This window comes from Odocoileus virginianus, chromosome 9, assembly GCF_023699985.2.
Source record: "Odocoileus virginianus isolate 20LAN1187 ecotype Illinois chromosome 9, Ovbor_1.2, whole genome shotgun sequence".
Classification (NCBI taxonomy): domain Eukaryota; kingdom Metazoa; phylum Chordata; class Mammalia; order Artiodactyla; family Cervidae; genus Odocoileus; species Odocoileus virginianus.
Genome location: NC_069682.1, coordinates 72577175 through 72721353, shown reverse-complemented (window position 1 = coordinate 72721353; position 144179 = coordinate 72577175). Strand labels below are relative to the sequence as shown.

Sequence of the window (144179 nt, the reverse complement as noted above, 5' to 3'; positions counted from 1 at the left end):
GTCTCTGCTTTCTTGATCCACCAGACATGATCCAGCTCCCTCCAGAAAGAGACACCTCACATCAGCATGGGGGCCCCAACCAACACTGAAACAAAGACAGGTCCCAACCAAGCACCTGCTTCTAAGGGGTTTCCCTGTCCCTTTGATTCTTATTCAAGACAAATCTATGGGACAGTTAATCTAGTCACATTAAATAGCAGTTTGAAGAGACCATGGGGCAAAGAATATAGGAGACATCTGGCTGCAGAGAGAATACCCTCCACAACCAATAAGCAAGGAAATTAGGACCTCATTCCTACAACCCCAAGGAACTGAATTCTGCCAATAACCTAAATGAGCCCAGATGTGGAGTCTTCCCAGAGCCTCCAGATATGGACACAGACAGGCTGCTGTCTAGACTTCACTCTTGGGACCCTGAGCATGGAACACAGCAGAACCCACATGGATTTAGGACCTAAGAACTCTGAGCTGGATGTAATTTAAAACAAAAACAGAAAATTCACTTTGCTGCCTGTGGTTCCTCCCTAAATGTAGGCTTGCTTTGAGGATCCCAGGGCTGGTTGGCTCATTTGGGCTTGTGGGTAGACCCAGAGGCTATTTAGAATAGGAGTTGAGAAACTAGATGCTGGAGCCGAATTTCCAGTGTCCAGACCCCAGCAGTGCCACTTGTTACTTCTAACATCTCAGGCAAGTTACCTGTGCCTCAGTTTCCCTCAGTATACTGTATTATACTGGAAATTTTTAGACTAGAGTATTATTTTTTGATTAAATGAACTGATATTCATGAAGTCTTAGGACCATGCCAAGAACATGTTTCTTAAATAAATATACACACACACACACACACACACACACACACACACCCCAGATAATATATGTGTACCTAATGGGGCAACTAGCTGCAAGTGATGCTGCTCTGCTCTTCATTGGTTCCCCTGGGTTGGAAATACTGGTTGTGGTGACATCTAACCACAAGGTTTTTTGGTTTTGTTTTTAACCTCATTTAAAGACCAAAAGGGAAATTCATCTCTGTTTCCCAGTAGGAGAAAGGTAGAAACATCCCAGTTATCCATTAATAGAAGAGTAAATGCAGACCCTCTAAATGATGACTTGCAGCTATGGATATTAAGCTAGGAAAGGCCTGTGCTCCGCCCTGGTTAAGGTCATGGGCCTTGAAGCTAGACTATCAGTGTCTGAATCCCAGCTTGACCACCTATGGCTGTGACGTTGGCTAACCCGCTCAATCTCTCTAGGTCTCAGTTTCCCCATTTGTAAGGCTGTTGCTGTTCAGTCGCTAAGTCGTGTCCAAGTCTTTGTAACCCCAAGGACGGAAGCCCGCCAGGCCTGCCTGTCCCTCAGCAGCTCCCAGAGTTAGTGCTTATGTGTTTGTCATCATAATAGTCCTTATTGCACAGAACCATTGTGAGGGTAAAATGAAGTCATACACGAGCCCTGTCAGTACTCAAAACGCCTTGGCTACTACTGCTTAATAAAAAATTAAAATAGCGCAAGTGAACTTTAGGGTTCAAACATTTCTATGCACTGAAAAAGAATCTAGGAGATAGTTTATAAACGGCTCTAAAATTGTAACTGTTTCCCACACCCTTCTTCATGCTTTCCTGTATTGACCGAAAACAAAAAAATTAATATTAATAAGCCAATGCTACTTTTGTAACCAGAAAAAAATTTTTTCAAGTTAATTCCATTTGGGGGTGTGGGCCTTAATAAACAACTCCACCCTGCATGGCAGAGGCCATCAATGCGTTATTTGCCTGTCCTCGCCTTTTGTGTTTGAAGACTGTTATTGCCTGGGAAATTTTTGCGAGAACATGAAGTTAACCTTATTTACTCAGCTTCTCTCCCAGTGAATCAGCCTCTTAAAAGCTGGGCAGGTTCTCCTTCCCCCTGCCTGATTCTGTTGCAGGGGAGGAAGTACTGACTCACGCATCCTCTGGTTCATCTGGCCATTTATTTCACTTACAGTCATTCAACAGGGTTGGGAAACAAACATGGCCCACCCAATCAACAGAATTTCATGGGTTCATCTCAAAGACCAAGACTGATTCATATCTATTACCCTGGAGAGATGCTTGCGCTCAGTAAAAACAAACCAACTACAGAATGGTATTTATTCAACAAGTATCAAATATTTCACCCCTCTGTTCAAAGCACTAGGAACACAGCAGAGAAAAATCCCTGCGCTTGCAGAGCAGAAACTCTGGAAGCAGAGAAAGAGTTCACAGGAAAAAAAATAATAAGTTCGTCTAGGAAATGAAAATTACTATGATGCAGGAGGCTGAGAAGGAGGCAGGACTCCTTAGGTGGCATGGTCATGGGAGGCCTCTCTAAGGAAGTGGTGTTTGAATTGAAACTGTACAGTGATTCCATTTGTGCAAAAAGTACTCCTCTGTGTGTGAGAATATGTCTGTTTACTATAAGCATAGAATAGTTCTCGGGACACTAAGATGATTCAGGCAGGTATGGTCCTGACCTCAGAGGACTGTCTCCTTTTCTCATTGCCCGCGTCAGCTGGACTGGGTTGGACTCCACACTGGTTACTGCAAGTAACGGAACCTCAAACTAGTTTAAAAGAGGGTTTTTTGGTTTACATAAGTAAAAGTCCAGGGATATCATGGGTTCAGACAGAGCTGTATTCAGGAGCTCGATGATGTCAACATGTCTCTGCCTCCCTTCATCTCCCATCTCTGCTTTCCCTTCCATTGGCTTCACTCTGAGGCAGGCTCTTCCCTGAGGTGACCAAGATGTCTTCAGCTTCTGTCCTCCCAGCTCGTGATCCCAGGGAGAGGAGAGCACCCTTCTCCCTGACAACACCGGCAAAGTTCTCAAGCTGCCTGTCATTGGTTCACTTTGGATCACATGCCTTCCCTGAGCCAATCACATTGGCTTGAGGGATGCAAAACTCCAGGTGAGGACAATGCATCCACTCTTGGAGTCGAAATGGAGAGTCTCCCTCACCTGGACCACATCTACTGAGGAGGGGGAAAAGACCACCCCAAAAGCATTGTCAGCACAGATTGAGCGTTATCTTTTTGCCACGCAGTAATGACATAGGATGGGGCTTCCCAGCAGGCCATCAAGAATCCACCTGCCAGTGCAAGAGACACAGGAGATGCGGGTTCAATACCTGGGTCAGGAAGATCCCCTGGAGGAGGGAAATGGCAACCCGCTCCAGTATTCTTGCCTGGGAAATCCCATGGACAGAGCAGCTATAGTCCATGAGGTTGCAAGAGTCGGATGCAACTTAGCTATTAAATCACCATTACCACCCTGTGACCTAAGTCTGGCCGAGGGAAGACATTTGCCAGAGGCATCTTAAGAAGTTTGTCCCCACTCTTTCAGGAGAGGGTCTGGAAATGACCCTACTTTCCTACTGGACATGAAAGAGAATGCCAGTAGCTCTGTAAGCTCTTGGCAGTCATTCTGTGATGATAAGGAGAGCCAACATTGTGGATGGCAGAGTAGTGAGACCTAAAGAACGTGCGTCCTTGGTGATATCATTAGGTCACTAGAACTATCTCTGTCCTACAGCTGATCTGAGCTGAGTGCCCCATGAGGGGAGGCAGGATAGCCTGTTCTGGTTAAGCCAGTTTGAGTTTTATTGACTCCTTCTTTCTAGCTAAAGGCGTTCTAATGGACTTACTGTGGATTTTTAAATCTTTATTTCACAGATGGGGAGACTGAAACTCAGAGACATTGAGGGGGTTGTTTAAGGTCACACAGCATGCCAGGCTTTAATCCAGAGTTTGTCTGATTCCAAACTCATCTCACAGTGTGATTTCTACACAGTAGTAGCCTTCCTTCTGCTACACAGTAGTAGCCTCCCTTCCTTCCTTCTGCTAGCCTTCCTTCTGCTATACTTTTTTAAGCACCAAGACGCTGAATCCTCACAACTATTCTGTGCAGTAAGTGCTTTTATTATCCCCAGTTTGCAGATCAGAAGCATCCACAAGGGAGGGAGGTTGTTTAGCAGATGGACTTTTGGATCCCAGGCTTTCCTTTCAGGTTTATGATTCAGAGCCGAGGGCAGATAATAGTCAAGTGGAAAGGGAGGGGAGTAGGGTTGGGGAAAAAGGAAATCCTGGAGGCTGTAAAATGCAAGGATCTTATTTCAACCCTGCTGAAGTATGGAGCCAGGAGGATTGGGAAATAGAGCCCCAGAAACTCTCTTGAAATTGGCTCTTAATTCATTTTAAATTTGGTTTAAAAAAATTCATGTAGTGAATACATTACCATTTTAGAAAAAAAATTGGAAATAAAGGCACATAGCAAGATAATATGATTTTAGAATCGTATCAATATTCCAGCTGTGTAATTGTTGACAATTATGCTTAATCCCTTTGTGCTTCTGTTTCCTCTGCACAAGGAGTCAGGAAAGCCTTTCTTAGGAGGCAGCATCTGAGCCAAGCCTAGAAGGATGATGGAACCACCACTGGGAGAGGATTCTAGGCAGCAGGAATAGCATGTGCAAAGGCCCTGAGGTGGGAGTGAAGTTGGCTGATAGGAAGGTTAGGACGACGGCATGTGGGGTTCGTGAGAGACGAGGGAAAGGGGAGTTGAAGGAGATGAAAGTCAGGGAGGGAGAGTCGGATCACAGAGGGGGAATTGGCTTTGGGGACAGGGAGCTGCCCAAAACACAGGTGAGCAGCCAGTAATCCAAGCAGAAGGTTTACTAATTAGCATCAAGCTTCTGGGAGGAAGGGCAGGTGAGAGACCTTGCCAGCTAGTCGGTACATTTTTACCAAGTGTCTGCTCTTTGCCAGGCCCTGCCTGGGGTTCTAGTTTCCAGGAGCATTTGCTTTGAAGATCAGATTTCAGGGGCAGCCAAGTCTATAAAGGGGCATTTTTCCCAAGAGGACACCTAATTAACCAGCAAATGGATGGCAACATCCTCAAGAGCCCTCCAAAGCAGGCAGCACAGGTGAAACACCAGACATTTCCCAGCTGTGGACTGGCAACAGTTTGAAAATCAAAAGACACCAAGTTGTAGATGAGTGGTTAACAGCTCAGGCTCTGAAACCAGCTCATCTGGGTTTATACCATGCTCTGCTATTTCTAGCTGGGTGCTTTGGGGCCAGTTACGTCCCCTCTCTGTGTCTCCATTTCTCTGTCAAATGGGGATGATAACTATCTTTAACTTAAAGTTTCTTAGTAAGGTTACATGAATCACTAAAGGTTAACTGTTGAGAAAGGTGCTTGGCACACACTTACCGCCATATGTGATGGTGGTATTATTATTGGTGAGGAAGTGGGAAACAGAACTTTTGTATACTGCTGTTTGGCCTTTGAAAGGCATGCAACCTGTGGCCAGCAGTCCCCCTTCCAGATACCTACCCTAGAGCAGCTCTTACGCAGGTAAGAGTAGGTATGGCAGCCTCACCCATAGTAGGACAAAAATGGAATTGACAGAATAGGAGTCAGTGGGTGAGTGAGTATAATAAACTGTGACATATCCCCATAAAGGAACACCAGTGAGCAATAAAAATGAATAAACTAGATCTAAAGAGGTCTTAGGGCTTCCCTGGTGGCTTAGATGGTAAAGAGTCAGCTTGCAATGCAGGAAACCCAGGTTCAATCCCTGGGTCAGTGACAATCCCTTGGAGAAGAGAATGGCTACCCGCTCCAGTATTCTTGCCTGGAGAATTCCATGAACAGAGGAGCCTTGCAGGCTATACAGACCATGAGGTCACAAAGAGTTGGACATGACTGAGCAGCTAACAGTCTCACTTTTCAAAGAGGTCTTAAAAATATAATGTTGAATGAGAAAAGAAACTCTCAGGGACTTCCCTAATGGTCCAGTGGCTAAGACTCCCTTCTTCCCATGCAGGGGGCTCAGGTTCGATCCCTGATCAGAGAAATAGATCACACATGCTGCAGCTAAGACCCAGCAGAGTCAAAAAAATATTTTAAGAAAAGAAAATATACTTCCAGAAGTAAACTCTTGGTATGATACCATTTATGTAAATATTAAGGCCACAAAACAACTTTATACAGATAGGAGTAGCAGGGTGATATTAAGCATTTAATAACTGGCATGACCCAAGCAGAGCAGAGACTGACCACGTGGGCCCCGACAGGTTGTCCAAAAGTGGCTTCTTCATGTTCATAAGCCCCTCCCAGCCTCCTCGCTCCTCTCCTGTCCGTTCTATGGCTTATTAGCTATGCAATGTCGGGCAAGTTGAGGAATCTCTCTGGGCATCAGCTTTTCCATCTGTAACCCAGGAATAATAGTGACAAAAGTGAACAACGCATAGTTCCCATGTGCCAAAGCCTTATTATCATCGTCATAGTAACCACCTGTGTTAAATTCTATTATTACTCCAGTAGGTATATGTGGAAACTGAGGCATAGATGGGTGGGGCTGAGAAATTTGCTCATGGTCTGTAGAACTTAACCTATAGGATTATTGCAAACATATAGTCGATGATATATGGCAAGAGCTTAGGGAAAGGTCTAGAACTGCATAAGTGCTCAATGGATGTCCATAGTGATTATTATGTCACTGCCCTGCTCGTAGTCTTCACTGAATCCACCACGGGCTACAAGGTCATGGTCTTTCCCCTTCCCACCCCTCTGTCTTATTCACCTATTTTCCCTTGTTCTCTGTCCTCCAGTCAACTGGCCTTCTCTCAATTCCTCCTACACCCCTCACCTTCCCTGCCACTGGGCCTTTGCCCATCTTTCCCCTCACCTGAAATGCTGTTTCTGCCTGCTCTTGTTTTATCTGCTTAGCTTCTAAACATCTTCACAGCCACATGCAAGGACACCTCTTTCAGGAGGCCCTGTTGAAGTAGGAGGGCTTCTCCTGGTCTATATTCTCATAACTGCGTTTTAAGTTTTTTTTTCTTTTGATGTGGACCATTTTTGTAAAGACTTTATTGAATTTGTTACAATATTGCTCCCGTTTTATGGTGGTGATTGTTGTTGTTGTTGTTTTGCCCCAAGGCATGTGGAATCTTAGCTCCCCGACCAGGGATCAAACCCATATCCTCTGCAAAGTCTTAGCCATTGGACCACCAGGGAAGTCCCTATGTTCTCATAACTTTAAACAAATGTCCCTTAAGTAATACTTTTCCCTCCTGGAATTACTTCTTCAGTGTTGGTCTACCCCACTCAACAGTAGCTCTTGGAAAACAGGGAAGTTTTCTGACTTTATTGTTGTTGTTGGCCTGTGGCGGGCAGTACGGATTGGCTAGCTCAACACTTGTCCCAATCCCCCTGTAATGTGGCTTCTTGTGCTGTAACAGCTAGAAGTGAAAAACTAGATTCCTCAGACTTCGGTGAAGCAGGTGTAATGCATGTGGCCCTGGTTCCCCTGGTAAGCCTTAGAGGCAGAAACAAGCTGCGGGGGTGCCAAGTGGTGGAATCTTCTGACGAGCACCGTGGTGATGTCGGGTCCTTCCAGGGAGTCATAGTGGAGTTCTAGCTCCAGCCCCGGCTCCCTACATCCTGAAAAGCAGGGGCAGAGATGTTTCTCTTGGAACAGTTCAGCTGTGACGTTGTTTATTTCTCCTGGCTTTGATGCTCCTGGCTACCCTGGGGTTATTTAGCATCTGTAGCACTGCTTAATACCTTTAATAAGTCCCCCATCGCCTAAGCTGGCTGTCGTTGGTCCTGTTGTTCGCAACTTAGAATGCCTTGCTCAAGAAATATTGGTTGAACGAATGAGTGAGTGAGCGAATGAATGATGACCTCTTGGCTACTTCCCTGTTCCCATTGATTTTATCCTCAAGTACTAACATCAAAAGCCCTAGATGGTTACTGTTCTTTCAAAGGTCAGGGACAGGAAGATGACGTGAAATGTCTTATCACTGGCAGGCCGTGTAGATGAAAGAAATTCCTAGGAAGGAACTGCGGCTGTCCCTGGGGGCTGGCAGGGGAGCTGGCTGGAGCCTGAGAATGATCGGACTCTGGGGAAGGACGGTGTGTGAGGAAGAGGGAAGAGGCAGGGTGGATCGCCGAGCTGTCCCAGGTCCATTGGGGTGAGGGTTCTCTTATTGGGGATCACCATAGGTCAGTGCATGTACTGCGTTTCAGCTGAAAAGCATGTTAGAAAAATATAGTCAGGAGCCAAATATTTTCTAAGAAAGCTTAAACTACATGTCAGCCAGAGTACTTTTGGCTGTGAGTGACAGAAAACCAATCTCAGGAAAGGCTTAGGTTGGGTTCCAGCAGAAGCAGATCTGAGACAAGGATTTGTGTGCCAGCAGTTCATTTGGGAGATGATTCTGGGATGAGCTGGCGGTGGAAGAGTGGCAAGTGAGACGAAGGAGGGAAAGAAGCCAATAGAAGGTGAGTTACTGAGCAGGGATTCGTGTTGCGTGGCTGAGGCTAGACTCCACCGCGGGACCCTGGGACGCAGAGTGGAACACACTTCAGAACTGTCCACTCAGGGGGCGAGTGAGTCCGGGTATTTGTCCACCAACTCCTGTCGATCCTTGGGGAAGGTGAACCCCCCAACAGTCTCAGTCTGTTTGTACTAAACACTCATGGGGGACGAAGCTCTTAGCACGGGGGCTGGGAACTGGAAGCCACGAGGTCACAGAGCATTGAGACAGTGATTGCCAAGGGCGTATGGACAGAGGAGCAACATCATCTGCCACAGTGTCCTAAGCCAAAAAATAAAATAGAATAAAATAAAAAACCTTTGGCTCATGGAGAATAACATGTCCCAGGATATGCTGGCTTCATGGGCAGCTACATTCAGAGGGCTCATTAGTTATCGGGACTAAGTCTCTCTCTTCCTCTCCCAGCTGTGGTCACCACTGAGCTGTAGGCTCTCTTCATACTGGCCTAGCACAGCAGAAAGAAAACAATGCTCTCCACTGATTCCAGCAAAAACCGGCGTTGATCCATGTGGGCCACACGCCCGCCCCTGAACCAGTCCCTGTGGGCAGAGGGGGCGGTGTTGACCGGCTGCATTAGCGCCTCCAGTGGAGTCAAGGATGGGATTAGCCCCATGTATCTCATATGGGCAGGGAGCAAAGAAGGGGCCTCCCGGGAAAATCAGGGTGCTGTTAGCAGAGGACAGGGCACCGGATACTGAGAAGGTAAACCAAGAGGACAGGTGTCGTCCAAACTCCCCAAGTATAGATGAGGACCAGCCGCCAGATAGCGAAAGGGACTGGCCCAGGCCCATTCAGTCAGGCAGTGGCAACCTAGTTTCCTGTCTTAACCCCCATCATTCACCACAAGCCGGCGGCCTCTCAATAAATAGGATTGGTTTATCCAGTACTAACCCTTTAACATCCTCCCATCCTAGCTGCGTCTCTCAATCCACGAGAGCCCCGTGTGACTCTGACACATTTCTTCCTGCTTTTGTTAAATAAATATGTAATCCCCCATTTTCCAGGCAGAGAAACTGAGAAGTCTTTTTTTAAAAATGGTATTAATTCAGAGGTTAGCAAAGTTTTTCTGCAAAAGATCAGATAGTAGATATTTTATACTCGAAGGCCACTGAAGTTCTCTTTGGCATAGTCCTCTTCTCCACCTCCTCCTCCTCATTTCTTCAGCCCTTTAAAAGGTTAAAACCATCTTCAGCTGCAAGGGTCCACAGGTTTGCCCATCCCTGGTATAATGGAAGAGCAGCAATCCCCGGTGTCCCAGAAGGTGGGCTCTGCTGCTGTTCTAGAGAAAACCCCTGCGTCTCTGAGTCTCAGGCCCTCAGCCATGAAAGGCAGGCCATGCTCCTTCTCTCCAAGGCATAAACTCTGAGAAATAAAGATTGTGAATATATATATCATATAATTATAATATAATACATTATATAATATATAATATGTACTATATAATGAGTAAAACCTGGGAACACAAAATAACCATGACTTACCCAGGGCAAAATTGTTTTTGCAATTGAGATAAAATACACACAGTGCAGCATTCACCATTTTAGCCACTTAAAAATGTATACTGCAGTCAAGACAGCAGTTTTTTTCTTTCTTTTTTCAGTCTGTCTTGGGTCTGCCTGGGTATGAGTGCTCCAGGGCCAGGATGCTGTGGCCCCATGGAGTGGGGGCCCAGCTCCTTCTCCCTGGCTGCTCCTCCATCCCTAGAGAGACATCCTTGGTCACAAGGTCCCAGATGACTCCCCAGCACCTGGTCTGCCACTTCAGCCCAGCTGGAAGGGAGCAGTGAAGGGCAGCACATTGCCCTTTCCTTGTGAAGGACAGGACCCGGAAGTAGATCCAGGGGCTTTGTAAGGGAGGAGCTTTCCATTAGCTGTATCTTAGTGCCAGGACTCCACCTCCCTACCCAGAAGCCTGGGATCTGTGGGAAGCTGTGTGTCCAGCTAAGAACCAGGCGAGCTCTTATTAGGACAGAGTGGGCCAGAACTGATATTGAGGGGATCATCCATAATCTTTGCCCAAAGCATCTGGCTCAAAGAAGCTGTACAAAAGATAACTGCTATTGTTGTCTCTTCTTTGAAAAACTCAGAGGGTGAATTTGAAAGGTGCACATAAATACTGGATACCAATACTGTCCCAAATTAGACTTTGGAATCAACACAGGAGGGTTTAAGCCTCTATTTTCATGCCTTCCTAGGCTGTGTGACCTCTCTGAATCCTGCTTTCATCATTTGTCAAGCAGGGCAAAAGTTATACGGTTCACAGAAAAAATCAATGACTCAAGTGCAATGTCCAGCCCAAAGCAGGTGCTGGAAAAGTGGTCATTATATTGATAAGAAATGTGTATGATATTTGTGGTGAGCTCAGAGATCAGACAGGCCTGGGTTCAAATGTGGACTCTTGTACTTCCTAGCTGGGCAGAGTCGGTAAACTTTCTGTGCCTCAGTCTCCTCCCTGTGAAATGGAGCAGTAACAGCACCAGCCCACTAGCTGGGTTTCAGGCCCCAAGGAATCACTAACACATTGAAACCAGCGCAAAGAGAGGTATTATCCTACTGTCCCCTTTCCCATTTTGAGCTTGCAGAGCAAGAGGCAGGCTGTCAAAAGACTGTTGCTGGTCTTCCCTGGCAGTGCAGTGGTAAAGAATCTACCAGCCAATGCAGGAGACATGGGTTCGATCCCTGGTCTGGGAAGATCCCGTGTGCCACAGGGTAACTAAGCCCGTGGGCCACAACTACTGAGCCTGTGCTCTAGAGTTCGGGAGCTGCGACTGCTGAGCACATGTGCACAACCAGAGCAAAGCCCACACAACAACCAAGATCCACCATAGTCAAAAGTAAATAAATATATTTTTTTAAAGGCTGCTGCTGCAAACATAATTTTGTGCAAAGAAGTCATACATGAATTAATGCTGTGTTATGCCAATTCATAACGTCCACACATGGGTGCTCAGTTGCTCCAGCCACGTCGCCTTTCTCTGTGACACCGTGGATCGCAGCCAGGTTCTCCGGTCCATGGGGTTCTCTAGGCAAGAATATTGGAGTGGGCTGTCGCGTCCTTCTCCAGGGGATTTTCCTGACCCAGGAATCAAACCTGCATCTCCTGCACTGCAGACAGATTCTTTATCGACTGAGCCACCAGGGAAACAGGTAGTTTGGTTACCATTCAGGGTGGCAGTGGAGACTGGCAGAGGGCTTCGCGGGGACTGGGAAAGCTCTGAGCCTTGGTCAGGGGCTTGTTACCCTGCTGTGTTGCCTTGGTGAGAATTTATTGAGCTGTCACTGGTGTGAGCACTTTTCTATCCGTAGGTTACCCTTCAATTTTAATTTCCTCCAGAGCATAGCTGTGGTCTATTAGAAGCCAGCCATGGCTGAGGGGCACAGACAGGGACATCCTTCCTTGCCAGCCACCACAGTTTCTGTTTCGTCTTGAGGTACAGGCGTCAGCTTCCACCTCAACCTAGACTCTACCCCTGGAGCCTCGGGCCGCAAAGTGCCCTTTCCCCTGTGATGTGGCCTGATAACCACATCTGGGGCCAGTCTGGAGCCAGCCAGCATGACCGCCCAGGTTATCAGCTCCTGGACTGTGGGACAGACTTGCTGAGATCAGGGAACTCCAATAAGTCACCTGGAACAGCAGCCTCATTTCATTGATCTTACAGAAGGGACTCGTGTTCAGCCTTCATTTCATTAATCCGGACATTATGTATGTAGCTCTCCACAAGGCTGTGGTTGGTTTTTGTTGTTCAGTTGCTAAGTTGTGTCTGACTCTTTGTGACTGCATGGACTGCAGCATGCCAGGCTTCCCTGTCCTTCACCATCTCTTGGAGCTTGCTCAAACTCATGTCCACTGAGTCGGTTGTGGTTGGTACAAAGACATTTCATTCAATCATGCCATAAACATTAATTGAGCACCCACCAGGCACTGTGCTAGATACTGGGGTTGCCTCTGTAGAGAACACAGACATGGTCCCTGCTTTCCTGGGACATTCTATGCAATTAACTGACCTGCTTTTTTCAGAAGTGTTAATGTCATAAAAGATAAAGGAAAGCTAAGGAATCAATCCAAATTAAAGAAAACTAAAGAGACATAATAACTAAAGGCATAACATGGTCTTGAACTGGATCCTGTACTTGAGGGGGAAAAAATGCTGTAAAGGTTATTGTAACAATTGACAAAATTGGAATATGGATGGTATTAAAGTATTATATTGAGGCAAATTTCCTGAATATGGTAACCATGCTTGGTTACTTAAAGTAATGTCCTATTCTTAGGAAAGATATGCTGAGATAGTAAAGGGTAAATGGGGCATGATGTATGTAATCCATTCTTAAATGGTTTCCAAAAAATGAATGCTAGTAATGAATAAATATTCACATGAAGAAAGATAAGATGATAAAGCAAATGCTGCAAAATATGAAAAACTGGTGAATCTGGGTAAAGGGCATCCTGAAATACTCTGAATTACTCTTGCAACATTTCTATTTTGTAACCTGTAATTGTGGTTGCATCTGGGGTGAGGAAAGGAACAGGGAGGAAGGAAGATTCACTTTTCTATCCTTTTGTACTTTTTAGAACATTACCTAGTCAAATAAATAAAGTGTAAAAAAAATGAAGTTTATTTATTAGATACATGTTTTAGACACTGTGCTATTTCTTACGTACTCCAGATAATTCTCATTTCTTCCTCTCTACTATGACCATGCATAGAGGAGAAAACTTAGTCTCAAGAGAGAGGTGATTCACCCAAGGCAGAACCCGGAATAAAGAACTCAGCCAGGTCAGTCTCATCTCAAAGGCCTCAAAGTCGGTTGAGCAGGATCTTTGCCTGTCAAGAGAGGTTTCTCAAAACCTTCTTCATTGTTTAAAGGAAGAGAAAAGTGCATCTGGCTCTTACTCTGTGGGTGTGGTGTGTCCATTGTGAAGATTAATCAGGGGTGTGGCTATTTGACCAATTAGTTACTCAACAAACATTTATTGAAAAGCTTTATTGGGCTCAAAGGCAGAATGAGCATGATTTACAAGTACAGGGAGGTATTAGGAGTTCTAGAGTGTTCCGAGGTAAGCAAGGGGACGATCGGGAGACATTTCTGTATAAACTGCCCGACGAGATTTCAGAAGCTGACTCTCCAAACGTCCAATAATTTGAGCTGAGTTTTTTTTTTCCTTTGTCAATAAATACTTTCTTACCTGTTTCATATGAATAGCTTGTTTTCCTAAAATTGCATGAACTTCAAAACCCAAACCACTGTGAGTCAAAGAGGGAGCTGTCGGCCTGGGGTGCTAAGCAGCTGTAGCAGTGATGGGTGCTCTGCTAGGGGAAGCGGAGGCGCTGTCGGGGGCCCTGATCTGCTCACTCAGAGGTCCCCAGGCTGTCTTCCCATTTCCTCACAAACTCCTGTTTGACCAGCAAATGATATTTTTATTAATTGCGTGGCATGGGTTAACTGGTGATAGCTCCATAGCTCTGCAGAGTGACAGTATTACGTAACATAATGAAGACTTGTTGTGTGCTAGCATCCCAAGTGTGAATTTACTGAATTTATCTCATTTAAGGCCTTCCCTGGTGGCTCAGCTGGTAAAGAATCCACCTGCAATGCAGGAGACCTGGGCTCGATCCCTGGGTTGGGAAGATCCCCTGGAGGAGGGCATGGCAACCCACTCCAGTATTCTTGCCTGGAGAATCCCCTGGACAGAGGGGGCCTCTTTATAGGCCTGTAAGGGACATACTACTTTATCACCATTTTGCAGATGAAGAGATTGAGGAATGGAAAGGTTAAGTACTTTGCCAAGGACACGGAACTGGCACACGGAGGAAGCAAAAATCAAACTTGGCAGCCAACATGGTCCCCCAATACTGTGGGCGTCTGTGGCTCACACCTACCCGGAATCCCAGTTTTCCTTTGGAGGTTCACCCACTCTCACTTTGGACCACGTGGTTTGAACGAGGCTGACCATGCTCCTTGGCTCTGGGGTAGATCATGTCACCAGTCCTGGCCCATCAGAGCTAGGCCACAGTGATTAATTCAAAGGTGACCCCATGGAGAAGGAAATGGCAACCCACTCCAGTATTCTTGCTGGGAAATCCCATGGACAGAGGAGCCTGGAGGGCTACAGTCCATGGGGTTGGAAAGCATCAGACATGACTTAGCAACTAAACAAGACAACAAGGGCTAGGAATGATGGCGGCAAACTGGAGAGTGATGGTTACAGGGTATGTGGTTTCTTTTAGGGATTATGGAAACGTCTCACGTTGGTTGTGGTGATGGCTGCATGATTATGTGAATATAATAAAAACCATTGCACTGTAAGGATGGAAAAAATAAAAAACCCACAAAGGTGACCCCAGCAGGGTCAATGAGAACCATCCCTCAAACCTTTATTAGAACTGTGTGGATGGGGGACTTCCCTGGCAGTTCAGCAGTTAAAGACTTTGCCTTCTAATGCAGGGGCCCCAGGTTTCATCCTTGGTCCAGGAACTAAGATCCCACATCCTGCTAATAACAAAAAAAAAACCTATGTGGAAAAAGTACTCTTCAGGGTGGTTGGGATGGTAAGAGGGAAGCAGACTAGACTACTGAGACCATCTTTCTTACCTGCTTGAGAAGGAACGCAACAGAGGCCAACCTGAGCATGACAGAGTGCCCACTGACATGTCCTAGATCCAGCCACACCTGAAATGTCCATGAGCTTCTCCATTACATAAAGTAATACATTCTGTTTTCCTCCCCTGTTTTGTTGGCTCAGGCTAGTTAATCACATAGTAGGAGTAGATGTTCAAACAGCAGTGGTGGTTTTGCTTATAGTCACAGGCCCATCCCCTTACTTTTTTAAAAAATATTTTTTTCTTTAATAGCTTTGGTGGTGTGTCATGTGGAAGTCACTCTGTCGTGTCCAATTCTTTGCAACCCCATGGACTGTAGCTCACCAGGCTCCTCTGTCCATGACATTCCCCAGGCAAAAATACTGGAGTGGGTTGCCATGCCCTTCTCCAGGGTATCTTCCCTACCCTGGGATTAAACCCGGGTCTCCTGCAATCCAAGCAGATTCTTTACTATCTGAGCCACCAGGGAAGCCTATTGAAATATAATTCACATACCATATAATTCACCCATGTATAATTTACCCTTTTAAGGTGTACGTCATAGGGGACTGGAATGCAAATGTAGGAAGTCAAGAGATACCTGGAGTAGCAGGCAAGTTTGGCCTTGGAGTATAAAATGAAGCAGGGCAAAGGCTAACAGAGTTTTGCCAAGAGAACGCACTGGTCATAGCAAACACCCTCTTCCAACAACACAAGAGATGACTCTACAACTGGACATCACCAGATAGTCAATGCTGAAATCAGATTGATTATATTCTTTACAGTCGAAGATGGAGAGGCTCTATACACTCAGCAAAAATAAGACCAGGAGCTAACTGTGGCTCAGATCATGAACTCCTTATTGCCAAATTCAGACTTAAATTGAAGAAAGTAGGGAAAACCACTAGGCCATTAAGGTATGACCTAAATTAAATCCCTTACGATTACACTGGAAGTGCGAAATAGATTCAAGGGACTAGATTTGATAGAGTGCCTGAAGAACTATGGACAGAGATTCATGACATTGTACAGGAAGCGGTGATCAAAACCATCCCCAAGAAAAAGAAACGCAAAAAGGCAAAATGGCTGTCTGAGGAGGTCTTACAAATAGCTGAGAAAAGAAGAGAAGCGAAAGGCAAAGGGGAAAAGGAAAGATACACCCATCTGAACGCAGAGTACCAAAGAATAGCAAGGAGAGATAAGAAAACCTTCCTAAGTGAAAAATACAAAGAAATAAAGCAAAACAATAGAATGGGAAAGACTAGAGATCTCTTAAAAAAAAAATTAGAGATACCAAGGGGACATTTCATGCAAAGATGGGCACAATTGAGGACAGAAAGGGTATGCACCTAACAGAAGCAGAAGATATGAAGAAGAGGTGGCAAGAATACACAGAAAAACTATACAAAAAAGATCTTCATGACCCAGATAATCACGATGCTGTGATCACTTACCTAGAGCCAGACATCTCGGAGTGTGAAGTCAAGTGGGCCTCAGGAAGCATCACTACAAACAAAGCTAAAGGATGTGATGGAATTCCAGCTGAGCGATTTCAAATCCTAAAAGATGATGCTGTGAAAGTTCTGCACTCAATATGCCAGCAAATTTGGAAAGCTCAGCGGTGGCCACAGGCCTGGAAAAGGTCAGCTTTCGTTCCAATCCTAAAGAAGGGAAATGCCAAAGAATGTCCAAACTACCACACAATTGTTTTCATTTCACATACTAGCAAAGTAGTGCTCAAAATTCTCCAAGTCAGGCTTAATCAGTACATGAGCCGGGAACTTCCAGATGTTCAAGCTGGATTTAGAAAAGGCAGAGGAACCAGAGATCAAATTGCCAACATCCGTTGGATCATAGAAAAAGCAAGGGAATTCCAGAAAAACATCTTCTGCTTCACTGACGATGCTAAAGTGTTTAACTATGTGGGTCACTCCAAACTGTGGGACATTCTTAGAGATAGGGATAACAGACTGCCTTAACTGCCTCCTAAAAAAACTTGTATGCAGGTCAAGAAGCAACAGTTAGAACTGGACAGGGAACAGAGGACTGGTTCCAAATTGGGAAAGGAGTATATCATGGCTGTATATTGTCACCCTGCTTTATTTAACTTCTATGCAGAGTACATCATGTGAAATGCTGGGCTGGAGGAAGCACAAGCTGGAATCAAGATTGCCTGGGGAAATATCAATAATCTCAGATGTGCAGATGACTTCTGTCTCTACAACACTTATGTATACTGGACATCTTATATAAATGACCTCATGTACTATGCACTCTTCTGTAACTTTCACTTAGGGAATTTTCAGGGCTCATCTGTGTTGTAGTATTCACCACTACTTCACTCCTTCTTGGGCTTCCCTTCTGGCCCAGCTGGTAAAGAATCTGCCTGAAAAGTGGGAGACCTGGATTCAATCCCTGGCTTGGGACGATCCCCTGGAGAAGGAAAAGGCTAACCACTTCAGTATTCTGGCGTGGAGAATTCCATGGACTGTATAGTCCCTGGGGTCGCAGAGTCGGACAAAACTGAGCGACTTTCACTCACTCACTCGCTCATTCTTTCTTATTGCTTGATAAGATGCCCTTGTAAGGGTGTATCACATTTTATGTATACATTCACCAGTTGTTGAGCATTTGGGTTGTTTCTGCTCTTGTCTATAATAAAGAATACTGCTATGAACCTACATGCGTATGTTTTTATGTAGACATATGTTTTCCATTCTTGGGTATGTATCTGGCAGTGGAATGGCTGGGTGATATGGCAGTTCTATGTTTAACCTCTTGAGGAACTGTCATCCCGTCTTCCAAATGACTGTACTATTTAACATCTCCACCAGCAGTGTGTGAGCGTCCTGCGTCCCCAGCTTACTTCTGCTGTGTGACTCCAGCAAGTTGTTTCAATTCTCTGTGCCTCAGTTTTCCACATTTGAAATGAAGATATCCATGGCTGGGTGATATGGCAATTAAAAAGAGATCATGCCTGTGAGATTTAGGGCAAATCTCTTAAGTTCTGGACTTCTTCTTCTTTTTTTTTTTAATAGTAAATTTTATGTTTATTTTACCACAGAAATGGGGATAGCAAAAGCATTTCCTTCATCAAGTTCATCTGGGGAGGAAAGGGGACTCAGTTGCAAGACTCAGGACACACTCAGTAAAAGATGAGGTGGCGTTAGTGGTAAAGAACCCCCCTGCCAATGCAGGAAATGTAAAAGACGCGGGTTCGATCCCTGGGATGGGAAGATCCCCTGGAGGAGGGCATGGCAACTCACTCCAGTATTCTTGTCTGGAGAATCCCCATGCACAGAGGAGCCTGGCGGGCTACATAGAGTGCAAGGAGCCAGACACAGCTGAAGCGACTTAGTATGCACACACAGACCTACTTAGAGTGTGATTCCCTCTTTCCAGCTGAGCAAAACTCGCCTGCACATCTGTGTACAATGCACCAAACTGTATATTAATGCTCCTGTGATTTTCGAGTTGGAATTCTTTTGCCTTGCGAAACCCTGGAAGACTTTCAACCTAATCTCTGGCGATCAGCTGACCTTAAGAACACACAGTGTTTCAGTGGGGTGACGTGACCTGCTGATGAATGACACACTCCTTCGGATATGGAAGCTGTGCTTGAAGCAGGAGAGTGTGAAAACCTCATGACTGGTGAGCGGGATGGGGGTGGGGGCGTGGGGGAAGGGGTAGGGAAGGGCTGCATACAATCGCTGTCCTCTGAAGGCATCCCGCCTTTCTCTCTGATCTCACCTCTCCCTCTCCTTCCTTACAGTGCCCATCAGTCAGAGTAAACCATTCGCATTTTTCTGGAAGAAGCAACACTCTCCAGACCTTCCTGCATGCTGTTCCCTCAGCCAGAAATGCCCTTTCTGCTCCTTTCTCCCTGCTACCTAGCACAGTCCGGTTCATCCTTGAGTTTGCAAATTAGAGATGAACTTCTCCAGGAAGCTTTCTGAAGTGGGGATTTTTTTTTTTAATAGCAAATTTTATGTTTACATATATTTTACCCTCCCAAATTTTTAAATAGGAGTATGATTGCTTTACAGTATTGTTAGTTTCTGCAGTATAATGAAGCTGTATAATATAGCCATATGTATACATTTATCCCCTCTCTCTTGGACCTCCCGTCCCCCCTTACCATCCCACCTACCCCTCTAGGTCATCACAGAGCACCCTGTGCCAGACAGCAACTTCCCACTAGCTATTTCACACGTGGTAGTGGATATATGTCCGTCCTCATTTTCCATTTCATCCCACCCTCCTCTTCCCTTCCTGGGTCCACAGTCCGTTCTCTATGTCTGCGTCTCTATTTCTGCTCTAGAGTCTAGATAGGCTAGAGTCGATCATACACAGTGAAGTAAGTCAGAGAAAAGCAAACATCTTATATTAACACATATATGTGGAATCTAAAAAAATGGTATGAATGAACCTTTTTGCAGTGGGAACCTTTCATCTTGCCTATGCAACACTTGTTTCCTCTGGGTCAGAAAACAGCATCTCAATTTCTCTTTGGGGAGCCGTTGCCACCCCGTCTCTTATGCCTGGGGTTCAGACATAAGACCCTGGCTCCATAGGTGAGCCTGGCCAATGAGCATATCCGATTCCCCTGGCCACAGTGATGGGCTCCTGTGGGAGACAATAGGGTGGGTGTATCATTCCAGTGAGGCCAATGAGACTCCTTCCCAGGAGTCTTGTTGGAATTGTTGGGAAACACAACTGTTGGGGTTGCCGGTTACAAGAATTTAGCGAGCTTGGAATTGCTGCTGGCTATCTTTGCCACTAATAGAAAGCCTCTCTGAAAGTCAATCCGAAACAGAGGAAAGCGGAGCTGAAAAGAGGAGACAGAGATGAAAGGAGAGACAGAGGTATATGTTTTTTGAAATCGTTTGAGTCCCTGGAGTCATGCCTCCAGGCAGTTTTGCAGCTTGATTTCTTATAAACTCCTCTCCCACTTTTATTTCACTGGTTTGGCGGGTATTCTTTCACTTACAACATAAGTGTGTGCATGCGTGCTCAGTCACTTCCATCATGTCTGACTCTTTGTGACCCCGTGGACTGTAGCCCACCAGGCTCCTCCGTCCATGAGTTTCTCCAGGAAAGGATATTGGAGTCAGTTGTCATGCCCTCCTCCAGGGATCTTTCCGACCCAGGGATTGAACTCGTGTCCCCTGAGTCTCCTGCATTACAGGCAGATTCTTTGCCCACTGAGCCACCTGGGAAGGCCTACAACGTAGACACACCTGAATAATTCTCCCCGATTCCATACACACCCTTCAGCTGGGACACCCTTTCTGGGCTCTGACACAGCTCCATTTCCTCCATTTTCATTGCATTTATTAGATCACATACTAAGATCTCTTTGTTCGGCTGTATCCCCCAGGAGACTCAAGGAGCTGCTCTGCCTGGTTTGCTGCTGTATCTGGAGCACCTAGCCAGGCCCAGCACATGATGGCACCTCAGTACATTCAAAGTTCATTGCTTCTTTAAAAAAAAAATCACAGACTGGGGATTTCACACAGCCACTTTGCGCTAGAAGATGCTGGGTCCGAGGCCTCTGCATGCCGTACCCCATGAGCCAGTGAAACTAGACTAAAAACAAAACGAAAAAAAAGTGGCCTGTAACTGCACCCTCCATATCTTCTAAGTCTGCCTGTGTACCATTTGATGAGTCTGCGGCCTGGAGAATTCAGAGTCAGACACGACTGAGCGACTTTCACTATCACTTTCATATGCAAACACTCATGAAACCATCATCATGATCAAGGTACTGCTGCAATCACAGCCTGGGATAAAAAGGTAACACTCTAATGCTGAAGATGAGAGAAAGGGAAACAGTCTTGAGAGCTTCCATCCAGATGATTGGATCCTGCCCTCATCATTTCATGGAGGAGAAACCACGCCTCAGAGAAGGCTCCACAGATTACTGAGCAGAGTCAGACAGCAAGCCACGCTAATGTCTTGGCTGAAGATCCCATGCCTGTTCCAGAGCCATTTCAGGAAGTCCTTCCCACCTGCCCACTTTTTCCTACCTCTGGTACGTCTGGAAGGGTTCAGGACACAGGTGACAAGAAGTCTACGGAAGTTCTGTTCCTGGTCTGGGGATGCGGACCCCAACGGGAGTCATCTCTACCCCCAGAAAGAAGGTTTACCGGACGAGTAAACATGATGAAATGGACAGCCTGCCGAGGGCCTGGCTGAGAATTTGACTTTCTGCTCCCTAGAAATAGATTTCTACTAAGCCAAGACACCGGTCATCAGATGGGAATGGCATTTCATCATCCTGGCCTTTGTTGTTGTTGTTCAGTCACTCAGTTCTGTCCAACTCTTTGTGACCCCATGGACTGCAGCACACCAGGCCTCCCTGTCCTTCACTATCTCCCGGAGTTTGCTCAAACTCATGTCCATTGAGTCGGTGATGCCATCCAACCATCTCATCCTCTGTCGCCCCCTTCTCTTCCTACCCTCAGTCTTCCCCAGCATCAGGGTCTTTTCCAATGAGTCTGCTCTTCGCATCAGGTGGCCAAAGTATTGGAGCTTCAGCTTCAACATCAGTCCTTCCAATGAATATTCAGGGTTGATTGCTTTTAGAATTGACTGGTTTGATTTCCTTGCTGTTCAAGGGACTCTCAAGAGTCTTCTTCAAACCACATTTTGAAAGGTCACCAGAAACCCAGAGGTTAAAGTCTTTGGGATATAGTTCCCAGACTAGACCATCCTTCTGACATGACAGTGTGGGAGAGGAATGTGTTACAGGGACCCAGTGAACCAATATTTGGAGAGCATGACGTTGTACGTGAGAATGTGCAGCCATGACCTCTGAGAACACTGCAGTCGATAAAGATGTTGGGTGAAGGGCCTCCCAAACGCCATCCACGTGACACAGAGGGGACAGTCTGGAGAAGCTGCAAGGGGCTGCATTGTTCGTAAACAGGAAGTGGGAACCCGTTTGTGTCTCTATTGCTGAGGACAGAATGAAAACGAGTGGGCTTGGGTTTCCCTGGTGGCTCACAAGTGGAGAAGTTGCCTGCAGATGTAGGAGATATGGGTTAGATCCCTGATCTGAGAGGATCTCACATGCTGCGGAGCAACTGAGCCCGAGTGCCTCAACTACTGAGCCTGTGCTCTGAGCCCAGGAGCCACAACTACTGAACCCACGTGCTGCAAACGCTGAAGCCCGCATGCCCTAGAGCCTGTGCTCCTCAACAAGAGAAGCCACTGCAGTGAGAAGTCCATGGACCACAACTAGAGAAAAGCTCTTGCAGCAATGAGGACCCAACACAGCCAGGAATAAATAAATAAATACATACATTCAGTTCAGTTCAGTCACTCAGTCATGTCTGACTCTTTGCCAGCCCATGAATCGCAGCACGCCAGGCCTCCCTGTCCATCACCAGCTCCCGGAGTTACCCAAACCCATGTCCATCAAGTCTGTGATGCCATCCAACCATCTCACCCTCTGTCGTCCCCTTCTCCTCCTGCCCCCAATCCCTCCCAGCATCAGGGTCTTTTCCAATGAGTCAACTCTTCGCATGAGGTGGCCAAAGTATTGGAGTTTCAGCTTCAGCATCAGTCCTTCCAATGAACACCCAGGACTGATCTCCTTTGTGATGGACTGGTTGGATCTCCTTGCAGTCCAAGGGACCCTCAAGAGTCTTCTCCAACACCACAGCTCAAAGGCATCAATTCTTCGGTGCTCAGCTTTCTTTGTAGTCCAACTCTCACATCCATACATGACCACTGGAAAAACCACAGCCTTGACTAGATGGACCTTTGTTCACAAAGTAATGTCTCTGTTTTTTAATATGTTGTCTAGGTTGGTCATAAATTTCCTTCCAAGGAGTAAGTGTCTTTTAATTTCATGGCTGCAATCACCATCTGCAGTGATTTTCGAGCCCAGAAAAGTAAAGTCAGCCACTGTTTCCACTGTTTCCCCATCTATTTGCCATGAAGTGATGGGACCAGATGCCATGATCTTAGTTTTCTGAACGTTGAGCTTTAAGCCAACTTTTTCACTCTCCTCTTTCACTCTCTTCAAGAGGCTCTGTAGTTCTTCACTTTCTGCCATTAGGGTGGTGTCATCTGCATATCTGAGGTTACTGATATTTCTCCCAGCAATAAACACATAATAAATAAAAAAAAAATACCCCCAAGAAACAAATGGGCTTGAGAAAATCAGAAGGAAACACCAACTGAGGGAGATTGTAGAATCTCTGTCTCTCATTGTAGATTTTAAAAACATGAGTTGTTTTTTTTTTTTTTACCATTTTAGGAACTATTTGATTATGGTCATTTTTGAAAGCAGAAGCCCAGTTCCCAGTTGGAGGATCAGGACCACTATGGTGACATCACTTAATATGATGCAGTCAAGAAGGGATAAAGCCAGGAAGTTCATATTTATTGATTGTAATATGCTACTCAAAAAAAAAAATCACAGACTAATTCATAGTAACATATGCACAGATACACACAAAATGAATCTATAATTTTCTATAGGTCTGTATGGAAATGCACAGGTATCTTTGGAAAGATCCCACCTGTGCATTATGGTATAAGTTACCTCGCTCCATGACGGTCACAAGGAGAATGTACTTGTGTATCACTTATTATCAAAAATGAAAAACGAAGCTTAACAAACAGAAGCAGCGTACGTTCTTTGTAGTAACGAGCGCAAACAATTCAAAAGTGTGTAGGTAAAAATGTGAATACCTTGCCCCTCCCAATGAATATTTGTTGAATGAAGGAATAAATGTCAGAACCCAAAATAGTTGATGAACGAGTGATTAAATAAGAGAACAGTTAGGCCCAGAGAGATCTCCATTCAAGGTGACCTCCCCTCCCTGATCAGCCCCCAGGAGGCCAGCTGGCTTCCCTGAAAGTCTGGGCCTCTGGCCAAGGTTTTATTTCTTTCTAGACCAGAGCCCTTTCTGGGAGTCCTTTCCCCCTGAGCCTTGTAGAATGACTCATGGGGATTTTTGTGGACAGAGTCCCCTGGTGACCAGAGCGTCACCTCCTGTTCTTCAAGCGGGTGGGTTCTGAGTAGACGTCTCAGAACGGGCTGGTGAAGGACGGGGCTTCCTGAGTGCCTGTGCGACCCGCGGCTGAATGCTGTCCCCTGGCAATCAGCCTCCAGGGGACCGTCAATCCCTGGTTGTAACAGTCGGCGAGGAGACACTGCCGTCCCAGACAGTGAACCTAAGGTCCAGTCCTGCTGATTAACTGGCTGTGGGGTCTTTCCCATCCGTAGAATGAGGGGTGTGTGTGGCAGCCACTGGTGGTTGCCTGTCTAGTAACTCCTGTCCCTTTCTCCTTGCTTCCTAAACCTCAGTGGTGGGGGCTGGGGGGCGGGGGGGACTGGATCGTCATGTGTTTAAGGGGACGGTTGGACCTCTCCGCATTCCCACTGTTTCCGTGTCCTAGTGAGTGTGCACACACACGTGTGCATCTTTGTGTACACACATGAATCTATGTAGTTCAAGCGACTCATTTTATGTACTAACTGCAGTATAGTTGCTTTATAATGCTGTTAGTCTCTGCTGTGCAGAGGAGTGAATCAGTCATACACGTGCTTACATCCCCTCCTCCTGAACCTCGCTCCCTTCCCACACCCCTGTATCACCCGGCTAGGCCATCACGAAGCGGGAGCTGAGCTTCCTGTGCTTTACAGAAGGTTCCTACTAGCTATCGGACACATGGTAGTATATACGTGTCAATCCTGATCTCCCAGTTTGTCCCACCCTCCCCTTCTCCCACTGGGTCCACCCGTCTCTTCTTTACTTCTGCAGCTGTATTCTTGCCCTGGAAATAAGTTCATCTGTATCATTTCCCTAGATTCCACGTATGCGCGTTAATATATGATATTTGTTTTTCTCTATCTGACTTACTTTACTCTGTATGACAGACTCTAGGTGCATCCACATCTCTACACTTGACCCCACGTCTCTACATCTCCTTTTCATGGCCGAGTAATATTCCATTGTATATATGTACCACATTTTCTTTATCCATTCATCTGTTGATGGACATTTAGGTTGTTTTAGCAATCCCACTACTGGGCATGTACCCTGAGAAAACCATAATTCAAGAAGACACATGTACCCCAAGGTTTATTGCAGCACCAAGGGAATCATTTTAACACCATAACATCCCCTTGGGAGTCATGTGGCTAGGGTGTAATAACTCTCTCTCTTCTGTGTGGTTTTGGACAAGTCACTTAATCTCTTGGTGCCTCAGTCTCTTCTTTAAATTGGGAAGAGTCCTTCCATTCTTATGTTTGTTGTGGGCCTTAAAAGTAAACCAGCTCAAGGGCCCAACATCCAGCAGGAGTTAGAGTAACAGTTCTTAGACAAACCCTGTTGACTTAATCCCCTGTTTGATGGCTTCTTTTTTTTTTTTTCACAGGAAACAATAAGTGACAGTGAGTTTATTCACTCCATTTGCTAGTCCCACTTGGGATATGTGTAAGTTATCATGTTGTATATACATTTTGTTCAACAAGCAAGCTCATCTCAAAACATTAGGGGTAGGTAGGAGGCAAAATATCTCTCTCTGATAGACAGAGAGCCTGATGAACTATGGACAGAGGTTCGTGACATTGTACAGGAGATAGGGATCAAGACCATTCCCATGGAAAAGAAATGCAAAAAGGCAAAATGGTTGTCTGAGGAGGCCTTACAAATAGCTGTGAAATTAAGAGAAGTGAAAAGCAAAGGAGAAAAGGAAAGATATTCCCATTTGAATGCAGAGCTCCAAAGAATAGCCAGGAGAGACAAGAAAGCCTTCCTCAGTGATCAATGCAAAGAAATAGAGGAAAACAACAGAATGGGAAAGACTAGAGATCTCTTCAAGAAAATTAGAGATACCAAGGGAACATTTCATGCAAAACTGGGCTCAATAAAGGACAGAAATGGTATGGACCTAAAAGAAGCAGAAGATATTAAGAAGAGGTGGCAAGAATACACAGAAGAACTGTACAAAAAAGATCTTCACGACCCAGATAATCATGATGGTGTGATCACTCACGTAGAGCCAGACATCCTGGAATGTGAAGTCAAATGGGCCTTAGAAAGCATCACTATGAACAAAGCTAGTGGATGTGATGGAATTCCAGTTGAGCTATTTCAAATCCTGAAAGATGATGCTGTGAAAGTGCTGCATTCAATATGCCAGCAAATTTGGAAAACTCAGCAGTGGCCATAGGACTGGAAAAGGTCAGTTTTCATTCCAATCCCAAAGAAAGGCAATCCCAAAGAATGCTCAAACTACCGCACAATTGCACTCATTTATTTATTTATTTATTTTTAGTGTATTTTTATTTATTTGTTTTTTGGCCATGTCCCACAGCGTGTGGGATCTTAGTTCCCTACCAGGGATCGAACCCAGAACCCTTGCGTTGGAATGCGAGTCTTAACCACTGGACCGCCAGGGGAGTTCTCCCAAGGAGACTTTTTAATTGCCTTAGAATAAAGCATCAACCCTGGTGGCTCAGAAGGTAAAGAAGCCACTTGGGTTCAATCCCTGGGTGGGGAAGATCCCCTGGAGAAGGGAATGGCAATCCACTCCAATATTCTTGCCTGCAGAATCCGTGGACAGAGGAGCCTGGTGGGCTACAGTCCATGGGGTCACAAAGAGTTGGATGTGACGGAACGACTCATACACATCAGCAAAGCTGCCCACAACATAAAGGCCATCCCCAGTTCAGTGAAAAGTGAAAGTGAAAGTCGCTCAGTTGTGTCCGACTCTTTGCATCCCCATGGACTATATAGTCCATGGAATTCTCCAGGCCAGAATACTGGAGTGGGTAACCTTTCCCTCCTCCAGGGGATCTTCCCAACCCAGGGATTGAACCCAGATCTCCCGTATTGCAGGTGGACTCTTTATCAGCTGAGTTATCAGGGAAGCCCTTCCCTGGTTTAACAAAACAGAGCTAAGAGTGGGGCATGAGGAAGGTCGGAGAGCCAGAGAGAGCTCTGTTATTCTGTGTGAAGGCTGATGGGGAGGTGGCAGCGGTGCCGGCATCTCTGTGTGTGACCCACTGGGAGGAGCCCGCTGCCTGCCGGGGGCTGCCAGGGCCTCTACTCCTGGCTGTGTTGTGTGGCAAGCTTGAGCTAATACATAGATGGCATCTGCAGCGCAATGAAAGTGACTCTGTTTTCTGAAGTTGCTGGTTTACCACTCAGTCATCATTCACCTAGACAGCATATTAAAAAGAGACATCACTTTGCCAACAAAGGTCCGTATAGCCAAAGCCATGGTTATCCTGGTAGTCATGTACGGATGTGAGAGCTGGACCATAAAGAAGGCTGAGCACCAAAGAATTGATGCTTTCGAACTGTGGTGCTGGAGAAGACTGTTGAGAACCCCTTGGACTGCAAGGAGATCAAACCAGTCAATCCTAAAGGATTTTAAACCTGAATATTCACTGGAAGGACTGATGCTGAAGCTGAAACTCCAATACTTTGGCCACCTGATGTGAAGAGCTGACTCACTGGAAAAGACCCTGATGCTGAGAAAGATTGAAGGCAGGAGGAGAAGGGGACAACAGAGGATGAGATGGTTGGATGGCATCACCGACTCAGTGGACATGCATTTGAACAAACTCTGGGAGATGGTAAGAACAGGGAAGCTTGGCATGCTGCAGTCCATGGGGTTGCAAAAAGTTGGACATGACTTAGCAACTGAACAACAAGGTCATTCACAATGTGAAGGATTCACCTCGTGGCCCAAAATGTCTGCCTTAGTTCCAGCCATCATGTTTCCATTCTTGATAGCAGTTGAAAAAAAAAAAAAGCTCACCACCATCTATGAGGACATATTTTGAAAGTTACACACACTATCCTTACTTTCATCTCATTGACCAGATCATAGGCACATAGTCACAGCTAGTTACTAAGGGAAACTGGGAAATGTAGTCTGTATTCCAGTGTTCATGTGCACAACTAAACCTGGGGTTTCTATTATTCACGAAGAAGAAATAACATGAGTAATCAACTGCTTTTCATTTCCCCAACTCTAGGTTCATTGGGAAAGAATGAAAAGTATTTCCTCGACTCTTGACCCAGAAGTTAGCCAGGATTTTGTGATTGAAAGGTCTGGATATTTTTTAGCCCCTGGATGGAATTAACAGGCCATTCTTTCCCCAGGTCAGAGTCTCAAATTGTGGTGGGCAAGACTGGCTACACTGAGGGACCTGGAGGAGCTGGTTCCAAAGAGGAGTCTCAGGCCCCCGTCCAGGTGACATAGTCACAGTTTTGGGGAATTGGAATTTGCCTTTTGAACAAGTGTCTCCAAAGGTTGAGAAAGTTAGGATTCTTTTATTTGTAAATGACAGAATGCCATCTGAAATTGGCTTATGGAAAAATGCAACTTATTGACTTAAGTAACCAGAAAAGGACTGGCTTAAGTAATGGAAGAGTTCTGGCTTCAGGCCTGGTTGGATCATGAGCCCAAGTGAAGTTGCCAGATGCAGCCTCTTGCCATCTCTTGGCTTTGCTCTTTGGTACATTGGCTCCCTTCTCAGTCACCACTTGACAAGATGGTAACCAGTAGCCTCATCTTGCCAGGTTAAAGTCTGGTGGGAAAGAGGATCATTTCCTGGAAACTCTACTGAAGTTCCAGTATTCACTCTGATTGCACTGCTGTAGGTCATGGCCCATCTCAGAACTAATCCCTGTCACTCAAGTATGGCAGCGCTTTGATTGTCCAGGTCTGGTCATACGTCTGTTGGGATAGGGTCAGCCTCACCTGAACTGCCGGGGCTAGACATGGGGGAGGGGAAGTGAACCAAAGAAATGCTGGATGCTGTGAGCAAACAAGAGTTGAATGCTAAACAGGCAGGGCAATTGTTTTCTGTGTAGAATCACTGTCCTAGGCCCTATATGTCCCCAACCTGCCCAGGGACTCTAGACTTCTTGGCACCCTCGTGGCTGGGTACAAGCTGCCCTTTGGTCCAGATCACGAAAGGAGAACTAAGGCACCCAGTCAGGAGACTATCGAAGCACGAAGCAGACTTTATGGATTCCTTTATTCCCCTTCTTCCTTGCCAACAGAACCTAATTTTTTTTTTTTAGAACATAATTTTTGATGGGTGGGTCCAAGCCAGCCATGACTATCCTGTCCCCCTTTGTCTTAGTCTTGGGGTAAGCTTAGGACACAGTCCTGGCTAGTGAGGCAGGAGGGGAAGTCTGCTGAGGGCTTCTGGGAAGGATTTTCCTCCCTGTTGAAAGAAAGAGAAGCCCTGTCAATGCAGGAGACACGGGTTCAACCCCTGGTCTGGGAAGAACCACTAAGCCCGTGTGCCGTAACTGCTGAACCTGAGCTCTGGAGCCCAGGAGCTGCAACTACTGAGCCCACATGGCCTAGAGCCCATGCTCTGCAAGAAGGGAAGCCACCGCAATGCGAAGCCTGCGCACGGCAACCAGAGAGTAGCCCCTGCTCGCCAAAACCAAAGAAAAGCCTGAGCAGCAACGAAGACCCAGCATGGTCAAAAATAAATAAATAAAATTATTTTTAAAAAAAGAAAGAGAAGCTTTCTCCCCCAATCTCTTTTCTTTACAGATGTCTTCTTATAACTTTTGGATGTTGTTGTGACATTTGGAGCTGCAGCATTCATTTTGAGATCATGAGGGAAAGATCAAGGGACTCCTCCAAAAGGTGACTCATTGTCCTAACACTGAGATGCTGAATTATCTAACCCTGAAACATCCTACTTGTTACCTTATTGTTACCCAAGATAAAAAATATCTTCATAATTTAAGGCCCTCTTAACAGAGTATAGAGTATCTGTAGCCCAAAGCACCCCAATAGATCTACCTATGTGCTAAGTCGCTTCAGTCATGTTCACCTCTTTGCAACCCTATGGGTTGTAGCCCACCAGGCTCCTCTGTCCATGGGATTCTCCAGGCAAGAATACTGGAGTGGGTTGTCATGCCTTCCTCCAGGGGATCTTCCCAGCCCAGGGATATAGAACCTGGCCATATTATCCTAAGCAAGTTATACTCCTCTTTGAGCCTCAGTTTCCTTATATGTAACAAAAGAGGGTTGATTAGAACTCCCTCCTGGGATTCTACTATCATATTTCATATGACACCAACCTTGTCAATTCTTTGCTTCTTTTCTTCTAACAGGAAAAAAAATGAATAAAAAGAATTAATAATAGAAGTAAGTAGCCACTGGCAATTTTGGAATCATTCATTCAATAAATATTTACTGTTCACCCATGTTTACCAGGACTCTCTCAGCTGGAAGGAACTTTATCCATACTAGTCTGAACCACCAACAGAAAAAGTCCAGAGGTAGGCTTAGCTTCAGGTAAAGTTGGGTGAAGATCCTCAAGGGATAACACGTGGAATCTATGCCTCTCCCTTTCTTCATCCTGCTTTTCTTTCTGTCGGCTTCATTTTCTGGCAGGTCCTCTCCACATTGTGGGGAGATGGTTGCAGCAGCTCCCAATTTGCAAACAACCAGCTCAGTAACAGGAAAGGAACGATGGCTTCTACCTTCCAGTTCTAGCACAAGTCCTGGTGTGGGCCCTCATTGGCCAGGATTGGGTCGTGAGCTCATACCTGAACCAGTCACTGTGGACAGGAAAGTGAATTGCCTGGGTGGGGGCCTGGATCATGACCCCACCCAAAAGCCAGAAGGTAGTGCCTGTCCCGGACTGTGTATCAGTCAGGGGATCAGAGTCACTGTGAGCGACCCTCCCATAGGATAAGAGATTTAGTGTAGGAAGTAAACCTACACGTGCGAGAGGAGTAGGGGGTTGGAGGCTTGGAAGAGGACTCAGAGGTTCAAATAGGAGTCACCAGTCAAACTGAGAGATCAGGAGAGTTCATTGAGGGATCTATGGGAAACGGTTGTCTCTGTAAGTCTGTAGCCAAGAGTCTGGCCATGGGCCCAAGCCTTTTGGTCAGCAGGGCCAGCAGTCAGGAAAAAGAGCTGGAAGTGCCAGAGTGGAGAGCAAGGACAAGTCCACCAGTCATAAAAACTGACAGTTACAATCTAGTTTGAAAAGTGCTTTAACAGAGGAAAGCATAAGGTGCAATGGAGTCATGAGGGCTTGCTGAATCCTCTCTAGAAATCAAGGAGGTCTTCCTGGAGGAGACAAAAAGGAATCTGCTCTGGGAAGCCAGGAGGCAGTGAGACAGGAAAGGGGTAGGGCACAACCTCTAAAAGAATGGCATAAGCTTTTCCACAACAAATATAAATAGTATGTATAATATACACATATTTTAGAAAACTTATGGATTTTTGCCTAACTAAAAAACTCATCACATTTTGATTCCACTTGTTTGACTTAGTATGGATAGAATGCTATATTTCTAATTAAAAAAAACAGATATGCAATAAGCAACACAGATTTACTGTACAGCACAGGGAACTATAGTCAACATCTTGTTATAACCTATAATGGAAAATAATCTGAAAAATAATATATGTTATGTATGTATAACTGAATCACCCTTCTATGCACCAGAAACATTGTAAGTCAACCATACTTCAATAAAATATATAAAAAAATTTTTTTAAATAGGAGTAAGAAGGCAAGAGGTTTATAGTAAGTGGGAGGAATGTTGTACTTATGAAAGATAGAATATGGGAGACAGCAGAGTTGATCAAGGCAGCTTCGGACTCCAATGCAGATGTGACCAAGTCTTTGTCAACACGTTGGGGAGCTCCAGAGCAAAGACTGTTGATTAGAGAAGCCCCAGGCAGGACAGAAATGGCCAGCCCGGGGACTTCCCTGGTGGTCCAGTGGTTGAGAATCCACTTTGCAATGCAAAGGATGCAGGTTTGATCCCTGGTGGGCGAACTAAGATCCCACATGTCACTGGGCAGCTACACCCACACACCACCACAACTATGGAGCCGCATGTCACAGCGGGACAGCCCGCGTGATGCAGCTGAGACCTGAGGCCGCCAAATAGATAAACAAATAAATATTAAAAGAGAGAGAGAGAAAGGGCTAGCCCAAGTCCCCCACGATACTCAGTCATTGCCTTGGGCCACTCAGGAAGGGACTGGCCTTGGCTACACCAAAGACACTGCAGCTGGAGGCTGTCTGCTCACCGCAGTCTTCACAGGGGAGCAGCGTCTTCTTCCTTGCAGCTGTGTCCCTCCAGGGCTGCTCCAGGGCACCCGGGACCTGGTCTGGTTGTATCATAAGAAAGTCAACTTTGAGGTGAGAAATCTGTTTTTGCCCAGATCAGCATCAACCTTGGCAGACAGAATCAGAGATTAAGGTCAAACTCAGAAATTGAGATTTTTAGGAAAATATTTTTTTCCCCACCCATAGACTATTTTTATTATGGTAAAACCAGAAATTACACGCATGCACAAAAAAAAGATTTTTAAAAAATCAGTCATAATTCTTACACCATTGATGAGGATGAGATTAGTAAGACAGCATCAGGTGACATTTATCGGGTGGTGATTATGTGTCAGGCAGTGTGATAAACAATTCATATTCCTTACCTCGTGTAATCCCAGCTCTGCCGCTTGAGTGTGTTACCTAGGGCCCCTATGCTTCGGTGCTAACATCTGCCGAGTGGGTAGGTATGACAGTATCAACCACAGGGGGTTGTTCTGTGGATTCAGTGATGTTAATCCATGTGAAGTGCTTGGAATACGACCTGGCTCAGTAAATGCTCAATAAATATTACCTGTTCTTTTCACCACAAGTCCTCATTCTTTTAGCCACAATCCTGAAATTCTTTTAAAACACGATGAAAACCAACAGCTTCCCAAAGTCCAACTGGTGCCAAAGCTCATCTGAGAACAAACCCTCACATGATCTGAGGTTATATACAGGCTTGTTGAACCCACTTGGTGTGAATATTCAGGAGTTTCCTATCAGTGGGTTCGACTACTTTTCTAAAATGTAAAAATTTCCAAATTTTGAAATGCTGATTTCTGATAATGGTTTGTAGACTCCTGCTCTCAATCCCCATGACAACTCTGTGAGGATCAATAGCCTCATTTTATAGACGAGGAACCTGAGGGTCAGAACCGCTATGTGAGTTGCCCCACCCACCTGCCTAGGAAGTGAAAGAGTGAGGATTTGAACCCAGGCCAACTGACTCCAGAGCTCCTGTTTGGGGAAATTTTTTTAAAAAATAAAGAGTTGTTTTCTTTACTGCAGGACTTTCCAGAGACTTTAACCTGCTAATATGCTCTGTGAGTCTCCAGGTGGGGCTTCTAGAAGATGGCATTCCCCAAACTCATAGAATGTGGATGTCAAGGTCATTTTTGCATAGGGGATCTCTAGGGTGCTAACACTGCTAACCAGGGAGTCCCCTCCGAAGAGATAAGAAGCCTGTGCTGGCCAGGATCATGGAGGGGCCAAACCACATGCATTTGGGCCAGCAGGGGAACCCTTGGCAACTCCCACCCTGTCACCAACTGACTATGTTTGACCTTGAAAAAAAAATTCCACGTCCTACTTGTATGACAGACGACGAAACCATCTTGAGATTCCTCAGCCCACCAGAAGCATTTTGGTGGGGTCGGGGAGTGGGGGGCTGGGCTGTTCAGCACGTGGGGTCTTAGTTCCCGGATTGGGGATCAAACCCGCGTCCCCTGCAACCTGTGTCGGAAGCACGCAGTCTTAGCCACTGGACAGCCAGAGAGCCCTTTTTTTCTTTTTCCACCAGCAGCATTTTGTACAGTTTTGAAGAAGAGAAGGCAGGCTAACGCACTTGAAGTAGATATTCAAAAAGAACTTCAAGGGGGTGCAACTGGTGCCCAGTTCCTGGAAACCCTCTGAAACGTGGGGTGGGGCTGGCGGCACTGCTCGCTGGCGGGAAGGCAGTCAGGAGGCGTTCTGAATGTCCCTCAGGCTCCGCCCTGTGAAGTCCCAGATCACCTTCCAGGCCTTCAGTAGCTTTTTTGGCTGTCCTACCGGACCGGGCTGGCCAGATTCAGTTTATTTATTTCACGCCTTTAAAAGAAATGTAAAACTCAATTTTTACCCTAGCTTTTGAAGTTTTATTTTCCAGTTTTTGAAATGCTAAAAGCTGACCCTGGAGAAACAAAATTCAAGCAGAATGAAAATATCCAGAAAAAGCAAGTCTTCCTTTCATCTTCTTCCCCCTGCCTGCCTCCTGGTCCCTTCCCCACAGTCATTCATGGTTACACTTACAGATCTCCTTCCAGGTAAACTTGAGATATATGTAAGCGTTTATTACTGTATCTATTGAGATGCTTTGGGCTGCAAAACATGCAGCCTACAAGCATACAATTTACTTGGAAGATGCGTGGAGGTAGAACAGTATTTAAGCTGGTTCTTTTAAGGCTAGGATCCCCAACCTCCGGGTCCAGACCAGTACCTCCTTTCAGATCAGGTATTAGATTAGAAATAAAGTGCACAATAGATATAATGCTCTTGAATCCATCTCCCTCCTTCCCTGATCTGTGGAAAAATTATCTTCCATGAAACTGGTCCTTGGTGCCAAAAATGTTGGGGACCACTGATTCAGGTTCTTTCCCTCTTTCTGCTCTGGCCTTGGCAGTGTGACCTCTGGCCCTGCACTTTTGAGTCTCGATAGCGGATGAATCAGGAGTGTGGGCAATCGGAATATTCTGGAAGCCACTCCTATGCCAGGACAGCCGGCAGTACTTTGGCTCTGCAAGGAAGAGCTTTTGAACTCTGGGGTCACATCCACTGGACCCAGACTGAATGCATCCCCAGTCCAGCATCTCTTTAGCTGACCCCATGCCCGAATGCCCATGCTTCCCCAGTGCCACCTGGTGCCAAGGCAGGGAGCATGGAGGAGGTGGAGAGACCGCCGTCTTGATGACTACAGTTAAAAGTCCTCACCTTGGGCTTCCTGGTGGCTCCATGGTAAAGAACCCTCCTGCCACTGAAGCAGCAGATGTGAATTGCTCGTTTCGCTGCCTATTTGAATCACGGGCATCACTCCTGCCTCACCCACTCCCTCCCCCTGCAGGGCCTTAGCACATGCTGTTCCCTCTGCCCAGAATGCTTTTCCCTTTCCTCCTTACCTGATTAATGGCTATCTGTCCTTCAGATCCTCCAACGTTTGACCGTAACTTTCACGAGGGCAGGATCATTTTCGCCCTCCACTGTGATCCCGACAACCAGCACACAGAAATTTGATATAAATATGTGTTCAGAGAGTGAGTGAGTGACTCAGTGAAGAAGTGAAGTAAGTGGGCAGTTAACGCTAAATCATTCAACAAATGCTCTGTGAGGGAAATAATTACCTAAGTCGCTGTATCACTGTGGGAGTTAACTATGTTGTACATGTAAAGTACCCGGAGTGATGCCTGGCTGTGGTGCTGAGTAAGGATTCCTCTTAGCACTATTTTGTGTCGTTGCCATGCTTATTTCCTGTAGATGTTCTTGCTGCTTCCTGGTGGGATCAGGCCTCCTTGGTCCTGCTGTGATTGGATGCTTCTCTGGGGACCCTGCCGAGCTCCACCCTGACAACTGGGTCCACTCGTCCATCCAAGCACTTTCATCCATTCCCCAGAGGCAAGGATCGGTTCCATCCGGAGGGAACACGTTCTTGGTGTCCCGCACTTCTGGGTCTTGGCTTCAGAATACCTCATCTGGATACAGAGTGTCATGAAGACATTAAGTGGCACCTAACCGTCCATGGCGACTTTTCTCTCTGAAACAGGGGAGGGCACCCCAGGAAGCCACGCTTCAGTTCAGTTCAATTCAGCCGCTCAGTCGTGTCCGCCTCTTTGCAACCCCATGAATCGCAGCACACCAGGCCTCCCTGTCCGTCACCAACTCCTGGAGTTCACTCAAACTCATGCCCATCGAGTCGGTGACTCTTCAAGCCAGAATTGATTGGATAAAGGTGGGTACCTGATTAGAGGAGCCAATCAGATCCTCTCTCCTGTGAATTTGGGATTATGACCTAATGATTTTGTGGGTGGTTGCTTAAAGAAAGGGGTCATGCACTAAGGTGCTGTGAGGCAGCCATATTTGGCCACGGGCTTAGAGAAGAAGGTAGTGGGGAAGAGAAACAGAAGTGATGGAATCTGTGGGCAGGGTGACAGAGGAACACAAAATACGCTGCCACAATTCCTGGTGGTTTTTCAGATGCTAGTTCGAGAAATGTCTGAAGCCACTGCCCTTCCTACTCTGTTGTTTGATATGACACTGGTTCTCACATAAAGATAGCTGGGTGATAGAGTGGACACCTATTGTCTTAGCTTTTGAGATCTTGATTCTCCCCTCTTTCAAAAACAGGACTTTGATTTTCCCAGGGGAACTACCTCCGCTTTACTTTCTGTCCATGGTCTTCAGCAAAGCTGATTCTATATTCATGTGGCTCTAAGCTGGCCCAATCACAACATTTTTTTTTTCAATCACAACATTTTATCCCCTGAAGATGATAAGTAACTCATCTCAGAAATGAACACACGATGCAGCTAGATCCAGTGAGACTCCATTTTGGAAGGTTAGGAGAAGACAGAGTCTCTTGAGCCTGCAGTTGCTGAGAGGGCTGCGGTCACTGGTGCCATGTTGTTCCCAGGAGGAGAGGCTCGCCTCTGAGATGGAGGGAACTGACCTGCAGCATCATTTTAGCCTTAGATCCAGCTGTGCCTGAAGCCGGTCTTTTCAATTAAGTGAAACAAATGACTTCTCTTTTTGCTTAACCCAATTTTTTGTTGGTTTCTTCTGTCACAAATGAAATGCTCCTCCTTTTCACTTGAGCTAGTGATGATTTTGAAGGACTGATGCTGAAGCTGAAGCTCCAATACTTTGGCCACCTGATGCGAAGAACTGACTCATTTGAAAAACCCCTGATGCTGGGAAAGATTGAAGGTGGGAGGAGAAGGGGATGACAGAGGATGAGATGGTTGGATGGCATCACGGACTCAATGGACATGAGTTTGAGCAAACTCCAGGAGTTGGTGATGGACAGGGAGGCCCAGTGCGCTGCAGTCCATGGGATCGCAAAGAGTTGGACACGACTGAACGACTGAACTGAACTGAACAGTGATGAGTTAAAGATGTTGGATTAGGATTAGAGTTGAGTTTCTGTTCTGATGACCATGCTTCCACTCCTTCCCCAATGACTCTCCTTCTGCTCACTTTCTATTTTGAGAAACTGTCTGGGAACAAGAGAACTTGGAACTCCCCTTCATCAAATGATGACAATTTTAATTGTATCTCTGAGGAGGGGATTATAATTAGCCAGAAGTGAGGAGAGGATCAATGAAGGCAGTGTTGTACAGATGGGGAAACTGAGGCTCAAACAGGTGAAGCGACTTGCCCCAAATTAGCCACAGAGTGGATAGCCGATCCGGGATTTGAACCCTGATCTACATGACTCCGAAGCCTGGCCTTTAACCACCAGCTGTCCTACTCAGCAATAAGAACACGCCCATGCTCCACCACCTGCTAACATATACATGGAAAGGCTCCCAACTGATGCTCTTTGACCTGCAAATCCCGGGTCAAAGGTTTATTTTAAGAACTGAAGATGTGCTTCACAACACGGAAAGTTAAACCTGGAGATGCCGTGAATGTCTCTGAAAGGAGATTCGGTCAATTATGATATCACAAATTGTGCTAGGAAAAGCTATATTTATATATATTACATGGTTGTAGTTAACATCATAGACTCTGGAATCAGACTTTCTTGAGTTCAAGTCCTGACTCTACTGTGTACTAACCATAAACATCACATGTGCGTGCTCAATCGTGTCCGACTCTTTGCAACCCCGTGGGCTGTAGCCTGCCAAGTTCCTCTGTCCGTGGGATTCCCCAGCCAAGAACACTGGAGTGGGTTGCTCTTTCCTTCTGCAGGGGATCTTCCAGATCCAGGGATTGAACCCGTGTCCCCTGTGTCTTCTGCATTGGTAGGTGGATTCTTTTACCACTGAACCACCTGGGAGTCCCCTTTCTAATCATATACTCTTAAGTTAATTTATTTGACTGCTATGAGCTTCACTGTCCTCTTCTGTAAAGTGGTTATAACAATGGTCCCCACCCCAGAGCAGAGGGTGCCTCGAAACCTCACTGGGTGTAAGCAAATGTGGGCTCTGGAATTAGATTCTATGGGTGAAGCTTCTAGCCCTGCTGTTTAATTTCTTTTCTTTCCCCATCTGTAAAATGGGCCTAAGAATAGGATTATAGTGATCAGCGAATGCATACATATAAGTCCAGTGCTTTGGACAAGGCTTGGCATAGAACAAGAACTTAATAAATGTTAGCTATGGATGGGGCAGGGTGCTTGCTCCTCCTCAAGGACAGACTCACATGACAATCTGATACGCATCTCTGAGTTCTTCTACAGGAACTAAAGCCCCCATCAAGACGGGGGATGATAACTTCAGGCTGAGCACAAGCCCTGGACTCCAGACTGGTTGAAACCAGACAGCTGATGATTGAGATTCTTGGAACACCATCCTGTTACCTCATCGCCAACCAATCAAAGGTAGATCATACATTCTGCAGACCTCCTCTCAAATTTTCTTACAAACATTCTTCCCCCCAAACCACGGGGGAGTCCGGCCTTTGGGCGCCTGTACTCTTTGCATGGTTCTTGCAACAAACCTTTCTCAGCTCAAAAAAAAAAAAAAATTTCTTTTTAAATACTATTATTATTATACCTGCTAAAGTCTTATAGGGGTATCCCGGGTGTCACCAGTGGTGAAGAACATGCTCACTAATGTAGGAGGCATAAGAGACAAGAGTTCAACTGCTGGGTCAGAATCCCAAGGACAGAGAGCCTGGCAGGCTGCAGCCCACAGGCTTTCAGAGAGTCAGACAGACTGAAACAACTCAGCACGCACGCACGCACACACACTCTTACAGGGTCACCTGGGTCTACTTTTTACATATTCTAAGTGTTCCCCTCAATGTGATAACTGTTAATGTTACAGAGCACTTACATGTGCCAGACACTGTGTTTAACTCTGTATTGAGCCTGCTGCCTATTTGTTTGTTTACCTAGATGGGAGATTTATAGTTTACTTCTCCAGTGATATATTTATGGTTGAATATAAATTAAAAGCCTGCTTGCACACCAAAGCTGGGTCCTTTGGGTGGATATCGCCTATTTTTTGTACACCTCTTGAGCTAAGATTTCCTTTTTTTTTTTGAGCTAAGATTTCTTTTTACATTTTTAATAGTTTACAGAACTCGAAAGCTGAAAGTTTCCTGGTGGCCTAGTGGTTAGGATTCCAGGCTTTCACTGCTGTGACCCGGGGTTCATTCCCTGGTCAGGAAACAGATCCAACAAGCTGATCAGCATGGTCAAAAAAAGTCAAAAGCCATATGAAAATGCTATGAAATTCAAATTTCAGTATACAAAAATGAAGCTTTATCAGCACACAGCTGTATCTATTTGTTTTCTTGCTGCCTATGGTTGCCTTAGCCTCTGATGGCAGAGTTCAGCAGTTGTGGCAGAGAATTTGTGGCCCTCAGATGTTTACTAAGTGACTTTTATCTAAAACGTTTGTGGACCTCAATCTTATTTGGGTCTTATAACATTTTTATCCCCTTTGTACCAATCCCGTTTGAATCTGCTCTCCTGTTTTTATTTTCTTTCCATTAAGAAGAGGAATCAGTGGTTATGCCTGGCCCGGGGTCATTCCCCAGTTCATCCTGATGCTCAGGTATCCCGGCTTCTGAGTTCAGGGCCTGCCCAACCAGCTAGAGTAGACCCTGATGCTGGGAAAGATTGAAGGCGGAAGGAGAAGGGGACCACAGAGGACGAGGTGGTTGGATGGCATCACCGATTGAATGGTGCTTTTGAGCAAGTTCCAGGAGATGGTGAAGGACAGGGAAGCCTGGCATGCTTCAGGCCGTGGGGTCACAGACAGTCGGACCCGACTCAGCGACTGCACGACCACACTAGGCAGAACTTTGCTCCTTAGCCGTGCCTGAGACTCGCCCTGGGAATCCCCCAGCCGCTGGCCCGCCAGCTGGGTTTCAGCAGAGGCAGGACCAGCAGCGTCTCCTGGTCTAGAGACTGCAGCGTCTCCTCAGATGGCCCCGCGGGGCGCCTCGCCAGACCCTTTTTTCCTCTGGAGCCCGGCCTGGCTCACACAGGCTGCTCTGTGAGGCTGTGGGCAGGCGGCCTCTGTCTCCAGCAGTGTTCAGTTACCCCAGTGACATTCAATTGTTCCTGGGAGAGGAGGCCCGCGTTTGGCAGCTCCTAGACCTGGATTCCAGGAAACCTCTCCCTGACTCCTATTCCATTTGTTTCCAGTCAGCAAGTCGGCCTGTATCGCTTTCCGCTGGGTTGCCTTAAGTCTGCCTGCCACTCTTGCTGTGTCTCTTGCTATCATCTTTACGTCATCGAGCTCACTGCTGGTCGGGGAGAAAGACCTGGGAGGGACCTCAGGGGAGGGGACAAGATGCGGGCGTGTCACCCGGAGTTCACTGCTGGTGAACAGATAACAGATAACAGATCCCAAGGCCGCCTGGCCGAGCCCTGAAGTCTCCAGGGCTGCGTGTCTCACTCAGGCTCTCTGCTCTGAAAAGAGACCCCCGAGGTGGCACTTCAGGCCTGCAGGTGATGGGCCCACTCCACATGGTGGTTTAGCAGGAGCTTGGAAAACTGAAGGTGAACACACAACTTGCCCAGGTTCAAATTCTGGCTGTTGCCACTTCCTGACTGTGTGACTCTGGGCAAATTACTGAGCTTCTCTGTGCCTCAGTTTCTGTATCTGTACTATGGAGACAATAATAAAACCTCCCTTTATAGACTGGAATAAGAATTGAATCACTTAATAATACATGTACAAGGCTTAGCACAACGCCTTGTACATACTAAAGGCTCAATAAATGCAAGTGATTTTACTATAATTACAGTAACAACTACTATTATTTTTAAATTTTTTATTGGCATATAGTTGCTTTACAATGTTGTATTAGTTTCTAGTATACAACAAAGTGAATCAGCCCCATGGAAACATTTATCCTCTCTTCTTTGGATTTCCTTCCCATTTAGGTCACCTGTGAGCGCTGAGTTTCCTATGCTATACAGAAGGTCCTCAATTAGTTACCTATTTTAAATAGCTATCATTATTGATATTCACCAGAGAGCAAAGGTCACATTTGTGCCCAAGGAGATAGGAATGATAACATTTATTGAAGCATTATTTTTAATAATGGCAAATGGAAAGCCGTCTAAATATCTCCCAGTAGGGAATGGCTAAACAAGTTATGGTAGACCCACACTGTGGGTTTCTGAGCAGCAGTTCAAAAGAAAGGGGCAGATTTACAGAGCCTAATGTGAAAAGATTTCCAAAATATAATGTTCAGTGACAAAAGGCAAGAAGCTGAAGGATACACAAACAGGAACACAGGTGTAAAACACAAATATGCAAAACAGTCTGTGAGTAACATTCATATGTAAATATACAGGGAAAACTTCTGAGACTGTGCTGTCTGAGATGGTTGTCAGTAGCCACACATAGCTATTTACATTTAAATGTAAGTTCATTTTAAAAGTTTAATTAAAATTAAGTAAACAATTCAGTGTCTCATGGCATCAGCCACACCCCAAGTGCTTAGTAAGTCACCTGTAGCCAGTGGCTAATATATTGGACTTTGTAGATACAGACTAGCTCATCTATTGGATGGTGCTAGTCTAGATGGGTGAAAAAGCCAAACTAATAGCGGTTGCCTTGTGAGGAGGAGGTAAGGGTCTCATTTATTCTTCTATTTATTTATTTCATTTTTTGGCAGCGACACACCACCTGTGGGACCTCAGTTCCCTGACCAGGCGTTGAACCTGCATCCACTGTACTGGAAGCGGGGAGTCTTAACTACTGGACCTCCAGGGAACAGTGTTCATTGAGTGCTGACTCTGGACCCACACTACACCAGGACCACAGCTAGCAGTAAAACAGATCAAACCATTTGCCCTCTTGGAGTTTGCCAGTGGGTGATGTGTCAAGTGGAAACTGAGGCTTTGGTGAAAAGTAGAGCAGGCGCCTGGATAAAGAATGTTGGCAGACGGCACGGGGTGATTGTTAAAAGACGCTTTTTACATTTACCCGAATTTTTAAAAAATGAGGAGACTGCCTTACTTGTGTAATTAAAAATTTATAAAAGGAAACCAAAGTACCTCGGCCCTGGAGAGAAGAAACCTGGGTATCTGCCCCAGTCTGCCCCTAACCTTGGCACGCTGTGCCTAGTGGCTTAAGCTTTCTGGCCTCCATCTATCTGTCTTGATGCGCCTTAGATAAGAGCTCTGAGGCCCCACTTTCAGCCTCTTTATCCTATAGTTGATGTTTCTGCCAGTCTCTTCATCTGGCCAGGAAACCCATGGATCACTGGAGTCCTTTGGAGGTGTTAACACGTAAAGACTCTGCAGGAAGCTGTTGCAAGAATCACAACAACCCAAGAAGGAGAAGGAGGAGGATAGGAAGGAGGCAGCTGAGGGGGAGGACTGGGGAAGTGGGGAGACCACTCGCAGTCAGCAGAGGCTTGGATCTCCAGCAAACTTAGCCTGAGAGCTGCTTCAGCACACCCAGGTTAAATCCACACAGAGTTCTTGTTATAGTCGTGCAGACAGACACTTCATAATCGAAGCTAATATCTGCTGAGATTGATCATACTGCAGGCACGCTTTCTGTGGATTAGCTCATTTCATCCTCACGATAGTTTTATTGAGGTCAGTGTAATTTTTCAACCCCACTTTACAGATGGAAAAAACTGAGGTTCCAGCAAACTAAATAACACCCAATTGTTAGGTGGAGAGGCTGGACTTTTCAACCCAGATGTGTTAACCACCATGCTTCAGCACCTGTGACTTATAAGTCAACTAGAACACAAAACAGAAGAAGTCAAGGTTTTTGCTTGCTGAAAGCAGTCCCTGCATGTATTCTGGGGGCATAGATAAAGCGGAGGTTAATTCTGATTGAGTGTGTTGTGTCTTCTTGCTTCTGCCCTTGCCGGCCACTCCCCAGCAGCCAAAGGAATCCTCAGTAAGATGGTGACCCTCCACGCAAAGACTGCCCTGGCTCCCAGCTCACTCAGAGTAAAATGCTTGCCATGATCAGCAGCGCCTTCTGCCATGGCCCCCAGCCCACATCGCTTCTGGTATCGGCCTCCCCCTCACTCCCCTCCGGCCACATCGGCTGCCTCCTTGCTGTTCCCACTGGCAGCTGGGTCCCTTCCCTGGGCTCCCGTGGGAGCTGTAACCTCCCAGGACTTCCTGGAGGAGGTGAGCTCTGAGCTGAGCCTGGCAGGGTGTGTGGGTGTATTTAGCTTCAGAGAGTGGGAGAAGAGGGGAGGTTTTCAGAGAAACGGGGGTGTGGGGGGGTGGGGCTGGAGAGAGAAAGACAGGGAGAGAGAGGCTCACGCAAGGGACACAGAGAAAACCGGTGAGGTCCATGTCCCTGAGAAAAGAAACAGTGGGAAACGGTGAGGAGGACTGAGAGGCAGGGCCCAGGCCACGTGGGTCTTGGCCAAGAGTATTCGGATTCTCTCTTGAGGCTCCCTGGGAGTTATGGGAGCGTTGGAGCAGTGGAAAGACGCATTCGAATTGTCTGCTTTTCCGATGCTGGCTCAGTCCTTCCTGGGGGCGCTTTGCAGTTCATGACTTGCCATCTGGTTGGATTCCAGGTGACTCTCTGTTCCACCTCTGTCAGTAACTCTGACTACATATATAGTTTAAAATTATGTCTTTTTCTCCCCTGAGGAATGTGTTTGGGTGCGTGTTAACTTTTGTTTTGTTTTTAAATGCAGTTTTAAGTTAACAACAAAATTGAAAGGGAGGTACGAGATTTACAGAAACTCTCACCCTACCCCCTGCCATGAGTAGGCTTGCCCATTGTCAACATCACTGGCCAGAAGGGTACATTTGTTTTCTTTTTAATCAACGATGAACCTACATGGCCACTTCATAATCACCCGAAGGCTACAGTTCACCATAGGCTTATAGGTTTGCTCTTATTGCAGATCCTATGGGTTTGGAGAAATGCACAATGACGTATGCACGTGTGCTAAGTCACTTCAGTAGTGACAGACTCTGTGCGACCCCATGGACTGTAGCCCACCAGGCTCCTCTGTATGGACTGTAGCCCACCAGGCTCCTCTGTCCCTGGGGATTCTCCAGGCAGGAATCCTGGAGTGGGTTGCCATGTCCTCCTCCAGGGGATCTTCCTGACCCAGGGATGGAATCCGCATCTCTTGCGTCTCCTGCCTTGCAGGCAGATTCATTCCTACTGAGTCATGGGGGAAGCCCTCTTGTCTCCATAGCTTTGCCTTTTCCATAATGTCATATAGATGACATCATACAGTACGCTGCCTTTTGAAATTCGCTCCTTTCACTGAGTAATATGCATTTAAGGTTTCCACTCTCTGGCTCTTATGACCATTTATGTACAGGTTTTTGTGTGGACACATAGTTTCACATATGTTTTGAGCATACCTCAGAGTGAAACTTCTGGGTTGTGTGGTAACTATGTTTAACCGATTGAGGAACTACCAGATTATTTTCCAATGTGGCTGGCCATTTGCATTCCTACCAGGCTGTGTATGAGGGCTCTAACTGATAGCTGTTTATACTTTTTTTTCCAGTCACACAACTATATGATCATATATAGGGAAAGAGCTGAAGAAAGGTGAGGATAGGGTGACCAGCGGGGATCAGAGGGGAAGGCTGGTTGGTCCCTGATCCTGCAGGGTCTATAGGCCTCAGGGAGGTGTTGGATTTTCTTGTGACTTCAAGGAGCGGCTATTGGAGGTTTTTAAGCGGGGAAAGAGCATGAACTGATTTATATGTGTGTGTGTTATGTGTGTGTTTTCATTATTTCGACATTTAATCCATTTTACCCATTTAATTTATTAAATGGCTAATGAATGATTTACATGGTTCCCTCCCCCTGCAACAAGCTTTACTGTTTATTTTCATGCAAATACAAACATATAGTCTTGCTTTCCTACTGTTTTTATATACGGTAGATATCATCACACTTATTTTTTCACATGACAACATATTTTAGAGATTTTTCCATATCAGTATATAGAGAGCTTCATCTTTTTTTTTTTTTTTTTTTTAACTCCTGCATCATATTCTGTTACTGGATGGATCACAGTTTATTTTAGGGCTTACCAGGTGATGCTAGTGGTAAAGAACCTGCCTGCCAATGCAGGAGACATAAGAACCATGGGTTCGATCCCTGGGTTGGAAAGATCCCCTGGAGAAGGCATGGCAACCCACTCCAGTATTCTTGCCTGGAGAATCCCATGGACAGAGGAACCTGGCGGCTATAGTTCATAGGGTCGTAAAGAGTCAGACACGACTGAAGTGACTTAGCAAGCATGCACGCTCCTCTTAATGGGTAATATTTTTTGTTTTTATTTTGCTTTTGTGATGCATGTTTTTTTTTAAATAAATAATTCCATGCAAATGTTCTCTCACACATATGTAGAGTTATTTGTAGGACGAATTAGCAGAAATGAACTTGCTGGATCAAAATGAATATGCATTTACCGTTTTGATAGATTTTTCCAAATTGCCCTTCAGAGAGGTTGAGCCAATTGATACCCCACCAGGAATGACGAAGTTTCCTGCGGCCTCAAACCCTATGACTCAGTGTGTTATCAAGGTTCTGGAACTCTGCCAGTGTGATAGATGGAGCATGGTGGTTCCTGTAGTTCCAGTCTGCATTACTTAGAAGGAGACGGGCTAAACAGCTTTCCATGTGTTTAACAGCCATTCGAATTTCCTTTTTATGAACTGTTTACGTCGTTTGTTCATTTTTCTGTTGGGTTTTGTCCATTTTTCTTATCTGTCTCTACGAGCTCTTCTTACATGAAGGAGAGTAGTTCTTTGTGGGATGAGTGGCAAGAATTTTTTTCTGGCTTGTCATTTGTGTTTTGACTGCATCTGGTGGGTCTTTTCCTCTCTCTTTCTCTCTCTCCTTGCCATAAGTTTTTTTTTGTGTTTTTTTAACATAGTCAAATTTATCAATCTTTAAAAAGAAAATTTTTTTTTAGCTACACCGCACAGCATGCGGGACCTTAGTTTCCCAAACCAGGAATTGAAACTGCCCCCGCTGCAGTGGAACCCAGAGTCTCACCACTGGACGGCCAAGGAAGCCCTCAATTAATCTTTTCTTTTATGGCTTCTGGATGTTGAATCATAGTTAGAAAGCCCTTTTTCATATTTTTTTTTTTAGTATTTATAGTTCCATTGTTTATATGTTTTCAGTTCAGTTCAGTTCAATTGCTCAGTCGTGTCCGACTCTTTGCGACCCCATGAATCGCAGCACGCCAGGCCTCCCTGTCCATCACAAACTCCCAGAGTTTACTCAAACTCATGCCCATCGAGTCGGTGATGCCATCCAGCCGTCTCATCCTCTGTCGTCCCCTTCTCCTCCTGCCCTCAATCTTTCCCAGCATTAGGGTCTTTTCCAATGAGTCAACTCTTCGAATGAGGTGGCCAAAGTATTGGAGTTTCAGCTTCAGCATCAGTCCTTCCAATGAACACCTAGGACTTATCTTCTTCAGGATGGACTGGTTGGATCTCCTTGCAATCCAAGGGACTCTCAAGAGTCTTCTCCAACACCATAGATCAAAAACATCAATTTTTCGGCGCTCAGCTTTCTTCACAGTCCAGCTCTCACATCCATACATGATACTGGAAAAACCATAGCCTTGACCAGACAGACCTTTGTTGGCAAAGTAATGTCTCTGCTTTTTAATATGCTATCTAGGTTGGTCATAACTTTCCTTCCAAGAGTAAGTGTCTTTTAATTTCATGGCTGCTGTCACCATCTGCAGTGATTTTGGAGCCCAAAAAAATAGTCTGACACTGTTTCCACTGTCTCCCCATCTATTTCCCATGAGGTGGTGGGACCAGATGTCATGATCTTGGTTTTCTGAATGTTAAGCTTTAAGCCAACTTTTTCACTCTCCTCTTTCACTTTCATCAAGAGGCTTTTTAATTCCTCTTCACTCTCTGTCATAAGGGTGGTGTCATCTGCATACCTGAGGTTATTGATATTTCTCCCAGCAATCTTGATTCCAGCTTGTGCTTCTTCCAGCCCAGTGTTTCTCATTATGTACTCTGCATATAAATAAGTTATATGGTTTAAATTCCTCCAAATCTTCTTCTGTCTGTCTCATTTGCTGTTCTCTCTAGCAAAGCTTCAGTTCATTCATTTTAACTGTTGCATAGTATGTCATTATATGACCAATAAAACCACTTTTCCAAAAAAAAAAACACTTTTCCCCCCAACCCCCCTAATAGTGAATTTAGGTTGCCTGTAATTTTTCATTATTACACTCTGTGCTACAATGAACACCTTTGTATGTATGTCCTTATGCTCACTTGCCAGAATTTCTTTGGAGTGTGTATCTAGAAGTAGAATTCCTGTCAGTCTCTGGATGTAAAACAGTATCTGATTCTGGCTTTAGCTTGTATTTCATTGTCCTGTTGCTACACTGGGCATCTTTTCATGTTTACGGTCCCCTCGGATTACCTCTGCTCGCAGAAATGCTTTCCAAACCGTTTAGTCCTTTTTCATTGGGGCGATGGTCTTTTATTTTTACTTATTGATCCGTAAGAATTCTTTATACATTCTGGATATAATTTCTTTGTTAGATTGATTGTGAGTATCTTCTCTGGCTTGTCACTCGTCTCTTCCCTTTGTGGGGTCTTTTGTCATAGAAGGATACTCAATTTTGATGTATTAACAGTACAACAGGCTGATCTTTTCCTTTGTGTCTTTCATGCTTGGTTTAGGAAAGCGCTTGCTCGCCAAGATCATAAAGATATTCCTTCATGTGTTCTTTTAATCATTTTAGAGTTTGAGGGGAAAAAAATTCTTTTGAAATCTAAATGATGCCCAAGGAGATGGAGGTCTTTTATGTTCACCGAAACTGGGTGTGGGCTCAGAAAATGGAGGAACAGCTCTAAGCTCTGACCATCCTGCGGCCTCTCACTCAGGGCAATATCACATCTGCTGTCATATGGGCTGATTGATTATGGCCAGGCTCTGGGATGTTTAGATCCCAGACTCAAATGATCACTCACTGCCTTTGATCAAGGCTCCTCATCCCTGCCTGTGACCCTGGGGCGTAGCTGCGGCTGCAGCGTCTCCCTCTGGCTCCCATCACGCTGCTCAGAGCACCGCTGCGGGCTCAGAGGATGCGAGGGGGGAGAGGCAAACACAGCTGTTTTTCCTTTCCGAGACTGTGACAACATCTGATTGCTCCAGACACCTGCCACAACATAATGCCCTTGGCTAACTGGCTTTCCCTGTTGCGGACACGGGTGGCCTTTCCTCCACCCGGGGGGTGGTATTTGGAGCTGTGTCCGTCTCCTGGGAGTTGGGGTATTTTTCTCATTCCAGCAGGGAATGAACTGAGCCCAGCTTTGGAATGTCAGTGCTCTGTTCAGAGGCTGGGCTGGCAGCGGGCAGCAAGCGGGTTGGACGTGAGAGTCCTCTGACCTTCCCACGGGAACTTTCCAGTGACTTTCCCATCTAGGGTCAGGTCATTTTAGGATTTTCCTGGTCCGCTGGCACTGTTACTTTGTAAGGCCCCATTCACACCCTGTTAAGCAGAAAAAAATGCCTCCCCGTGGCTCAGTAGATATAATCAGAGGCAACCATGTGAGTTCAGAGGCAGATGACTAGTGGACCTAACATTATATGTGTTGTTTTTTATGGTTATATATTTCTGGCTGTGCTGGGCATTTGTTGCTGCGCTCAGGTTGGTTCCTCTGGCTTGGTTCCTCTAGCTGTGGCTCCTTTTTGCTGCGGTATGTGGACTTCTCACTGCGGTGGTTTCCCTTGTGGAGCACAGGCTTCAGTAGTTGGGGCACACAGGCTGAGTTGCCCCAGGGAGTGTGGAATCTTCCCGAACCAGGGATTGAACCTGTGTCCCTTGCATTGCCAGGCGCATTCCTGTCCACTGTACCACCAGGGAAGTCCCTAATATTATATTTTTTAGGTATTTTCACTAAATGTTAATTTCATTTTCTGCTGTTTTCTTTATATATTTTGGCGTCGGTGTTGGCCTCAAACATCTTTATGCGCCCTTGAAATGTTTAGGGACCCTGGGCTCTGGCTTGCTCTGACTTTTGGTGTTCCTTGGTAAAACTGCCCATCCCCCAGCTTTCCTTCCTAAGATGAGATTTGCCAAGCGCACTACAGCCCACAGAATCCCCAGACACTCCCCAAGCACTTGCCTGTGTATTAAATAACAAACTGCTTCCAGACCCTCCTGTGTGTATAACATCAACGGATATTTGTAGAGATTCTTGTCTTCTCAGATTCAAGGAGCATTTGCTGGACTCCCTTCATCTGTGCAAAATCTTGGAATGTGTTCTGAATCCTCTCCTACATATAAAATCAAGAGCTATTTACAGGCTGCTCCCTTCTCTGTGTGAAATCAAGGAATATTTACAGAACACCCTCCTATCTGTAGCATCATTAACTGCACACAGTTTCCTGTGTTTGGTGCCATGCAATCTTTACAGAGCATCCCTGTTCTAGGTAGAATCCAGGGAATGAACACCTTTCTCCAAGTAGAATCATTAATTGCTTGCAGATCCCTCTCTGGGATGACCAACGGTTTGCAAAACACCTTGGAAAATCAAGGGAGAGTCACACAGCTCTTTTCTATTTATAGAATTATGTAATATTTGTAAGTGTCTCTTCCCAGGTATGAAATTATAAAATGTTTACAGAGCTCTTGCTGTGTATAGAATTTTAGGGTGTTTGATCAACTTTTCCTTCCTATATATAGAATTATGGGCTGTTTTTGAGGAACATTCTTATACATACAGAATCATGGAATGTTTGCAGAGCCCCTTTTTGTGGTTTGAATCTTGTACTGTTTGCAGAACACCTGCTTCTATAAAGTCATTGGATGTTTGCCGAGCCTCTTTGCTTATCATTATGGAATGTCTATAGACCTTCCTCATCCATTTAAACTCAAGGAATGTTAGCTGAACCCCCATCTCCTGTGTAGAGTCATGGAATGTTACCTAAGCACACTCCTTGGTATAGAACTTGACATATTTACTCTTCATCCCCACTTCCACCTTGGAGGGAGGGAAGAGATACATAGCCAGGTCATGGGGGGTGGGGTCTCGAAGGTCAAATGAAGGTTATGCTTTCTTCTATAAGCTAGAGAGAGCCATTGAAGTTTTTTGATAAGAAGAATGGCGTGATAAAAATTATATTCCAGAGGTTTAATATACTGAAGGAAATTAATGGGATAAACTGAAAGGTGATAGCTTAAAAAACATTTTTCAAAACAAAGTAAAAATTAAGGTATTGATGCATTTTTACTAAGTGTGATAATCTATAGTAAACACTTTGATACATTAAAAACTCATTCTCTGTTGCAGGGGTTAGCAAACTACAACTCATGGGCCAAATCTGGCCCACTTCCTATCTTTGAAAATAAAGTTTTATTGGAACACAGTCGCATATGTGTGGCTACATTTGTGCTACAACAGCAGAATTAGGTGGCTGTGACAGAGACTGCCCTGCGAAACTAAAAATATCCGTTATCTGGCTCTTTACAAAAGAAGTTTGCTTACCCATGCTTTAGAGGGGAAAGAAATACCTTGAAACATTTTTAAAATGATTAAATGAAAGGGGTAATTTTTTGTTTTCTTACAGCAGAGTCAGTTGAGTTCATAAACAGTTTTATTCACTTAACCAATAGTTGCTAAAAATCTACCATGTGGAAGGCCCAGATTTAGGCACAAAGAGTGCGAAGATAAAACAGAGACATTTTCTTGTCCTCAAGGAAATGTATAATCTAGGCATAACAGTCACAGCACTCACACAAAACCAGCTGTGTGACCTTGGGCAAGCTCCTTAATCCTAGACTTAAGTTTCTTCTCCTGTGAATGAGGGTGATAATATCTACCTCGAGATGTTGTTGTAAGGATTAAGTAAGTTCCTATTTTACACAGTGCTTAGAATAGCACCTGATACAGAGTAAGTGCTATTTAAGTACTTGTTTTATTATGTACACACACGTGCATATACACCCACATGCTCGTATGTGCCTATAAAACAGTGTGATTGGTGCTCTCATACAAGTGTCTATGATTATTCTACATAGGAGAATTTTATGTCAGGAGGTAGTTCAGGAAATAGAAACCACTCCAGGTATTATAGTAAAAAAACAGATTTTAAAAAAATAGATATTTATTTATCTGGGTCTTCCTTGCAGTATGTGGAATCTAGTTCCATGACCAAGGGTTGAGCCTGAGGCCCCTGCACTGGGAGTCTTAGCCACTCGACGACCAGGGAAGTCCCCCAAAAGGATCTGATACAGGATTATTGGTGCTTGCAAAAATGCCAGAAGGGCGGGAAGAGTAGTCAGGGTGACTTAAATTTAAGGTTCCTCCACCACGCCATGCTTCAGAAGTCACCAAACTGCTGCTGTTCCTGCCATCACCACTCACCTCCTACTCCTCGCACCCTCCGAACTGGGGACTAGATGGTGGACTTCACTGCCCATACTCCTCCCATCTTCTAGGACTGGCTGGTCAGCCACAGGGAGAGGACCAATGCCTCCCTTTCACCCTTCAGATTTTACACAAATGCATCTAGTTGACAGAGCTTAATTTACCATTGACTTCCGTGCTGCAGGAGAGTCTGGTAAATGTCATTTTAAGCTTTTGAGCCTCTTGCAATAGAAGGAGAGGGAAATGGAGGTCAAGAGCACCCATCTGAGTATCCAGACCCATAATTCTGGGAGATTTCATGATAGGGAAACAAATTTGAGCTGGGTCTCAAAGGATGAAGAGAGATGAGAACCCAAGGTTTCCAGGAAGCAGAAACAAAGTATGTAGGGTCATGAAGGCATAAGAAAGCTCAGTATAGTCCGCAGATATCTGTTGTTGTCACTACTCAGCATCTATTCCACTAGAGCAACTGCACAGTCGGTCTGCCTTTGGGGAGTCACCCTTTCCCACTATCAGCCACATGGTTCATATGAAGCTCCTCTTGCTCCTCGGCTCTTAAATGTGACCAGGTCCAGACAATCAGCACACTCCATCCCCTTAGTCACGGGGACAGGTTCAGGGATGATCATGTGACTGAAAGCAGACCAGTTAGACTTGATCACAAATACTCTTTTTTGGGTGCAGATTCCTTAGCTATGGGGACCACCTTTTCAGGGGCTGGTCAACAGAGGAATCTGATAAAGCCAAGCCAAAGGAAAGCAGAGCTAAGATATGGAGAGAAATTGTGTGCTGATGATATTACACTGAGCCCTTGGATTCAGCTATGCCTGAAGCCATGTAAACTTGCCTCAGGCCATTATAGTCATGTAAGGCAATAAATTCCTTTTTCCTTTAAGCCAGTTTGAGTTGAAAGTCCCGACTTATACATTATGTCAAGAGAGTAGTTTACTAGTATCAGAGCCACTACACTAAAGATTTTATAGCAGCATTATTTATAGCAGCCTCCAACTCAAAACTACCCAAATTCCTGATAACAGCTGATTGGATAAGAAACTGGAATACTATTCAGCAGTTAAAATGAATGACTTGCAACCTCACTCCTCAATATGATTGAATCTCAAATATAATGCTGAACAAAAGAAGTCAGACATAAAAGAATGTGCTCTATGATTCTACTTATACAAGTGAGAACCAGTGATGTTCTTTTTCTTAAGTGCTTTTTTAATGGGTATATTCAGTTTTAAAAATTCAGTGAGCTATACATTTGTGATATGTGTATGTTTCTGTGTGTGTGTTATACTTCGATTGAAAACAAAACAGAAAAACCTTAGCAGATAGAAAACTGAGGGGACAGGGTTGGGGGAGTGAATGGCAGGCCAGGACTAGGTGGATTCACGACTGAAATTGTGTCATCAGGACTCAATTTCTCTTTGTTACTTGCATCAGTTTCTCTCCACATGCTGTCTTGATCCCCAGGCGCCACATGTTGATAAAAGGGCTGCCATTGCTCCAGCATCACAAATTTTCATATTTACGTCTAGCATGAAGGGGAGAGTTGGCTCTCCAAAAGCACAAATTTAAATGTCTAGGAACTGGTCTCATTGGCTCTGATGGGTCTACCCAACCCTGAACCAATTATTACTACCAGAGGAATACAATATTCTGACTAACCAGGCTGGCTCACCTAACAAGTCAGAAATGGAGTTCAGAGTTCAGAGAACCCCACAGACTGAAAGCAAGAGGAGGAGGAAATTGGAGCTGTTGCAGAAGTGAATGGATGTTAAGTAGCTAAAAAAACAAGTTCAGTAAATACTGGTACCTACACTTCTCCTCCTCCTCCTCCCCTTTCTTCTCATAGCATTTAGAAGAATGCCTGGCACCTAGATAGATATAAATCACTTCTATCACTGGACACTCGGAAGCGACCCAGGCATGCCCTAGGCCAGGCTGTTCAGGGTAGAAAAAATAGCGTCAGAATGTAGAAAGGGGGTATGAATCAGTCTTTTGATGGCAAAGCCATAGTGCTCTATAGAATTAATGCTACTAGAGGACTTCCGCTAACTTTTTATGCCAGTTCCTCCTATCTTACTCTCTTTCTTCAGAGGAATTTCATGGCAGAGGGACAGAACCCTGGAACAATCTCATCATAGAACTGTGGGTGAGGCAGGAAGTCATGAAATCCTTGCTCACTGCTGCAGAGTGTAAATTGGCACACCCGTTTCAGAGAACAATTTGGAAACAGTTCATCAGAAGAGGTGCATTCCTACTGCTCAGCAAACTGCACTCACATGAATGTGCTCTGAAGAAAGTCTTGCCCTCGTGCGCAGGGCACAGGCGGAACGGCACTGTTAAAGATCCTATTGCTATGCAGCAAACCACCCCAGACTTCATGGTGTAAACGAGGAAGACTTGACAGCTGGGGGCTAGACTGTTGAAGGTTTGCTTTCTCCAGGATCTGGTGATTGATGCTGCCTGGCAGCAGGGACCTCTGCCACGGCCTTGACCCGGGTACCCGGACATGGCCTCTTCACGTGGCCTGGACTTCCTCACAGTGTGGTAGCTGAAGGCTCCAAAGGTGGGTGTTTCAACCAACACATCAGAAGCTGCATTTTCTCAGAAGTTATGTGCACTCTCATTTCCACTTCTTTTTCTTGGCTACAAGTGATTCGCAATCCCAGCCAGATTCAAAGGGAGGCGAATTAAAGAAAGTTCCAGAAGAACACGGGAATGGGAAATATTGTTGAGGCCACCTTTGTGAGTGACATCCTGCCAGAGATGCTCATTGCAGCTATGTTTGCACTGGGCCACCATTCCTTATCCAACCCCCTTGGGGTCTGATGTGGTTTGCAATTTTGTAAGAATCTCAGAATTTTGAAAGGTAATATGGTATATACACTGAACATCTTGAGTGGTATGGTATATACACTGAACATTTGAAGTCCTTTGAGAGGACTGGGTCAACCTCTAAGTAAAAATCTAAATATTTGCTCATGTAGGAACACAGGAATATTCATATTAAGTGCGATAAAGACTACAAATAGCTTTCTGTCTATTAAGGTAAGTTTTATCACTAGTTCAAGTCAGGTTGAGTTTTACTGCCAAAATAAATTATGAAAGAACACTTAGGTTTTAGATTTTTTAGGTTTTGAATTGTAGCTAAGGATCTATGGACCGATACTGGCAAAAAAAGAAGCAACAAAATAAACATCATTAAGAAATGAATAAACTCCTGCTACGTTTCATTGCAGCTGTATCTTATAAAAACATGTCGAGAGAAAGCAAATTGCACAAGAGTTTATTTGTGATCAGCTAGGATAAGCCAGGTTGCATGTATGCATGCATAGTCACTCAGTTGTGTCCAACTCTCTGCGATCCTATGGACTGTAGCCCACCAGGCTCCTCTGTTCATAGGATTTTCCAGGCAAGGATACTGGAGAGGGTTGCCATTTCCTCCTCTAGGGGATCTTCCTGACCCAGGGATTGAACCCGTGGCTCCTGCGTTGGCCCGCAGATTCTTTTTCTTTTTTTTTTTTTTCCATTTATTTTTATTAGTTGGAGGCTAATCACTTTACATCATTACAGTAGTTTTTGTCATACATTGAAACGAATCAGCCATGGACTTACATGTATTCCCCATCCCAGTCCCCCCTCCCACCTCCCTCTCCTCCCCATCCGTCTGGGTCTTCCCAGTCCACCAGGCCCGAGCACTTGTCTCATGCACCCAACCTGGGCTGGTGATCTGTTTCACCCTAGATAATATACATGTTTCAGTGCTGTTCTCCTGAAACATCCCACCCTCGCCTTCTCCCAGAGTCCACAAGTCTGTTCTATACATCTGAGTCTCTTTTTCTGTTTTGCATATAGGGTTCTCGTTACCATCTTTCTAAAGTCCATATATATGTGTTAGTATACTGTAATGGTCTTTATCTTTCTGGCTTACTTCGCTCTGTATAATGGGCTCCAGTTTCGTCCATCTCATTAGAACTGATTCAAATGAATTCTTTTTAATGGCTGAGTAATATTCCATGGTGTATATGTACCACAGCTTCCTCATCCATTCGTCTGCTGATGGGCATCTGGGTTGCTTCCATGTCCTGGCTATTATAAACAGTGCTGCGATGAACATTGGGGTGCACGTGTCTCTTTCAGATCTGGTTTCCTTGGTGTGTATGCCCAGAAGTGGTATTGCTGGGTCATATGGCAGTTCTATCTCCAGCTTTTTAAGAAATCTCCACACTGTTTTCCATAGTGGCTGTACTAATTTGCATTCCCACCAACAGTGTAAGAGGGTTCCCTTTTCTCCACACCCTCTCCAGCATTTATTGCTTGTAGACTTTTGGATAGCAGCCATCCTGACTGGCGTATAATGGTACCTCATTGTGGTTTTGATTTGCATTTCTCTGATAATGAGTGATGTTGAGCATCTTTTCATGTGTTTGTTAGCCATCTGTATGTCTTCCTTGGAGAAATGTCTGTTGAGTTCTTTAGCCCATTTTTTGATTGGGTCATTTATTTTTCTGGAGTTGAGCTGGAGGAGTTGCTTGTATATTTTTGAGATTAATCCTTTGTCTGTTGCTTCGTTTGCTATTATTTTCTCCCAATCTGAGGGCTGTCTTTTCACCTTCCTTATAGTTTCCTTTGTTGTGCAAAAGCTTTTAAGTTTCATTAGGTCCCATTTGTTTATTTTTGCTTTTATTTCTAAAATTCTGGGATGTGGGTCATAGAGGATCCTGCTGTGATTTATGTCAGAGAGTGTTTTGCCTATGTTCTCCTCTAGGAGTTTTATAGTTTCTGGTCTTACATTTAGATCTTTAGGCCCGCAGATTCTTTACCACTGAGTCATAAGCCTGGTTATATTGACGTAAAACAAACTGCCCCTGGGACTTCCCTAGTGGTCCGGTGGCTAAGACTCTGTGCTCCCAATGCAGGGGACCTGGGTTCAATCACTAGTCAGGGAACTAGCTCCCACGTGCCGCAGCTAAGAGTTCTGCATGCTGCAAGAAAGATCCACGGTCCTGTGTGCCATAACCAAGACCCAGCGCAGCCAAATGAGTAAATAAATAGATATTAGATAAACAAAACCAAAACAGGCCCAAACAGCCCCTGTATCTCAGAGGCTTAAAACAAAGTCTTATTTCTTGCTCAGGGTGTATGTTCATCCCTGCCCAGGGGGCTTGGGGGAGTTTTCTCCTCTCTTTGGGACTCAGCCGGTGGGGCAGCTGGTCTGCGGGGCACCAATGAGGACCGCTGTGGAGCACTGTGGCGGAGGGGCAGGAGGACCCACTGGCTCTTGAAGCTGCTGGCAGGAAACGATGTCTGTTTCTTCTGCACTGTGCCTCAGTTTCTTCTGGAAGGGCTGATGGGCTCCCCAGCTAGAGCTTACCACGGGGAGCCTCCCAGTCAGGGTTTCCTCGGCCGGGGTTTCTGGCACCAGAAGTAATCGATGCCAAGACTCCTGGGGCCTGGAAAGCAGTTAGGACATGTCAGCGATCTTTATCTACACACTGCCCCTGGGAGGGTGAACTCAGCTGTCCCACTGTGCAATGTTATCACACCATTGGTGATTAGCATTTATGGATTAGGCAACGGTTTCCTCAGGGCAGGTGCCTGAAACAGGAGAGTTTGAGGGGTTGGGGAGGGCATGGTGCTATTTCTGACTTACTTTAGGCTCTAGATCCTTTGATGCGTTTTGCTCCAGCAAGTCTGTAAGTGAGGGTTGACTAGCACATGAGGCCCAACTCATGCTCTCCTGGAATTTCTCCAGGGACCTCCCAGCCCCCACCGCCCTCCACCTTTCTTTAGGTCACTCCTCTCCTCCAAAACCTTCAAGGGCTCCCTGTGGCCCACAGAAGAAAAAGTGTAAGAACAGGACAGTTCCCCTTGACTGAGAGCCTGTTACATGCCAGACTCTTCACAGACACTCCTCAAATCCTCACAGCAACCCCAGGAAGAAGGAGCTATGATCCCCATTTTACAGATGTGGACATGGAGGCTCTGAGAGGCGCAGTGACTTGTCAAGGTCGTGCAGTCAGGGTCAAAAAGAGGCAGAACTGGTTGGTCACAAGATCTTTCTGACCCCGAGGCCTCTACTGAGCTACAGGGTCAGGGCCCCTTTTCCTTGGAGGAACCAGCTGCTCCAGGCAGGCTGGCCTCCCCTCCCTGCCCCTGGAGCAAGTATGTCTCAACTCCCTTTCAAAGGCCACCCAGAATCTCACAGGCCACCTCCCCAGACTGCTGGTAGTATGAGTCCCGCATCGTGCGCAGTTACTCACTTTCCTGTCCACCCTGCCGCTGGGCTGCAAGCACCTCCTCTTGGTCACCTCTGCATCTGTCATGCCCAGATGTGCTCAGGGCACATCTGCTATTCGTTCAGCACTCCTTCAACAACTATTGCGCACCTACCCCACTGGCTCAGCGGGTAAATCTGCCTGTAGGAGGCAGAGGACACGAAGGGTCCAATCCCTGGGTCGGGAAGATCCCCTGGAAGAAATGGAAACCCACTCCAATACTCTTGCCTGGGAAATCCCATGGACAGAGGAGCCTGGTGGGCTATATGGTCCATGGGGTCACAAAGAGTCGGATGTGACTACATGCTCACGCACGCTGTGTGCTAGGCACTGTGCTGGGTGCAAAGATTCAGCAGAGAATGAAACAAAATCTCTGACCTCATGGAGCTTATGTTCCAAGGTGGGAGACAGAAAAGCAGCAAATAAAGACATACATGTGATGTCAAGGATGAAAAGTAACATGAAGAAAAAGAAAGTGGGTAAGGAGATAAAGAGTTCTGGGTAGGAGAAGGAAAATATTTTAGAGAAAAATCTCTTGGAGGAGATAACATGTGAGCAGAGACCAGAAAGCAGTGAGCTTGTTTGACAGAGAGTGGATAGTGAATGAATGAATGAATGAATGCTTGAGTGAGTTGGAAACCTGACTTGGAGATGAAAGGAGGTGTGGAGGAAAGACTTTACCATTTCCCCCCCCTTCCATTTGAATAAAAAAATCAATCAATGCCTTGTTATTTTAGATGAATCTGAGTGGAGATTGGTCATCAGTATATAGTCCAGATATGGGAGGGTCTCCCCTTCACCGTGAACAGGGGAATTCCTTGCCCACCTAGGCTAGGGTAGAGATGGATGGTGAGGGAATCCAACTGTGGAGGACATTTGCTCTGAGTCAGCTGGATCCGTGCACCCACTTCCTAGCTGGAGCCCATTTTGGATCCAACTCTTTGCAGCCCCATGGACTGTAGACCGCCAGGCTCCTCTGTCCATGGGATTCTCCAAGCAAGAATACTGGCATGGATTTCCATTTCCTCCTCCAGGGTATCTTCCTGACCCAGGGATCTAATGTCTCCTGTGTTGGCAGACAGATTCTTTACTACTCGCACCAACTGGGAAGCCCACAGAGAGGCCCAGCGTTGTTAGCGGTTCTCAAGTCCCCGAGATCTCTCCACGCAGCAGCACTCTGAGGCAGTCAGTCCTGTGAGTGTCATTTACCAACGTGCAATGAGGGAGGGCGAGGTTCCAAACGATGCGTCCAAGGATGGTTATTGATCCCGCTCACAAATGCAGGGGCACCTCTTCCCTCAACTTCCAGAACACCCAGCCTCCAACCTCTCTGACTCCTTGGCAGAGTCACAATTTCCTGCTCTGCCATTCAAGGCAGACTTCCTCCAGGCTCAGCCCTAGACGCTCCCTTTTTTCCTCTGAACCAGCAGCCAATGTTGTATCGAGGTGTGGTTTTAATTTGCATTTTTCAGATGACAAATAAATGCAAGCATCTTTTCATGTGCTTATTGGCCATTTGCATATCTTCTAGCTTTTTCCTTCTTCCTTTCTCTTTGGCTGCACCAGGGGGCAGGTGGGATCTTAGTACCCAGAATGAACCCATGGCCCCTGCAGTGAAGTGTGGAGTCTTAACCACTGGATCACCAGGGAAGTCTCAAAGATATTTTTTAAACCCAGGGGGAAATTTGGGAATTGCTCTGTTGTTCAGTCGCTAAGTCATGTCCAAATCTTTGCAACCCCGTGGACTGCAGCACGCCAGGCTTCCCTGTCCAAATTTGGGAACGAACTGGATATTACAGTTCATTGTAGTATAACTGTTCATTTTCTTAGGTGTAATAATATTTTTGTGGTTATGTAGGAAAATGTACTTTTTCTTAGGATTTCCTGTGGAAGTATTGAAGCATGAAGTACCAATAAGGCAGCAACTAACTTAAATAATTCAGAAAAAGAACTATATATGAATATAGATAAATCTGAAAAAAATAGGGGGAGGGGCAATGTAGGGATAAGGAAGTGGGACAAATAAACTATTGGATGTAAGATAGGCTCAAAGGTGTATTCTACAACATGGGGACCATAGCCAATATTTTGTAATAACTGTAAATGGAAAGTAACATTTAAAAATTGTATACAAATAAATTTGTTTTTAAATCTGGAAAAAGAACCGTCCAGGTGGAGAGTGTACAGTTGTTCCTTGTACTAGTCTTTGAACTTTTCTGTGTGTTTGTAAACATTCATTAAAGACAGAGTTGGGAGGGAGGCAGCGTTGCATGGTCCAAACAAAAGAAGTGGCAGGTCAGATTATTCCAGTTAGCCTGAGATTTCTGGTCTAAGGCCTCACCTCTGTATCTCACTTACCCTGCAGTACATCCCTATAGGATGGGCACCGCTGGATCCAATTCACAGGTAGTGAATAGAGGCTCGGAGGGTGCAGTGACTTGCTCAAGGTCACAGCCAGTTGAGACCAAGTTAAGATTTGAATTTACGTCTGTCCGAGTCAAAATATTTGCTTTTCTTTTTTGTTGTTCAAGCCTCTTCTTTCTCATCCCATTTCCTGGGGGCGTTGCTTAGCTGAGAACTAGTGTGCATGTATTACTCAAATTCTCACAACAATCTGATGTCGTCCTTACTGATAATATCCACCATTTTACTGAGAGGCAGAGAGGTTAGGTAACTTGCCTAAGGTTGTGTTCAACTAAGAATGCAAGAGGCAGGAGTCAATGAACCAGGACAGTCTGACTTTAGAGCCCTCATTTAAAGAGCCAAAGAAACACTGTGAAAAGTATAAACCACTTTAGGAACGAATACAAAGCAGGATAACTGTTGGTTTTCACAGAATCCCTGCAAAGTCCTTTCTTCCTCTGACTGCTCTGGCATTCCAAGGGGATACTTGGCTCCCTAGTTCAGCTGGCGGCCCACTGAGGCTGAGGAAGGTTCTACTGTGCCCACTGCCTCAGAGATCTTCCAGCCTGAGGCTGACCGTAAAGCATTGCTTGGATATGGCCGCATGCTATCCTACACAGGAAGATACCAATTTGTCTTCAGGATAGGAATTAGGGTCCAGATGGAGGCACTTAAAATCCACAATCTACTGGTCAAGGGTACCTTGAGAGATGGATCATTTTAAAAAGATTTTATTTATTTATTCATTTACTTTTGGCTTCACTGGGTCTTCGTTGCTGCATGCCGGCTTTCTCTAGTTGCGGCGAGAGGGGCCACTCTCTAGTTGTGGTGAACGGGCTTCTCACTGCTGTGGCTTTAGCGCTTGTGCTCAGCAGTTGTCAGGCATGGGCTTAGTTACCCCCACAGCATGCGGAACCTTCCGGAACCAGGGATCAAACCTATGTGCCCTGCATTGGTAGGCAGATTCTTAACCACTGTCCCATCAGGGAAGTCTGAGCCCGGTCATTTTTAATTTAATCTCTTACTGCAAGGCTTGAATGGATTGCTTCTCCATCCAGGAGCCTCACTCTTCATTTGTGCAACAGGAATAATAAGAGCACACATCTCAAGGTTGTTGGGGGTGATCTAATGAGGTAAGTAAAGGCCAGTGTCTCTCAAGCGCGAGTCTTCCCTCTGATGACTGCTATCATTAAGCTCCTTAGGAGTCTTCGGGATGTGGAATCTGTCCAGGGCTACAACCTGCCCTTGGATTTTATCCATGCTGATCTTGAGTCGACCTGGGGTCAGATCAAGCTTTTTTAACCTCAGGGCTTTGGCAACTGCTGTTCACCCTTTGATGTGACTCCTTAGGGAGGCCTTCCCTGACCTTAGTCCCCCTCAAACACACTGTTTTGATGTGAACATCACTTATCAGTACCTGACATTAAGAGTTGATCTTTCTTTTTTTCCTCCCATTTGAGTGTTAGGTTCAAGAAGACAGAGATTTTGCCTGTTTTGTCCTATGTAGCATCCCGAGTGCCAAGACATGCTCACGCACCAGTCTGACTTACAATAAACGGTGAACCGAATGGATGATTGAATGAAGGTGTGTACTGAGCCCCCTTGCCTACAATCTCCACTCTCCTGTCGCAGTGGGTGACCAGCCGCGTCAGACACTGCAGACTGTCCCTGGGCTCCCAGGTCGGGGGCGTCCGACGGGCACTTCAGCGACGCTCCCCAAAAGCCAGGGCGGCGGCCGCTCCGGTGAGAGGGGCTGTCGCCATTTGGCGACATTCCCCGCGGGCCGCCGCGGGGGGCCGCACGGCGGGGGGGAGCACGCGGTGAGCGCGCGCGCGGGTCTTTTGCGACGGTGCCCGGCGGCGCTGGCTCCGCCCCCGGCCCGCCCCCGCGGCCCGCCCCGCCCCGCCCCCGCCGCTGCGCTCTCCGCCGGGCCGCTCAGGCCCCCGCCCGCTTCATGTGGCCGGGCCCGCGGCGGCCGGCGGCTGGGAGGGCGCGGCGGCGGCGAGAGGCGGCCGGCGAGGCCGGGGAGGCGGAGGCCGAGGCCCGCGCGGCGGCGGCTGCCCGGGAGGCGGCAGACGGGGAGCGGCGGGAGCAGGCCCGGCCCGGCGCCCGAGCGGCGGCCTGGCTGCAGCATGCGCGTCCGCCGGGGGCTGCTGCGGCTGCCGCGCCGCTCGCTGCTCGCTGCGCTCTTCTTCTTCTCGCTGTCGTCCTCGCTGCTCTACTTCGTCTATGTGGCGCCGGGCATAGGTAGGAGGGGGGTCAGGGGCCCCGGGGTGGGGGGGGGTGCCGCTCTGATCTCCGGGGAGGGACTCCGGGAACCCCCAGCCCCGCCCCGGGGGGACCCCGGCTTTCGGAGGACACCCGGCTGGGAGGCGACTCGGAGCCTGGCTCTTGGAAAACTACGGGGACTCCGGCCCGATCTTCGGGAGACCTCCGCCCCACGCCGGACCCTCGGGGGACCAGGACCTTCCCGCCCTCTGTACCCCGGCGGGCTCCGGAGCCCCCACCCCGCGCCAGCCTCCCGCCCACCTCCTGCCCTCCTTCAGCCCCATCTCCCCGCGCTAACCCGACGGTGCCTTCGCGCGCGCGCACAGACCGACACACACACCCTTGTCGTGCTGGGACGCCCCCTGTTCTGGTCCTGGCCTCCCCAGAACCCCCACTTCCCGCTGCTCGCCTCGAGAGCTCCCGCCTCGGGGTCTCCTTCAGCCCCGGTTCCCGGCATTCCGCGGACCCCGAACCCCCCCGCTCCCAGCCCGCCAGCCCCTCCCCGCGGAGCCCCGGTGCCGGGGTCTCCCGGCGTCCCACCTTTCCAGTTCCCATCCATCCTTCCCCTCTCCGCTCGCCGGCGACTCCACCGTTTCCTGCTCGCTCCCCCTCCCTGCCCTTTCTTCCCTCCACTTTTCCTCGTTACAGCCTCCTGGTCCTCCGCCCCAACGCACACATCCTTCTCCGAGTGGCCAGATCCCTTTCCTTGCCGGGTACCATCCCCCCGCTCCCCCCCTGAGTTCCACCCCCCATTCAATCTGCAAGCCCCGGAGCGTCCCACGCCGCCGCTCCATCCCCTCCCCCCTGCCCCGCCTACCCCCAAGGGCACACCCTTGTCATTCCCGGCTCCCTTACCGCCTGCCTATCCTTTCCCCAGCCCTCACCACCCCTCTCTGGTTCTCTGCCAGTTTCTTCCCAGTTGAAGTCTTGGGGAAGGGGTGCTGTGTGGCCTCTTCCTTTCTTCCCTTCTTTCCCTTCTGGCCTCTCCTGGCGTTAAGGGTAGAAGGGGACCTGTTCTGGGGCCGGGGCGGGGGTGGAGGGCGCTAGAGGAGGAGCTGTGACTAGGGCCTTGGGGAAATGATGCAGGTGGGAAGGAGGAGCGTGGAGAAAAGATGGGAATGGATACTGATTCTTCTCTCAAAAGGCTTAGCCTTTAAAGGAAAGGCAGCTCTGGAGAAACTGAGCCTTGCCCGAGCAGAGGCTAAGACCACAGAGCAGACATCAGGGAGGAGAAGAAAGATACTGGAAGGAAGTAACAGCCTGAGGGTTAAGGTCAGGGAACTTGGAGGTCAGACTTGTATTCTGGTCCCTGCCCTGTATGACCTTGAGCAAGTTACTTAGCCTCAGTTTTTCTCCTCTGTAAAATGGGGGTGTTCATTAGGATGAAAAAACCTCATAGGGTTTTAAAGCTGGAAGCAGATAAATTCGCTTTTAAGGCACTTACCTTTGTACTTGATGCTTAGAGAGTTTTAAAAGAAAGAGCTACTGTATGTAGCTTTTGAGAAAGAAGGGAGTAGATGGAAGGTTTAAGGTATGTATTTGCCTGACTTGGCATGACCGTGAGGCCATAAGAAAACCTCAGTTTAAGGTGAAAAATGACCAGAAGATGCTGTTGGGGGTGGGGCAGTTTTGCTCTAAAAAGTCTGGATTATTTGGATGTTAGGAAGGGTTGATGGTTAAACTCTAGAGAAAAACCCTTTAGGATTGTAGTAATGATTAGTGCCTTTCTGTTGACCTATCAACGCTGAGCTAGCCGAATAGAGAAATTTTCAGATACAGCAGGAGATTCTTTCCTGATTTTTTTTTTAAAGAGCATATTTCATTTGGTTAATACTGATGATTTGAACTACAAACTCGATCTCGATGATAGAACAGGTAATATCAGGTTGCTGTGACAGTTAGTGTTTTAGAAGCATCTCCCTCCGGGAAGGAACTGTGGGTGGCCTGGTGAGGAGTTAGGAATTTGGGCAGAATAAGAAGAGGTGAGTAATTAGGGGAATTAATTGAGAAAAGAGTTCATTAGCATATTGGATATTAGACTGTAATAAAATTGAGTGTAAAATGATGGGTTTGAACCTAGAGGCAATCTTGGAGCCATAACCCCTTTTGTGAAAGGAACAGGTTTTTTCCTGGTGTGGGTGCATATATCAACTATGTCTAAATGGAAAAATATATCCCACTGGGTTGGTAATCACCCTGTTGATTAGAGAGATTAGAAGCAGGATTCTGAAACAAAATGGAACTTATCAACTTAATTAAAATTCTTCAGTGGTAGATTTTTAGGTCAGTGGAACCCCAGTGTAAAGCAGTGGGCTCTACCACACAGTTGCTTCCTCACTGGTAACTGAAGGAGGTGGAAAGCACTGAAATAGTCACTAATTTCTCCTTAAGTGTAAGTCTTCTAAAGTGCAGATCAAGTTAGGATTCAAATTCTGTTAGTGGGAAAAGGGGAGTGGTGGGAAGGATGTGGAGTGGTTTTTGGGTTCTCGCATTGAGGAGTTTGGTGATTTTCTTTATCTTCGCTTTCCTGTTAACCGACTTAATTTTTTAAAATAATCAGCTTTGGACAGAGGGTGGCAGATTTTTTCAAAAGGTTAAGGCAAACTAGAGAAAGAGCAGCTTTTATATGCCTTGGGTTGTGAAGACCTTATTTGAGACAGTTATTAAAATGAGCATAGAAAATAATATTAGATGATATTCATGTGAAGTTTCCATTTTTGCAGGTCAAAACCGGTTGTATGTTGGCAGTTTGATATAGCTCAACCTAATACATTTTCAACTAATGACAATTCTGTGTTCTGGCATAACGGGAAGTATCAGACTGGTATTTCCTTCCAGGTTTAATTTTTTCCAGTCCTGCTTTTGGTTTGCTTTGTAAACCCTGCGGCCACGTTGTGCTCAAGGGCTAAAGTGAAGTCCTTAATCCAAGAGTGTGTTAAAGCTATACTCAGAAATAGGCAGACTTGAATTTGAGATGTGAGAAAAATCACGTTAGTTATAAATATTTTAAAGTTGCTCACATGTAATACATCCCAGCTAGTTTCAGCATAACTATTGTTGATATTTTTGAGATCTAACGCTGGCTTTCAATATCAGTGACCCATATAGTCTGAGAACGATGGGAATTTCTGGGCTTGAGGATCATTTCAAATGGGGGTCATGGTACCATTTGACTTAGAAAGTTGGATGTGAGGAGGATCACTAAACAGGGCTATAATGTGTTTGTAACAAATACAGAGTGCTCTTAGCTACTTTGATATCCCCATGCTGAACCGGTTTAAGTAATTTAGAAATACGGCTTCATTGGCCATTATGTTTTTGTTATTAAATCAAAAGTAGTGTTTTAACATCAGCAGCTTAAAAGTAGAAATGAAGAGGATGGGGCAGAAGTGTCAGGGAGGTGGGAGTTTTGAAAAAGGAAGGGGAAAGGAATGTGGTTATGAAAGTGCGTGCCTCCCTCTTTGTAGCCCCCTGCTCGCTACAGCCTGAGTGGTTCCTGTTGATTTCATTACTTGTTTCACCTGCACTGTTGAAATATCCCTGTTCCTTTCAGAATTCTGAAGAGAACTTCAGACTTACTCATGATCCTTTAACTTAGAAAAAATCCAAGAGCTCAGAGTACCTCTGTTCCAGTCTGACCAGGTCTTTTAGAAGATAAGCGAAGTGAACTATTTATGGATGTGCATTTGAAGGGCTGATTTTTAAACTCTTGTGAAGTTTATGGCGCTGTCACATGGGAAGGTTGTTAAAGCAGTTACTCACTTTTGCAAATTGTTTCAGTTACTGATTTTGAGACAGATGCCCGCGCATTGTTAGAGCAGTAGTCTACATACTGAGGACATTTTATTGAAGTTCCACTGTTTAATTTTGCTTTTGATTATTGAGGTAAGGAAAGGAGGAGTGATTTTTCCCTTTGGGCCTGCTTAGTTCCAAGACAAGTTTGATGTATGGCTGGCTTTTGGAAAGCAGAAATCAGTCATTTCAGTCCCACCTGATTTGACCAGATGACCTTGAGCAAGTTTCCTTGATTCTCTGATCTTATCCTTGGCCACAAAACAAAGCTATTTGAAAAACTAGAACTGCGTCTTAGCCAAACTGCTAGTGAAAAGTTTTTTGTATAGAAAGTTGATAATTCATGCACATTCTATACAAGATTTGGACCTAAGATTCTAGGTAAGATACATGTTTTATATAATCAAATGCAACCTTTTCTAATAACCCCAGGAAAATTTCAGATCCCCTCCTAAGCATAGTATGAAAATTATTGTTGTTCCTCACATGAAAGTGGCCTCAAAATGTTTTGGTGCACTTCGTTCCTTAGCTTTTCTGGAGTGAAAATCGCTCTGTGGATGTGGGTTATTTAGAGAATTAAAAGGCACCACCCTGTTAAAGGACCTGCTTTTCCCCAGTTTCGGCTCACTCAGCTATTTCCTTTGAGTATTACATTGTATCAGTCTTCTTAGAAGGAAAGCCCGTTTGGAGAGTAGATTGAGGTTATAAAACTGAGCAGCACATTTGACCAGGATTTTGGTGATGTTTTATGTCTTTCTGCAGAAGTTTGCTATGTCGAAACAAAGTCTTAGGCTTGAAGTTGAAGTCTCTTGAACAGTGTAAATGTGCTGGTCCCAGACGGACTTGGGAAGCAGGGTTCAGATAGTATCAGTTGCCATTCCGGGCCGTAATACTCCATCCAGTAGCTAATTCTGCTCCGACCCTGACATTTCCTTTAGTGAGCTTGACAGGCCTGTGGGAGCTGAGTATAATACGGTATAAGATCGCCAGGAAGGAGGGTCTCCTTGTGTGGCCATGACTCTTTAGAGCTCTCCAAGACTGTGGAACTCCAAAGCTATAGAGACTGAAGTGCTGCTGACTTACTTGCTTCCTTAAGAATCTGCCTGCAATGCAGGAGACCTGGGTTTGATCCTTGGGTCAGGAAGATTCCCTTGGAGAAAGGGAATGGCTACCCCCTGCAGTATTATTGCCTGGAGAATCCCATGGACAGAGAAGCCTGGCAGGCTACAGTCTATGGAGTCACAAAAGAGTTGGACACAACTGAGCAACTTAACACTAACTTTGAAGCTTTTATTTTTTTTAAGACTTTTCTGGTGTGGACCATTCTTAAAGTCTTTATTGAATTTGTTACAACCTTGCTTTTGTTCTACCTTTTGGTTGTTTGGCCATGAGGCATGTGGGATCATCTTAGCTCCCCACCAGCAGTTGAACCCGCGCCCCCGGCTTTGGAAGGCAAAATCTTAACCACTGGACCAGCATGGAAGTCCCAGCAGCTTTTTAGATCATGGAAGATATGTTGTGCACATCCACTGCACAAAGCAAATAGAGCTTTAGCAAGCGAGAGGCAGGCTCTGTGATGCTGCACAGGCCTGCCAGAGAACGAGAGAGAGAACTAGTGGTTAACATTGGTCAAGATGAAGGCTCGGTTCAGTTCAGTCGCTCAGTCGTGTCCAGCCCTTTGCGACCCCCATGAAGGGCGGTACGCCAGGCCTCCCTGTCCATCACCAACTCCGGAGTTGAAGGTTAATCAGAAGCAGAAGGTTAAACAGAAGCAAACATATTGGGTGTTGACTTCAAAGAAGTTCAAGGAGATAACCTCAGAAGAGGAAGGCCTGTGTACACTATTAGTGAAAGGGCAGTTATTCTCAGTTCAGTTCAGTCACTCAGTTGTGTCCGACTCTTTGTAACCCCATGGACTGCCCCACACCAGGCCTCCCTGGCCATCACCAACTCCCAGAGTTCACTCACACTCATGTCCGTTGAGTTGGTGATTCCATCCAACCGTCTCATCCTCTGTCGTCCCCTCCTGCCTTCAATCATCCGTACCATCGGGGTCTTTTCCAGTGAGTCAGTTCTTCGCATCAGGTGGCCAAAGTATTGGAGTTTCTGCTTCAACATCAGTCCTTCCAATGAATATTCAGGACTGATTTCCTTTAGGATGGGCTGGTTTGAGTTATTCTTTCGTTTCTAGATTTTTGACTATAAGCCCAGATTGAGTCATTAACTTGTCCAAAGTTGAGAATTATAAAATATCCCTGAGGCACATACCACGCGATTGAAAAGATAAGGGTCATAATGAGAAACACCTAGAGAAAAATTGAAGATAGTACGTAATCAATTGATGCTTCCGTTGTAGCTCAGTCAGTAAAGAAACTGCCTGCAATGCAGAGAGCCAGGTTTGATTCCTGGGTTGGGAAGATCCCCTGGAGAAGGAAATGGAAACCCACTCCAGTATTCTTGCCTGGGAAATCATGGAGAGAGTAGCCTGGCAGGCTACAGTCCGTGGGGTTGCAAGAATCGGACATGACTTAGCGACTAAACCACCACAGCCAGCTAATCAATTTCTAAATTCAGTGATACTAGCTGTTAATGAGGTGGAGGTTCAGATATAGGCATTCATTCATTTATTGAATAAGTATTTTTTGATTGCTGCCCCTCTTGTCAGATACTCTTTTGGGTAGTGGGCAGTCTAGAAATGAATAAGGCAGAACATTTCTGCCATCCTGCTGTTTTCATTCTAGTGGGAGGTTTTTCCCCTTGTGGTGCTTTTATTCTGGTGGGGAGACAGCCAATATGCAAGATATTTTTGGATGGCGGTGAGAGTAACTGAGGGTCTATTTTAGACTGAGTTGTTAGGGAAAGCTTCATTAAAAAAGTAATATTTGACTTGGAGGTAGAACTGGTCACTCTCAGGTCTGGAGATTAGGGTGGTGATGGGGGTGTCAACCATATGTAAAGGCCCTGAGGCAGTGATGGGAAGTGGTAGGAAGTGAGCTTAGAAAGACGGTAGGGGTCAGGCCACATAGGACCCTGTAGGCCAAGGTAAGGACCGTAGGATAAAGGTGAGCTAGTGACTCAGACAGCAAAGAATCTGCCTCCGATGAAGGAGACCGGGTTCGATCCCTGGGTTGGGAAGATTGCCTGGAGAGGGCATGGCTACCCACTCAGTATTCTTGCCTGGAGAACTCCATGGACAGAGGAGCCTGGCGGGCTACAGCTCATGGGGTCACAAAGAGTCAGACTCGACTAACACTGGAGTTAACTGTTAGAAATCAGTCAGACCTGGATTTGAGTCAACTCTGACTGAGTGGGCAAACTATTTTCAGTTTTCTCATCTGCCCAATGGATGATACCATCTTCCTCAGGGTTGCTGTGAGAGTTGAGTGCAATATGCATGGAAGGGCGCTTGGCACAGAGCTTGGCACAACACTTCATAGGCTCAGAATTGTTACATTTTGTCATAACCGTAGGAGATGTCCTATAACAATTGTATACATTGTCATGACCATAGGAGATGTCCTCTTGGCCTAATGCTAGTGCTAAACTTAGAGGAGGATCGGGCGCCAGTCCAACTTGACCGATAACTAGATGGAAGCCTTTATTTCAGTTTTCCCATCTATAAACTGAAGCAATGAACTCAAGTACAGATTCCAGGGTCCCTCTCGGACCGGAAGTTCCATGGTTCTGAGCAAGTGTGAGTTGAACCTTTTAGGGGAAGGAATAATGAGTTCTGTCAAGTAAAGTTACCCCATTTATTAAATAAAAAATTCGGACCTCTCATTCACCTAGTTTCCCCCCTTTAGTGAAATTCTGAGCGGTGGATTCTGTGACGTGTCAGTGTGTAACCATCATGAGGACACCTGCCCTGAAAATAAGACTTAGGATGTCTGCACCAAAGTCAGTCTTTGAAATCATTGTGACAAAGAATGATCTAAGGAAAAAAACCCGAAAGAATTCTGTGGAAATATCTTTGGGATGTTACAGCTTTTTTTTTTTTTTTTTTTTAACCTTCTTTCTTTCCCCCCTTATTGTCCCTGGGTAATCCTTTTAAGTTTTAATCTGCTAAATCAGTTTTTTTTTCCCCTCTAGCTTCACACTTTTGCTTATAAGCATGAAATGGAGCCCTGGATTCATTAGCTTCTGCTCCATCTTCAGTCCTCTAGGTAATTGGATGTTAAATGAAAAATGAATGTTACATTTTGACCCAGTAATTCTTTTTAATATTGTGGCTTATATCGAAGGGCATTCATACCTCCTGCTGATCCCATGAATCCAGTATTTTTTCCAAGCCTGGGAATCACACTGAATAATTTAAAGTGGTGTCTCTTCTCAGATTCCACCCCTTCCCGCCCCTTTTGTTAGTTTGAGTGAGTAATTATTAGACTATAAGTAGTGTTCCGCCTCCTTCCCAGGTGACAGAGATACCCAGGTACTTTGCCATGACTAGAAGGAAAGCTGGTCATTGTTCTGAAGTGCCTTAGTTACCATCATCAACTATGAACAGTTCTCTGAGGTGATTAGTAGCATGATTATAATGATGAAAAATGTTGTGGAGTGTCACGTACAGGGAAGTGTAGATTATAGGAAAGTTCAGTGTCGTGTTTTAAAACTCAACCTAGAGATGTGCTAGTGAGCACAGCTGTTTATTATTTTTATTAAAGAGCTATAAAATATTTAAATATCCATGGAGAAGGAATTTTTTTCACCCCGAAGTGGTCCTAAAAGTATGATTAATAGACACTTAAACTTTTTGCTTAATTTTCAGGTGTTGAACAACTATATACTTGGAAAGATGGAAAAACAGTATTTTTTTTTTTTTACTCATGGAACTGTTGCCCAGTTTTGAGCAGTTGTGCTTTTTAGACACTGAGCTTAAATTATGCTCATGATTGTGATGTGTATCAGTATTTTCTGATTGGTAGACTATTGGCTTTTAAAGGTCAGAAAATAGTATTTTCTTAAATGTTGTGTTGTGGTTTTGTTTGTGTAGTTAAAAAAAATAATCCTTTATTCTCTTGCAGAAAAATGAAAAAAATTGCCCATTTAGGAAAGTTAAACCAGGTGGGCCAGAGGTGACAGTAGACTGACCTCAGGATTCTTGATGTACTTACTGTAAATCTTTACATTTTAAACAAACCCATTTAATCATTTAACTTTTAAGAAAAACTCATTTTATCCATGTCTTCATAATCTGTGGAGTCGTGATAGGGAGGTTCTCTGGGTTGTAATGTCCTTGTTGTGCTTAGCACACTAGATGCACTTAAATGAATGGAGAAACTATTGTGTGGTCAAACTAGCCTCTTTGTTGTTGGGTTGCATTTAACCTGGGGAAAGAGTTGCTTCTTCAGTTAATCCTTACTTTGAGTTTTAACAGTAGTGAGGGGAGGGAGTCTGAGAAGAGACACCAATTTAAATTATCCACTGATTTTTTTGATTTTTTAATTCACTTTGCCCGAAACAACCCTGTCCTTTTCTTCCCCTTTGCTATTTCTTTGTGGTAAAATATTTCTGACATGAAATTTGCCATGTATTTTGCTAATTTAGATGTGCAATTCAGTGGCATTAATTGCATCCACATTGTTAAGCAACCAGGACCACTATTTCCAAAAGTTTCTGTTGCCCCAAACAGAAATTCGCTTCCCATTAAGCAATAACTCCTCATCCACTGGCCCACCCTGCACCTGCTGATCCGCGGTGAATGTGATTGCTCCAGGTTCCTCGTGTGAGTGGAATCATACAGTGTTTGTCCTTTAGCATCTTCCCTGTTCACTTGGCAGAATGTTTGCATGGTTCATCCCTAGCATAGCATGTGTCAGAACTGTATTCTTTTTATGGATGAATAATATTCCATCATGTGTAAACCCCATTTTGTTTTCTCATCTGTTGACAAACACTTGAGTTGCTTCCACCTTTTGGTGGTTGTAAATAGCGCTGCTGTAAATGTTGGCACACACGCGTCTGTTTTGAGTCCCTGATTTCAATTCTTGGAGTATTTACCTGGGAGTGGAGTGGTTGGGTCATAGGGTAATCCTAGGGCTTTCCAGGTGGCTCAGTGGTAAAGAATCTGCCTGCCAAGCAGAAGATGTGGGTCCGATCCCTGGTTCAGGAAGATCCCCTGGAGTTAGAAAGGGCATCTCACTCCAGTGAACTCACTCCCGGGAACATTCCGTGGACAGAGGAGCCTGGCGGGTTACAGTCCATGGTCACAAAAGAGTTGGACATGACCTAGCGACTGGACAGTGACAGTACGGCAGCAGTAATTCTTTGAGGGACTGCCAGACTTCCCACAGTGCCCTCACCGTTTTGTATTCCCACCAGCAATATGTGAGGTTTCCAGTTTCTCCAGTCTTGCAGACAACACTTATTTTCTGAGTGTGTATTTTTTTGTGTAGGGCATCCCCATAGGTGTGAAATGGTAGCTCATTGTAGTTCTGGTTTGCATTTCCTTGGTAATGAGGTTGAGCATCTTCGCATGTGTTTATTGGCTATTTGTATATCTTGTTTAGTGAAAGGTCTGTTCAGGCTCCTTTACCCTTTTTGTTTATTTCTTTTTTCTTTTTTTTTCTTTTACCCTTCTTAAATTGGATTGTCTATTGGTAAGAGCTCTTTACATTTTAAAAATATAAAACCATTACAGATACATGATTTGCAAGTATTTTCTCCTATCCTGTGTGTTGATTTGCACTCTATTGGTAGGTGTCATTTGACACGCAAAAGCTTTTAACTTGAATGAGATTCAGTTTATTTATATTTTTCCTTTTTACTTTAAAAAATATACTACTTGATAAGTTTTATGACTTAACTTTTGCTCGCTACATTGTACCCATTTCTTTTTATTTTTTCGCTGGAGAAAGGTTTCCATAGGCAGCCTCTCAGTAATTTATGGAAACCTTTCAGGAGCAATTGAGCTGATTTTTGAGAAAGCAGGAGGCAAGGTTTTTTGGTTTATCTTTCTTTTACTTTTTTTCTCCCTCTCGTTTAAGTTTGATCTTCGTTTCTTGATTTCTGATTCTTGGTCTTTAAAATGATTAGTCTTTGCCATAGTTGACACCCTCTACAGATTCCATTTGATGTTTCAAGTATTTGAAGAGTCCTATGACTCTTCTGATAAAGGGGGGGAAATCGAAATCTTTCTGATGTTTGTTGATTATTTTGCTCAGTAGGAGTGAAATGTCACTTGCATTTAAGTCTTTTCTGTTTCTAATTGCAGTTCTCTGAAAATCCGTGTAAGACAGGGCCAGATGTTAGAACACCAATTTTTTGGTGTTGGGGACAGTACAGTTTAGTGATTTAGAAGAGAAATTTAGAAAGTACTATAGGTTGATGAGCATAGTCCATGAAACACTGGGCTCACTCTTTCTTCCATACAGAAATGAAAGTGTATGTTGATTTTGACGACAGTGAAAAGTAAATGTCACTTGGCCTTTTGTTGGCCTCAGATCTGGATTAACCAGCACTTTTCATGTTTTGCTGCTTAATATGTGCTGATACGTAGAGCGTTGACCTGGATGCATGGCTTTGAGTTATATGTTAAGTATGATTTTTTTTTCCTTCTGATTGTTTGAATACCAATAATTCTTTATTCAGGAGAGCACTGTTTCCCCTGTCCCCGGCGCAGCACAGGATGGCTGGCGGTGATGAGGAATGGCGTGCCAGGATGGTGGCCTGGCTGACTGGGAGGTGTGTGATAGGAACACGTGATTTCTTTCTTTCCGGTTTCCTTTATAATATTATCAGAAAATGAAGAGAACGTTAAAGAATGAGGAAATAGAGAATCGAGCATGTAAAACCTGCTGGACTTCTGCAGTGGTGCCGTAGTAAAATTTGGCACTTCGATGTTTTCTTTTTTCTTTTTCCTGGTATCAGCTGGGTTTCAAATGTACTTATCCAAATGTGAGTGATAATGATAGTGACTTAAAACAGGTGGGTCCTTGGGAAATTTTTGTGTTTTGGAGCCTGTAACAAAAGAAAAAATTTACAAACTTGACTTTGCATTCCTCGGATTTGGCAGTTCTCTTAAAGCTAACTTAATCTTTGTGTTAACCCCTTACAGTGGGCTAGGTCTGGGGATACAGTGATGAATAATCTGAATACCACAGCTCTGTTACTTTTAAGTCTTCAACAAGGGAGTATGGCTTCATTTTAGTAAAAGCTTCTCAGAATTTTGAGTGATTTTTATATTCCCAGAGGATATGTTTAATTGAGGGTCATTTGATGTTAACATTCCTTCATTGCCCAGAATAATAGTGGATATATTTTAATTGTAGATATTTAAGGCAGCAAAATTTTTAAAGAAATTCATGAAGACACATTGCATTTCTTAACAGCAGCCTCCCCTGCCCAGCCCCAGCCCGGGGCCCATTAGTTGTACCTGTTTTTGGTGGTGTTTATATTTGTTATTCTTTAGTCGCTAAGTCATGTCAGACTCTTTTGTGACTCCATGGACTGTAGCCCGCCAGGCTCCTCTGTTCATGAGGTTTCCCAGGCAAGAAATCTGGAGTGGGTTGCCATTTCTTACTCCAGGAGATCTTCCCAACCCGGGGATCGAGACCGCATCTCCTGCATTGCAGGTGGATTCTTTCCCCCTGAGCCACCCCGGGGGTGTTTATATTTAAACATGGAATGTTTCTGATGTTTATCTCCTGAACAGAGTCATGGCGATGGTGGTGAGCAGTGACCTGAAGTTTCTTAATAACCTAGATGCTCTCGACCAACAGAGGGAGGATGTGTTTATATGCTGGGGCCTCTTCCTTTCCACCTGGAAGTGTCGGTTTTAGAATAGAGGTCTGGTACTTTCTCAGTGCCATAGAGAGAAAGGGCTCAGAGAGCATTTGTCAGGTGAGGGTCAGTCTGTCTCCTACCCCTCAGTGGCTTTCATGGTTTTAGGATAAAGTTCAGTCTCTTTATGGTAGCTTAGGAAAATTTTTGTGGTCTGGCCTCTACCTTGCTCTTCAGTTTCATTTGTGCCTCTTCTCTCCCTCTAGCCCCATGGACTTCCTGCCTGGTTTCTAGCATAGACTATTGACTTTCCTTAAGCTTTCCTCAGGCTGACTCAAATACTCCTGCGTGTCCCTGGACCTGTACGTGTCAGTGCACGGGCCTCGTCTTTCTTGTTCACCGTTGTATCCCTGCCTAGAACGTTGGTTTGGCACGCCGTCCTGTCAGTCACTCAGTCGTGTCCGATCCTTTGCGACCCCATGAACTGTAACCGGTCAGGCTCCTCTGTCCACGGAGTTCTGCAGGCAAGAACACTGGAGTGGGTTGCTATACCCTCCTCCAGGGGATCTTCCCGACCCAGGAATCGAACCTGGGTCTCTTACATTGCAGGCAGATTCCTTACCGTCTGAGCCAGCAGGGAAATAGGTTCTCAATAAATTTGTTAAATCGGAAATAATAATAAATCGATAATAAATTTGTTAAATCGATAAAGTAAGGTGGAGGCGGACAGATCTGAGGTCCTGAAAAGTACAATTAGCCCATTCTCTGCTCATTTGGGTATGTTGTGCTATTAAGACTTCAAGGTGAAGAATTAAAAAGGATCGAATGAAAACACAATGGATTTGTAAAGATATTAATTGTAATAGAAAGTATGATTCCTAGCGCAGTTGCAGATTAATTATGCCCAGTTCAGTCAGATGTTTGGTTTTGAGCTGGGGGCGGGGGTGTGGGTGGGTGCTGGTTTGCGGGCAGAGGACAAGTGGGGTTCTAAAGTTTTACGCATTTAAGATTCAACATGGATTTTAACCCTTTGAGGTGCTTTGTATCTGACATAGTATGTAGGATAATGCTTTGAACTTGCAAATCACAAATGAATGTATTAATGGTTTGTCTTGTTCCTTAACTTGAAATCTAGATGAAGAAATGATAAACAGGGAATTCCCTGGCAGTTCAGTGATAAAGACTCAGCACCTTAACTGCTGTGGTCCTGGGTTCAGTCACTGGTTGGGGAAACCAAGATCCTGCAAATCACATGTCTTGGCCAAAAAAATAAAGATAAAATAAAAATCAATAAACAGGAAAACAGTCCTGATTTAGGAAGAAGTAGATACAATAATTCTTGTATATTGCTAGGAGCATTGTTTCTCATTTTGAATTAGAAAAATATTTAGGTTAGTGGTTTTGGTGTTTTCAAATTTGTGATCAAAGCTATACTTTTTGTCTTGAGTATGCTCATCAGTATTTAATTTGAGAGGTAGTTTTTGCCTAGTCAATGAGAAATTGTTTTACATTTTACTTCTTCCAAGGAGTGATAAGGAAGAAACACTTTCTGAAATTGGAAGTCCATATGGTTGGTATGAAAAGTAAGTCTGTTATTCCTAGGCAGCTAGTCTTGCTCTTGGGTGGAAGGTGGAGGTAACCTAGCTCTGTTGCTAAGGTTATTTTTGAGCTGACTTGTGTTAGGCTGGCACCCATCATTTGCTTTGTCTGCAGGGACAACTGGAATCCCAGAGAGAGAGTGTGTGAATGTGAGTGGGAGGAAGTGAAACATTTGGTTTTGGTATTGGCTTGATTTTTGTTTCGTTGTTGACTTGGCATGCCTGGCTTTTTCATTCTGCTTTTAAGTATCCAGAAATCTTCATGTCTGTGTGAATTAGAAGATTTGGATTTAATTGAATTTCATTTGGCACTGTGGGAAATTAACTTTAGGTAAGAGTTACTTTTTGGGCTGGCTTAATGATGAAGATAATTTTTTCTCTTAATTGTTTTATTTCATTATAGAAAATTTCAAACATATGTACAAAAGTAGAGTGCATAGTATAATGGACTCCCATGAACAAAGGTGATTTTTTTTTATGTGATCTTCATATTTGTGAAAAATGTAAATGTGAAACGGCCCCTTCCCCCAACAAGACAAAAGTCTAAGCTTAGACTAATTAATAACCTGTACTTTTAAAACCTTTGGATAATTGAGTTTCATTTCTGTTCAGCTGTCTTGCTGATCCAGTTATCTAAATGAGTGTTTCTTGATATAGAGAAAGGGAAGACCAGAAGTATGTAAATACAGGCTCACTGAGAGGATTAAAGGAGTGCTTGTGAGAGTGTGCGTGGCTCGGTACCAGGTAGATGCTGAGCAGGTAGCAGCCCCCTTGCCCTCTCACAGGTCCTCCAGCGCGCTCAGCTGCAGTAGCGGGGAAGGGGCACGAGGTGAGCTGGGACCCAGGAGGTAGTCGATGACAGTGCAGCTTCCAGAGGGTTTGTTTTTTCCTATTATCCCATCCTTCTTTTGAACCCTGGGTGTTTAGAGCTGGAAGAACAGAGGTCAGATGTTTGCCAAGGGTAGACCTTTCTCTGCTCTGGTGGTAGCTCGAAGGCAGTCCTGAGCTTGAGAAGCAGGTGCTGTGGTTGAGGATGCTGAAGTCTCCGAGGCGCCCTGGGAGCAGACGATTGCGGCTCGCGCGTGTACCACCTGTGTTCTTTGGTTCTCTTGGCCTGTTTTTCTGAGAATATATTGCTGGGGTTCGCAGCGGCTCTTTATGAGTTTGGGTCAACTCCAGGAGTTGGTGATGGACAGGGAGGCCTGGCGTGCTGCATTTCATGGGGTTGCAAAGAGTCAGACAGGACTGAGCAGCTAAACTGAACTTGACCAAAGCCAGGTGCCAACCTTGCAAAGGAAAGAATGGCAAAAATACCACTTTTAGGACTTGTGTTGGCACAGATTTTGTGATTTGTGTTTAGTAACATTCCCCAGTAACCACACACGAACACCGCCACTGATTTAATTGTATTATTAGTTATATTAATTTATTAGTTCTATCATTAAAAAAGTAAAACAGTCAGCATAGGTGAAGCCATAGTTTTGGGTTGTATTGTTTGTGTGGAAAAACTGACTCTCTTCATTGTGAATTTTGAACAAACTCACCAGTAGATTATTTTAGTAAGCTTGTCTCATCGGAAGCATTCCAGAATGAATCATGTTTTTTAGGATCTAACAAATGTTACCACCCTTATTCTGTTGAGCAATGTTTTTAAACTATTTAATCAACTTTAAGGATGATAAAGGAGTTTACTGTAATTTATTCATAATCATCTTTTCATCCCAAGTGTTTTCATTTCATTGTTTCCTTCTCTTTATATACACAAACAGATATTTAAAAATTTTATACCTTAGGAGTTTGCTAGGCTGAGAGAATTGACGTTATAAGGGTGGCGGCAGTTTAGTAAATGCTCTGAGTGTTTGTGTTGGAATAATCTTGTACCATCTCTTTGCTGTAATATCTTTTCCTGGTTAGTTCTGTTTCTCTCATTTTAACTAAACGTAGCATCTTTATTTAAGATTATTTCTGGCAGATGACTCTTGAAAGCTCTGAAGAAAACATGTGGAAAACTTGATGGGAAGTTCTAGACCTTGTCACATCAGTTTAGTCTCACTCCTAAACACTATTAATAAAGTTAAAATAGAAGGACCTCAAATTTCATTAAATGTTATAATGTGGCTAATTTAATGGGAGATATTTGATATATCTCCTCCTTTGATTGGGTTCTACAAAACAGAAGTAAAATCTTTCTTAAAAACCTATTAACAGGCTTCCCTGGCAGTCCAGTGGCTCAGATTCTGCACTCTTAGTTAATGAAGGGGGCCTAGGCTCCATCCGTGGTCGGGGAACTAGATCCCACATGCTGCAGCTGAGACCCAGTGCCGCCAAATAAAGACATTAAGTAAAATATATATAGGAAAACCCTACTTGCAGTTGGTTATTTTTCTCCAGTCTAACGTTTTTTTCTCCAGTTTGTCAAGAGCAACCAAACTTTCTTTCTCCATGCTCTTTTTTCCCCATTCCTGTATGTACCGAAGGGGGACACCAATGATGTCATGCAATTTATTCTTTTTGGTAAAGATGATTATATCAAATGCAGTTAGTTCTGTTATAACATGACTTAAATGTTCCTAAAAATCTCTATGCTATACAAAACTATTGAATAAAAACCCATAGAGCTTATGAGCAAGATGGGGTTAGGCACATAACAGTTAAAAACTAAATTAGTGTCGGATTGACAAAAACATAAGGAACTTAATGAAACCAGCACAGTTTGACACATGTTAGTGGTTAAGAAACACGAAAAAATAGGGCAATTTGTTTTGAAAAAGACCTGAAATTTGCTGGTGGAAGTGGGCAATCCAAAGAATTGCAACCTCCGAGTTCCTGTGAAGTGTGCTGAAAGAGTACTGGCTATTGTACTAACATCCAGTGTGTATGGGATGGCATGCATCTCGCTCAAGATGAACTGAGGTCGCTGGCAGATGTTAGACACAGGTGTGTGTCCGTTCAGTCAGTTCGAGTTTTCTGGGTGTCGCTCATGGACAGAATTGCACATAAGCAGCACAGAATTCCAGTTATCCTCAGGTTGTTCCCGAATATGTCACTTGTGTTGGAACAAATGTGTACTTTCAAAATAAGTCTGATAGCGGAACTGCCTGTAAGGCAAAATAACGATGTAATTTGAATAAATACGTGAAATAACAAAAGAGTTTTTATTTTCTGTTGAAGTGTGGTTGATTTGCAGTGTGCTGCCAGTCTCTTTTGCACAGCAGAGTGACTCAGTTATGCACATACAGACATTCTTTTAAAAAAACGGTTTTAAAAACGCTTTGAAATCTCAAGCTTCCAAAAGAATTGCATGTGTAGTGTAGTGACTTATTCTTGAACCATCTGGTGACATTATGTCCCCTCACTACCAAATATCAGAATGCGTTTTTCAACAAAGAAGGATATTCCAGCCAAGGACAGCCCACCCATTAACGTTAACGTTGATACTCTGCCTCTGTGGCCGTCTAATCTCTGATGTTGCCCCAGTGATGTCCCTTATGTCAAAAGGGTGCAGTTCAGAATCGCCCACTGTGTTCCATGTAATGCTTCTTTAGTCTCCTTCAGGAAAATCTGGAAGAGTTCCTCAGTTTCTCCTCGAATTTCATGACCTTGACGCGTCTGAGGATGACAAGCCAGCTCTTGTGTAGCCTGTCCCTTACTTTGTCTGATGTTTCCTTGTGGTTAGATCCAGGTTCTGCATCTTTGGCGCTAAAATCGCAGAAGAGGTCCTCGTGATGCGTGTCAGAGGACACGAACTGTGATTTGCCCCATCGCCGAGGATGTTTGGTCTGATCCCTTGACTAAGCAGGTATCTGAGGAGGGTTTCCGCCATAAAGTGACTCTCTTTCCTTCTGTATTCAGTATGTATTTTGTGGGAAGGTCCTTAATAAATTTAAAGGAAAAGAAAAAAAAAACTATATAAATATCTTGTTCTTTATCAGACTTCTCCATGTATTTATTTATTTATATAAAGCTGTACTTTTTTAATGAAAAAATTTATCATCAGCATGGGCACGTGGTTTTAATCTGTTTACTCTTATTATTTGTATTCATGCTCAATTGTCCTGATCGGGCCATGGGGACTCCGTTGCCCTGGTGCCCACTTCCTTACTTTCTGGAATAACAAGTTGTTCTAGGCACACTTTGTGCTTTCTTTATCCCAGACCTGGAATCAGCTATTTATCTAAAACATGATTCTTTATAATGCAGAATGGGTTCTTAGAAGCCAAGATCCTGGTTCTGGGTGCACTCATTGCTGTTAGTGTTGTGACTTCTGTGTTTTCTTCTCAGTGTATAGAGCTCTGGAAAATATGTAGGTATACACACACTGTTACACATCCACACACTACATCTGTATTTATTTCTCCGTGTGTGTGTGTATAAAATGGTGAGTTCACAGCAGTATCCACAATTTAAACCTAACATCTCAGGGTCCATTTTAGTCTTTTTTCTTTCCGTATTTGTAACTCCTTTCTCTAACAGTGAGAGTCCTAACTCCCGTTTTCCTTGCTGTTGTTAACATTTACTTATTTGATTAATCCCCTGTATGTAACCGTATAGTCCTCTGTGTCCAGTCCCTGCTGGGACATGTTTCTCACCCTGAATACAGGCCGGCTCTCCTCTCGGCTGGGCTGTCTTCCCTCATCGTCCCGCTTGGGTTCTCTCCACACGCCTGCCCCAGGCTGCTCCCCCCACCCCTGCTTGGGTGCTGGAGCCCCACCTGGCATCCCCTCTCTGTTGGATGCTTTCTCACCCTTCCCGGCCCTGACACTTCAGGTGGGGCAGTGCCCTCACCCTGCAGGGCTCAGACGTGCCTCTGTGTCTCCCCGTCTGTCCCTGATGCAGGCGTCTGCCTCGCTGGGTGGTGTGGTGGTGGTACTCAGCCGTGTCCGGCTCTTTGTGACCCCATGGACTGCAGCCCGCCAGGTTCCTCTGTCCGTGGGTTTTCCCAGGCAGGAATACTGGAGTGCGATGCCATTTCCTTCTCCAGGGATCTTCCCGACCCAGGGATCGAAACCTGCATCTCCTGCATTGGCAGGCAGATTCTTTACCACTGTGCCACCTGGGGAGTCCCACTTAGCTTGGCCCCACCTCATGGCTTCCTTTAGGACTGAATTTTTTTTTTTTTTTTTAGAAAGAAAGGGAAAGGGGATGGCACTGTATAAAACTTCTTGATAAATTCACAATTTTTGGGGGGGAAAAATTATTTGCCTTGACCATATCACCTGAGTTTTGCATACTGAAAGTAGCGTCACCATACCCGTCTGAAAGTCTTTTTAGACTATTTTCTGTGTCTCTTGACGCACAAGTTACTCTTGATTTCTTCCTATAGACTCCACACGTGTAGCTAACCAGAGGCTGACGAAGTGACATTTAGCCCATGTGATTGTGATGACTCTTCTTTCCCTCTCGAGTGTTTCTTCTGACTGAGGGGCTGGGGTGTCGGAGAAACCCTATTTTGCAGAAGTGACTGTCTCGGTCAGTAGTTTGTGTTTCTGGCTCCCCTTCTTCCAGCTCAGCAGTCCGTCTTTCTCTGTCTCCTAGCCACAGTGGCAGCAGGTGCCGCTTCCATTTGCTGAGCCTTTCTAGAAGAGTTTTGCATTTATTATCCTCTTCATTAGCACTCTAGCTCCGTGAGACATAGATGTTTTAGAGATGAGGAGACCAAGGCTTGGAGAGGTTAAATAATCTGTTCAGGGTCATAGAACTTGTTTTGAGGCCAAGCCTGCTTTTTCGATGCTCTTGGATAATCCTGCGCTGCCACTGGACGTGAATTTGAGCAAACTCCGGGAGGTGGTGGAGGACAGAGGAGCCTAGCGCGCTGCCGTCCACGGGGTCCCGCAGGCAGACAGCAGCAGTGATGCTGCCTCTAGAGGAGGAAGATGGATTTGATTATACTGAGTTTTTCAGTCATCGTTTTTCATTCCTTTTGATTTAGGAGGAGGAAGTATAAACTCTTCACAGTTGGAAGAAGAGAAATAGATGTCATTAGCTGAGTGGAAATACTGACACTTAAAATGACTGTATTACTGGAATAGGCCCACAGAAGTGGTAGGTGTGAAGCCTAGATAAACCATCTTTTTTTTTTTTTTTTTTTTTTCTGATCTGGGCACAATTCATCTCTTTGTACTTAGAAAGGGTACTTTGAAGTAGAAGGATCAAAACTTTTTGAACTTCTCTTTGGAAACAAATGTGAAAATTAAGGTCTTCAAAGTACACTTAAGCTCTCTGTTGCTTTTAAAGAAGAGCAGCTTAAGACTTCTTTCTTAGACCCATCTCGGTGCTGGCATTTCTTGGCAAATGGAATGATGTGGCTAATTGTCAGGTTGAAAGTGGGTTTCCGTCCTGTGGTTTTGAGTTATTTTCCAGGTACAGAGATTATTCTGTGCCTTTGTCCCCATTACGCTAGCTCTCCCTTGTGACTGGTGTTAAGTATGAGGAACACGTCAGGAATTGGGGAACTTCCCCCAGCGCTTCCCTGGTGGCTGAGACGGTGAAGAATCCGCCTGCCACGTGGGAGGCCTGTGTTCGATCCCTGGGTGGGGAAGATCCCCTGGAGGAGGGCATGGCCACCCACTCCGGTGTTCTCGCTTGGAGAATCCCCTGGCGGGCTGCAGTCCATGGGGTTGCAAGGAGTCGGAGACGGCTGGGCAACTCGGCACGGCACAGCACCCCGGGCTGCCACTCCTGCTCAGAGTTTCTCTTTCCGCAAAGCTGCAGGCCTGCCCTGGGGGTCAGACTGGCATCGTAACCTCTGTTAAGGGCAGAGCACAGTCAAGTCAGCGAGGCTTTTGGAAAACGGTGAGGAGAGGAAGCTTGTTTCTTGATAATGTATAACCATGAGACTAGTAAGGATGTTTATACTTAGAATTCCTGGAGCGCTGGCAGTCAGAGGTACAGAATTCTCTCTCTCGTCTCTCTCTCTCCCCTTCGCTCCACTTTTCCTCCCTCCCGCCTCCCTCCCTCTCTCCATCAGCCAGCCAGTCATCTTTCTCGAAGTCCTTTAGAAACAGGAGTTACACTGCCCCCCGACTGCCGCTGTGCTGTGTTTAGGAGGGGGAGAATTTGCCTGCCCCCGGGGGACATAAACCTGCTTTGAGTTCTGGAGTCACACCTTCTAAGCTCTTGTCCCACCTCTGCAGCCTGCTGGTTTTGTGACTTCAGGCAAGTTTATTGAACCATTCTGTACCTCCTTCAGTTTCCTCCCGGGATAATGTCAGTTTCCTACCTCACAGTGAAGCGCTTAGCACGGTCCTTCCTTGGCGATGGTGAACATGCCCAATAAATGTTAACCTGCTACGGTAACGGGAGTCTGCCTGCTGGGAGATTGTAATCTTGGATGTGTTTTCCACACTAAGTCACATACACAGAGTCACCACATCAAAGAGTGGGAGAGGACGTTCAAGGTTACTGCAGCCTCTGTGTTTTACTGGTGGGGGAATGGAATCTGAGTTCCAGGGTTTACCAAGACTAGAGCTGATTCTCAGTCTCGTAATTCCAGGGACGTCTCATCAGTTTTATCAGGGAGTATCATAAAGATGGCATTGAATGATGGTGATATGATGATACCAGACTTTTGTTTTTCCTTTTTCTTTTTTTGGTGGGGGATGAGGCAGAGAGAGGTTTGTGTATAAATAGAAAAGGCACACTCAACATACCTATTGTTTTTATAATGCAGACTACAGTGAATAAGTTAAAAAAAAAAAAAAACTTGGCAGGTGGGACTGCACCAAAGATAGCATGATTGCAGGGGGACAGAGGTTTAAAACAGTTGAATCCCTGTTGCCCTTACAGACGTGGGGTAAGTAGGATGTCATATTGGTTTGCTGCTGGGAGAACCAGGCTATATGAAGGAGAGCAGAAAGATAAAACAGATACAGAGGGCATTGTAGGTCTGTAACCACAGTGAGATGGGGGATTGTTACAGGTCAGTTGCTGCTATACTTTTTGCTTGTTTTATTTTTTTAAGTATGTATTTTGGATTATAAAACTAATATATTCACTGTTTAAATTTGGAAGATACAGCAAAGCACAAAGAAAATAAAGACAGCCTAAAATCTCAACCCAAAGATAAATTGCTTATTAACATTTTGTGCTCTCTTTTTTTTGGTATGTAATATTTTAAAAACATAATTGAGCTCATATGATATGTACAGTTTGATATACTAACTTAAAGTGTTAAAACAATCTAGAAGCAAAGTGGCTGTCATGTCTTCAGTCCTGTAAGAAAATCTGGACTCTACCATCTGGCGTAGAAGAACATTTTTTATTGTGTGCTTCATATAGTCGCGATGTCTAAAGTGGCCTGTTTGTGCTGCACCTTCACTTTTATCAGAATGACTCATATTTCCTCGCCTATTGGAAGGCTCAGAAATGAAAAGGATAATTAATCCTCAAGGAAGTTTTGCCTGGTTCAACAAGCACCATTTGATCACTTACTTACTCAGCCCTTATCTGCTATCTGTCTAATAATATTCTAGGACCAGCATACAGGCATAATCTGTTAATTTATGTTAACCGGTTGCCAGATACCACCAGGTAACTCCAGTTCACAGCAGAGAGAGCAATTAATTCTTGCCACAAGAAATTCATTTTGGTCATATGCAGAAAGGAAAGCCAAATATTCATGGAATGTACATTCTAGATAAAATGGAAGTCTGAGGGTAAGGATTCCTCCCTACAATATTTTGTGCTTCCCTGGATTCATAGAAGTAGAATTTTAGAAAACAAGAACAGTTGTTCAATAATCGCTACATACGCTGGACTTGGCAATCAGTGCGTCTTCTTTGGAGCTAAATATGATCACATTGAGAGATACTGGCAGTAAATTAGCTATTAGTAATACCACACTTTAAGTAGTTTATTGGAACTGAAAGATATCACTTTCTTTCCTACTTGTATAGATATATTTAACTTCAGGAATGTGCTTTCATTTAATGTTGTGTAATTAAAATATTCATCCTTTTAATTTTTTTGTCCTTAAAACATTACTTTTCTAAGATTGACTCTACACTAGAGACTTTTGAAGATGTTTAAAATGCAGTTCAGAGCAATAGTGGGTTAAAAGTAGCACTTCTTCCGGGAGTGGGGAGTGAGCATGGGGACTGAGCAGGAGCGTCTCTGGGAAACTTGAAGGGTGATGGTTGTGTTTCATCTTATTAGGGATTTGGGTTACACAGGTATGTGCATCTGTGAGAACTCAGCAAACAACGTGCTCATTTTGTGGAATATTTATATAGATATTGATCTCTCATTAATGATATGCATGCTGAAGTATTTAGAGGGCAGTATACTGATCTGTGTAATTTGGTTGGAAGTGCATGAAAAAATAAGATGAATTGATGGATAGGTAGATGGATATATTTGTGATGAGAAAGTTAAGAGTAAAGGAGGACAGGGGAGAGATGAACTGAGCATTTGGGATTAGCAGATGCAAACTATAGTGCAGAGAATGGATAAACAGCAAGACCTTATTGTGTATCCCTGAAGACAGGGAACTGTCTTCAATACCCTGTAATAAACCACAATGGAAAGGAATATATATATTTATGTATGTATATATAACTGAATCACTTTGCTGTACACCAGAAACTAATATAACATTGTAAATCAACTATATACTTCAAAAGAAAAAAAAGTTAAGTAGAATCAAGATGGTGAGTATCTGGGTGTTCACTATAAAATTCAACTTTGCTGTATGTTTGACGTTTTTGATAGTAAAATATTAGTTGAAAAGGTTATAAATTAGTATCTTTAATGTTCTAGTTACCATAGAGCAGAAATGGAGCCATTTGAATCTGACCACTGACGATCATTTTAGTTTTGAGACTGATAGAGAGCAAGTGAGGAATTGTTAAATTCTCCGTCTTTGCTGCATGAAGGCGCTCACAGTCTTTCTCATTGAGTCCAAAGATTATTTTTCTGATTATTGTACTGTCTTGGAAATGGCCAGGTAACATAAACCCTGTATAATTGTCCAAGGTAGCACCTGTGTTCATTTCTACATACAGTATCCAGTGGGTTCATAAACACTACTTTGCTAAGGCACTTTCTAAGGCTAGTGCTCAGTTCAAACCTGTATTTTTCTGGTCTCTTCCCCTACTCTGCAAGCTTCAGTCTGGATGTTTTCAGTTGTCATGACTTCTAGTTCACTAATTCTCCTTTTTTTTGCTATGTCTAATCCAATATTAAACTCACATACTAAATTCTTAATTGCTGATTTTTTATTTGATACTTTTCTTTAAAAATAGATTCCAATTCATGGTGAAATTCTTTTTTCTCCCCATCTTTTTTCTTAAACTTTTTTCTCTCTTTTCTTGAATGTACTTATTTTGAAAACTCAGGAGTGATGACTCCAATTCCTGTATTCTCTGTGGATTTTTTTTTCCTGTAGTCTGGTTCTTCTTTTGATATTCAGTCATCCAGTGTCCCGTCTCTTGGCATGCCTGGTAATTTCAATTGAAAACTGGTTGTTGTGTGTAAAAAATTGCAGTTGGCCTTACATGGTTTATCCTTGACTAGAGAAGGCTTGCTTCATTTGCTAGGCAAGGCGGATGGGAGCCGATCCCATTATCCTGCCGGGACCGAGCTGACCGCAGCCAGGGTGGGGTTTACTTCTGCTCCCGGCTCGCAGGTCGCAGCCCTGCAGGAGTTCCAGCTGAGAACCTGGCCTGTTTACCAGGACCCATCCTCCGCGATGTGCCCTGAACTTGGATCTTTGAATCCTCAGCACAGGGGATGGATAAAAACCCAGCTGTGATCTTCAGAGGCTTTCTGCTCTCTTAGCCTCCAGACCTGTGCATCTTTGGGATTCTGCTGTACAAATCTCTGAAAGGGAAAATTGGTGCAGTTCTTTTCACTGGGATCCTGGCCCCTTAAGACTCGATTCTTTAGATCTGAGATTGACAGCCAAGAGCTCTGCTGATTCCTCTGTCTCTTAGTGGTGTCTTCCATCCTTTGCCCAGACTGCCTGCTTCTTCAGCCTTGTTCTTGGTACCCAGAACTGGCAAGTACCCTGAAGAACAAACCAACTGCAGTCTGTTGGCTCACACTGCCAAGGGATTCTCCCATTTCCAGGGTCTTGTCTCCTTGAGTCCTGGTTACCTCAGCAGCTCTCTGAAGTTTGCAACTTTTTTTTTTCTTTTTTTGACTTTCCTAGCTTTTCTCCCAAGGAATCCCTGGTCTGAAGTAGCTCCTTAGTAATAGTTGGAAGCAGACACTGGTTTATATAAATCTTGCTCAAGTGTTTTTTCTTTATGCTGTAGAAAAGATGGTATTAGTCTTTGCTCAACATTTAAGGAAGACATGTCCAGTTCAAAGGGAATTCAAAAGAAATATGACCTGTTGATTAATCTAAAAGTGAATATGTAAGTAAGTTATCATCACTACTGTGCTTTTTGTCTAACAGTATTAATGGTTAATTTAAAAGTGTTTTATTTCAGTTGCTAAGTCATGTCCGGCTCTTCGTGACCCCATGGACTGGAGCACACCAGCCGCTTCTGTCCTCTTCTGTTTCTCGGAGTTTGCTCAGATTCATGTCCATTGAGTCAGCAATGCTCTCCAACCATCTCATCCTCTGCTGCCCCCTTCTCCTTTTGCCCTCAAGTCTTTCCCAGCATCAGGGTGTTTTCCAGTGAGTCAGCTCTTCAGCAGCAGGTGGCCAGAGTACCGGAGCTTCAGCTTCAGTATCAGACCTTCCAGTGAATATTCGGGTTGATTTCCTTTAGGATTGACTGGTTTGATCTCCTTGCAGTCCAAGGGACTCTCAAGAGTCTAATCCAGCACCACGGTTCAAAAGCATCAGTTCTTTGGTGCTCAGCCTTCTTTAGGGTACAACTCTCACATCTCTACATGACTGCTGGAAAAACCATAGCTTTGACTATAAAAAAAGGAAATAAGTGTTTTATAACACTTATAAGTGTTAGTCTTAGGCACAAACAGGTTAAATGGTTTTTCTAAGGCAGAGTTTCTCAATACCTGCACCAGTGACATACTGGGTTGGGTAATTCTTTGTTGCTGGGGGCTGTTCTGTGCAATGTGGAATGTATAGAAGCATCTCTGGCCTTTTTACTTAGTAAGATCCTCTAGCAACCTCCTCCCCCAACTGTGACAACCCAGAATGTCCCCAGATACAGCCAGGTGTCCTCTGGGGAGCAAAGTCACTCCTGGTTGAGAGCCACTGGTCTAAGAGGAGGCTAATTAGTTGTCCTAATTTGATATTTTGCCAGAGAAGTGGAATTGAAGCTTGATTTACTCGAGTTACTGTCTTTGACCATTGAACTATTCTCCAGCTGCATTCTTGCCTAATCATTCAGTCGTAGACCCTGGGGCCCTTAAACGGTTATAAGAAGAAATAGGTTCAAGAGGGAGGGGGTATAAGGATACTTAACGGCTGATTCATATGGTGGTATGGCAGAAACCAACAGAACGTTGTAAAGCAATTATCCTCCAATTAAAAATAAATATAAAAAATAAGAACATCCACCTAAAAAAGAAAAAGAATATATAGATTTTATCACCCTTAACTTGCCTGTTGTGAATTGGAAGCATAGGTCACTCTTGAAGACACTCCTGACTTGCAGGTAATGGTAAGGGGTCCAGCCTGTGTGTGGCGTCTGCTTCTGCAGAGCAGTGCTCTGGCCATCTGCTTTCACTGTGATCTCACACACGGCCAGGCTAAGCCGACGGGAGCACATTAATGCAGAGAGGTCCGCTCAGAATGTAAACAACCCTTTGGAATTTAAGGGACAGGGGGCACAAAGAGATCAGAATTAGGGCTGCAACTAAGGGTTAAAAGCAGAAAAGACAGCTTAGGAGAAAAGTGAGCTGGCGTGGACTTCCTGAAACTCGCAAAAATGACAAGCTGTTTGCTACTCTTTCTCTTACTCTGCAGACATTTTCCTGTTTTCCAGTTCATTCTGCTTTGATGCCAAGGCTCTTATTAATAATGCATGGCTTTTTTCTGGTACTCCCTGCCCATGGAGCCTCTTAGGTGCTGAGTCAGAGGAGATTGTTAGAGCAGCAGCTCAGTGCTGTGGAGAGAAGCCCCGAAGCCGCACTGAAAGGCTGCCGTGTTTCCTGCGTATCCTGTAGCAACTCTCACCTTAATTACTCTAAACATCCCCTTCAGAGGTTGCTGTTTTCTTCCTCTTAAAGGCTTTCAAAACTATCCAGAAATGTCTATGACATAAGGTTTTTGAGAACTCTTAAAAAAGTGGGTCTGAAAAATGAAAAAAAAAAAAAAAAAATTGGTCTGAATGTTAATTGAACTGCATTTGATTGCTTGGACAATACTGTTACTTATTTCAGTACTCTTCTACCTGGCTGCCTGGATATGTCGCTCCTGAGTTCTCTGATATCTGTTTTGTATGATTTAAAATGATATTTTCGCCTTACCTTTTTGATAGGCAGCTGCTAGGAGTCAGACAGACGTAAAAGAACAGGACAAGTAATTAATGGCCCGGGGAGCACTCGGTGCGGGCTTGGAGCCAGCATTTTCCTCCCCGCCCCTTGCCAGCCCACGGCCTTCTGGGTGGCCACTCAGAGCCTGACCTCTGAGAGCCCAGCCGCCGCCGTGCCTGCGGTTGTCAAAGGCAGGTCTGCCTGGGCCACGGTTTTATTTCTGGTCGGTTAGGAAGGAGCCGTGTTGGGATGGGCTCTGCGATCAGAGAAATTGAGGAAGCCGCGGGGTTTGTAGTGCAGGTGGAGGGGAGGGCGAGCGCACACACCTGCTGAGCTGGTGCACATGGTCACGTGGGGAAGGGGTGGCGAGGTCTTGGGCGCGCCCCGAAGCGTCTGTCTCAAGTCAGCCTTTAAACCTTGACACATCTGAACAAACTCGTTAAATCAGTTTACTGACCTGCTGCCGTGCGTTTAAGTGCTGATTTTCCCAGAACCATCATCCTCTTTGTTACCCCAGGTTTTAAAGGTAGCTTAGAAGTTATTTACCTCTCTTCACAATCAAAAATAACAATATGGATAAAAAGAATACTCGAGTGGAAACTCACAAATAACCTCACAGTTTTTTTCTGGAAGATTATCCTAAAACAAAAGGCTTATGAAAATAACAACTGGGACTTATAAGGAAGGCTCACTCCATTCTAATCAGTAACTTTGGGGTCTGAGATTTGTTCTTCCCAGCCTTCACAGGACTGTGAGACGCTCCGTTTTGAGCTGCAGACCACACGGCCGAGCGGGGTCCAGACTCAGCCCTGGGTCTTAGCTGAATGGAAGACTGATCCGACCCCATTTCGCTTCCTCTCTGTTCACAGAGAAAGGGGCTAGCGTTATTTGAACGAGTGGCTCTTCAGCGTGTCATTTAAGTCTGCACGGAATCCTCGATCACTTTCTGTTATAGCACCGATGATACTGCACAGCACATAATTAATGTGCACGCTCATGTTCTTGGTGTTATATGTGGCCTCCATCAGTTCAGGGACCAACTTTTTTTTTTTTAATTAAAAGAAATTCTAAGCTAACATGTGAGTGCTAACCATACACAGGGTCTTGGTCTTCGAGCTTTGTGGATGTTACTCATCTTCCTTACCTGATGAGGTAGGTGTTGTTTCCTTCATTTTAGAGGTGAGGAAATTGAGGTCCAGAGAGTCTAGGTAACTTGAGCAGGGTTCTTCTTTTTTCTTTTAATTGATTACTTTTGTTTTCGGCTGCGCTGGGTCTCCGTTGCTGCACCCCGGGCTCTCGTTGCAGGGTTTGGGCTTCTCGTCGTGGCGCACGGGCTCCAGGGCTCTTGGGCTTCCGTGGCTGTGGCCCACGGGCTGAGTTGCCCACAGCATGTGGGATCTTCCTGGACCAGGGATCAAACCTGTGTCCCCTGCATTGGCAGGCAGATTCTTAACCATCGGACCACCAGGGAAGTCCTTGATTAAAGTCAGCACTCAAGCCTGGGTTGTCTTATTCTGGAGGCCAAGCTCTTCAACGCTAAGTTGTTAGTCCCATTTTAATGTATTTGGATCCCCATTGTTTTGTAGTAGAAACTTAAATATTGATGAGTGGTTAGATTAAAAAGTTAATGAATGTAAAAGCAACTCCTTGGAGGCTGGGCCCAATGAAATTCTGATTTTAGAACGTACTTTCCTTTTTCAGTAGATCAGAGGGTGTAAAGGCTGGTAAGGACTGGATAGGCCCTGGTGAGGATTAGAGTCAATTTAGAAGATGTATTCTGTTGAAAGGGACAGCCACTAGGCTACGTAGCCCTGAAATTTCAAGAGAATCTAAAATCTGGATTGAATAATAATAATAGCAAATATTTAAATAAATCGAGTGCTTATTATGTTCTGGGCTTTATTGTTAGTATGTGACAAATGTTAACTCATTTAAATCTAAATGAGATAGGAGTATTGTTATCCCCATTTTATAGATGAAGAAACTGAGGCACAGAATGGTGTTTTTTTTTTTTTTTTTTAATTTGCCCAAGGTCATTTAGCTGACTGGGAATTATCCCTAGGTAGTTCTGTTCCGAAATTGTTACTTTTAACCACTAAACTGTTTGGCAGTTAAATCATGTTTGAAAGTGAAAGGAAAACCAGAAGACATCTGATCAGCCAGACAACACGTCTGTGTGTAGATAATTTGCAGCTTCTCATCTGAACCTTAGCTTTTTGTGAGATGAAAACAATTTATTTCTAAGATAACTGCTTTCCTTGATCATTCTTAGTTGGCAATTTTTATCTGTTGTATACAAACTTACTTCTAAGTCATTTCAGATATGCTAGTGTTGTTAAATGTCAAAACTGTTCATTAAACCCTCTACCTGTAGGACTGGTTTGTTACTTGATAAATTCAAAACCTGGAGTTCTTAGAGATTTCAGGTTTCCTTGGTATTTTTGATAGTGGGGCAAAAAAGTTACCATCATTCTAACATTTTTAACTTTACTTGCATGATGCATTTTTCTTCCTTAAAACATTGCTTATAAAAACTAGAGTTGCCAATTTTGTTAGCACAGGGTTGGTTGGTTTTTTTTTTTATTTTTGGACAAACATCATTTCTTTAATCTACTTCTTTAAAACAGGGTTTTTCTTCCTCTAGTTCTGGTCATTTCAACTAAAAGGGTGATAATGAAAAGCAGTGTTAATGGGCTATTGGAATAGAATAATCAGAAATGTATAAGTTAAGATGTTGATTTTTGAAGTTTAAAAATTGTTTAATAGGATATGAATAAATTAGAGGTTTACAGCTTAAAACAGGTTTTGAATTCTGAGCACATATGGTATTTATTACTTAATTGAAACTCTAGACTGGTGTTTTGATTTTTTCAATTGAGAAATTTAGCTTTGGAAGTATTTGTCTCTATTTGAAATGTGTTAGAAGCCAAAATTGTGTTTCAGATTCTTTTAAAGTATGGATCCTAATTTCCCCCATCTCTTTTGTTAATTATTTGATTTTTACCCCCAACGATTAGAATGGAAATCTTGAATTCGGCCATAGGCTAACAAACTATACCACACCTCCTCTTTCACCCATATTTAACAAATCTTTATTGGGTTGCTACGGTATGCCAGGCACTGTTGTAGACATTGGGATAATGAACAAAACATACAAAAAAAATCTCTGCCCTCATGAAGCTAATATTCTAATGTGTAGCAGTCAAATCAGACAAAAAAAGAAAATCATGAATCATATTAGCTGATTAGTGATATGGAGAAAGATAATTGGTGGGGGGAAGGTGTGGATATGTGGGTTTTTTTGAGGCGGGGGAGGGTTGCCATTTGAAATGAAGTTTGGTTCGGGCAGGTTCCTGCCCGAGTTGGATGAGCAAGCCTTGCAGTTGTCTGCCGCAGAGCAGCCCTGCCAGAGGGCCACGTCGGCAGGGCCTCAAGGGGCCAGCTTGCCTGGTACCCTTGAAACAGCAAGGAAGTCGCGGGGGCTGGTGCAGAGCGAGTGAGGGAGAGGGAAAAGAGATGCCGGCAGAAGGCTGAGGGTGAGATGCAGATCTTTGGAGTCGGGGTGGGCCGACGGACTCCGTGAAGGGCCAGGTGTGAGCGTTTTAGGCCTGGTAGCTGGTAGCCCTGAAGCAGCCATAGCCAATACAGAAACCAGCCGGCGCTGTGCCACTGACACTTCGTTCATGGAAACAGGCAGTGGGCCCCCAACATTTGCTGACTCCCGGTTTAGAGCCTTGGAGACCATTGTCCGGAGTCTGACTTCTTCTCTCAGTGAAGTGAGAATTCCCTGGAGGGCTTTGAATGGAGAGGAGTGAGATCATTTGACTGCCCTTTCGAAAGGTTGCTGCTGCCAGCCTTGACGCCGCTGCCTGTGAAGGGGTGATGAGGGTGAAAGGGTAGGGTTACCATTAACCAGGGTGGGAGGGCCACAGCGGCGCAGCTTCGTGGGCGGGAACAAGCGTGCTTTGGCTCTGGACCAGTGGAGTTTGGACGTCCAGGTGGAGACGTGGACGGTTGGTATCCGGACACGGTGTTGAGGGAGCGGTCCCGGCTGAACTTCCATCTGGCATGTGAGGTCCTGAGGCTGGATAAGCAAAGCAGCGTCATAGCAGCAGCTAGCTTTGTCTGCACGGTTTTGACACTTTGGGAGTTTTGACTGTTTCAACTCTTAAATGGATTTTATTTTAATATTGTTTAAAAATTTTTTTATTGAGGTGTAGTTGATTTACAATATCTTGTAGGTTTCAGGTGTATAACACAGTGATAGATGGGTGTGTGTACTTTTTCAGACTCTTTTCCCTTACAGGTTGTTACGTATTATTGAGTATATTTCCCTGTGGTATACAGTAGGGAGGATCCTTGTGGGTTACCTTAAATGGATTTTAGAGAAAATTTATGCCCCTTTGGTTCGGTTTATTATTTATCACCTATAATTTTATTGTTATAATTCTGGTTTTTTACATGCGGCTTTTTAAAAATTGTGGTGATATAAGTAGGCAAAGTTAAAATTTACTGTTGTAACCTCCTTAAGTATAAAACCCAGCGGCATTAAGTACCTTCACAGTATTGTGTGGACACCACCGCTGTCCATATCCGGAACCTTTTCATCATCCCAGAGACTGCACTCATTAAGTGATTCCCCAGCCCCCCTTTCTGCGGGCCCTTGGTTGTCACATTTCCACTCTGTTCCTATGAATCTGTCTGTTCCAGGTGCCGCGTGTGAGCAGAATCACGCACTGTCTGTGCTTTTGTCTCTGACTTCGCATAATGTTTTTCAGGTTTATCCATGTCCTAGCACGTGTCACTGCTTTTATTACTTTGTAAAACTTCTTTGAATAATTAGTACAGCCTTCTTGTACTGAGTCTTATTTCTAAGAGGAGTCCTTTGCTACACAGCAGTCTCAAGAACCCATCCCTGTCACCCAGAACACCCAGGGTCCCTGTGTCTGGAACTTGAAGCGTTGGTGAGGCACCTCTCCAGCCAGTGCCGCGCTCTTTATTTATGCTGGTGGAAGAAGTGATGACGATAGTGCGTAGCTGGATGGCTTACTCTCTGGCCAACATGACTTGATGGTTTTTCTGATATTATATGGCATGTTTAATCACAGGATAAGCTTGTCTTACTTGGAATAGATAGAAAACCTGAAAAAGTGGCACTATAAAGGAAATGATCGAGATTCCTTCTGGAAGAGGGTGGAGAGGTATTTGGGGGAGTGGAATTCTACAGCTGGCTCATCTGACAAATTGCTGAGCTTGGGGGCAAGTCCTGTAAGCCTGTCCCTCCCACCAAAGCAGTTTCAGTGTTATTTGCCCTGTCTCCTAAGTAACCTCTTCACTGTTTGCTTGATGACAGCAGTGTTTATGGCATTGTGTGCATTGAGGAAGAATCTGGCTGTCCTTTGGGCTTGGGGGTTAAGTCCACTGCGAGCTCAGCCGACATGTGAACAAGATGATATTTGTTTAACCAACATCAGGTCTCACTGGCAAGGCTAAGTAATGTTCCTGCCTGTAGCGGCAGAGAACGACAGATAGAAGAGAACAATGAAGGATAGAATGAAAATGAATGTTCACCTTGACTTCAGAACTGGCTATTGCCGAAAAACCTTAAGAACAGATTCGTTTAAAAAAAAAATTGAAGAACAGAATGGAAGACAAGAGGTCTTTTTCAAGATGCAGCCCCAGTTTAGCGCCTACAGCGGATCTTTCAGGTCATTTCCCATAATTCATCCCAGCAGTGCTGAAAACAGTCAGTTCTGATGAGAGGTGAAAAGGACGATCAAAGTATCCATTGTTCTTTCCTTTTGAATCGTGGTTAGCTTTGGGTCTTGGCCCTAGGTTTTAATTTTTTTTTTTTTCTTCTTTTATCAAGTGGGCAAAGGATGAAATTATTGTATCTGGCAGATTGGAGGGGACTTTGCTTGGGGCTCTAGGAACCCAGGAACTTTTCATTTTTACCTCTGCCGGCAGTGAGTGTCTGTGTTGAGGAATATATGGAGGCCAGGGGTCTCCACCGTCTTAGTAGCATGGCGAATGGGAACTTTTAAGCCAGGTCCGAACAATGATGGACTCCCAGGTTGTTTTTCTATAAAATGGAAATAATAATACTTAACTTGATCAAAATGAAATGAAACTCCCTGATCCTTTCATTTTCTTCTTGATCAAGGCTTGTGCAAGGAGGGAGTTTGGGAGGAGTGTGTCCTTCTTTCCCTGCTAACATCTGTGTCACTTCACCCTTCCAAAGACCTGGGGAGCTCCTGGGTGGCTTCCAGGGCTCAGCGATTATGTGGTTTTTGTTTTTTTGTTTTTTAGTTCTGCTGGTTTATTGCTACCCACCCATCTCCCTCCACCCTCGTGTACACATGCTGTCATGTAACCCCATGGACTGCAGCCCACCAGGCTCCTCTGTCCATGGACTTCTCCAGGCAAGAATACTGGAGCGGGTTGCCATCTCCTCCAGATTTTGTGTTTTAGCAGCGTTGGGTCGGGAGGCATTTTTCAGGACCTCGTTGTCAGCCAATTATAAGTCTTGCCCTCCAGAGGCATGCCCACTGGTACCAAAGGGTGTGTCCACTAAGGATGCCCCACTGCCAGCTGGCTGGTGGCTCTACTGGGAAGGTACCTGCCTTCTTTATTTATTTTTTTTTTTCATTTATTTTTATTAGTTGGAGGCTGATTACTTTACCTCATTGCAGTGGTTTTTGTCATACATTGAAATGAATTAGCCATGGATTTACATGTATTCCCCATCCCGGTCCCCCCTCCCACCTCCCTCTCCACCCGATCCCTCTGGGTCTTCCCAGTGCACCAGGCGCGAGCACTTGTCTCATGCACCCAACCTGGGCTGGTGATCTGTTTCACCCTAGATAATATACATGTTTCGATGCTGTTCTCTTGAAACATCCCACCCTCGCCTTCTCCCAGAATCCACAAGTCTGTTCTAGTACCTGCCTTCTTTAACAGTAGGCGAAGCAACTCAGAAAGGGCCTCAGCTCTTTTCCAGCCAAATTATTATCCCCCTGTCCTGGGCTCTAATTAATGCTGTGACATGCCTTCCATCCTGTTTGAGTTCTGGGGTTGGTTCTGCTTTTCTCTCTTGCTTCCTCTGGGCTGGCTCTGGGAAATTAGTAACCAACTTGACCTTCATCTTCTAATTTAGCCTAGGAGCCCTTGGCTGTATCTGATTGGCATCTGGGCAGGGGTAAGACCAAGGCTTTCTTCCAGTGCCGTCTGATTCTCTACCTTGCCATTCTTAGCTTGGAAGAAATGAAATTTGTTTATTCTGAGTCCTAGGGTGGAAACTGTCTTTAGAGCACATGCTCACATTTGTTTTAAAAGATATTTCACCTGTCATCAAATCCGTATGTAATTTTGGAGAGTGTGACTTATTTGTATCGTGTTCTGGTTATATTTTATTTTTTGTGCATAGTAAATAATAAAAGATTGCATAATAAAAAAAAAAAGGCAGTTTCAACTCTTTCTCAGTAGACAGTTCCACTTCAGAAATCAGACAAGGATCAAGTAAAATTAAAAGAGCTTGACTTTAACATAATCACCATGGGTTTGCACCTAGCATTTAGGATTAGAGATTTGTGTGTTTATGATCTAAACGGTGTGAAATGGGATTTTAAAAAAAGTAGAAATGATAATGCACTTTAGTGTTGAAGTTGCAGGTGGCTTGAAGATTGGTGCTGTGGGAAACACTGCTTCAGGGAAACTAGCGTGGAGGTGTGGTGCTGGCGGTGGGGTGGAATAGAAGGACCTCGTGAACCTTTTACCAGGAGGGGCTACCATGTGACCTCAGGGCCAGACTTTGGGGAGGGAGACTACTCGAAGAGTTCTCATACCCAGGACGAACTTGTGCTGGAGCTGAGTGTGGATCATCTTCGCACGATAGGTGATGTGGTTGTGGTCATCTTTGAAGCCTGTGGTTCCCTTTTTAGCCCACGCTCCCCGACTGACATGAGAAAGTTGTAGCATTTTCTGGCTGATACTCTTCAAGGTGCCTCTGAAAAGATTGCGGAAATGCCCCTGGGAAGAAAGACGTCATCAAAACTGTAGCATCTTTTAAAAAGATAGGCACGCACACACCTCGTAGGCTGCTGTTAGAAGGTCCCAGCTGCAGAATTAGAGCGATGACGCCTTTGTGTTGTAGAGGAATGTGGAAGTATTACAATTTTCTGCTTTCCAGAGTGACTTTCCCTCCTTACCAGAAAGCAGCAGGTGCTGGTCATCTTGGAGAATGAATGCCATGGTGACTCCTTTAAAGGGTGAAGACTATTGTCACTTGGTTTTTCTGTCTCTCCTTCCTTTGAGATGGGGCCGGGACAGGCTGGCCACAGCCTTCTGTCCCTTGTACCTCCCTTCCCTCCAGCCGGCTTCCTACTAGTTTTACGTTTGCCGGCTCTAGTGCTAGTACAGAGGGCCTTCACAGACTTCACAGGCTCTGTGCAGCTGCCAAGGGCAGAAAGCGTGCTCAGGAGAGCAGTGGGGCTTTTTAAAGGAGGCGGAGATCAGTTAGCAGGTACATTCAACACTAGATCTTGAAGGGACTCATTCATCCTTCTCTCTCCCTCTTTTTTCTTTTGGTGGCGGGCGGAAGTGATGACATTGGTACAATCTCCCGTCAATAGCTTAACTTCATCTCTGCTTTTATTACCGCTCCCAGCATAAATTATTTAGCGCAAAGGCAGGCATAATCTCATAAAATTACTTAGCATTAGTATCCTGCTGTGAGCCTCATTTTCTCATGTTGTGCTCTAACCACAAATTAGCACAAGACACTTGAAGAAAATCTTCTGTGGATCCACTTAGGTCATATGGGTAGAAGGTTACAGTTGGAACTCCCTGATTTCTTTTCTTTTGGGTGAGCTTTTCTTTTATTCTTACATGATTCATCACTCTACTAGAACAGTGTTTTGTTTTTGTTTTTTTTTAACCCACTTCTTACCTGATAATATTTCAATCCCTTGAAATATTCAGTCCCTTTGCCAGTGACCCATCTGTAGACTTGAGTCCTTTTATGACCAGGGATCCAGAAAGTGCCAGGCTTTGTCTGGGGAGCTAGAGTTGGGGTAGGGGGAGGCGAGGCAGTAATAAAACTTCAGCCAAAAGATCCAAGGCCTACGGTTGAGTTCAAGAACTAGGTTTGTTTCAGGGTGGCCTCAAGAGTACAGCGACCCTACTCCTAAGATGAAGTCACTCGCTCACCCCTTTAATGATCTGCCCCATTGCTGAAGTCAAGTCTGGAGCTGAAAATTTTGCTCCTTTTAATGGGGATCTAATTGTGAAAAGCACAGATGGCCACTGGCGGTTTACAAATGTTGGGCATTTGCTGATTTTAAAAATAACTGTGAGAAGGGAAAACCAAGGTGAGAAAAGAGAGAACCGAGTGGGCATGTTAGGCTTTGGATTGTCAGACAGCGAAAGCAAAGAAGCAAAACGCAGGCAGTGCTGAGCTTGCTCGGTTAGTTCTCTCTCGTGGTTCAGCTTTTCCTCCTGGTACGCTGAACCCCTGGTGCATTCGCTGTAATAGGTTACTGGTCAGAGGCACCTGCTAACAAATCCGCAGGGTCCTAAGCAACTCCTAAGCAACTCTGAAGGCTGGAGAGCCAGCGTAGTTGGGCCTGGTGGGGAATGGTAATTGGCCTCTGCTAGGATTCTTATCCCTTGATAAACTGACTCCCTCTGGCAGTCTTGTTAATACTTAAGGTGCTAAATCTATTACAGAGGACCGTAATTGAATTTTCGTGCCGTTTCAGTCCTATGTGCTTGCCAGCAGAGTTGTTGTCTTTCAGCCGCTAAGTCTTGTCTGACTCTCTGCAACCCCAGAGACTGCAGCACGCCAGACTGCTCTGTCCTCCGCTGTCTCCTGGAGTTTGCTCAGATTCGTGTCCACGGAGCCGGCGATGCTATCTAACCATCTAACCCTCGGCCGCCCCCTTCTTTTGCCTTCAGTCTTTGCCGGTATCAGAGTCTTTTCCAGTGAGTTGGCTCTTTGCATCAGGTGGCCAGAGTATTGCAGCTTCAGCTTCAGCAGCAGTCCTTCCAGTGAATATTCAGGTTTGATTTCCTTTAGGACTGACTGGTTTGATCTCCATGCAGTCCAAGGGACTCTCAAGAATCTTTTTCCGGCACTACAATTTGAAGGCATCAATTCTTTGGCGCTCAGCCTTCTTTATGATCCACCTCTCACAGCGGAGAGTCAGTGTCTTAAGGTCTTTGGGCATACTCCAGTTTTTTTATTGTGGGGTGTGCAGGCCTAGGGATTGGCCTAGAGGATAAGTCCAATCCCAGAAATTAGTCATTTTTCATTTGGTGGACCTACAAATGTAACTGAAGAGAGCCGCAAGCAAGGCACCCTCAGGAACGTGTGAAGGGAGAGGGAGGCACGGCTGGGTTTGGTCTTCCCTGGGATCTTTTCTCTTCCCCTCCCTGTTCACCCCGAACACATGCTTTTTCTCATGAAGGTCCAGGCAGTGGAAGCAGCCCTGTCTGAGATCCTGGAGGACTGCTGATGTCCCTTGTGGCTGGGATTGGGGCGTGGCAAGATCTGAAATTGCAGCAACAGCGGACAGGTTTTGTGAACACTGAGTCACCTAAGCATAAGGAATTTAGAACTTGACCTTAAAGGCTGTGGAAAGCCATTCAGAGATTAAGTGAGGGAGCAACAGGAAGATTTATGTATAATTTCGGTTCTCCTGAGATAAAGAGTAAGTGCAATTTTGGGTTCCAAAAACAAAGAATTGGGGAGTGAGGGGCATAGAATAGCCACTGAATGCTCTAAGTTTGTATGTGACCACTACCAAGGTATTTATCCCTGTATTATAATTTATGACACGTTTAGAGAATTCTTAGTGCAGTATTACTATAACTTAGATTTGGTTGGCACTTGAGATACATCCAAAATCAGACTTTGCCCCCAATTTTTTTTTTTTCCAAATTTTTATTATGAAAAAATTCAAGCATGTGGAAAAGTTAAAAGAATAACACAGTGAACACATGACCCTCCATCTAGAGTCTACAGTTTTTACCACTTTGCTTTTATTTAACTCTGGCTTGCTTTTTCCTCTGAACCATGTAAAATTAAATTGTAAGTAGACATTGAGATATTTAAATACCTCAGCAGACATCTCTTTAAAAAATAAGGATATTCTCCTGTTACTGCAACTAACACAAGTAACAGTACTTTGATAATATCTTCCAGTATCTAACCCATATCCAGACTGCCCCAGTGGTACTGAAAGTGTTCTTTATAGCTGCCCTCCCCCCAATCACATATTTTTATACTTGATTATGTCTTTTTGGTCTCAGTCTGTAGCTGCCTGTCCCCCTCCTCAACCTCCAGTACATTTTTGAAGAGTTTAGGCCAATTGTTTCATAGAATGTCCTACAGTCTGGAATTGCCTGGTGTCCATTTGATGTGTTCCTTAATCCTTTGTATTTTTTATAAACCGGAAGATCTGAACGCTCGATTAGATGTAGGTTAAAAGTTTTTGGCAGGAATACTCTTGAAGGTAATGTTACCTTGTTTTAATGTTAGCAGTGCCCAGTTTGATCTCTTGGTCGAGAATGCTGGTCTGCTCTCCCCATTGTAAGCATGCGTTTTTGCCCTTAGCCATCAAGTGATCCGTGGGAAGAATGTGTGATGTGCCAGAGCAGTCTCACGAGCTCTGCCCACAGTTTACGCTCTACAGCTTCCCCTCATGGAGTGGGTTCACTCTCCTGTTCCTCTGGACTTGGTGGTCCTTGCATTGTTGTAGCACGTGAGCATCACTTAGCTGGAGAAAGAAGAGTTAACGTCTGCTCCTCCTGGGTCAAGCGAAAGACAAAGCCGTTATCACAGATGACAGAAAATGAGTGCACAGAAAACCCCTTTTCTAGCACTATGGTTTGACGTTTGCTAAAGACAGACCATGTGGTCCAGAGGAAGGGCGTCATACCCACAGGGTGTTAAGGAAAGACCTTATTCTGCTGAGTTTATGCCTCCGAATCAAGACATTTTCAGGTGCTTTCTTTGATAATTTTTGTCCTTCTATAGAAACCATGGCCCTGATTCCATGTATTTTGACAACCGGGGTGCTCATTACCCCGGTTCTAGAACATTACCTTCTGGAAACACTTAAATTCCCAAAGAGTAGATAACCCTATTAGTCTGTTACAATCTTCTAGGCTAAAAATAATATGATTATCATATATTATCCCCATGGGACATGGAGAGTAATCTCCTTTCCAAAAGAGGATCAGGAGGGAGCCCTAAGGGCTGTCTCTGGGAAAATACTTTGGGGTCGTGGGCTTGATGGAGAAAACTTGCTTGGTCAAGTTATAACTGGAAGCCCCAGAAGTTTTAGGATGATAATAAATCATTTGGAGGTAGGCCAAAGTAGAATAATGGTTTGGTACTGGGAAGATTATTTGGATCTGGAGCAGTAAAAATGAGGGATCCTTAATAAGGCAAAAGCTTGGTTCTGTTTTTGTGCGCCTCCCGCCATATAAATGTATGATCATTGTTTACAAAAATTAAAAGAAAGAAAAAGACCATGTCCCAAGGCAGCATTCCTAGAGTCTGTTCCTAGACATTAAATAGGTGCTGTGTGGACAAGGCGTTCTCAGTAATTCTGGAAACTGTAATTTTGAGTCAGTTTGAACAAATCTGGTTACTGCAAGAATTTCTACATTTATTCTGTTTATAACGTTTCATAGCTTTTACTTTTCAGGTTGTACAAGATTCTACCAGGTATATGTATCTATTCTTTAGTTGTTGCTTTTGAGTTTTTTGTTTTCCAAGTTTTTATTTTGAGGAATAACAGAATTAAAACCTTTGTGAGTAGAATGTCCTTGTATTTCAGATAATTGCTTTAAAATTGCTAGATCAGAGAATACGAGTATGTCTGTGGCTCTTTGTTGACCTTGCAAATAGTTTTCCCAAAGGATTATACTAATTTACACTTAGAGCAGCAAAGTTGGTCGAGTATCAGTTTCACCATGTCACCTTCTGGCTTGGAGAATCTTTCTTGTATGGTTGCAGAAAAACTGGTCTGCTTCTAACTTGAGAAAACAAGGCACCTCCACCAAATGGCCAGAACAGCAAGCTATGTGCTCGTAATTCATTAATTTAATAAACAGATAAGTGTCTCCTATTTATCAGACATTGTAGATGGAAAAAAAGTAAGACAGTCTGTACTGGTAAGAAATTTATAGCCTGCTGGAGGAGATAAGCTCACATTTATAGGGATCATGATAAGAGTTTATATATATCAGTTGGGAAAGAGTCAAGACCACCCAAGACTAATCTCGGGGATGGGATGGTACCAGGAAAAGCCATGAAAAGCGCCGTTAAAGCTTCTTCGCGTGAACAGGTGACACCCGAGCACGTTCGCACAGAGGCCAGGCGTCAGCAGCCGCAGGAGCTGCTCTGCTCTCTGGCTGGTGGGACTGAGGCCAGAGAGCCTTGTTCAGGCCCAGGAGGTGCGCAGAGGCAGGCTCCCCCGTGTGACACGTCTGCTCACTCTGCACATTTACCCCCAGGGCACGGCCGCGGTCCGTGCAGGCAACCCAGCGCCAATGGCCCCAGAAAAGTCATTTTTGATCGTCTCTGAGACAAAATTGAACATCCTTGCTTGCTCAGGCTCTCCTGCATGTGTGTATTTCTGGAGGTTGTTAACTGACCATGCTATTGAGAATTCGGAGGGAGGGACTTCCATGGTGGTCCAGTGGTTAAGAATCTGCCTGCCAATACAGGGGACATGGGTTCGATCCCTGGTCTGGAAAACATCCCACGTGCCTCGGTCAGCTAAGTCCATGTGCCACAACTACTGAGCCCGTGCTCCAGAGCCCGCGAACTGCAGCAAGAGGAGCTGTGGCAATGAGAAGCCTGTGCCCCACAGCTTGGGTAGCCGCACTAGTGGGGGAGCCGCACTGGGGGGGCAGCCGCACTGGGGGGGAGCCGTACTAGTGGGGGAGCCGCACTAGTGGGGGAGCTGTACTGGGGGGGAGCCGCACTAGTGGGGGGAGCCGCACTGGGGGGGAGCTGCACTAGTGGGGGGAGCCGCACTAGTGGGGGAGCTGTACTGGGGGGGAGCTGCACTAGTAGGGGAGCCGCACTGGGGGGGAGCTGTACTGGGGGGGAGCCGCACTGGGGGTGAGCCGCACTAGTGGGGGAGCCGCACTGGGGGGGGAGCCGCACTGGGGGGGGAGCCGCACTGGGGGGGGAGCTGTACTGGGGGGGGAGCCGTACTAGTGGGGGAGCCGCACTGGGGGGGGAGCCGCACTGGGGGGGGAGCCGCACTAGTGGGGGAGCCGCACTAGTGGGGGAGCCGTACTGGGGGGGGAGCCGTACTGGGGGGGGGGAGCCGTACTAGTGGGGGAGCCGCACTGGGGGGGGAGCCGCACTAGTGGGGGAGCCGCACTAGTGGGGGAGCCGTACTGGGGGGGGGAGCCGCACTAGTGGGGGAGCCGCACTAGTGGGGGAGCCGTACTGGGGGGGGAGCCGTACTGGGGGGGGAGCCGTACTAGTGGGGGAGCCGCACTGGGGGGGGAGCCGCACTAGTGGGGGAGCCGCACTAGTGGGGGAGCCGTACTGGGGGGGGAGCCGTACTAGTGGGGGAGCCGCACTGGGGGGGGAGCCGCACTGGGGGGGGAACCGCACTAGTGGGGGAGCCGTACTGGGGGGGAGCCGCACTGGGGGGGGAGCCGCACTAGTGGGGGAGCCGCACTGGTGGGGGAGCTGCACTAGTGGGGGGGAGCCGCACTAGTGGGGGAGCCGCACTAGTGGGGGAGCCGCACTGGGGGGGGAGCCGCACTGGGGGGGGAGCCGCACGAGTGGGGGAGCTGTACTGGGGGGGAGCCGCACTAGTGGGGGAGCCGCACTAGTGGGGGAGCCGCACTGGGGGGGGGAGCCGCACTAGTGGGGGAGCCGCACTAGTGGGGGAGCCGCACTAGTGGGGGAGCCGCACTAGTGGGGGAGCCGTACTGGGGGGGAGCCGCACTGGGGGGGAGCTGCACTAGTGGGGGAGCCGCACTGGGGGGGAGCCGTACTAGTGGGGGAGCTGTACTGGGGGGGAGCTGCACTAGTGGGGGGAGCCGCACTGGGGGGGAGCTGCACTAGTGGGGGGAGCCGCACTAGGGGGGGGAGCCGCACTAGTGGGGGAGCCGCACTAGTGGGGGAGCCGCACTAGTGGGGGAGCCGCACTGGGGGTGAGCCGCACTAGTGGGGGAGCCGCACTGGGGGGGGAGCCGCACTAGTGGGGGAGCCGTACTGGGGGGGGAGCCGCACTGGGGGGGGAGCCGCACTAGTGGGGGAGCCATACTAGTGGGGGAGCCACACTGGGGGGGGGAGCCGCACTAGTGGGGGAGCCGTACTGGGGGGGAGCCGTACTAGTGGGGGAGCCACGCTGGGGGGGGAGCCGCACTAGTGGGGGAGCTGTACTGGGGGGGGAGCCGCACTAGTGGGGGAGCCGTACTGGGGGGGGAGCCGCACTGGGGGGGAGCCGCACTTGGGGGGGAGCCGCACTGGGGGGGGAGCCGCACTAGTGGGGGAGCTGTACTGGGGGGGAGCCGCACTGAGGGGGGAGTCGCACTAGTGGGGGAGCTGTACTGGGGGGGAGCCGCACTAGTGGGGGAGCCGCACTGGGGGGGAGCCGCACTAGTAGGGGAGCTGTACTGGGGGGGAGCCGCACTGGGGGGGAGCTATACTAGTGGAGTAGCTATCCTAGTAGCTGGTTACCACAACTAGAGAAAACTCTCGCAGCAACAAAGACCCAGCACAGCCATAAGATAAATAAATAATCTTTGTTCTTTCTTTTTTTTTTAAAGAACTTAAAATTTTAGAAGAAAAATTGGGGGTGGGAAGCTGAAGTTAAGCGACCACCAGAGGCTATTCAGCTAGCTAATATCTCTCAGGCAGCACTTTCATTTCTAATCTCATGTACAGTTTAATAATTTAACAGATAATAGACTAACAGGTCAGTGGAAATGTTTACAGGGTATTTCAAAGCTGTTAATTTTTACCACTTGGACTTTTTTTTTTTTTAATAGCTAGGGATAATAATTAGAGAGGGTGGAAAACAAAAACCTATGTTTGATTTGGTGATTTGTCTACCTCAAGTGGGAAGGACCAGGAAAGCAAAAAATTAGTCAAATGAAATTTTTCTCTTCAAGTAACTGTTGGGATTCCTTTCGGTTAATGTCTCGTTGCCAGCCCCCCATTTTCTTTAAATACTTTATGTGTGAAAATTGCCACACAGTTGTTCCAGAACATTAAAATAGATGTGCCAAAGGGTGTAAATTTATTGTCAGAAAAAATTCCTGTGTCTTAAAAAAAAAAACAAAAAAACCCAACAGCTTTCTTTTCCTTCTTCAGTGTGTGTCACCGTACCCCCAATTTTGGATCTTCATCTCTCTGCATAGTATGATTACCCAGCATTTTAAGTAGATCTGAAATGCAAAAATTTGGGATTCATTCTTGAGCTTCAAACTGGTAAAAATTTTAATAAAATGTTAGGGGATGTACCATACTATGCCATAATCACTGGTGTCACAACTGAAGTGGAGCATTGGAGGTGAGTCACATGTAAGAGTTTTTGACGTAAAGATCCAGATGGAAAGAGTCAGTGAGCGAAGTGTGATGACAGTGGGGCTCCTGGGCATCTAGAACCTGGGAGACAATGGAACACACTTGCTAAAAACCTGGACTCTGGAACCAAAGACCTGTTGGGAAGTCTGGGCTCCCAATTGTCAAGTCACTTATCCACACCTCAGTCCCTTCATCTATAAAATGAGAGTAATAACCTATTTCTCTGTTTACTGTGAGGATGAAATGAGATAAGGCATGAAGTGTTTAGGAAGGCACTGGCACACAGAGACTCAAGACATGAATCGCTTTTTACAGAAATCCTTCTCTTAATGAGCAGAACAAGTTGGCTCATTCTTTACAGAACACCTAGTGTGTGGAGCAGTGAACACGGACCATCTGATCTGGGGCGGGGAGCAGTCAGTTTATTTTTCCGGTTCTGGTATGTCTCAGAAAATCTTGGTCCAAAAAGGCTGTGTAAGTTTTGCAGCTGTTGTAGCTGCAAAAATCAGACTTCAGCATCCCTGCGACACATTCAGTCCTTGTTTCCCCTTGGTTTTCATTATGTCTCGTTCAGGTGTTTTATAGATGGGGGCAGAAGAGAGAGTGAGCAGCCTTCCTGTTCTATTTACTCCTTTTCTTCTCTGTTCCCTTTGTAGTCTCTCCCTTTCCCCATCCTTTATTTTGAAATCATATGAATGTGAATGGGGTACAACCCTTGGTTCATGGATCTGTTCTGTTGTTTTCCTGGAATGTACTTGACCCTGTTAGAAATCACACGTTGGGTGGGCTGTAGGAGGTGTTCAGAACAAAGCTGCCAGGTGTGAGCCAGTCCCCAGAAAACACCTAGTCTGATGGGCCCACCATCAGACTGGCTGGACACCAGAACTACCTTTGCGCCCCGTCCCCACCAGCTCTCCCCAGCTGTGTATCAGTTGCTGTTCAGTCATGTCGGACTCTTTATGACCCACGGACTGCCGCATGCCAGGCTCACCTGTCCTTCACTGTCTCCTGGAGTTGGCTCAAATTCATGTCCATTGAGTCGGTGACACTGTCTAATCTTACCTCATCCTCTGCCGCCGTCTTCTCCTTTTACCTTCAGTCTTTCCCACCATCAGGGTCTTTTCCAGTGGGTCAGCTCTTCGCATCAGGTGGCCAAAGTATTGGAGCTTCAGCATCCGTCCTTCTAATGAATATTCAGGGTTGATTTCCTTTAAGACTGACTGGTTTGATCTTGCAGTCCAAGGGGCTCTCAAGAGTCTTCTCTAGCACCACAATTCGAAAGCATCAGTTCTTTGGCACTCAGCTTTCTTTATGGTCCAACTCTCACATCCATACATGACTACTGGAAAAACCGTAGCTTTGACTATATGGACCTTTCTTGGCAAAGTGATGTGTCTGCTTTTTAATATGCTGTCTAGGTTTGCCATAGCGTTCCTTCTAAGGAGCAAGCATTGTTTAATTTTGTGGCTGCAGCCACTGTCCTCAGTGATTTTGAAGCCCAAAAAGCATAAAATCTGTCACTGCTTCCACTTTTTCCCTCTCTGTTTGCCATGAAGTGATGGGACCGGTATCAGTAGTACCGGCTTTATATCCTGACGTCTTCCCTCCATCTGCCTGCTTCAAGATTTGGCAGACAGAGGATTCTTCCTGCTGCTTCATCTAGAGCAAAAATACATTTTTGGTAAGATTTGACACCCAACTTGTAGTAACCAAATGGGATTCTGCGTATAGCACCTTATTCAGTTCCATCCAAAGACGTTCCTCATTAAGGGACTGAGAGATCTGGCTACTGAGAAGCTCAGTCTTTTATCCAGAGCCGTGAATTTGAGCAGGGAGTGTGTATTCACTTGTTTTGACTGATTCCTATTAATTGGCTCACCTGAAATCTGATCCTGGACTATTTCTTCAATGTCAGGCCCCTAAGTAGAGCGCACAAAGCCCTTTGTGATCCACTCCCCTCGGCTTTCCTACCCCCGCCCACCCCAGCCTCCTGTTTTTGCCACACATACCCTTCATTCCTGCCATACCCAACTGCTTTTGGCGCCTCAGACGTCTCTTCTCCCGCGTGCCCCTGCATTTGTGCCCTTCCCTTCCCCGTGTCAGCGTTCTTATTCCTTGGGAGCATTTTCTGCCACCCCGCCACCCTCACTCACACTGTGAGCTGTCGCTCCTCTCCTGGGCTCCCTTAGAGACAGCACTGGCTGCAGTTTCCTTGTCTGGAAGGACTGCGTCTTATTTATAACCGTCATTCTTTTCAGATAGTAGAGGACAGTTCCTGGCACATAGCAGGTGTATAATAAATGTTTACCTGGTTTGCCTTTCATCTGTTTCTTCCTATAAAAATATGTATGTGCATAAAATTTCACCTTATTTCTGTATCAGCATAATATGTACATGCATGTGCACGCATGTGCACACACACATGTACACGCTCTTTGCTCTTTTCTAGGTAACAATATATCCTAGAAATTAGTTCATAGGTTTTCCTCAATCCTTTTTTTTTTGTAAATTTATTGAAGTATAGCATACATTTTAAATTGTGCACAAATAAATGAACAGCTTGATGACTTTTTCCAAAAGGAGTGTACCTATGAAACCAGTATCCAGGTCAGGAAATAAAAGGTGACCAGAAGCCCCCTCCCAACTCCCCTCCTCAACACACACACACCCCTGCCCTACAGATACCTCTTCCCAGGCTTCTGGCACTCCAGATTAGTCATGCCTCTCTCAGGCCCTGTGTACACAGAATTACATGTGTTGCATGAGAGACTCATCTGTGCGGTTGCATATAGTTGTAGTTGATCTCTTCTAGTGGCTGTGTAGTATTCCAATAGGATACACATTTTTAATCTGTTCTATTATAGGTGAACTTCTGGGCTCTTTTCCAGTTGGGAGCTGTTTTGACTGGTTCCTCATTCTTTGGTATTAGCCTCACGGTACTCATCCATGTGAATGTGCAGTAATTCAAGCAGTCTCCTTTCGATCTACTTTGGGTGGACATTTAGTTTTTTTCTGGTGTCTTCCTATTACAAATAATGTGGCACAAGGTTTTGAATAAATTTGTGCAACATGTTAAGGACCATTACAAACCCAGGCAACTTGGTGGGACCAAGAGTGACTGAAAGTCTCCGTCGTGTCTGACTCTGCTACACAGTCCATGGACTTCTCCCCAGGCCAGAGTACTGGAGTGGGCAGCCTGTCCCTTCTCCAGGGGATCTTCCCCACCCAGGGATCGAACCCAGGTCTCCTGCACTGCAGGCGGAGTCTTTACCATCTGAGCCGCCAGGGAAGCCCCAGAGTACTGGAGTGGGCAGTCTGTCCCTTCTCCAGGGGATCTTCCCAACCCAGGGATCGAACCCGGGTCTCCTGCACTGCAGGCGGATTCTTTACCATCTGAGCCGCCAGGGAAGCCCCAGAATACTGGAGGGGGCAGCCTGTCCCTCCTCCAGGGGATCTTCCCGACCCAGGAATCGAACTGCGGTCTCCTGCACTGCAGGCGGAGTCTTTACCAGCTGAGAGCCACCAGGAGCGAGAACCAGAGAACGTTTTTAGGGAAAATGTGATCTGTTTGGCAGCTTTGCTTGGTTGGTACAAAGAAATTGCTGAACTTTTCATGAACACATTCGTGCAATGAAGCTGGTTAGCTCAAAACATTTTGAGTTCCTCTCATAGCAGAGTAGGGCGCTAATACAAGAGAAAAGCTTGAAACCCCATATCCATGCACAGCTGAGTTCAGAAGGCTCCATTGTTCGTTGTCCTAACTTAGATATTCATGTATTCAAGTACTCACTGTGCATCCTCTTCTGTGTTCCAGACACACTGTTCCAGCCACCAGGGGCATAGGGCCTGCCCTCACCCAGCTCACGTTCTAGAGGGCGCTAACAGGGCAGATTAAGAAAAGGTGTCATGTGTTAAATAAAAAGAGTAAAGCCAGAAAGGACTGGGGGCGTGTGCACACACACGTGTTGGTTGTTGGCGTTGAGACACAGATTTTAAAGGGTAGTCAAGAAAGGGCTTTCTTAATTCTGTTTACCTTACCCAGCCATATGCAACACACTTCAAGGATACACATGTTTAGGTTAAAAGTATGAGCTTTTTAAGTATATAGACTCCCCTAATTGTGTCAGTTCCTCTTGGGTTCATTGTGTCAATCTATCTTGCTTTTAAGCCGAAATGTCAGATTTCATTATCTAGTGAGGAATTTTTTATGAGTCAGAGTCATTTATTAACGTGTGTGTTCAAGTGAAAATGGTGTTCCCCAACTCCTAAGGATGTGGAGGCCGCCTGGAATCCTGATGGAGGAAGGAGAGGATGCCTTTCCATTCGGATGCCCACTGCTCTGCTCCCAGAAGCTCTCCAGTTAAAACCATGGCCCAAGGCTGCCTCCATGGGCACCTGGACGGAAATTTCCGATTATGTAAACCTGAAAGGGGCTTATCTCTCATCTGAGTCATGATCACAGGAGATCCCCCAATCTAGAACCGGAGGCAGGACAGTAATTTCCATTTCTCATGAAAGTGTAAAAAAGCTACAAGTAAGCCTGAATTTGTAGTAAACGTTGTTTTAGCATGCATCAAAGGGCAAGGGGGCTGCCTGGGCAATGGTGGATTAGGTAACTCGGCATTTCTGTTGTAGGATGTCTCTGGCCCTGGGCTGTTGCGTATTTGCATCTCCAAGAGGAGGCAAGAGTTGACAGCGCTTTGGTAACAGATGGCTCTGGGCCCATCAGACTGCATCTGGCCCGCTGTCGGCATGGGCCACACTCTTTGTCAAGTGTGGACTCCTGGGCTGAAGTCCAGAGCAGCCCAGGACAGGGACTGAAGTCGTGGTGATTCCAGGAAGAGGGGTGGGGCGGTTAACGGAGGCAGCGGGGGATGTCTAGCGTGAGGTTGCAGGTTAGGCGGGGTGGGTGTGAGGTTGGCTGACAATGTCTCTTCCAATATCTGAAGGGTAGGGAAGGAAGTTGACTCTTCCGTCAGGGGGGCAGGATGAGAACCGGTGCTTAAAAGTGACTGGAAGGCATTTTGGACCCAATCCAAAGTAGAGGTTTTTTTCTGAAGACGGCTCTACTGTACCAGACTGACTCTGCATTCTTGGAAGGCACAGTTTTTGGGTGGCGGTGTCTCAGGAGGTATTGAAAAGTGTTCTTTAAAATCCCATCCAACCCTGAGTCTATGAATCTGTGATTATTTTCTTTGGCAAAAATTTGCTTCCTCAGGCTTTTTTTTTTTCCTCAGTCTTTTGCTAATTCCTGTGGAGAGTTTACAAAAGCATTAATAATATGTGGTTTGTGTAATTTGTTAATTGAACGACAAGACGAACACATGAGACAGTTATTAGCAAACTAAGACAAAATATAAACAAAAGGCACATTTTTGAATACCACAGAAATCCTAGAAGGGGAAAATTGGAGAAGTATCTACACTGGGGTTTGAAGGATTAATGAGATTCACAGGGCAGCAGGGAGAGCAGAAGCCCAGGCACAAAGGCCAGAGATGCAGAAGGCCTTTGAGGAGGATATATCTGTCTATCTGTAATTAAGAAAGACCTGCCCGGCAGCTTTGTGTAGGAGATGAAGACTTGAGCGCCATCTTCTTAAGAGCAATTGTTTAAGTTGTGTGGGTGTGAAATCTCTGAAGAACAGGTGGCTAGAACACGGATGAGCACATTCTTAAGCTTAGCGGTTAGAGCATAGAGCGCCTGGTTCAGATCCATCCCTGTGACCTGGGAGAAGCAAGGTGGAGAAACCGAAGCCTGGAAGGCAGCGCTGAGTTGGATAGTGTTAACTTGCCTCTTAAGTTATGAGGATTAAGTGAGATAAAGAATTAAGTGCTCAATATGTGTTACTCACTATTACTGATTACGTAGCTGAAGTTCCCTGAAGGGGTGATTCTGGAAACCTGCTCCTGCCCAGCCACACTGGTGTCACCTGTGAGCTTGTTACAAGTGCAAGTTCACGAGCGCCACTCAGACTTAGTGAATTAGGGTTGCAAGGGGGGGTGTAGGAACAGGCTCTCCAGGCGATCGGCAGGGAAATGTTTGCGAACAGCCCTAGGGGAATGCTACAGAACTAAGAAAGGGAGAGAGTTTTTTTTCTCTCATTTATTTATTTTTAATTGAAGGATAATTATGACATTGTATTGGTTTCTGCCATACATCAACGTGGATCAGTCATAGGTCTAGAGTTTTTTTAAAGGGGGGCTAACAACAGTGTCCTTCACGGTGGAAAGGATAAAAAGCTCAGAGAAGATGAAATTTGGGGGGAAAGAGGTAGTGTGTATTTTTTGCAGTGCCTGACAGCTTTACACACAGTGTGCAATAAATATTTGTCTTTATATTATTGAAGACAGCTGGTTTAATAGTATGCTGGGGATGGAAGGAAGATTTAGTGTAATATGTATAATATACATAATATATAGCTATAGCCTAAGTGATTTTAAAAAAAAATACTGCAGAACCACGTGAGAAATACGATGTTGGATGAAGTTTAAATCTTAGGTTTAACTGCCTGCCTACTGTGACCAGGCAAGCTGCCCTCTGTTGTAAATAGAAAGTGAGATGCTGCTCTTGTTTTCCGAGGCTTCACAGCATTATACTTTCTTTAAGGATCTGAAGCTGTTCCTCTCCCCCACCACCCCGGTAACTTTATTATGCTACAGAGAGTTAACCCTGTGTCTGATCTCTGGCCAAGAGTTAGGCATGCCCTTGTCTTCCGGTCACTGCCAGGCCTAATCTGAAACTGCCCCCTCATTTCTGAATATTGACTTCTTTTGTTAATTATTTGACGGCTCTGGGTTTACCTTAGAGAAGATCTGAAAGCTTCTTTGTCCCCGTTAATGTGGGCCACCTGGGGTTCCCCCATTAAGCCTCGTGCCAGTTGACTTGTCCCTGTCCTCCCCGCCCACCCCCCCCCCCCCCCCCCATCGCCAGCACAAGCACCAAACACAGTAGCTGGAAATAAATTGACTTCTACGCTTCATCCATTTAGTCCTTATTTACTGCCCATTATGTGTAGGACACTGTGGTAATAATGAGACAGTGTCCACAAATGTGTCTTGCTGAAGAGCCAGGACCGCCCGAGGCTGTGTGGACTGAGTCTGGAGGAGAGGCGGGGGCTGTCTGCGTACTTGCCTGGAGGCTGGTTGGAGGTCAGCCAAGTGTTCAGACGATCCCGAGCACACGCCAGAGTCCAGGCTTAGAAACGTGCCGTCCCCTCAGACAGCCCCTCTCCCGGTGACTGGTGAGGGAAACGTGAGTAAATTAGAATGGCTGGTGAAGAAGCTATGTTTGTAAGCCTGACAGTTTCTTTCAAATACGTAGCATTTGAGATTGCAGCCGGAGGACAGGAATTACACTGCTGCTGCGGCTGCCGAGTCGCTTCAGTCGTGTCCGACTCTGTGCAACCCCACAGACGGCAGCCCACCAGGCTCCCCCGTCCCTGGGATGCTCCAGGCAAGAGCACTGGAGTGGGTTGCCGTTTCCTTCTCCAGTGCGTGAAAGTGAAGTCGCTCAGTCGTGTCCGACTGTTAGTAACCCCATGGACTGCAGCCCACCAGGCTCTTCCGTCCATGGGATTTTCCAGGCAAGAGCACTGGGGTGGGTTGCCATTGCCTTCTCTGACAGGAATTATACTAGAGATAGGCTAATTTCATGCTGTAGAGAGACTTGAGGAAAACCTGAGGGGAGATTGCTTTCCAAAGATGATGGTGATTGGGCAGTTAATCTATTGAGTGTATTTTTTTGTTTGTTTTGCTTTGTTTTTATTGAGCTATAACTTGCATATAACATTATTTTAGTTTCAGGTGCACAACATAATGGTTGGATGTTTGTATGTATAGTGAAGAGAATCTGTTTTAATTGACACCCGGATCAAGCCAGTTGCTCCTTTTCCATTGCTCTGAACTTTGGGGCTGAGGTGGATGGATAGTGAGGACTGCTAGCATTTCATTATCTTCTTCTCTCTCTCCAAATAGTACCAGAAAAAAAAAAAAAAGGTAGCTGGAACCTTCATCACCGCTTTTAAAAGGTAGCCAGGACTAGACCTACATCTAGGTGATTCCAGAAGGCAGGGCAGTTGGTGGTCTCCTTTCTCTGAGGATAACCACTGAGTCTGAGAATGTGAATTTAAAAAGAGCAGAGATCTTTTTCAAAATGTTTTAATTGATCCAAAAGTTCTCTCTGATCATATCAGGGCTAGAATATTGCTTGGGTTTTTGAAGATCAGGTAGAATATAATTTTTTTAAAGCTGTCGAATATGGATAGATATTCCCCTCAGTCCTACTAGCTACCCAAGGAAGATCAGTGTCCTGAAAACTTAGAACTCAGTATGGAAGAGAGAAGTGATGGCCTTGTAGAATCTTAGCGCCTAAAGACTTTTCAAAAAGAAAAGGGGGAAGAAAGGAAAGCTCAGAGGAATGTGGGTTTTTGGTGTGTTTTCTGGTACTGACTGCTTCCGAATTAACCCCTTTTCCCTCCCCTTCTGTTTCTGCAGTGAACACCTACCTCTTCATGATGCAGGCCCAAGGCATCCTCATCCGGGACAACATGAGGACTATCGGCGCGCAGGTTTACGAGCAGGTGGTCCGGAGCGCCTATGCCAAGAGAAACAGCAGTGTGAATGACTCAGGTACGTTTTTAGTAAAGAGGGGGTCTGCTCAGAATGTCTCCTCCCAGAAGAGGGAGATGTGCTTCGAATAATTCTCTTCGATGGAAAAAACGTGCATTGTGGAGGAGGAAGGGTTTGACTGAATCTTAGGTTGTCATCAAAAGAAGCTCTCGCCAAAGGAATCCTTGTTTGTTCTGTGGACAGTATGTTCAGGGTGACCGGTTGATTCCACTTTCAATTCATGAAGAGTATCTTTCAAGAGCCCCCTTTTTGTGTAGTTGCCCTAAGTAGGCAGATTAAGCATGTATCTTTAGGACACCAGAAAGGCAGGAGCACCAAAAACATTTTGAAAAGAAGTTGATTTCAAAAAATACATCCATACAGCCAGTGAGGAAAATACAGGCTGGTTGGACTTGACCTGCACTTATTTTGTGGGTTAACACTCTGCGGTTCGTTAGTTTTGTTTTCTGCATTCCATGTGGTGGTGGTGGGCCCATGGTGCTTTCAAAGCTAATCTGGTCCTGGCAGCCACACAGGAAGAATTGCACCATCTCGTTCCTACCGTCAGATGCTGCTCGAGCTTGGCCAGCCCAGTAGGCCTGGTTCACCTTGTTGTGTCTAAATGCTTTAGTTGAAATGTAATAAACTTCCATTTCATAATCATCAGGCAGCCTGGGACAGTTTCCACAAATTACAAAAGCGACTTCAGGAAGAGAAATTGAATGGATCACCTAGTTTGCCTTCCTCAGTCGGGTGTGATTTTCACCCGGTGGTTGAATGCCAGTTGCGTGCCCGTGTTTGGTGGTCAGACTCATTTAGCTTTGAAGAAGGCTTTTCAGATTATTCAACTTAGCAGCAGCGATGGACCCCAGACTGAATATTTCTGCCTCAGTTTTTGGAACTTGGTCCTGTAGTTTTTATTATCTTTTAAGCGCTAATTATGTAACGAGAGAAAAAGAGCACCAAGGTTAGATGGCTTGCCTAACATTGTATTGTTAGAACTTGATTCTGAATTGTGGGTTTGACTTTAGCTATTTTTTTACAGAAGACTATACATAGCAAGCTCTTTTTGAGAGAAAGCTGTCTTTTTTTATGTCTGTCTTTTTAACTCTTCCAAAAATTGAACAGAGGAAATATTTCCAGATGGTTAAATGGGTCTGTCGTGAAGCATCTACAATCTCCAGCCAGGGATGGTTTTTATTAGAAAACGGATTTTGAAATTTCAGTTTACTTTGAATTCATGATTTATCTCTTATTTCTTTAACTGAGGACTAGTGTGCTTTCCCTGTGGCTTCTCACTGATCTCACTCAAGCCTAGAATTATAAAATACATACTTTTTAAAAACACTTTGCTCCAACTCAACCCTTTGGTCCTCTCTAGTAAGTTGTAAGATTATCCGGAACTCACTGCTGAATGTGAAATTGCTTTGCAAATGTTGCAAATGAGAATTCTTCTGTGCTGTTGGGATCTCAAGAGGAAGCACTACCTCGGAAAGGGAAGTTAAATCCTGAGAAGAACTGACCATGTCCTAATGTATCAGTCTGCCCCGCTGACCAGTTTAGCAGTAACCAAGCACCACAGTTAGCAAACTGATAAGCTTCGATACTTGCTTTCAAGCTTCGATACTTGCTTTCTTCTTGCACGCATGCTAAGTCGCTTCAGATGTGTCTGACTCTTTGCGACCCCATGGACTCTAGCCCACCAGGCTCCTCTGTCCATGGGGATTCTCCGGGCAAGGATACTGGAGTGGGTCACCATGCCCTCCTCCAGGGGGTCTTCCCACCCGAGGGATCCAGCCTATGGTTCTTAGGTCTCCTACATTGGCAGGTGGATTCTTTACCACTAACAACCACCTGGGAAGCCCTCCTTTCTTCTTAGAAGTTTGCAAAGAGCATGCCATCAGCTTTTCAGACCTTTGCAGCCACATTGTGGCCTGGCAGGACAAATGGCCTGAGGCCTGCACCATGCCTAGAAGAGGGGTCACTGTAGGTCCTGAAGTCAAGGGAAAAGGTGAGCACAGTTCATCATTTATGGTGCTCAACTTGAAAAGGATCCCACACACATCGCCTCACTTGACTTGGGTGTGGTTCCGTCGGGTAGGCAGGATTTTACTTCCATTTTTTACGTGTACGTGTAATTAATCTTGCAAGTGTTGGCGTGGTTTGGTCATGTGACTTTCCCTAAAGCCCACCCGAAACCTGCTTCTGGTTGTGTGATGACTTGACTGAAGGATGAAGCCGTTCAGAGCTCTTTCCCCCTGTGTCACTCTGGATAACGAAGCGTGTACACCGTCCTGACCTTTACCCCGTCCCGAGGATTCAGGCCTCCAAGGGCAGAGCATGCTGGGGCTTCTCGCTGGGCCATTGACGAGCTGGTCTGTTTTCTCTCAAAGTTAGAGGGTGTGTGAGCAGGTCTCTGTCCCCCTGCCAATGCCAGTCTTGCAACACAAGCTCACGTTAATTCCCTGAGGGGTCGTCATCCTAGAAGCTGAGCGGAGAGTGAGTGAGCCTCTTGGAAGGCTTATCCAGGGACCCATTATTATTTGAATTTGCGTGTGTTTATCTTCAAATTATCACCCACTAAAATAATTCTTCCCAGCATCACTTGGGTCAAACTGGTTAATCATCCATTTTGAGTTTAACATGTCTCTTTTTCTCTTAAATTGTTAAGTCTTTGTCGTTGGGAACCTGCTCATGATGGGGTTCACACTTTGTTTGCATTATCTCATGGGCTTCTTATGAGAGCTCAGGAAGATAACTGCCACGTCCCCATTTTAGGGGCAAAGGGATCGGAGCACACTCAGACTCTGCACTGTGGTGGGCTTGGCACTTGCTGACCTCTGGACCCCAGCAGCGCCCTCCTTGCCTGTGTTGTCTTTGGACCCCTGTGCCTGGTACCTACCTGGCACACAGGAGGCACAGTAAATGATTTTTGAGTGCACGAGTGGGTAGATTTAACAAGGAAACCCAACTTTAGGTGTTGTAATCTAGATCTGAGATTACCATCTTGATTCGCTTCTGTGTTATTGGCACTTCCTTGGTGACTAAGTGTTGAAGAGGAAATATCATTTCATTGGAGGTTATCCAGTAAAAGCCAACTCTTTTTTAAAATTCATTTCAAAGTAGTTTTCTGCCTAGCACAGTCAGAGCGTTTGGGACCTAAAGTTGCTGAGATAGCCAGATGACCATCACTGCTGACCCAGCCACTCTCGCCAGGAGCTTGGTGAGAGTAGCCTGGCTGAGATAGTTTGTGAACTGTGTTGACCCACCCTGAAAACAGTGCTGTTGAACACATCCACGTTCAGAGATCTTCAGGAGGCCAAGTGTGGCTGAAAAGCTTAGTGTATCGTTGGTAATCCAGCTTTCTTCACCCTTGAAAGCAAACAAGGCTACTGCCTAAAAAGAACGTACCTTAAGAGATCAGGACCGTGGCCTGGAAATAGCCTGAAATAAGGGCTTCCCTGGTGGCTTAGCGGGTAAAGAACCTGCTGCAATGTAGGAGACCCGGATTTTTTCCCTGGATTGGGAAGATCCCCTGGAGGAGGGAGTGGCCACTGCCCCAGTTGCCTGGAGAATTCCACAGACAGAGGAGCCTGGTGGGCTACAGTCCATGGGGTCGCAAAAAGTTGGGCAAGACTAAAATGACTGAGTATGCATGCAACGATGTGGAGAACCTTCTTGTCACCGAAAGCCACTGGTATGTGAGATTGCGAGTCTGGCACGGTTTACTCTGAGTGGTTGAGAGAGATACTCAAGAGACTTTTGGCATCAGGAGAGAATTCTCTGGGTTCATCCAGGTCAGCCACTTTAGTTGTGTGTTTGAGGTGAGTGGTGGGGTGGCCTGGCATTTCTCATTCTTAAATACAAATTTCCAGGCACCATTCTACCCAGAGAGACAGGTCTTCCCTCCGTATACACGTGCACATACACACCAACCTCCCCACACTGATGACCTGAGTCCCCTTCTGGTCACGTACTCAAAAAAACGTCCTGTTGCCCACATCCTTCAAAACAGGTCTGTTGTTGTAGACAAATAAAGTCATTGCCAGGATGTTTTGTACTGTATTCAAGGAGGTGGATATTCTTAACCTCTTTGTCTGTGGTTTTTGGGTGGTCAACCCATAGTCATAATGTCTCCTGTCCCAGCCGGTAGTCATTCTTAAGTGGGCTAAATCCTGAAGAATGCAGATCCTTTGTATATTACAAGTACTTGTAAAGATGTCCTGATGACATCTTTCTAGTGTGTGTGTATGTGTATTTTTTTTTCCCCCCACTTTTTCAAACAGAGAGGCAGCTGTTTGGCCTTTTCGCAGATGGGAAGAGAAAGTAGTGATTCTTCCTGGATCTGTTGATCAGCACTTTGAAGCCCCTACTCAGCTGGATTTGGTAATTTGAGGGAGAAAGCAGAATTTTAGTGCCCCCACATATTGGGGTAGCCACAGAAACCTGAGGGCATGTTGGACTTCCCTCGGGGCTTTACAAAATACCGATGTGCTGCTCCTCACGCCCAGAGGTTCTTATTCAGTAAGTCTAGTGTATAACCTGGGCACAGGGATATTTAAAAAGCTTCCTAGATGATTCTAATATTCGGTCAGGACTGCTGAACCACTGATGTAAAGCAGAGTTGACCAAGTAGGCTGTTTGAGTCTACAGGTTGGAAGCATGTCCTCTGTTATAAATGTAAAAACAGTTGCCTTCTTTGCTGTCTACCTCCCTTGCTGGAAGAACATGTTCTGGTTCAATATGGTTTAGATTTAAATTAAAAAGTAAAACCATGGCCATAGAAATTCAGCAGGCTGGCCTTTTCTTTCAATTCCCTCATTCAGTCGGGTTGTACTTTAGAAGACCAAGAAATTGGTGTTTGGAACCCCTGAGGAGAGTAGGCAATATATTCTGCCCATTTCCAGGCAGCTGGAGGAAGACCCCACGATAACCAGGCACAGGTTTTACCATGGCGTGCGTGCGTCTGTGCGAAGTTGCTTCGGTCATGTCTCATTCTTTGCCATGTCATGAGCAATTAGTTTTCTCTGCCTCTTCCACTTTAAAAGGCTTCTACTGCTAGTGGGAAGGTAGATTTTGTTTAAATTTTTACGTAAAGAATTGAAAATTACAATTGATGGAATTACAGTTTGGTGGGGTGGGGGTTCTCCGAGATGGAGGGCAAGGTTATGGACTTTCACTTAGGACTTGTATATTTGAGGTTTTCTTTTTTTTAACAATGACATTATTAATTTAGTAGCCAGAAGAAGAAAATAAGTGGTCTTTTGTTTCCTGCTTGCTGCTGATGAAACAGGAGGGAAGGAGGCAGGGCGCAGCCTTTAAAAGAAGTAGCTGTTGAATATGACATAAACTGGTTAGAACCAACTAGATCCAAGATGGTGGATGAGTCGACTTCTGCTAGACTTTGAGCCTCAGTGAAGTTTATTGTAACATATCAGCAAGCTAAATGACTGACCATAGGTACCATGACAGTTCTGAGGCTGGCCATAACAGGTCGAAAAGTGGGTGGTGACCCAGTTCCTGAAAATCTCCACCCCTTCCTGAAAGTAGTTGCAATAATCCTCCCACTCATTAGCCCATGAAATACCAAGCCCATAAAAACTAACCACCACGTATTTGGGGCCTCTCATCTTCTGAGATGGGACTTGCCTGGTGGGTCAGTGGTAAAGAATGTAGGAGGCTCAAGTTCAATCCCTGGGTTGAGAAGATCTCCTGGAGAAGGAAATGGCAACCCACTCCAGTATTCTTGCCTGGGAATCCCCATGAACAGAGGGGCCTGGTGGGCTACAGTCCACGGGGTCACAAAATTGTCAGACACAGCGAGCAACTAAACGACGGTGACAGATGTTTGAACGACAACAGATGTCAAGGTCATCAACCCATCGTGTAATCAGGCCTCAGACTTGCACAGGCAGCTCTCCCCATAGGAGTGCTGTATGCGGTGCCTCGCTTTCTTTATCTGTAAAGAGATAAGAGATTGGAAGACCCTCTTCATGCGTGCTCTACAAGAAAGGCATTTGCAATAAAGTTAAAACGTCACTGAAATAACAGTAGCTACTGTGTGTATGTCCACAAAATGAGAAATGAGAAGCACAAGAAAGGAGACCACCTCAAAAAATTATGGAAGTTGGAAAGCAGATGGACCAGTGATGAAGGACTTGACAGACCCAAGAAAACTCACTGCTAATGTGCAACCACCCCGTAGTTGATAGCCCCAAATCGCTCAGAAGCTCAGAAGTTTAGAATATCAGGTATTTCTGGAGATAAAAATAAAGGTGGCAACTAAGATAAAGATGGGTTGAAAGCTGTTTAAAAAGCAGTCTGATATTCCATCCCCCAACCTGGCAAAGTACTGGAGACTTGATAACCTCCAGCCAGAGATCGTAAAACAGAGAGCCTGTCAGCTGGGGCACCTGACTTTTTTCAAGGTGCCCCCGGCTTTTCCTCCTCCTGTTTCAGGATGCTTGTAACAAAGACTGTACCATTCTGGCATGAGATTAGAATGACTTCTCTGGGGAACCTGACCGGACCAAGAAGAAAGACCCAAAGATACTGACCCTGGAGGTTTCCCATCCAAACTTCTGACCAGAACACCCTCCAATGAAGAACCTCCATCCAGACCCTTCCAGTTAGCTGATTCCGAGCCCCACTCTTAAATATTAGCAGATGGCCAAGCGCCACTGTGCTGGCAATCAAAACAAGTAACAAATTGGAAGAAACAATATGCTGGGAGGAGAAAACTTAACCATCACATATGTTCTCAAGGGTCAGAGGAAAAGGATTGTAAACATGGAACAAGATACTGAAAAAGATGAACATTTGGAAAATTAAAGGGACACTTGGAAATTAAAAAAAAAAAAATAATAGCAGGAAATGATAATTAAAAAGGACTAGATACAATTGAGGAAATCTCCAAAGGTAGAGCAGAAAAATGGCAGGATAGAAAGTCAGGTAGAAAAGATGAGAAAATTATAGGGCCAGGAGGCCCAACATCTAAGTCATATTTCTGTCCTCCAGAAAGAGCCCAGAATACAGAAGGCAGGAAATCATCACCACAGTGATACCTCCGAAAAATTCTTGAATAGGACTTGAATCCCCAGACTTTAGAGGCTATAACATCGCCAACACAGTGGAGCAGACACACCAATATCAATTTTCCTGAACAAAGAGAAAGTTCTTCACACTTCCAGAAAGAAATTACTGTCACCTTTTACAAAGAACAGGAGTTGGAATGACTTTGGACTTAACAGGCCCAGGGGACTCTAGAAGGAAGTGGAACAGCACCTTTACAATTCCAAAGGAAAATTTATCTCCAGCCTAGAATTCTATAAAACCATGTATCAAGTGAAGAAGAATAAAAATAATCAGATATCCAGGGTTTCATAATCACTTCTGTTTCCCCACTTTTAGGAAGCCACTGGAAGAATGTGCTTTACTGAGGGAAAACAAAGAAGTTGAAGTTAGGAAAACTGAGGTTTGACACTCTCGGGAGGTGAATGGACTCCCCTGGCCACTGATGAAGGGACATCCCAGAGTAGCACTAGTGGATCACGCTCCCAGGAAAACCCGTCCAGACTGGAGTGGGTTGGGAGGCACTGGACCTTCTTAGCAAGAGGAAGACCCGGTGCCTGTGTCTCGAGGGGAAGTGAAGTGGCAAAGGGCAAAACATCCACTTGTCATCATTCCACGTAAAACTAAGCAAACAGGAAAACAAGACAGTTACTCCAGGGCGGGGGGGACAATTTGCAGGAAAGGAAACGTAATCATCCTTTCCACATTTTTCAGCAACAGAGAGTGTTTGTTGAATCTTCATCATAAAAATACTGAAGATTGTCCTAACCACAATTAGCGTGTGTGACTGTAGGGATACTGGAGGATAGGAAGGGTATGTCTGTGGTGGGGGCAGGGGAGGAAGGGTACGAAAACTTCTTCCCCCATAGTGAGAAGTTAACAGACCTAAAAACGAAGCATCGAGATCAACTGTATACCATGAAAAGGAACAAAACTGTGCCATCTGCAGAGACGTGGATGGACCGAGAGACTGTCATACAAAGTGAAGTCAGGCAGAAAGGAAACAAAGTGTCGTACATTATGAACACACATATGTGGAATCTAGAAAAGAATGGTACTGATCTTATTTGCAAAGCAGAAATAGAGACACAGACATAGAGAATAGATATATATGTACCAAGGTGGGTGTGGGGTGAATTAGGAGATTGGGGATTGACATAGATACACTATTGATACTATGTATAAAATGGATAATTATTAAGAACCTACTGTTTAGCACAGGGAACTCTCATGCTCTGTGGTAACCTAAGTGGGAAGGAAATCCAAATAAAAAGAGGCGATGTATGTGAACGGATGCCTGGTTGACTTTGCCGTACAGCAGAAACTGACACAACATTTTAAAGCAACTAGACCACAATAAAGAAAGAACACCTCCCCCCCCCCCCCAAAAAAAGAAAAGATGGGCTGTGTAGGCTGATGGAGATAAATACTAAGGTATATATATATATATATATACATGTTAGTTGCTCAGTTGTGTCCGACTCTTTGCAACCCCATGTACTGTAGCCCGCCAGGCTCCTCTGTCCATGGGATCCTCCAGGCACGGATACTGGAGTGGGTAGCCTATCCCTCCTCCAGGGAATCTTCCCAACCTAGGGATCGAACCCAAATCTCTTGCATTGCAGGCAGATTATTTACCATCTGAGCCAGCAGGGAAGCCCAAAATACTAAGGTAGTTGACTAAGAGAAGTGAGAACATTTAATTTCAGAAAGACATGGAGGGCGTGCTGGTTTCGGTTTTTTAATTATGTTGTGGGGTTGTTTGACTATGAACTGACTGCATATAAAGCTATAATAACAGTAAGAATAGAAACACTGGTGAAATAGTATCATCTGATTAACATTTCTATTGATGTATTCAAATTTTAGCTGAAGGGCTAAGTCAACATCCTGCCTCACCGAAAGATAATGACTTAGAAAAATCCTTGTTTGGGGGGCATCTGAGAATTGCAGAGATGATGACTTAGACCCATCGGAGCTGCCTTTTCTCTTCTTTCCTCTCTAGATTATCCTCTCGACTTGAACCACAGCGAATCCTTCCTACAGACCACGACTTTTCTTCCTGAAGACTTCACCTACTTTGCAAACAATACCTGTCCCGAAAGGCTCCCTTCCATGAGTGAGTACAGTGCTTGCTTGTCTTCCTCTGCTTCTAAAACCAGTGACCTTCTATTTGATTAAAATAAAAGGAAGAGTCTTCTTGATCTCTCGATATGTCTACTTACAGAGAGATTTTGAACGCCTCCTGGCCCTCGGAAATAGGAGCTATGAAGCTTACACGTGTCCTGGCTCCTCTCCAGCCCGTCTGCAGGGTTGCCTGTGTTCCTGGTGCCATCTTCCACCACATTTTTCACTCTTTGCTTTACATGTTCCATTTCCTTTGTAACTTGAGGTCTGTTAAGATATCCTTGAGAAAGTGTAGGCAACCAGCTTCATCTTTTACTATAAATCTCACACTGATTGTATAACACATTTAATATGAGGGAAGTTATTTTCTTAACAAAGTGCTGGCTAAGAAAAATTCTTGCATGTTTTCTTTCTCTTCCTTTTTCCTCGTCTTCTTCCTCTTCCGTTCCCCTTTCCTTCTTAGAATGTGTGTAATCTAAAGCAATGACAGTGTACTGTTACACCTTTCCTGTGCTTTGGGGCTTCTTGGACTGTCTTCTTCTTGACTTGAGTTCAAGATGATGCGTGTTCTGAGTTTGGCCATGACCTGTTGGGGTCATTGACCAGTAAATTGGGACAGCGTGTCTGCACCCGCCTCAGGAGCGCACAGAGATGCTACCAAGCTCAGCTGCTCTCCTCCTTCCTCTTTGAGAAGTTCAGCTGCTGTTGTCCTTGGTCTTCATTTCTTTCTACATCCTTGGCAGAAGCAGAACTCCCAAGTCTTTATTTCTCGATTTGCCGCTTCACCCAGTAATAGGGATGAACTGAAACCCAATGGGTTGGGAAGCAGACGTAGGGACCCCCATCCTTGTTAAAAAACACAACCCACTGAAAAAGCACTGAACCACTCCAGAGATTACAACCCTGAAAGTAGGAATTTCGTTGCCTCTTACTATCTTTTTTTCCCCCATCTCTGTTCAGAGGGCCCGATAGACATAAACATGAGTGAGATTGGAATGGATGCCATCCATGAACTCTTCTCTAAAGACCCAACCATCAAGCTGGGCGGTCACTGGAAGCCGTCGGATTGCGTGCCTCGATGGAAGGTAGGGGTGGGGTCAGACCCCAGGTGCTGGGAAGTCTACCTGGCACTTGCCATCACCATGGATTTCACTCTGACATTTTGTAATTTGTACCCTACTTATCACTTACTACAAAGGATTTGCATCTGATGGGAACATATTGGAGGAGTGGGTTTCCGTGAGGACTCTGCTATAGCCGCAGACATACACGTTGTTCTGGTCACTGAACCAGGACCCTTTTCCTTCTGTCCAGGAATATTGGCTAAGCAGTGGGGGAAGAGGGGGAGGGTGGGTCTCTCCTGATGGATTTGCAGAAGCCATCTTCACAAATTCAGCACTTTTATTTGGTATTGTTGCCATGAATCTAGTGGAGTAAAAAGTGGAACTATCTAGCCTGATACTGAGAATTGTTTTTTTTTTTTTTCCTGCATGACTGTAATCAGGAGACATCAGTAGTGTGGCTCAAGCGTATGACACTGACTTAAGTCAATTCTTTCAACAAGTTTTTAGTAAAGTGCTCATTCCATGCCAGCCCTGTATAGTGCAACAGTGATCTGGAACAAAGTAGTGTTTCCACCCTGTCACTGGGATGTAAAATCAATTTAATGACCAGTGTTAAATATATATATATATATGTTTTTTCATGTCAGCTAAAAGTATTCATTTAGTATATGTGCTCATAATATGGGGCTTCCCAGGTGGCTCAGAATCCACCTGCAATGTGGGACAACCCCTGGGTCAGGAAGATCCCCTGGAGAAGGGAATGGTTACCCACTCCAGTATTCTTGCCTGGAGAATAAACAAGACACAGAACAAGGCTTTGCTCTGATATAAAGAAGTGTTAAGACATCTCACCTACCCTCCTAATCTCAGTCTAGTGGTTGGGACAAGCACACCCACATTGTTCTAAAACAAGCTGCGCTAGAATAAAGAAACAGGAGATACTATTGACATAAAGGGTGACTGCAGAGAAGTGGAGGGTAAGGCAGCTCCCTGGAGCCCCCCAGGTGAGCTGGGCCCCAATGCTGCGGGAGCAGTCGAGGGGACTCGCTGACCAGCGGCCTCTGTTGCTGTGACCTGCTGCAGGTGGCCATCCTTGTCCCCTTCCGGAACCGCCATGAGCACCTCCCGGTCCTGCTCCGACACCTCATTCCCATGCTCCAGCGCCAGCGCCTGCGGTTTGCGTTTTATGTGGTGGAGCAAGTGAGTGGCCCTTTCTTCTCTTCTTTCTCTTCCAAGACTACAGTTGAGAGAGCTTCAAGTTGATCTATCCTTGGGGTTAAGAGCCCATAAAACGGAAAACTCACGATTGAGTGGCCCTGTGGGGGCAGGGAGCAGAGGGAGTCCTGCGCTCCTCCGTGGAGATGTTCAGTCCCAGCAGGTCTGAGTGATGCCTGGAACTTCGTTTACCCTTGAACAAAGGCCTCTTGTGGGCTGGTTTAGCTGGAACCGCTTTGGGTATTGTCTTTACATTTCAGACCCAGGAAATTCCCATGAGATAAGGCGCTGCAGGTAGAAATGGCCGTGTGGTTCTTCCTTCTGTGTAGGGAGTTGGGTACCCTTCTAAATGCCGTTACACAGCTCACTGTCTGCCTTCAAGTGGCCTTGGGAGAGAGAGGCTTAGGTTTATCCTTATCACCCTTTTTTATTCCTGAGGAAGTTGAGGCCAGAGGTCAAGTGATGGTGAGTCAGTGATGAACCAGGCAGGACCCACCTCCCTTCCGGCCCAGTGTTCTCTCAATAAGCTCTCCTTTAGGTAGGGCTGAGGCAGCAAAGATTCTTCTTCAAGAGTCCTTTTAAAAATAAAGTTCTGCTTCTTTTAGGTTGGCACCCAACCCTTTAATCGAGCCATGCTTTTTAATGTGGGTTTTCAAGAAGCAATGAAGGACTTGGACTGGGACTGCCTCATTTTTCATGACGTGGATCACATACCAGAAAGTGATCGTAACTATTATGGATGTGGACAGATGCCAAGGCACTTTGCGACTAAACTGGATAAGTATATGTATCTGTGAGTATCATTTCCTTTTAATTAAAGAGGTTAAATTTAGAAGGATGATGAAAGATGGAAGGATGACCAAATCAAATTAGCTCCAACGTGAATCGCAATCTACTTACTGATGAATGGATAAACGAAATGCAGTGCCTGCATCCATACAATGGAATGCTATTTCACAATAAGAAGAAATGAAGTACTGATACATGTGACAGCCTGGATGGAACTAGAAAACATTCTGCTCAGTGCAAGAAAACTAGCTACAAAAGACTGGGTATTATATGATTCTGTTTGTATGAAATGTCCAGAATAGGCAGATCTATAGAGACAGAAGGAAGAATAGTGGTTGCATAGGGTTAAGGGGAGTAGGGAGAAATGAGTGACTGACTGCTGATGAAGGGTACAAGGCTTCTTGGGGGGTGGGGGTGATGAAATTGATTAACACTGATTGTGGCCATGGTTGCAAATCTCCATGAATATATTAAAAAACAAACCCATTGAATTATACACCTTAAATAAGCAAATTAGGGACTTCTCTGGTGGTCCAGTGGCTGACTCCTTGCCTCCAATGTGGGGGACCGAGGTTTGATCCCTGGTTAGGAGACTAGATCCCACATACTTCAACAAAGATCAAAGACCCCACCTGCCACACTCAGACCAAACCAATCAATAAATAAATGGGTAAGTTATATGGTATGTCAGTTCTGTCTCAATAAAGCTGTGATTTTAAAAAAATCAATTAGAAAAGAAATTTAATTAGTTACTCAGGTTGATGCATTTGGCCTGAGGAAACCACTTCAGGTGCTTCGGGGCAGTAGCTCAGAGAGTATTGTTTTACTTAAGACTTAGTTCTCCCATGAGATGGCCTGTTCTAGGGGGAAAAAAGAGAACACCCTTTCATGCACAGATGATTGATGCCATACATCTCCTTTTAGGCTTCCTTATACTGAGTTCTTTGGTGGAGTGAGCGGCTTAACAGTGGAACAGTTTCGGAAGATCAACGGCTTTCCTAACGCGTTCTGGGGGTGGGGTGGAGAAGATGACGACCTGTGGAACAGGTATGGCCCTTCTTCTGATGTCTTCTAGAAGCGCTCCCTTAGGCCTCTCCAGACCTTAGGCTCTCCAGGCCAGCACTGTCTAGGGAATATGACGCATTAAGCCATGTATTTAATTTTCAATGTTCTAGTAGCTCCATTTAGAAAGATTTTAAAAAGGAAAAAGGTGAAATTAATTTATTATATCAATAAAAATATTTTAACAATTATACTTACTGCAATATATCCAAAATAATACCATTTCAACATGCAATCCATATAAAATTTCTTTTAATATAAAATATTAATGAGATATTCTACATTCATTTTTTTCTTACTAAATCTTAGAAATCTGGTGGGTACTTTACACGCATAGCCCATTGCACTGAAACTTCCCCAAACCAGAGGTCAGATATGAGTTATATTTACACGGATTTATCCACGCCATCAGGTAAGGCTCATATTTTAAGTTTGTAGGAACAATCTCATGTATGAGTAGTGTCAAATAGTATTTTTGTACTATTTGTAAATAGTAAGTAAATAGTAGGGGCTTCCCTGTTGGCTCAGCAGTAAAGAATCCACCTGCCAGTGCAGGAGATGCTAGTTTGATCCCTGGGTCGGGAAGATCTCCTAGAGAAGGAAAAGGCAACCCACTCCAGTGTTCTTGCCTGGGAAATCCCGTAAACAGAGGAGGAGGCTGACGGGCTAAAGTCCGTGGGGTCACAAAGGGTTGGACACAACTGAGCAACTTAACAGCAGCCCTTTGGCAACTATGGCAACTAAACTTGCCATTTTTACATAAGGGACTTGGGCATCCTTGGATTTTAGGAACTGCAAGGCGGGTGCTGGAACCAGTTCCCCCACCTGGAGACTGAGGAACAACTATATATAATAATGAGAGTATAAGCTGGATTCAGAGGAGGCTGGTGAAAATTCAGATAATACAGAAGTATATAAATAAAGTATATAAATACAGAAATATATAAATAAAATTCTTTACTGGTGGCTCAGCAGTAAAGAATCCACCTGCAATGCAGGAGTTGAAGGAAACACAGGCTTGATCCCTGGGTCAGGAAGATCCCCTGGAGGAGGGTATGGCGACCCACTCCATGGACAGAGGAGCTTAGCGGGCTACAGTCCATAGGGTCACCAAAAATTGGACACAACTGAAGTGACTTAGCATGCACGCATGCGTGTAAACAAAAGAGTGTAACTCCTAATCCCCATTGTTATCCTGTTTCCTTCCTAGGAAGTAGCCATTTGAACAAGCAGTTTCTTTCTTTATAGTTCTTTCTATTCATACATAAACAGCCCAGACACATCCCTTTTCCCCTTCCAATCATGTCAATACAGAGAGCCATTTCATTATTATTACAATTATGTGGTATTTCCTTGTGTAGACAGACAGCAGTTTATTTTTAATCCTCTCCTATTGATGAACAGTGGTGTTTAATTTTGAGCATCTTTTGTTCACATGTGCAAATATTTCTGTAGGTTAATTTCCTGGTTGCAGAACTGCAGAGTCAAGAAGTAAATGCACTTTTAAAATTTTGATAGTTATTGTCTGATTTTCCTCCAGAAAAGATTGCAAAAGTACTGTGACCAACAGTACATAAGCGTACAAGTTTTTTTACTGCACCACCCGCTTTTGGACATAAGTGACCATTGAAATTTGTGCCCCATTTCAGCACAGCAGCTCCTGGCCAATTCTTTCTCAGTCTGTTAGGTAAAAATATCCTTTTAATTTGGGTTCCTTAGGAACCTAGTGAGGATGAGCAGCTTTTCCGTACTGGTTTGACTGGTTTCTGAATCTAGTTGGGCCTCCCCTAGGACATCTGTTCTGCCAGCTCATCTTGTTCTTTCCCCAGCTCAGCAAGGAGTCCCTCAGGCCAGGAATGTGTGACTGGCTTTCCCCAGCACCCCCACACAGTTACAGGCACACAGTAGGCATTTCATACATATTGATCAAATGAGAGGGAGAACACACTTCACCCTGTCAGCCCTCCAAAGCCGCGGGTTCTGAATTTGAGGATTCAACCAACTATGAATGGAGGGCGGGGGGAAGAAGATTCCAAAAAGTTCCAAAAATCAAAACTTGGATTTGTTCCCTGCAAGCAACTATTTACATAGCATTGACGCTAGGGATGATTTAAGGTCTGCTGGAGGATGTGTGTGGGTTATATGCAGATACTATGTCATTTTGGGCTTCCCAGGTGGCTCAGAGGGTAAAGAATCCACCTGCCAGTGCAGGAGACATAAGAGACACAGGTTCGATCCCTGGGTCAGGAAGATCTCCTGGAAAAGGATTTGGCAACCTACTGCAGTACTCCTGCCTGGGAAATTCTGTGGACAGAGGAGCCTGGGGGTTACAGTCCACAGGGCCACAAACAAGTCAGATGTGACTTAGCAACTAAACGACAAACACGCTGACCCAGAGGGGGCATGTGTGCACCTGTTTGCAGAGGGGACTCACATGGCTGTACCTGTCACTGAGACCCCGTGTCAAACCTTGGGAATTTTTAATTTCTCTTCTCCTTCAAAACTTCGTATTGTAGACTTATTTTCTAAAACCATCAACTTACCCAGAAGGAAAATGACTTGAATATATAGATGTAAAAAAGCACTGTTGTTCACTTTGGCATTCTTCAGCCTTGTGACAGGTTTGGTCTCACCTGTCAGACTTGATCATTTTACCCAAAAGCCCATTTTCTTTGTCTTGGACAGAGTCCAGAACGCAGGCTATTCTGTGAGTCGGCCAGAAGGTGACACAGGGAAGTACAAGTCCATTCCTCATCACCATCGAGGAGAGGTCCAGTTTCTTGGAAGGTTGGTGCAGCTTGTTTATTCGTTATACGAAAGTCCCGTGTCTCCAGGGTCCTTAAGCATTGCAGTCCCTGGGCTTGCTCCTCACCCCTTCCAAGGTCCTGTTCAGACAGTTGTTTGAGAGTTCCTGTTTATCACTCATTTAAGTGTGAGGCAGGCGTTTGGGGGCAAAGGGATACTACTGGTGAAAAATGTGATCACAAGATCTCTTAAGGAAATCACTCCTTCTGCACCTTAAGCTTTGTAGTTGTCTGCGGTGTAGCCTTCAGGGACCTGGAGAAAGACCCATTCAGGTCAAAGTCCCTGTGTAACTCGCGCTCGTGTGACAGTCTGGCGCCCTCTCTGCTGGCTCGGCTCTGGAAGGGTGTCCCCGAGCCTCTGTTGATGTGGCCGCAGCTGCTTGATCACCCTGCACACCCTCAGTTAAAAACCCCAGGCTGGGCTGAGCAGAGCCGGTGGATAGCCTGCATCCCCGGGCCCTCGGGAGTGGCTCTTGCTATTTTGCTAACTGTTGAGAGGACTGTCCTCACGACAGTCGATGCGACTGCATGAACTCTTCCTGGGGAGTAAGGGCACTGAACACAGACAGAACCTTCTCGTCCCCCCTATTTACCATCTTGCCTCCCGCTTCCCCGCGCCAGTTAGGACTGTGAACCTCGGTTTCCTCATCTGCCGAGGGGCAGGCGCATTACATGAAGTCCAACAGCTCGCGTGAAATCGGAGGCGTTTCCAGTCCTGATAGTGGCACGCGGCCTGGAGGAGCTGCAGGGCTCAGGGCCGGGCGGGAGCGAGGTCTCCCGGGTCGTGCCCCCCGCCTGCGGTCCGTGCCACTCGGCCCCGCGCTCAGAGCCGCCCCCTGTGCCCCCTGCCTCACAGGTACGCGCTGCTGAGGAAGTCCAAGGAGCGGCAGGCGGTGGACGGCCTCAACAACTTGAACTACTTCGCGAACGTCACGTACGACGCCTTGTACAAAAACATTACCGTCAACTTGACACCCGAGCTGGCTCAGGTGGCTGAGTACTGAGGAGGAGGGAACAGTCGTCGGCTTCCCCCACCGCCCCCAGGACAGCAGCCCGCCGCCGCGTCTCGTGGGGGGCGCTCCACAGAGGAAGAGAACAGGAAACCCAGCGCCTCCGGAAGGATCACAGGGTTCAAGGAAAAAAAAAATGTGAACAGAGCACACGCACAAAAACGCCTTCCCCGTCTGGACCCGCCGGGGTGGAGGGAGGCGGCCGGGAACTGACCTGCCCTTTTCTCAAGACCGCCGTCTGTCCTGCTGCCCTCCTCCCCGGCCTCCCGCCCCGTCGCCGCCCGTCTCAGCCTCGGGCCTCCGGAACCGGAACCGGAACCGGAACCGCCCCGGAGCCTCTCCCCCGGTGAGAACGGCATGGGCAGCTTCCTGGCCTCCAGAGCAGAGAGGCAGACCCGCCGCAGGGCAGCTGTGTTTTAGGAAGAGCAAAAGAAAACACACAACCATCCTTCTACATCTCTGGTGTCCCCTCTCTCTCTCTCCCTCTCTTTTTTCTAAATTACCTGCTTTGGGTGGGGATTGAGGGTGGAGGGGGAGGGCTTGGGAAAGAGAAATAGACATGCAACAATCACTTCTTGAAGAAGTATAATTGTAAATAAGCCATGTAAAATGCCTTTTTTTTTTTTTAATTTAATTTTCTGGCCGGCTCCAACTCAAACCGAGGGTTTATACATCAGATCCTGTATTGGTTTGGCAGACACAGGAACTCGGCTAAAAGGGAACGACAGCATCTCCCCAGTCGCTGTCATTGTGGAAGGGAGTGGATATATAGCATGTCACAGCAGAACAAAACAGCCCAGTCGTTAACGCCAGTGGCCAACTTCTGCCTCACCTCCCGTCCCCTTTTCCGAAAGCGTTGCTCTTGACCTTGGCTTTGGTTCTCTCTTCCCTGCTGGGCAGTCCTCCCGGGTCCCAGCTTTGCGCTGAACAGGAAGCTGTGTTAGGACAATGCTGTCCTGCCTGACGCCAGCCTGTCAGGTGGGCCCACTGCACACCGCTGGATCGCTCACCTTGGGGTCTCTTCCTTTCCTCGTCATCAGGAGAGAGTGGGGGGGTGTTGGTTTTTCCTACTTCCTCTCTCTCTTTCTCTTTCTTTCGCTTGCTCTTGTGGACCGTGGCCACAGTTTCTGAAATCTGTGCCTAAATTACCAACCAGCTTCAACAATTCCTCTGAATATTCCCCTTTTTGGTTTCTGGAAATTTTTTTTTTTTTTGGTCAACATTATTAACTAGTAATGGGTTGGCCAAAAAGCTCACTCGGGTCATTCTATACCATCGTATGGGAAAGCCCAAATGAATTTCTTGGCCAGCCCAATACATTGAATCATGAGCAACTGAATGATGTGGAACTTAGCCAGGGAGCAGGTGACACTTGTGTGCTGTGGGTCAGCTGGGATCCAGGCTAGACCAAATCAGAGCTTTGGGATTAGATTAACAAAGCTGCCGGACAGACAGACACAGGAGCCCAAGTGCTCCTTTCACACCCCCATGTGCTTTTTTGAAGTCAGATTCTAAATTGTATTTGAATTTGTGCCTCTCTGTTTCCCCTTGAGCCAAATCCCTCACCTCATAGTCCCCTTTGGCTCCTGCAGAATTCTGAGAAATACCAGGTTTCCCCCGTCCTTTCCCATAAAACATATTTATGTATCCATTCTAAAGAGTACTTTCTGAGGAGTACTTCATAGTTTTTGTTTAAATTGCCTTGTTTGCCTTCAGTTTCCTTAATTTTCATGGTTTACATGGATGTGTGTGTAGGGGCTATATTTGTGTATATACACGTGGGTTGGGGTTTTTGCATGTGTGGGTTCCATGGACGTATGATCCCCACAAGCTGTGGGAGTGATTGGCCAGGCCTTGTTTTTTTGTGTGTGTGTTTTTGTTCTTTCGAAGACGAGAATGCTATTTAGAAAAGAAATCTCATTGCAAAGCTCTTACCAGCTCATATGAGAGAGCAGATTCCTGCCCTTGAGCACGCTGGTAAGTTCTTATCATAATGTTTTAAAAGAGTTTTGAGCATTTCATGCTTTAAAAGACCTTCACAAGGAACACGACACACGGAAGTTCTCTTGGTTTTCCTTTGACGTATGGTGCATAAAGCAATAAAAATTTCTTTCCCCCTTCCTCCATGCCCCTCCAGGCCTCTGTGCTGGCCTGGCCTGTTCTTTCTCTGAGAGCTGTGAGCTGCTTTCAGTGTGACAAAATTACAATGTCCTTTGGAAGAATTTGCCAGGGCAGACTGATCATTGGTCAGGGATGGCCCGTGTTTGAAGCCTTTCATTAGCATATTTGCCATCAAGAACAAATGCTGGCAGAAAGCTAACAACACCTGATTTGACAAAGAAAATGCTGGCTTGCAGACAAAAGGAAAAGTCTTTCCAGGGCTGGAAGTTGGGTGACTTAAATCATCTTGCAATCATGTGTGAGTTTGTTTTATCCGTGTGAAATCTCTTAACTGTGCACTGTTAATCATTTATCCACTAAACTGAGTGGGGAAACGTAAAAGCAAAAAAGAAAAATCACAGCCAGTCCCGTGTGCTGTTGGTAGCGTGAAATTACCATGTTAAAAAAAAAAAGAACCAAATGTGACCTTGCGCATATTTTGGCAGCTGAAATTCCTTAAGGCTACCAAATGGATGACCGCTTAAATCAGCCTTGTCTTTTGATTGCAGCGTGCAAGGAAAAGTTTTCTTTCACGCTGATTTTTTAGGGGGAGAGGGAGTGTCCACAAAGCTATTCATTTTGACAACACAGGGCCTCCCATGAGAGCCGCTCCACCACAGACCCTAGTAGCTGAATGACAGCCACACGGACTGATGGTATCCACTCACCAATGACGATGACATTGAACTAGCTTATTTCCATCACTACGATTTTTTGAGCTTGCTCTTATGTTTTAAGAGGTGCCAGGGGTACATTTTTGCACTGAAATCTAAAGATGTTTTAAAAAACACTTTTCACAAAAATATAGTCCTTTGTCATTACATTATTTACTCATGTGTTTGTACATTTTTGTATGTTAATTTATGAATGATTTTTTCAGTAAAAAATACATATTCAAGAACCAAACCTTGGTGGTCATCTCTCTTTGTCTGGGACAGTTTGGCTTCTTAAAGTCTTGGCTTCTGCTTTAGCTGGGCTGACCTCAAGGTGGTCCTGAGAGAAATACTGCCAACTTGAGCCCTGCAGTCATGCCGCTTGAGTGAAAAATGCTGCTGATGTAACCAAAACATTGAACCCCCTGTGCTATGGGGCATCCACCCACACTTGGGTCTTCATTCAAGAACTGGCCCAGGAAGGAAGTTCCCTGGTTAGGATTTCATATTTCCACTGAAGGGGCCACAGGTCCAATCCTTGGTTGCAGAGCTAATATCCTGCATGCCAAGTGACCACAACAGCAAAAGATTTAAAGGGGGGCTTCCCTGGAGGCCTGAGCTTCCCTGGTGGCTCAGATGGTAAAGAATTGCCTGCAGTGCGGGAGACCTGGGTTTGATCCCTGGGTCGGGAAGATCTCTTGGAGAAGGGAATGGCAACCCACTCCTGTATTCTTGCCTGCAGAATCCCACAGACAGAGGAGTCCATGGGCTCGCAAAGAGTCAGACACAACTGAGCAACTTAACGCTTTTATTTTCCCTGGCAATCTAGTGGTTGACTCCACACTTCCACTGCAGGGGGCACAGGTTTGATCCCTGGTCAGGAAACTAAAATCCCATGTGCCCAGACGTGTGGCCAAAAAAAAAAAAAAAAAAAAAATTAGGAATTGGCCCAGGTAATGCCCATCAAGTCAAATCAGACCCCTAGGCAAGGGATGGGTGAGGGTTGATGGACTTTGCCTCCAGAAGGTCCTCTGGGGCCAGTCCAGAGCTTGCTGTTTGCCTGTGTATACTTGGAGGTTGTAATCATAGCTTCTTTTTGTTGAAGGTTTACCGCTGACTAACACTCCGGAAAGTTCTGTGTCCAGGTCCCGGGGATATAACGATTAGCAAACTAATAGGTCAGTGACCTCATAAAGCTTAACTATCCTTTTCTCCTCCCGCACTCCTGATGGAAGGTAGGATTTAAATGACAACCACAGTAAGTGCCATAACGGAGGTAACAACAGACCATGAGTGCCTGGTAGGGAAGGCATCCCTGAAGTGCAGCGGGTGAGCTGAAGCGAGGTGAACAGGGGACCCCCGTGAGGAGAGGGCAGAGAGAGCAAAGGGCACAGTGGGCAGTGTTGGGCTGGGGCAGTGGACAGCCAAGGTAAAGCATTTGGGTTTGATCTTTAGAGCAGTGGGTTCAAGCGTTTCCAGTAAGCAAAGCTGTGTGATGTAAAGTGAAAAAACCGGTGAAAAGTGTTAGTCACTCAGTCGTGTCAGACTCTGCAACCCCATGGACTGTAGCCCACCAGGGTCTTCTGTCCATGAGATGTCCCAGGCCACGAATACCTGAGTGAGTAGACATTTCCTTCTCCAGTGGGTCTAGCCCACCCAGGGATTGAACCCACATCTCCTGCATTGCAGGCAGATTCTTTACCATCTGATCCACCAGGGAAGCTGGTGTGATGTAAGTAGAGGGTAATTTAAACAGATGTCTGGCGGCAGGAAGAATGGCATATTATAGAGAAACAAAGGAGACGTAAGGCGACCAGACAGGAGAATGCTATCCTGGTGGGGGTGGGATGTGTGGGATGGAAGGATGCTGACGTCATCCAGGATCCAGGCATGCATTGCTGTTGGGGTGGAGGAATCCACTACTGGCTTCCCCACTTGTATGGATGGCAGGGCCATTTTCACGAGACAAGGGCACTGGAATTGGACCAGGTTCATGATGAAGATCATGAGATCAGTCACAAGTGTGTTGACTTCAGGGAGTTTTGAGAAAGCCAAATCGAAATAGCTAACAGGCTGTTTAACATTTGCTGGTTTGGGTGGCTCAAAGGAATGGTCAGGATCACGGTTGCATTTGTGAGTCTCTGGACTAGGAGATTGGAGAAGGCAATGGCACCCCACTCCAGTACTCTTGCCTGAAAACTCCCATGGGCCGAGGAGCCTGGTAGGCTGCAGTCCATGGGGTCGCACAGAGTCGGACACAACTTAGCAACTTAGCAGCAGCAGCAGCAGCAGGACTAGGAGATAAGTGAAGATCCTGGCAGGTTACCCTCCATGGGGCCGCAGAGTCAGTCACTACTGAGCACGCACGCAAGGAGTGGGTGAGATTGCTGAGCGAAGGAGTAGAACAGGATGGACAGAGGGAGAATAGTGTGGCCTTGACCTAGGCCTCTGAGATCTCCATTAATAACAGTTGGAAAGAAGAGATTGAATGAGCAAGGGAGACAGGAAGAGTGGTAGGAGGAAAACAGGAGTGGCTAGGACAGGAAGGTCAAGGGAAGTGTTCAACGCAGTGGTCAACAGCATTGCATGCAGCAAAGAAGTGAAGCAAGGTGAGGCGTGAAGAATAATGATTCTTAGTGGGGAGGATGCTGGTCTAGGCCAGAGCCAATTTGCTGAAGCGAGTCTGCGAGGGACACCACCCTGGAGAAGACCAGAAAGGAGGAAAAGGAGTAGGAGCAAATGCAGGCGTTTCTTGAATTTCATGTACGGAGGTGAAAAAAGAAAGATGGGCCTGGAGGAAGTGTGTGAGGCTCAGAGCAGGCTTTGATTTTCCAAGAGAAACTTGAGTGTGTCTTTGAACCCTAGGGGGATGCCCGCCCAAGAAAAATAGCTGAATATACATGAGACAGAGAATAATTCAGCAGGGATGCTCCTGAACTAGTAGCAGGTGAGTGAGACCAAAGCAAAAACCCAAATCAGGAGGAATTAGAAGTCCTTCCGAGCCATCTCCACTAAGCAAACCCCCTGTGAAGGCCTGTGTTGCTGTTAGCAAGGTTCCAGGATCCCGTCCAGTTCACCAGAATCAGAATTCGGCTGAATTGATCTCTGTTTCTACCACTTCCTTCCCCCTGAAAGTTTTTTTAATTTAGGGGAAGTCCAGTTGTAAAAATAGTAGTTCCCATTTACTGAGCGCTGCTTCTGTGCCAGGGTCTGTGCTAATTAAGCACATTGTGCCCTCAGCCTTCAGCCCTGCAAGGTGAGCTCTGCCCTTTTTTAGAATGCAATTTCTCAATCTCACCGCTAGATAATTCTTCGTGCAAGATGGAGCAGGGAAGGAGGTTTGGCGTCCTCTCTGCAGTGTAGAATATTTAGCTGCACCCTTGGCCTCTACCTTTTAGAGGCTGGTAGCATAGCATGCCCTGCTCCCAATTGTGGCAACCAAAAATGTCACCAGACATTTCGAGGCGACCACAGGGAGAGCAAAATCCCCCAGCTGGGAACCTCTGCTCTAGAGTTGAGGAACGGAAGCCACTAAAGAAAGCCACCACTTGCCTGAGGTCACAAAACTAGCCAATGGAGCACCCAGCATTTCAACACCATGTAGCTTTTACTCCAAGGTAATTGCTCTGAACCCCCAGGCTATTTCTGATGCAACTTCTTTTTTTATTTTTTGCCTAAGTACTCTTACTAGTTACTCTTACTCTTACTAGCGTCTGTTCACAAACACACCTCACAGATACTTTTATTGTAAAAGTAATGCCTGAACATATGCTTGCTGAAAAAGTTTTAAAAACTCCCTTTAATGTTAGCAGTTTAGCTCATGTCTGTAGGTACCTATATACCTATGTGCAAGTATAGCGAGATAAAGACAGGTTATATTTTTAAGGAAATACAAATTGTAATTATGTTGGGCTTTTTATCTTACTATTTCCTGGAGATCTCTTCTCTATAATGAAGAGCTTTCTCACATAAAGTTGATACCACCTCCTCCAGGAAGTGGTGCATCGGCACCCCATCTACGATGCCTCAGCCCTCAGTCACCTTTCTTTTGCTTCTCAAGACTTCTTACTCTGAATCCTACTGTATGTTTGTTCACTGACTGTCGACCCCACTCCAGTGTAATCCCCATGAAGGTAGAGACTGTTTTGTTCCCTGCTCTAGCCCGGTCCTGGCACATAGTAGGTGCTCAATGAATACCTGTTGAATGAATGAATGAACAAATCCATATTATTTCTTTGAATGGTTGCATGTGGTCACCTCTCACGTGGATGGATGTGATTTATTTAGCTCTTCTGCTCCTAATGGACGCGGCGGCTGTGTCCAGTTTTCCACGGTCACATTAAATACCACAGTGAACAGCTGCACGTAAATTCGGGTGCACTTACGTGAGTGGGTCAGCTTGAGAGTCCAAAAAGTGAAATTGCTGGGTGAAGGATTTGCATATTTTAGATGTTGATGGAACACACCAAATTGTCCTACAAAAAGGCAGCTAAGGGACTCCCCTGCTGGCCCAAGTGGCTAAGACTCTTGAGTTCTGAATGCAGGGGGCCTGGGTTCAATCCCTGGACAGGGAACTAGATCCTACATGCCACAACTGGAGATCCTGCATGCCACAATGAAGACTGACGATCCCACATGTCGTAGCTTAAGATCTGACACAGCCGAATAAATAAATATATTCTTAAAGGCATTTTGGATTAACCCTTCTACCACCTATGCATGACCGTGCCCTTTATATCTTGGTGTGTGTGTGCTAAGTTGCTTCAGTTGTGTCCGACTCTTTGCGACCCCACAGACTGTTGCCCACCAGGATCCTCCGTCCATGGGATTCTCCAGGCCAGAATACTGGAATGGGTTGCCATGGCCCTCCTCCAGGGGATCTTCCCAACCCAGGGATTGAACCAAGTCTCTTATGTCTGCTGCATTGGTGGATGTGTCTTTACCACTAGCACCACCTGGGCGGAAAAGGCAATGGCAATCCACTCCAGTCCTCTTGCCTGGAAAATCCCATGGATGGAGGAGCCTGGTGGGCTGCAGTCCATGGGGTCGCTAAGAGTCGGACACGACTGAGCGACTTCACTTTCACTTTTCACTTTCACGCACTGGAGAAGGAAACGGCAAATCACTCCAGTGTTCTTGCCTGGAGAATCCCAGGGACGGGGGAGCCTGGTGGGCTGCTGTCTATGCGACTCTGCCGTCGCACAGAGCCGGACACGACTGAAGCAACTTAGCAGCAGCGGCAGCACCACCACCTGGGAAGACCATAATCCCGTGGAATTGATTTTGTTGATGAGATGAGATAGGGAGAAGGGCCAGGTTTTTTTTAAATGGTCTGTTAATTGTCCCTATAACATTTGTTATAATATGTAATTTCCTCATTTTTTTGAAATACATCTCAAACATTAAATTCTTTAGCTAGATTCTTGCATTCCACCAAGCTCTTTGTCTCATTCTGCTTTACATGGTTTATATTTATCCCTACAATATATTTTAATGAGACAAGTGCCTCTCATCTTCCATATACTCCTCCAAACTTTTAGATGTAAGCTTTCCTAGAAGTGGAATATACATACAGAGAAGTCCATAAATATAAGTGAATAACCCTTTAAACTATTAGAGTGAACATATTCATATAACCTCATCATTGCTTATTACTAAAAATTTCTTGGCTATTTTTACGTATATTTTTATTTTGTATTGGGGTATAGCCGACTAACAAACAGTGTTGTCATAGTTTCAGGTTAACAGCAAAGGGACTCAGCCATACGTATATATGAATTCATCCTCCCCAAGTCCTCCTCCCATCCAGGCTGCCACGTAACATTGAGCTGAATTCCCCGTGCTATATAGCAGGTCTTTGTCGGTCGTCCATTTTAAATAGAGCAGTGTGTACGTGTCCATCCCAAACTCCCTAACTATCCCTTCCCCCTATCCTTCTCCCTGGCAAAGTCACAAGCTTGTTTTCTGTTAGTGTCTGTTTTGCAAGTAAGTTCATGTGTATCACGTCTTTTTAGATTCCATAAATAAGGGACGTCATGTGATACTTCTCCACCTCTGTGTGACTGACTTCTCGGTATGACACTCTCTGGGTCCATTCATGCTGCTGCAAATGGCATTATTTCATTTCTTTTTATGGCCGAATAATGTTCCATTGAATATATGTACCACATCTTCTTTATCTATCCTCTGTTGATGGACATGTCTTGGCTATTGCAAACACTGCTGCGATGAGTATTGGGGTGCATGTATCCTTTCAGATCATGTCTTTCTCCAGATGTATGCCCCATCGTGGGATTACAGAGTCATATGTAGCTCTATTTTTAGTTTTTTAAGGAGCCTCCATACTTGCATTTTCTTAACTCAGTGAAATTTAGATTCATTTTGTCAAATTCTTTTAAAAAATTATTGTAGGAGTACAATTGACTTGACATGACATTGAAAGTATTAATTTGGGAAGACTTGGTATCTTTACAATATTAAGTCTAATCTCCAGAATTACCAAATCCTTTTGGCTCAGAGGAAACATGAACCATTCCCTCTAGCTTGACCAAGTCATGATCCCACAACTATGTTTTTATTAGTCTGTGGATTCACAGCCAAAATACTGTGATAAAAAGAAAAGTCCCTGGTGGTCCAGTCACGAAGATTTTAAGTTTCCAATGCAGAGGGCCCAGGTTTGGTCCCTGGATGGGAAACTAGACCCCTCATGCCGCAACTAAGACCTGGTGTGGCCAAATACATAAATAAAAATATTTTTTAAAAAAGAAAAATTCCTAAATGATAGGAAAGCAAATCTGATGGCATCTTTCTATTTTGTTGTATTATTTTGTATTTCATTCCATTGCAACTACTCTTTTGACAGAAATGTCCACGATCTTGTCACCAACTAGAAATCCCGGCTCCCAGTAGCTTCTCTTGTAGGTGAGTTGGTCTTAAGAAGCAGGCTTTACTAATAGTAAGAGTGCCTTAGATTTATATGTGCCACTTTATAGTGAAGCTGCCATGGTGAAGGAGGCTCTGTGGGCTGACCACCTACTATGTGACAAGCATTGTGCTAAGTAACTCACATACGTCATTGCACTTACTCTTCAAAATGGCCTCATGTGGAAAGTGTTACCGTCTCCTTTTGCAAAAGAGAAAACAGAATCAGAGACACGTGACTTCACTTAGGGCACCTGAGTGGGATTCAGTGCTAAGCGTGTCTGGCTCTTTCTGCATTCATCACATCTCACCTAGTTCTTTCCCTATCAGACTGAGATGGTTCATTTTTTGTTCACTCAGCAAATATTTGAGCACCTACACAATACCTTAGGTCCTGCCACATACGAGTCATGGACTGAGTACTGGGGATCGAACAGTGTGAAAAACAGAATCCTTTTTCTCCAGTACAGTTGGGAAGAAAGACCGACAGACAGGACCTACTTCACAGTATCAGCTCAGTCGCTCAGTCATGTCTGACTCTGTGTGACCCCATAGTGTGTATGTATATAATCATGTCAGGGAGTGACAGGGTGCAGCTGAGATTTCAGTTCTAAACTGCTTTGCCTCCAGTAAGTGTTGACAAGGATGTGGAGAAACCTGCAACCCTTGGGCACTGGTGGGAATGTAAAATGGAGCAAATGGTATGGGAAACAGTCTTTCTTTGAAAAATTAAAAATAGAATCCCACATAATCCAGCAATTCCACTTCTGGGTATACACATCCAAAAGAATTGACAGTCTCGGAAAAATAGTTGTACACCCACATTCATAGCAGTTTTGTTCACAATAGCCAAAAGGTAGAAGCAACCCATGTCTATCAACAGAGGAATGGATTAGTAAAATGTGGTATGTATAATGGAATATTATTCAGCCTTAAAAAGAAAGGAAATTCTGACACATGCTACAAATGGATGAACCTTGAGGATGTTATGCTAAGTGAAATAAGCTAGTCATGTCATAGACTTTGAGAATGAGCTCATGGTTGCTGGGGGGGAAGGGGAGTGGGAAGGGATGGTTACGGGGTTTGCGATGGGCGTGTACGCACTGGTATATTTAACATGGATAACAAACAAGGACCTACTGTAGAGCATATGGAACTCTGTTCATTGTATGTGGCAGCCTGGATTGGAAGGGGAGTTTGGAGGAGAACGGTTCATGTGGATGTATGGCTGAGACCCTTCACTGTCCACCTGAAACCATCACAACATCGTTTGTTAATTGGCTACACCCCAATGCAAAATAAAAAGTTAAAAAAAGAAGCCAGTCACAAAAAGACAAATGCTCCATTTACATGAGCTTCCTGGAGTCGACAAAATCAGGGACCAGGGGTAGTTCCCAGAGATTGAGGGGATGGGAAAATGAAATCTTGTTGTTCAATGATAACAGACTTTCATTTTCGCAAGATGAAAAGTTTTGGACATGGTGGCCCAACCGTATGGATATACTCAACAGTACTGAACTGTTCATGGGAAAATGGTTAGCATGGTAATTTTTACGTTATGTATATTTTACCACAGTTAAAAAGAAAATTTTAAAAATAATTATAAAATTCTGCTTCTCAATAACCCCATCCAATAGGAACTTCAACTATCCCCACTCCAAGTCATGGTAGCCCTTCACATAGCAGGTCCTTATTAAATATTTGTTGAATAAACTTGTAAATTTTTTTAAAAAGTCTGCTTGGGCTCTGTTCTGTTTTTGATCATCTGTTCAGATGACAAACAAACGTTTGTCAGACATCGAATGACAAACACAAAAATGCCATGGCCCGCATTGCTCTAAATCTCTGGTTAGCTCTCCCCAGCCGCCAGCCAGGACCAAAGACTGGTTGCCGTCTTTTCCCCACCTTGCCTGGGGATTCCCAGTCGGTGTGCCCGTTCTTCACCGTCAGGCTTGCGTTTCCGTGCTCCTGTGTTATCTGCCACTCTTCACTGTCACTTCCTCTTCCTTTGCGTCTGCCTGCTCTTCCTGACTTCCTTCTGAGGGATTGCTCTTGTTACATGGTGAAAAACCGGCCAGCACACATTGTTGGCTTTATTTTTCCTGGACTCCTTTTTTATTCTGTGATCTTCCTTCATCATTCATATTTCATCATTCATATTTACCCTACTTTAAGGGTTGGCAAACTCTGGCCAGCTGGCCAGCCTCCGGTTTTTATAAATAAAGTTTTATGGGCACATAGGCATGCCCATTGGTTACAAAGACAGAACTGAGTGGTTGAATTGCGACAGGGACTACGTATGTCCCCCAGAGTCTAAAATATTTACTATCTAACCCT

The 144179-nt window shown here is 45.3% G+C and overlaps 1 protein-coding gene and 1 long non-coding RNA gene across 3 annotated transcripts; both read left to right on the top strand.

Moving 5' to 3' along the window:
• The first annotated feature begins 14956 nt into the window (after window positions 1–14956).
• Window positions 14957–21512, top strand: LOC139036797 (uncharacterized). The gene is made up of 3 exons (XR_011489660.1): window positions 14957–15070; window positions 18349–18597; window positions 18719–21512. It is a non-coding gene; the product is annotated as an uncharacterized lncRNA (long non-coding RNA).
• A 40427-nt stretch (window positions 21513–61939) lies between these two features.
• B4GALT5 (beta-1,4-galactosyltransferase 5) lies at window positions 61940–132273 on the top strand. 2 transcript variants are annotated; one of them, XM_070472747.1, is made up of 9 exons: window positions 61940–62269; window positions 114853–114987; window positions 124043–124156; window positions 125125–125249; window positions 126312–126428; window positions 127049–127236; window positions 128157–128279; window positions 130980–131081; window positions 131955–132273. In XM_070472747.1, the coding sequence occupies exons 1-9, from the start codon at window positions 62155–62157 to the stop codon at window positions 132100–132102; spliced, it is 1167 nt and encodes a 388-aa protein (XP_070328848.1). In that variant the 5' UTR covers window positions 61940–62154; the 3' UTR covers window positions 132103–132273. The 2 variants fall into 2 exon arrangements, with proteins under 2 accessions (XP_070328848.1, XP_020761902.2); XM_020906243.2 differs by lacking the exon at window positions 61940–62269 and adding an exon at window positions 93839–93860.
• The last annotated feature ends 11906 nt before the right edge of the window (window positions 132274–144179 follow it).

Excerpts from the sequence above, each read along its gene's own strand:
- B4GALT5 (XM_070472747.1), top strand. The coding sequence starts at position 62,155 with ATGCGCGTCCGCCGGGGGCTGCTGCGGCTGCCGCGCCGCTCGCTGCTC. Across the intron at positions 125,250-126,311 it reads ATTGCGTGCCTCGATGGAAG|GTGGCCATCCTTGTCCCCTT; the intron begins GTAGGGGTGGGG and ends GACCTGCTGCAG. Across the intron at positions 127,237-128,156 it reads CTGGATAAGTATATGTATCT|GCTTCCTTATACTGAGTTCT; the intron begins GTGAGTATCATT and ends ATCTCCTTTTAG.